General features: G+C 42.4%; 1 protein-coding gene across 2 annotated transcripts; it reads left to right on the plus strand.

Moving 5' to 3' along the window:
• Positions 1-15901: 15901 nt before the first annotated feature.
• Glra1 (glycine receptor alpha 1) lies at positions 15902-119588 on the plus strand. Of its 2 annotated transcripts, none has more exons than XM_074058542.1 (9): positions 15902-16904; positions 48721-48848; positions 54382-54449; positions 81187-81410; positions 84358-84440; positions 85577-85714; positions 90226-90440; positions 112018-112164; positions 119277-119588. In XM_074058542.1, the coding sequence occupies exons 1-9, from the start codon at positions 16849-16851 to the stop codon at positions 119586-119588; spliced, it is 1371 nt and encodes a 456-aa protein (XP_073914643.1). In that variant the 5' UTR covers positions 15902-16848. The 2 variants fall into 2 exon arrangements, with proteins under 2 accessions (XP_073914643.1, XP_073914642.1); XM_074058541.1 differs by having other exon boundaries at positions 119301-119588.
• The last annotated feature ends 17688 nt before the right edge of the window (positions 119589-137276 follow it).

Consider the following 137276-nt stretch of genomic DNA (forward strand, 5'->3'; position numbering starts at 1 on the left):
CCTTGGGGACCATTGGTAGATAAAATGACATAATATTTGTTAAGCTCTTAGCCTGTACCTGATATAGGAGAAGCACTTAATAGATGGTATCCAGGGCTGGCACAGTGGCTTAAGTGGTAGAGATCAGGAGGATTTCAGTTCAAGGCCAGCCCATGCAGAAAAAGTTGTGAGACTCCATCTCACTGAGTGTGGTGGCAGGTGCTTGGATCCCAGTTAGGTGTGAAGAGTAAATAGGATTTCTATTCAGGTGGCCTGGACATAAATGAGATATATTATTTGAAAGAAATTTAAAGCAAGAGGGCAGGGGGCATGGAAGTGACAAAGCTTCTGCCTAACAAGTGTGAGGCCCTGAGTTCAAGACCCAGTAACACACACCAAAAAAATGGTATCCATAGCTTCAGTTCCAGAGAGTCAACTGTGTGCCAGGCATTGAGGTTGACACTGGGAAACCTGCACTCATTAAAACATAGGGCCTGCTTTGTATTTTAATTATATGCTTATGTAAACCTTATCTTCCCAATTAATAGTAAAAGAGTACATGCATTTTGCTAAATAGTCAATATTAATTATCTCCTATAATCTTCACAACAAACTTGTAAATTAAGCTCATTTGACTGACTAGGAAACCAAGGCAAAAAAGAGTTAATTTGCTTGCCTAAAGTCACATGGCTAACAAGGGACTTAACACAAACACAATCTAACTCCAAAGACTTCCTAATCTCCATATCAAGCTCTCTGCATGTCTCTAAGAAGCTATCTTGACATTGTCCCAACAAGGGTAATACTATGTTACCGCTGATGATGACTATAAGACAAAATTGATTTATGAGCTATGAGGTAACTGAGGAGTAAGATGTGTATCTGTGGGGAGAGAGAGGACAACAGAAGTGATGGATACAATTGTGGTACCTGGTATACAGTGTTTGACAGGATGAATGACCCAGAAGGGGAGGCGCAGAAAAGCACTAAATTGGAGACCCTGAGTGGCCACAAGGTGAGGCCAAACAAACAAAAAAAAAGAAATGAAGGAGAATCAAAGCCAAGCTTCACCTAAGTGAGAAAAGCAACTTCTGCCTTGCTCACGTGTCTCACTTGACATTGGGCAAACCTCTCAGCCTGAGGTCCTCTCATTTCTAAACAGGGTGCCAACAGCCTATCCTTCTAAGTTTATTGGACTGCTGAGATACTCCATAAAGATCACTGAAAGTACTTTGTAAAAAGGTTAAAGCAGCTTTATTTTGAGGATGACTTTTTTTAACTGTATTTCTTAAAGAGCTAAACTTGCTATGGGGTGCAATGGTGTAAAAAAGCAGGGTTGTCATCCTGGCTTTGCTCCCTTGGGCTCTTCTTCACCTTCTGGCATCTGTCTCTCTATCTTAAAATCAGACACATGAACATCAACTTCTCACAGTTGACCAGAGTGCTAAAAATGAGATGGATACATTAGCTCATTAGAACTGAGTGGTCAGATCTGAGACAAATGTGTTTTGTTAATTTGTTAAATTTTATAGACATTAAACCCCCTTCTATAGCATAGCCTACCTAACAGAATACAATATAACTTATGACAAATTGTCCAAACTTTAGACAGATCTGCCCTAGAATCTCAATTCATCTCTTATGAGTGGGTGGAGCAAGTTTCTGCGACTCTGTTTATCTTTAAAGCAGAAATAACGCTACTTCATTTCTCTTCAAAATGGAGGTAATATTAAGAAGACAAATATACTTATTAAGCTTGTATTATATGTAATAATTTCTTACCAAAGAATTTATATAAAAGAATTTACATAAGAGAATTTTTGAGTAAAATTTGTTCCTCTCTCATTAAATCTTAAAACTTGTAGAACAAAATTGCTCTGGCAGCAACTTTGCTCTCAACCAAGGGATGGACTGGAGGCTCAAGATCTTTCCTAACTATTCTCCAAATGACCAAAGGGCTGGAATGGATTTTCTATCGCTGGGGCCCATGTTTTGTTGCTGCACTAATAACACAGCCACTGGAAATTCAGGTCAGGGATTTGGGAGGAAGCTAAAGAATCTGCTGTTGGCCCTTTGGGAACCCAATGTTAAACTCTAAGCTTTTTAAACAATCTCTGAAATCCAGGAGAAAACTGCCTTTAAAGAGTGCCAGCAGCCAGGATCCCAGAAGAGATTGGAGAAATGATACTATGTTTTTATCTCACACTGTAGGCTTTAGAAAGTGGCCGGAAGCCTCAAAGTCTCAGATCTCCAGTCTTACAGTCAGCTGTCAACTATCTACTTGGAAGCCCAAGCTCTGGGGTCTTTGGGGGACCTGCCCTGACCTCTCCTTCCTGAAGCTTAAGATACTCCCGGGAAGGACAGATAAAGGCAGCCCCAAGGAAATGCAAGTCACAAAGAACAGAGAGGGCTGCAATAATGACAATAATAATTGGGCACTCTCTCTGTGCCATGTGCTGTGCTAAGTGTTTTTGTTATTGTTGATACTGGGGTTTAAACTCAGAGCCTTGCACTTGTTAGGCAGGTGCTCTACCTTGAGCCATGCTCCCAGTCCTTTTTCTTTAAGTACCTTTCAAATATGGTATCTTGTTTATGCCCAGGCCAACTGGACCACAATCTTATTTACGCTTCCCACCTAACTGGGATGCCAAACACGTGCCACCAAACTCAGGGAGATAGTCTAGCAAACTTTTCTGCCTGGGCTGGCCTCAAACTGCAGCCCTCCTGATCTCCACCTCCCAAGTGGCTATAATTACAGGTGTGAGCTACTAAGCAGGGCATAAGTGTTCTTTGATATGACTTCATAGTCCAAAGAGGTGTTATTATCAGCACTATTTTATAGTCAAGGAAATGGAAGTACAGAAACGTACTTTTTTGCCAACATCTCCTATTAGTAAGTAGGGATGACAGAATTTGAACTGAAAAGTCCCCATTGTCAGTCACTATGCCCCACTGCCTATGTGCACATGAAATGAGTGAGGATTCACCTCTTGGGCATAAGCTTTGCTCCCAAGAGCACTCAAAGGCCCACCACACCAAGATCTCTTACATACTACCTATTAGTAAGAAGGGAGACTGAAAGTCCACTCCCTCCTAAGAAGCTTGAACTTCTCCCTGTCTCCTCTCCAACTGGTTACTCAGTACACTCACACTTCAGTGATACACACCTCAGCTATCTTAGAAAACACCCCCTTCACCTTCCAACAGCTTGACTGCAAGTAATCCCAAATTGAGCTGAAGTAAGACTCCCTGAAATGACACAGGACAACTCAATCCTTCTTCCACATAACAGCACTCTAGTACTTTGGAAATAGTAATTCTGGTCCCTTGAAATATACCACCCCACCTTCCCATGTCCTCCAAAAAGAAAAAGCATATGATTTATTTACTTGTCTATAGTCTCAATAAACGCTGCCAAGAAGACTGTGGAGCTTAAACCTTAGAAGATAAAAATACACACAAATGATTCTATTCCAAAGTAGAAAATTATGAAAGTGTAGGGGTAGCTGAAAGAATGCTGTGCAAGTTCAGAGGAGAGTCCTTCTGCAGCGGGTGATATGTGAAGATGACACAGAAAGTGGCCTAGAAGAATGAGACACACTACTGACCATCTGCCACTGCAGAAAGCTGCTGGTGAAGGGCTAGGAGGTGGGATAACAAGAGCACTGGCCTTGGTGATAACTCTCTGCTTGCCCTTTTCCTCTTAAATGGAGCACCTGCACTGGCTGACCCTGCGTTGCCTTAAGGGTCAGGGGTAATGGTTTTGCACTAGAACGGCAATGAGAGGGAATTGCCCCAGGTATGCATGGAACTGTGAAACCCTATTTTCCTAGATTTGAAGGTCACCTTGACATTTCTACAGTTTGCTGAGAGATGAGGAATCTCATTTTCTTTGGTGAGAGCCCCCTAAGAGTCTCCCATCAGCACAAGCAGAGGAAAGGGTAAATAAATGACAGGGCCAAGCAACATGGTCTGAGTTGAGCCTAGACAACCAAGCACAGCTCCATCTCCTCAGCACTATCCTGTTACAGGATAATCCTGAAGGTGTGAGCAAAGAAAAGATCAACAGCTCACATATTATCAGCCACTTAAGAATTTAGAGGAGAAGACCCAGAGATTAGGACCCTGAGGACAGTTCTGAGAGGTTTTCCTACAGGTACAGCTTTACTAATAGACATCCTGGCACCAGCAACTGCTGTAGCCATCATTATCACCTGAGAAACCAGAGGCCACATCACTCAATTCAGGACCCCAAGCAGAGAGCTGCAGAAGGTGCTGGGGAGATTTTCTTCAAGGTCAATAAAGATACCCTGCACTAATCAGGCTATGCTCTTGGGTTAGGCACAAGTTGTATATCCACATAGTCAATCAATCATCTAACGGCATTTGTGAAGTGTCATAAGAACCAGGCTCTTTTAGGTGTAAGGGAGAGAGAAATCCAACTAAAACAGGCTTAAGAACAAAATAAGTTATTTCTTCCATTTAACTACAAAGGCCAGAGAGATTGTGGTTTGAGGTTGGTTGGAAGTGGGTGCTCACACAATATCACCAGAAATCTGTCTCGCTCCAATTCTTAATTTTTGTCTCCTCAGTATTGGCTTCATTAAAGTTTGCTTTGGTTGTGGGGCAGAGGGTATTGGACTCTTCTACTTATATATTTAAAGAAATCAGAGTTGAGAAGTCAAGCATAGTGGTGCAAGCCTATAATCCCAGCACTTGGGAAGGCTGTAGAAGGAGGATCTTAATTCAAGGACATTGAGACCCTGTCTCAAAAATATAAAAAAAGAAAATAATAAAATGACTCACAATAAAACAAAAGACTCACAATTAACTATGATTGGGTCAACTTGGGTCATATGTTTATTTCTGAACAAGTACCTTCTAGGGACTAGAGTATATTGACTAGGCAGCCCTGCATAAGGTCCTCCCACCCCTGAATAATGGACTGGTCCCATACAAACCACCCAGGGTGACAGTGGGTAAGGGAGGGTTGTCCCTCAAGGAAAACCTGGGTACCATTACTAGAAGAATGGCATATGGATTTGGGGTGAGCAGAAGCAACAGATAACAATTCTCAAAGCTGTTCTGGTAAAAATTCACAGGTAAAATCACATTTTTGTTATCAAGAAAACTATCCTTTAATGGAGAGAAGTTGCTCCATGTAAATGTGAGGAAAAAAACCCTAATTGATTATAACAAATAACTTAACACATATAATATAGACCACAAGTCTTAAAAAATGACATTAAGAGTTAAATGTATAGGATTGGAGTTAAACCCTAGTTCCACCAGTTTCCTGCTATAACTGAACAAGACACTTGGTCTCTACTCCATATGATTATTGTGATAATTCAAGGAGTGACTGTGTCAGAAGCATGAAGCATAGTGCTTATCAGAGAGTAAATAAGTCTTGTAGGATTCTGTTCATTCATTTAATGCTTAGTGTGTGCAGAAACAACTACAGACACAGACAATACAATGAGTAAATAAAGTGCCCATTATTGTGCTGCTTCTATTCTAAAATACAAAGTAAATACAAAAATAAACAAAAAATTAATAAGGATAATTGCTCTCAAGAAAAATAAGAGTGTGTGATGGTGACAGGGGAGAGTTACTTCATGGAGGATGATCACAGAAGACATTATTAGGAACATTTTAACAGATCTGAATGATAAAAATTACTAATAATGCAAAACAAGAGTAAGCAAAAGTCTGTGCTTGGTGAGAGAAGGAGAGAATGGCAAAGGTGTGGTTAGGGAGGAAGGCCAAGGTGATCCAATAAGTTGGTGGAGAGAAGATGTATTTCATTCTAAGTGTAAAAGGAGTTCAGCACAAACATTAAAAATCAGTAAAGTGAGGATTACTCTGGCTGCTGTGGGTTTGGGTATAAAAGTAGCTGTGAGACGTAGAGAAGAAAAAATGCTGTGGAAGAAGTGTAGAAATGTAATAGCAGGTCCATGAGGAAAGCTTAAGATGAGATAGATGGGCAAAAAACAAGTCTGTTGAACAAAGCTGTCTATGTGGTGCAGAGCAGGGGTAGAAACCATGCAGGGCCCCACACCTTGCTTCCTACCTATGAAGGAGTCATTTGTGTTTGACAAATCCAAGCAGGGTTTAAGAACAATGATAAACACTGGATCAAAAATAAAATCAGATGTTTGAAGGCTTGTAAGCAATGAGGAGCATCCAAAACAGCCATGACTTAAAGGGCCAGAAAAAGGAAACTACACTGAGGTGGACCCTAAATGAATGCTCTTTCTACTCAGGTTACTTTCTGATTTCATTACAGAGCAAAAAGGTACACTAGAGAGCTCATAAGGTAAAACTTAGTGCTTATTGCAGTTTCATTGGACTAGCAAGACAAAAAACTTAAAGGGAGCCAAAAATTGAGGAGCAAGATCCCACAGAAAAAAGAACCACAGAGAAGTGAGCCTAACATTGTGAATGCAATCTTTACCAATGTGTATGCCAAATTCTAAACTATGCCTGTGTGTGACCAGAGTCTGAGAAGTCAAGCAAAGTTGCTGATAGCCTCCTTCTGGAGGTAGAGCCAAATTCCCTTCACTAGAACTGTGGCTGGACTTGACAACTCACTTCCGAAGAACAGAGTATGGCAATGAAAAAGTAATAGCTTTACAATGAAGAAACCTGTCAGATCCTACTTAAACTAAGTGACCTACGTGAGCATCAACAGTGGGAAGTTACATTGATATTACCTATTTCCTGACCTCATGTGACAAGGGCACCTCACCTCACCTTGGAAGAGTTGAATACTCTTCCAAAAATGTCCAGCTTCAGTCTAATCATAAGAAAACCATCAGCCTAACCCAAATTGAGTGACATTATACAAAATGCCTGACCAGCACTCTTTAAAACTGTGAAGGTCATGAAAAACAAGTAAAGACTGAGAATCTGTCACAGTTCATAGGAAACTGAAAAGACAGGATTACTAAAGTAATGAAACCTGGAGAAATTCCAGATTGGTCTATAGCTTAGTCAATAGTAATGTGCCAATTTTGATTTCATAGTTTTGACAAATGTACCAACTTATGCAATATGTTGATATTAAGAGAACTTGGGTGAAGAGTTGGTGGACACATTCTATAAACCTAAAAATAAAACTAAGTGGATGATGGTGAATAGTGGGGCTACTTCAGAGAGGATGGTCAGTGAAGGCTTCATTACAAAATAAAACAAAAATACTATTTTGAAAGGCTGCTGCAAAGATTTGAGAAGCTAAATGATGATTTTTGTCAGTCTCATAGGGTCTGGGAAACAAAAATTAGAGTTCATGAACCACCAAAGACTAGGTGATAGTGTTTAATAGATTCTGTAATGAATGAGTTATGTCTAAACAGTAAGGTAAACTGGAGGTGTGGCTCAAGCAGTAAAGCACCTGCTTAGAAAGTGTAAGGTCCAGAGTTCAAACCCCAGTGCTACTAAAGAGAACCCGAAGTCTACACTTAAGAAGCTAAAAGACAAAGAGCAGAAGGACTGAAATAATAAATATTGTGACACAAAAACAGTAGAGAAAAAAATGAAACCTCCAAACAGTATGGAAAGTTAGAAATTGCTACCCTTCACAAAGCCTGAAACATAGCTCCAAACCACCTCAGTCCAGGACTGGATCAAGGCAGCTGTCTATACTTTATCTGCCAACCAAAAGGAAAGTTAATTCCTTTCTAGAAAATAAAGTCACTATCACTTTTCATATGCAGTTTAATCCATTCACTCCAAAAATAAACAGATACAAAGGAGAAGAGAGAATCAAATAATACAAATATACCAACAAATTACCCAGACTCTAGAATTATTAGATAGGAACTGTAAAATAATCAGGATTAATATATTCCATAAAATAGATAAACTCACAAAGAATTTCACCATGGAACTGGAATGTATTTTTAAAAGAACAGAAAAAAGACGCAATTGGCAATGCCAGAACTAAAATATAATTTGACATTAATTAAATTAATAATTGCAAAACACAGCAGAAGAGGTTAATGAAAAGAGTTGAAATGATCAAGATTGGTGCTGAATAATGGAAAAGGGAGAAAAGAAAATGCAGAGACAGTTAGCAGCAGCATACAGAACATAGTGAAAAGGTCTAACATACATGTAAGTGGAGTTCTAGGTGAAAAGCACAAAGTGAGCAAAAAGCAGTGAAGAAATGCTGGTGATGAAAAACATTAAGACACAAATTCGAACAAAGCTCTTTGAATCCTGAGCAGAATATTTATAAAGGCAACCAAACCTCAGTATGGCATATGAAACATTAAAAACCAAAGACAAGAGAATCTTAAAACTACCATGGAAAAATTTTAAAGAACATTACTATTAAAGAATTAAAAATAAAACTTACTGCTGACTTTTCAAAGAGATGGTATAAACCAGAAAACAGTGGAACACCTTTAACCAGGCATGGTGGTACATACTGTAATCCCAGCACAACAAAGCCTGAAACAGGAGAACTGTGAGTTCATGGCCAGCCTGGGATATATAGCAAGTTCCAGGATAGTGTGGGCTGCATAGTAAGAAACTGCTAAAAAACAAAAATAAAAACCATACTTCTAAATACTGCTTAAGAATCAAAGAATAAAGCAGAATGGATACTAGAAAATATTTTGAACTAAATAATATTGAAATATAACTTAGCACAACTTTGAGATTCAGTTAAAGCAAAGCTCAGGAAAAATACAAAACCTTAAATATTTAACACTTAATTAGGAAACAAGAAAAGTTGAAAATCAATTATCTAAGTAAGTATCCATCTCAAGAAGCCAGAAGATCTGGGCACTGGTAGCTAACTCCTGTAATCCTGTACTCTAGAGTTGGAGATCAGGAGGATTGCAGTTGGAGGCCAACCCCAGGCAAAAAGTTCAAGAGACTTTATCTCAACCAATAGCTGCATGCAGTTTCAGTGTCTATCATCCCAGCTATGCAGGAGGTTGAGATCAGGAGGATCAGGGTTCCAGGCTAGCCCTGGCAAAAACTTCATAAGACTCCATCTCAACAGAAAAGGCAGGGCGGGGTGGTGCACTCTATCATCCCACCTACTATGGGAAGTATAAATAATAGGATCACAGTCCAAGCCCACCTGAGCAACAAACAAGACCCTATCTAAAAAAATAACCAGAGTAAAAAAGGTTTGGAGGCATGGCTCAAGAAGTAGAGCATCTGACTAGCAAGTGTGAGGCTCTGAGTTCAATCCCCATCCTGCAGAAGAATAGAAAAGAGAAAACATTCACAACTTAATCACATCACCACAATCATGTTATACCAAAACCTGAAAAAGACAATTTATAGAAGGAAAGTTATAGTCAATCCCTCGCACCAATGAAGATGTTTTCCTTTAGTCAAAAGCAAATGAAACAAAAGTAATAGAAGTCAGAATAGTGGTATCTTAGGTGGATAATGACAGGGAGGGGATTTTAGCAGGACTACTAGGGTCGGGGTAATGTTCTGTATAGTGATAGGGGTATCCATATCTATATGAGTATCTATTTTATAAATAAGTTATCAATATTTATGTACTGTATATGTGGTTTTTAAATACAGAGTACAAGAATTTCTTTTTGGCTAACTCCTCCCTTCAAGGGAATTGAACTCTTCTTCTGTTCCCTATAGATCCTAGTACATACAAAGTACTTAATAAATTTTTGTTCAAAACTGAATGAACAAGTCTTTTGTTAGACATGTAAAACCTCAATGCAGTGTATCACACAGCCAGTGTTCAATACATACTTCTTTTAATAAGTGAAAGACACACCAAGTAAATTAATAAACTCAGAAAAATTATCTCCTCTGTGAAGACATCTTAATACCATAAGTCTATATGGAGGCACTAAGAGATAAGAGACCCAATAAGAACAGTCTGAATAAACATGAAATATAAGAGTGAATGCTGAGCTGAGAAGGTAATACAAAAGACAAAAAGACAGTTGAAGGGAGAGATGGAAACAAATCTTAAGAAGGTGATGGAGTCCCGTGAGGGTGTCAAGCTGGTAGGGCCCCGCAAACAAACACAGGCTTGGCAAAAGGAAAACTGGGGAGTCTCTGGGCAGAAAGCCAGGGGCTGATTACCATTGACAGGAGGCATTTATGTCTTCCTTGAAGATCCTTTCTCCTCTTCTTTTGTGTTAGACCTTGGAGCGAAGAGGCTGGGAGCCATCACCTGAAAAACAGGAGTCTGAGATCTAGACGAACCAGTCATTCCACTCTGCTGGGCCCAGGGAAAGTAGAGGAAGGGTCTCCTAGGATTGCATGCATCTCCTGTTTAGAACTAGTCTTCTAGCCACTAAGATTTCCTGAGTTCTTCTAAGGTCTCTTCTTTAAAAACACAAAGAACACATTACTGCTTTGCAATTAAAAAGGTAACAATGCATTCTCTAGGATGAATTAGGAAGGACTGGCAGTAAGCCTGCAGCTCCTTGGAGGAAAGGCTTTTCCATGGTCCCATTTTGAGACTCAAATTCATCATAATACTTCAGCACAATTACCCAAGCTGCTCAGTCTCTCCAAACCTCTATCCCTCTTTATAAGGTATAGCTGAAGCCTGTCAAAGCAGTGTTAAGACATCCAGCGCTCCTCTGTGAATGATATTATGGACAGAGGTTTGCTTTGTGTTAGTTACGTCAGCAGGTTCAGGATAACAGAAACTCACCTGATTAACACTATTCTTACTGTTTCTTCTCTTCAGGCCCTCTACCTGAACCTTTTTGTTTTCCTTTCATTTATCCATTCATTCATCCCTGCTAGAAACATTTGCTGAGCACCTCCTATGTGCCAGGTACATTGTACACACACACACACACACACACACACGCACAGTCTGAATTACTCTCATTCAATGTACATTTTTTCTTACTTTATGATGGTGCTAAAGTGATACACATTCAGTAGAAGCTGTACTTTGAATTTTGGGTTTTGATCTTTCTTGGACTAGTGATATGGAATGCCATTTGTTTTTGTAACATTGGGTTATACAGCAGCTGCAACTCCCAGTCATCCTTGCAATCATGAGGGAAACAAAGGATACTATACAATGCACTACACTCAATAAATTGCATTATATAGTCAACACATCATCACAAAATAGGCATTCGGTGTTGGCGAGGATGTGGGGAAAAAGGAACTCTCTTACACTGCTGCTGGGAATGTAAACTAGTACAACTACTCTGGAAAAAAATTTGGAGGCTACTTAAAAATCTAAACATTGATCTATCATTTGATCCAGTAATACCACTCTTGCGGATATACCCAAAAGAATGTGACATGGGTTACTCCAGAGGCACCTGCACACCCATGTTTATTGCAGCACTATTCACAATAGCCAAGTTATGGAAACAGCCAAGATGCCCCACCACCGACGAATGGATTAAGAAAATGTGGTATCTATATACAATGGAATTTTATGCGGCCATGAAGAAGAACAAAATGTTATCATTCACAGGTAAATGGATGGAATTGGAGAACATCATTCTGAGTGAGGTTAGCCTGGCCCAAAAGACCAAAAATCATATGTTCTCCCTCATACGCAGACATTAGATCAAGGACAAACACAACAAGGGGATTAGACTTTGATCACATGATAAAGCAAGAACACACAAGGGAGGTATAAGGATAGGTGAGACACCTAAAAAACTAGATAGCATTTGTTGCCCTCAACGCAGAGAAACTAAAGCAGATACTTTAAAGCAACTGAGGCCAATAGGAGAGGGGGACCAGGAACTAGAGAAAAGGTTAGATCAAGAAGAATTAACTTAGAAGGTAACACACATGCACAGGAAATCAATGCAAGTCCCTGTATTTGTCCTTATCTCAACTAGCAAAAACCCTTGGTCCTTCCTATTATTGCTTATACTCGCTCTTCAACAAAATTAGAGATAAGGGCAAAATAGTTTCTGCCGGGTAGCGAGGGGTAAGTGAGGGTAAGGGAGGGAGCGGGGTAAAGGGGGGAGAAATGATCCAAACATTGTATGCACATATGAATAAAATAAAAAATAAATAAAAAAACAAAATAGGCATTCTGTTAGATGATTTTGTCCACCTGTAATGAAGTGTTCTGTTTAAGGTATAGTAGGCTAAGCTATGGTATTTGGTAGTATTACCAAACATGTATTAAAATATATTTTCTACAGATGTTTTATATGTGTGTGTGTGTGTATCAGTAATAAGTTATGTAAAATCCCTTTCCTAGTAGATTTCCTTAATCTCGTTTCTCCATGTCCTTCATCTTAGTTGGAGCAAATGCCAGCAGAAAGACCCTTTAACTATAATTAAGGTACCTGTGTGTTCCACCATGGTGTGTGACTAGTCTAAGGGTAATGTGACTAATCTCTCTGGATATAATATTTCCTTTCTATAAATAAAAGCATTGAAAAAAACCAGTATCTAAGAAGTTTTTTTCAGTAACTCTAAATAGTCTACCAACCCTTCATTTTCACACACACACACAATTTTATTCTAAACACAGTAGTTAGAAAAATCTTGATAAATGGTTAAATCAAATCTTGTTACTCCTCTGCTCAAAACCTTACAATGGCTTCCTGTCATTCTCAAAACAAAATTCAAGTCCTTGCTGTGTCTGGAAGGTAGTATTAGCTCCTAGTGACTAGAAGTGGTCCAGTTCCCAAGGCTTCTCTAACCTCTCCTCCTCCATGCTGAGCTCCACACTGTTCCTCATACCCAAGCATACACCTTTTCTAGGCTTTTTGCATTTGCTTTTCTTTTTGCCTGGAAAATTCCTCTCTCTGTCCAAGGTTCACATGGCTCAGTCCCTCACTTCCTTCAATTACTTGTTCAGATGTCTCCTTTCAGAGGCATTACCTGACCTGGCCACCCCACATAAAACAGCATCTCTGTGTCACTCTCTGCCTTTCACCCTGCATTTTTCTTTTTAATCCTCATGACTGCCTAACATGTCCTGTATTTCCTTGTTCATCTTCTGTCTTCCTCCTCTAGAAGACACACTCCATTAGAGTAGAGGGCTTTGCTTATTTTGTTCCCTGTTATCTTCCCAATGCCTGGAATAGTGCCTGGCATGTAATAAATGCTCAATAAATTATTGTTTTACGGATAAAACAATGACTTTTTCTAGTAATAAGATAAGTCTTGCTGTGTGTAAAAACTTATTCAGACTTAGTAAGGTTCAAATCTTCCCACTGGGATCTATAAAGGATAAGTATTGTAATTATGCTTGGTAGTTGGCTATGTAGTACACTTACCAACAGAAATGGACCATTAACTGAAGCTAATCCACTCCATTCCATGAAAACTTTTGTTTCATAGCATGGTGAGTTACAGTAAGATTAGATCTCAATGCTATTTTTTCTATTCAATTTCCTATGGTAAGAAAAGTTGACCTTACCATATTCCCTTAAGTTAAGCCTGGAGAAGTTTAGTCATTTCTCCAATACCTCCAGTCTTTTTGAGACAGAAATCAAATAAGGACATAAATCCCTGACCAAACCCATGGATGCTTATTTTCATGAGTGACCTACACAAGAGCAGGAAGAAATATATGAGGTGTGGAGTAAAAAGTATAGAGTAACAACTATGAGGTATATTTCCCACTGAGCCTCTGAAACAATTGCATGTTCCAGGGGTTCAAAGTACTGTTTATCTCATATATTTTTGTATCCCCAGTGCTTGGCATGTGCTCAATTAATGTGTGCTGATGTGATGAAAATGTCAATCTTGTAATAAATAGCCTATTAGAAAAGAGGCACCTCTTCCTCCAGGTCATCTTCTGCACAGGTCACAGCTTTGGAGCCATTCAAACAACAACAACAACAACACACACACACACACACACACACACGGGGCAGGGAGTAGAAAGAGCGAGAGAGAGGCAGAGAGAGAGAGAGAAAAAGAAAGAGAGATTCCCTTAAAAGAGAAGAAACCTCTACACACTGCATCCACATCTACATCTGATTGTGCAGGAGCTTCCTAGCCAGGTGAAAGGTGAGAACAAATTTGCTAGCTCACAGCTTGTTTCAATACCTCTGAGGCACCACAACGGCACACATAGATGTGGGGGGGGGGGCTGTAAATGACAGAAACATATATATGCCTATGTGAACACAAGTACAAATATATAAATACACATATTTCAAATTCACTTCAGAATTAGGTGGAACACAAGTCACAACTAAATCCATATACACAGAAATAAACATGCTGATTTTGTTCAAGTATACTTACAAATGTACATACATACAAGACATAAACACCTTGGGGTAATGATATTTACCCCAAAATATGTATGTGAAAAATAATGAGATTATGAGAGGGGAACAATAGTGACTGTCACATAAAGAGTGTACTAATATAACAACACAAAAAAGAAAAGATGTCCTCTCCATCATACTTTCCCAGGGCTCCTCTCTTCAGACGGGACCAATCCCTTTCCTCTGTCCTGCATCATTACACTGCAGACTGGGTCTGCACCATCTCAAGGACTACACCATGATCCTTCCACAGAAGTGGGACAGGACTCAGTTTGGATATATCTGTGTTAAGTAAGTGGGTGAGAGAATGCATACTTATATCTTGCAGGATGTTTTTATAAAGCAGATTTTTCATTCTTTTATGAATCACATTGCATTTATTTATTTTCTTAGTCCACTTTGGGATACTACACAAATATCTGAGACTCAGTAATTTAAAAAAAAAACTGTGCTAAAAACATTATCTTTTGATTACATATACATGTGATTATATATAGTCGATGTTGTATAGTATATATCTATAAATAAATCTATATTGGGCTCATGTGAGCACTCACTATCAATATACAGTTCCTTTTTGGTCATGACTCAGAGCATCATGGAAAGCCTGGCATGTAGGAGCCAATGAAAGAGTAGTATGGGATGAGCTTTTACCATGCAAAGGAGGGAGAGGGGAGATCCTGCTGGCAGGAAGTTGGTAAACAAAGCTTTCCAGATGTCTTTGCTGGGGAGAAGACCTGGATTTAGAGAGAGCTTAGCTGCTGAGAACTACTGTAGGAAGAACCAGCCTCCAAAGAAGTTCCTAAAGTTACTAAGTAAGGGGAGAACTCATCTTTTCTCAGTATCCTTGGAAGGAAGTGCCGCCAGAGACCCAGTGAGTTCAAATCAGTCATAAAATCCCACAGAGGCTGTTAATGCCCTAAAGACCCACAGCTTGGAGAAAATCTGATTAACTCTACCTCTCCAGATGTGCTCTAGAGTGAAATGTACATCTGGATTCTAAAACTCAAATAAGGTGGGAAAACAGAGGCAGAAGGATGAAGAAAAAACAGGGAGAGGGAGTAGAAAATACCAGGTACTTTGGTGTACTCCTTGTCTTTGCCATTAATTTGGAGCAAGCCACAATTTCTGTGAGGCTTTGGTTTCCCCAGCAAACAAACTGCAAATAAAACTGTCTCTGGTCCATTTGGAAGAGGATCTCTTCTCCTTATCTCTCAAAAGCATGCCAACCAGGGCAGCTCCCTCTTGATCCTGGAAACTATTTAAGAATGTTTCCTGCGTCCATGACCCTGGAATGGGACGCCTATCATCTACCAGACGTCTTTCCTTTCCTGACAGGGCCAAATATTACATCTTCACAGCTCTACAGAAATTCAGGGATCTGGTTCAACTCTTCCCTTTTTTAAATGATAAGCTAAGCCCAAAGCACATCTGGACTGGTGTTTTACTTATATACAACTATTTTCTTTAAAAATCATGGTAAAATTTTGAGAGCCCTGAAGAGATTAATTTCATAAGCACTCCCACCCCACCTAATGCAGGCAAAGAAGCCTGGCCTGGGAGGTGGAAGAGGCCAATCTCTCCACCACTCTCCCAGCACTCTAAGAGTTAAATTCAGCCTGAAGTCTCACACGTGATTGGCCGAATACCCGGAGAAGATCTGGTTTTTGCAGCCGCGGGCCAATGAACACCTCGAGTGGGAGGGTTTGAAGATACTAAGGAGTTTCCCCCCCTTTTTTCCCCTTCTCCACCTCCTACCATGCCCCCCCCCTCCATCCCTTACGCTGCCAGTTTGTTAAATTAATGCAGTAAGAAAGTCTGAAGATCTGAAGGAGTCCTGGCCAAAGGAAGATGGGAGAGCTCATAAAACCGAAATGCACCTGAAGCCTTGGGCTCCCAAGCCCGGAGGGGTAACCACGGATCCTGGCAGCCCCTGAAACTTGCCCTGGGCTCCCTCACGCCTGCAGTCTGAGCTATGGGACACCTTTCCTGCAGCGATCATAACTTATTCAGCGGAGACCAGAGGAACAGGGATTGCAAGACGACAGCAGACCGGAACGGAGACAGGGGAAGGAGATTCCGGGACTCGGTCACGATGCGCCAGCCTGGCACCTTCTCCGAGATCTAACTGACGGCGGCACCGACAACCACGTTCCACTCACCCCTAACCCCTCAGGCCAGCCCAAGCCATAAAGCCTGCTGTCTACCCGAGATGCTAGCCCAGTTCAGCGGTCCGAGCACAGCGCTCTGATCTCCAAGAACATTTTCCCTTACGTGGAGCTGGCCGTTTAAACAGAAAAACAGGGGTGAAAAACAAAACATACCCACCCCCAAACGTGCTTCCCGGCGCCGCAGGAGCCCATGGACACGCTGGAGTTTAAGGAACAGCAATACTCCCCGCGCTCCTGAAAAGCAGGCTGGACGCTCTCCGTGGTGCTGAAACGTCGCGGCCGCCGCTGTCCGTGGTACCCACAGCTTCCTCGCTCCAGTTTCCCCTGGGCTCTCCCTCTGCACCCTATTCCCCACCTCCCCTAACATCTGGATTATTTTTCCAATAGCGCTAGCTGGGTTTGTAAGTGCCAATTCGAAGCATTTTTGCCCCGTAACTCGTGGACTACAAAGCACAAGGACCTGAAAAATGTACAGCTTCAATACTCTTCGACTCTACCTTTGGGAGACCATTGTATTCTTCAGGTATGCAATTTTCTACTGAACACATCACTCTGGTGGAAACAGGGGGTCAGAGTACGGAGGCTGACTCTGTCCGTGGCCCCATCATTTGGGGGAGGGGGTGCTGTAAACCGCCGCAATCGGGTCCTTCCTTCCCCTGCCCCCTTCTCTCCCTTCCCACCCCCCGCCCGCAGGGTGTCTGGCTTGTGCGTGGAGGTCTGAGACAGTCGCTGCTCTAGCAGCTGTTTGCCTGTTTCTTGCGATTTGTTTGTCCTTCTGCATGAACACCCCCTCAATACTAGCCCTCGGACCCCCCGCATATTAGCTCTCACTTGGCTGAGGACTTTAAGGGGAAGCTTTAGGAGTTACTCAGTTTAATTAGGACTGCATTCTCTCTAACCGCAGTGCCGAAAACCTCAGCTCTCCCGTCTGGGAGCCAAGTGACAACTAGTGGTGACGGGGAGGGTTGCACTCACACTCGCTGGACACAGAACGTATCATTTTCTCTCCCTTTTTGTTTTTGTTTTCTTTTTCTGCAGGGGAGGGAGATGGGTTACCGAGGCTCAGTACTAGGAAACAATAGTGTTATCACCTCAGTTTGTAAAGCCTTGGATGCGGGTTGATGAGTGGATCTATTTCAGAACAAATACTGGGAAACATTCCCTTCTAAAACTTTGACTCCCTCCTTCCCCCCACCCCACACCTTTCCAAACTACTCTGTTAGCAGCAGACCCTGAGCTGAAGGACCAATTCTCGTTGGTTTTATTTCTTAATTTGTGCCTATCCCTGATTCAGTAGCTGAGTTCACCCATCCATTGTCTCCTAGGTTAAAATTCTCTGCCTACAGGCTTGACATTCTTGTGTTACTACAAGTAAAAAGTGAAAAATTATCTATTCAGGAAGCATTGAAATAGATGGGTCTTTTGTAAGTGGGAGAATCATACCATCTTGAGAGGTGGTTATGATAAATTCCATTTATATGAATTGAAAAAAATTATTCTTCTTCCATAAGCTGCAGGGATCATTAATCTTTCTCAGTTCAGATGTCTGCTTCTCATGTTTCACCATGGCATTGGATTAACAGATGTTTGGAAAGCCTACCTCAGTTATTTAAAAAACTAAGTGACCACCCAATATTATCCTCTCTGATCATAAAACAGCAAATAATTCTTGTTTTATTACACTGCAGATGAATTATTAGTTTACTGGTTGGTTTATTAAATGAATGACACTTCCTCTGAAATTGCAAATCTCTGTGTGTAAGCCTGTCTTCGTGACTTTCTCCTGAGATGAAGAAAAGAACCCCCCCAACTCCTTCTTAGAGATACCCAATGCTAAAGCTTCTAATCTCCAATTCAAATCTTTGAGAGGCCACTGTCCTGACTACAGCTCAGAATCTAAATAGTCAAGAAGTCAGAGTGAAAAAGTACAACAATCCAAAGCCTTATGAAATTTACCTACTTTATAGGGGGAAGACAGGAAGTGTCCTATTAACAATATCAGATCCTTTCTCCCCTTTATACCCAGTAGAACCTTAAAATGCTGTGGAGGTTGGGTATTTGGTAACATTTGCATGCAAATTGGTTCTCCGTTTGTCTTACCAGAGACAGAACTGAGCCAGAGAGATTAAAGAACAAATTAACAGGAGTAAGCATATCATTTACCCCTGCCACACTCCTTTCTTCTTGATGAACACCATGCAGTGCTTAGTTTTCCTTTCCCAGACATTGTGTTTGACAAAAGAGAGACTCAGAAAAAAGGGGTAGGGCTGGATACTCTGTATAAAAGGTCTGCATTGTAATCACTCTGTTAAGGTTATGAATCCACTATGTTAATTCTCCAAGTAAACTAGTGGTGGCCTATCAGGAATCACTGTACATTCCTTTCCCCTATGTGTGTGCAGGCGCATATGAGTGACAATGGCTGTGAGATATAATTCCATGTTTGTATAAGGAAAGAAGTGATCACTATAGAGAGCTAGAAAGGCGATGGTGCAATAGCACTTTCAAAATATGGGAATGTGTGCTTCACTTGAGGCATAAATGCTCATTCTGAGATATAAATAAGATGATGAATTGAACTAGGGAAATACCCCTAGCAGTTTTCCAGAGAAATGAAAAAACAAAAAAGGTTACGTTACAAGGAAATAAACTGAGCAGGTTATCTTCATTCAACTGGTATTTTTGTTTCTAACTCTTAAATTTTTAAAATTTTAGCTGAAAATATGGATACATTAAAATCTAGGGATTTAATAGAACATATGTGAGGGTAAATAGAAGCTGGTAGCATCCTAGCTGTTTCTATGAGAATAAGCCCTTTTCCCCTAAGGGACAGGCCCTGTATTGGGATGAACAAATGCAATCATCTAGGGCACCCAGGTGCCCCTTAGATTACTAGTGATGCCAGCTGTTCACCTTGCTGAGCAAATGTGAAGGCTAGGAAAGCTCCCAATAACCAATGCACTGCTGCATCAGCGCGTCATCAGTGGAATGGCAACAATGACAGCAAAACAAACAAAACAACAAGCCCAAGCCTCACATGACCAATGCAGAGAATGAATTGAGGCCTTAGAAAGGGAGACTAGGGTCCTGGGAGACCAACAGCACTGCAGTCTCCTCAGCTGTGTCCCCATAAATAAAAGGAGATGATTTGGCTGAAGTTCCTGCTCTGATAATTTTAAAGCCCAGGATTCTAAAATTCCATAAATGATATTCAATTCATATAACCTAAATTTGTCTCATTTGGAAATGGGGCCTTATATCCACATGGATCAAAAATAATAGACAAAGAGTTTTTTTGTTTTCTTTTTTTAAATATTCTTTCTGATCTTCCTTGTCAGTCAAAGGGGAACTTGGTTATGATCTCCAGAGTTCTGACAGGGGCTCATAGCTAGGACAGGCCAAGTCAGATCCCCAAATTCTCTTTCCTTCTCAAAAATCGAGCAGACTGACCTCTGTGCTATTGGCATTCTTTGTTATGAAGGCTGCCCTGTGCATCGCAGCAGCATCCTTCATGCTGCAGCACCCTTTCCCCCAGTCACGACAAAAAAAAAAAATGTGTTCAGACCTTGCTAAATAACCATGGTGACCAGGGAGAGGGGATAAAATGGCCCATGTTTTGAAACACCATATAAAATGACCAAATTTATACTGCTCTGATGCACTAATTAAAATAAGGAAGAAAATCTAGTTTCCTTTAGAAAATATCCCTTGTGAAATACATAGCTTGTGCTTCCAAAGGGGATAAAGACAGAAAGGTAAACCAAGTGTGTTCCATGGGTCATTCTCCCAAAAGATGGTCAGCTTTTCTTCATGTGCCTCGTCCATCTCTCATATGAGCAGATGTTGGCTTCCACCAGTCTTTGTGCTGAATATGGCACACTCTCACTAAAAAAGGTCATCAAAACCTTGAATGGAAGATGCTTTTATCCACACTATCATCGAAAGGAACACGGTACATACATTATTTTGCATTTCCATCCTAAAAAGATACCTGGCTGAAGGGTGAATGCTTTTTCCCTTGAGGAGGCTCCTTTGACTTCCCAGTACAAGCTTGCCAAGAAGGTGGATGACCACCTTGATCTTTTCTTCCTGATATATATTCCAGCTCAAATCTAACTGCTGCCTTTGGGGTACTGCAGAAAGTGTCTACCAGCTTCTGAAATGGCCTAAGGATTTTTTCCTAAGGAAAGAAGCCCATTGGGCAAGTTTGCATCGGAGCTAATCAAAATGTCAATCAGTACACTACTCTCTCGGGCTTAGGAACCTTAAGAGAGAAAAAAGAAAATGTCATGGTTTTGTTCCCCCAAAGAGCGGCTTGAACAGGGACCCAAGGCCAGTAAATGGGGTTATGAATCAGCACATAACATCTGCATATTTGCAAAACTGGTAATGACCTACCAGGGGACATTTGGGGAATTTATTTTTGAGACTGCCTTATTAAAAAGGTTGCAGCTATGTGGTGCAGTGGAAAGAACAATTTGGCTCTGATTTGTCAGGCCGGCTCCCATCCCACAGCATGGCCATACAGGTCTCTTCCATTTTGAGGACTGTTTTCAACTCCAATAACTGAACTTACAACACTTATAAATTCCCTTCAGTCTCTGATAAGCTCTTTATCAGAGACAGGGCCCACAAAAGCTCAAGTAGAATTTGCTTCCATGGTGACCCTGGAACCTCTTCACCAGGCACTTGAATATCATGTGCTTATGTGTCCAGTCCAAAACTAGTACTCTGCAGGGGCAGATGCCACAACCACTGTCCTTGCAGAAAGAGGAAACACCAGTCTCCTTGCAGGTACATTTAAAAGCTTTTTCTCTTCCTTGGAGGGCCTGCAGAGCTCCCCTTCAGGCAGCCCATGTGTGTCCTGCAACGGCATCACCTTGGTGCTGGCGTCATTAACTTTACTTCGTTGATCAGCTGGCAGAAGCCAGAATGATTTTTAAGATGGGTGGCATTGTCTCCCCAAGTGGCATCTTGATGCTGTTCTGAAGGTACACTTTAGACAAATGAGCCTTGGCCAAAGAACAACAGACCTAGGATCCAGAATTAGGCTAGTGGCATGACCTTGAGAGGGTTCCATGACCTTTCTGGCTGTCACTTTCCCTGCCTGTAAAATGAAAGTATTTGACCAATCATTCACTCTAAAGTTATTTTTAGCTGAGCCACTTCAGGATTATCTTTTCTCGATCTCTTCCATAATAATAGCACGGTTTGGGTTAGAACCATTGTAGCATATTTCAGTTATTACAAAAAATAGCCATACCCAGCAGGTATTCTCAGGTTCAAAGGTCTGAAAGAATTGAGGATCTCACTAAGCAACTTCGTCCTTAAAGAATTACCCTAACCTGGGCACAATTATTGCTAGGTTCTATAGAGATGTCAATTTCCCCTCAAGAAATGTTTACAATGTTGAGAAGACATGAGGACTGATCACTGTCCTCTTGGTCTGAAAATGATGTGGGAAAGACCATGGTTGCTATCCTTTCTATCCATGAGTCTGTTCATCATTTACTCCCCCATAAAGCCTATCTTTAAACATTGTTTACTAAACTCCACTCATTATTAACTTATTTCCCCATTGTTATTAATCAGAGGCATACACAACTTCCAGAACTGCTGAATATTATAGTGCAAGCAATGTTACCACACTGAGTTGACCTAAGACAAAACAAAACTAAAGACACGTAACACTTTTTAGTCCATAAAGCTTTGTCAGAAGTAAATACGCAATTTGTTAGAGTCTTTGAAATGTTTAAGATGGATTCCGAGTCCTCATTACCATTTCATGAACCTCCTAGGTACCCAGGGACCCCATATTGGGAAACATTAGATTTGATTTATTCTATATAGCCGCAAAAGAAGAAATGGAGGAAATTGGTAGATTGTTTAAATGCATACACAGAATTCCTGGCTTAATGTAATTCAGAACTTTCTGGCAGCTCTGTCAGATGGTGCAGTGGGCTGTCTCAGTGGTCAGTTGAGGGGTACAAGCATTGGCTGGAGAGCTACCTCCCAAAATGAACACAGAAGAAATTCAAACTTCTTTTATGGGTGGAGGTTATAATTTTCTGCAGAAAAATAAATGAAATGCAAGTCAGAGACAAATCTTTACCAGGTTTCTCTTCCCTCTTTTCCTGATTCCCAAATTACCATCTGATCTTTGTAAGCTCTCTGAAGCATGCAGTGAGCACAGACCCACTAGTGTTTTCTTCTTCTTTAAAATAGATTGGATAATGCATAAATTGGGCAGAGAACATACATGCACACTGTAACAGAGAATTATTAAAAGGAAATCACCTTTATTATATAAAAGCCTGGTTTAAAGAAATGAAAAGGACCCTGGAATGAGCCAGAAGGACCCACCAGGAAATGCACCAGTCCACATATAAGGCCACAGGCACAACCAGAATTCAGAGAATCGATGGCCCCTCTATCCTGAACTCTAGCTGTCTCCCCCGAACAATTCCCTGTTAAGCCTAACACACAACCTAAAACAGCACAGGCCTGCCAGCAAGTTCATTCAGAATGCACATTAGAAGGAAACAAAGCCTGGATGCTGGGGAGAGGGGCTTATCCACACAGCGCCTATTCTTTGTAACGAAGCCCTTTGGAGGGGTGCGGAGGCCCAAAGCTTTTGAAACTGTGAATAAAGGATCCCTTTGTGGTTTTCTGAAGTTGATATTGTCCAAGTCTCTGGAGGCTAATTCAGTGCAATTAGATTACCACTCTCTGCCTTTGAATTTGACTGTTTTGCAGTATCCACTGCTAAATGAGTTTACCATCCTAACAAAGAACTGCTGAAGGTCATTAATCCCAGCTGGGAAATGGGCAGCAGCTCCTGGCTAACCCTCTCTCTTGCCTCATGTACAGGACAGTACATGGGCACCAGAAAACAGGCCTCTGCCCACCCCAGAGTGCCAGAGTCTTGGGCAGCAAAAACTCTGAGCAGGTCTAGAATTCCACAGCATCATACCTAACTATGAGGGACTCGCCAGAAAGATTACAAAAATTGGCTAAAGGATTAATCTTATATTAAGTATTCTTATTACAAAATGATAGCAATAATAATAAATGAAAAAGCAGGAGCAAACTGTTGGAGGTAATGGATGGTTTATGCAATAGATTGTGGTAATAATTTCACAAATGTATACTTACCTCAAAACTTACCAAGTTGTATATATTAAATATATGCAACTTTTTGTATGTCATTTTATCTTAATAAAATGGTTTTAACAGATAAATAAAGTTGGGGCTGGGGGAATAACTTAGTGGCAGAGCACCTGCCTAGCATGGGCAACACTCTAAGTACAATCCCCAGCATCACAAAAATATTTCTTTAATTTTTTGATTAACTATAGTAAATACAGATTCCCAACAACATGTCAAACTACAGAAACAAAATCTCCCAGGATGGAGATCCAGAAACCTACAATGTTTGCAAGAGTCTCTGTCAGTGTTTTTCAAACTTCTGTGAGCCTAGGAAGCATGGAGGGGCCCACAGACAGACAGGGTCTGACTGCAAAGGCCTAGGGGGGCTGAGAGTCTGCATTTCTGACAGCCCCCCATCACCCTCTGACTCTGAGGCATCCATGGATAGAAGGCTGAGAAACAAGGCCCTAAATCATCCCAACTGAGGGCCCCTGAAATAGACCAACACTTTTATTTCACAGATGAAAAGAAGATAAAGAGTTCTGGAATATAAGAGCGGCAGGACTTCAAAGCCCCTAGAGGTCTTGAGACACAGCAATGCAAGTCTTAGGGGATGACGGAGGAGGTGGCTGATATGGTCCAAAGGAGAGAATCTCTGGTTTCTGTATCCAAAGACCTCATAACAGTCTTCCTGGGTACATTACACCACCAACCTTGCATAATGAGAGGCTTGCTCAGTACTACCACAGGTCCAGAGACCACTGGTGCATTCTACCATCATCTGACTTCAGGACCACATCCTCCTTTCTTCTCTACCCCTTCTGACCTGTCTCCCTTCCCAGAAAGCATGTTAGTATTTCATACACCAAATAGAAAGGCTACAACCTTCAGTCTACTGAGATCTGTGTGTTTATTGCTACGTGCTTCATTCTGCAACCCTTCCTAGCTCCAGAGGAATGCGGCAAGGCCACTGCAATCCTGGCTGCCAGGCAGATTTGCAGTGCTCTTATGAAAGCTCTTTACAGTTTAAAGAGTTGCGCATCCATAGTTCCATATGAGCCACCCAATCACCTTTAAAAAATGGATACGGAACCATGGTTACTATCCCCATTTCAGAGCTAAGACAGCTGAGTCTTGGAGAGGGAAAGTGACTGACCTGTGGTAATAGCCAATAGCCATGTTGTTAATCAGAAAGTAAAGCTAGGATTCCAAAACAGGTCTCCTTGCTCCTGGCTTATCACACTAATATAAACTCTGTGTGATGGGGGGACATGGAGGTTTTAATTACTCTTGAAGTTGTCTCTTTCCCCCTGCAGGGAGTCATAGGGGTGGAGAGATGCTTAGTAAAAGAGAGCTGGGAATTTCCCATCAGGCCTCTGGTTTGACAGAGCCACATTCAGGCATTTCTTCCTCTGTTCTTGATTATTTCTAATCGTACAGTATATGCATACATTCGCTTTTTAAGAAATTCTAATCCTAGAGTTAAGCCTGAAATCCCCTTTGATGGTGACCTCCAAATCTCTTTCAGATGTTACCCTTCTTGGTCATTTTTTATTTCTATATTGTATATTACATACATATACACACGTGGGTGTAGCTATTGCACTGTGCGTGTGTGTGTAAATACGTATACTGCCATTTTGTGGAAATATACTGTCCATGTAATTCTGCAGTTTTCTGTGTTCATGTGTCAGCAAGTCTTAGGAAGCCTCACCTGCTGAGACACACAGCTCTGCCACACTCTTCAGCCACTACAGAGCATTTGATGTTACACGTGTGCCTTTTCCTAACCATCTTCCTATTGATGAGCATTTACACATTTTTCTCATTTTTCACTAAAATTATTATGTGTGCATCTTGTGAAAACATGTGGCGTTTCTCCAGACAGATGAAAAAGACAAGAAATGGGGTTGCTCATGCACAGAGCATGTGCACCTTTCATGCTGATAAATGATGCGGCAGGCAGCTATTTCTTCCTTTCTGAACCTTCTCTTCTGCCCTACTTCATGTTGTCCCATCCTGGCCTGGACTGCAACAGCTCACTAATAATAATTGCTACTATTTATTGAGTGTTTATTGAAGCTGTGTTTACAGCTTCATGTGCCCCCTCTCATGAATTCTCACAAAAATCCTAAGATATAAGTTCTATTATATTCCCACTTTACAGAAGGTAAAACTGAGGCATAGTGGCTATATAACTTGCCCAAGCTAAGACAATAAGTAAGAGACAGAGCCAGGATTCAAAATGGGTTTGACTCTAGAAAGCACTTTTAGCCATTTCACTGCCATTGTTACTCTCTGAACTAACAAGGGTGGAGGTGGGAGGAGACTCAGGTGGATGGAGAAGATGGAAGGGGCAAGTTTGCCTTTGCAGATAATAATAGTCAAGAGCTAATCTGTTGCAGGTGGTTCTAGATAATGATAGCGTGAACATGCATCTGTAAGTAGACATGAGTTTCCTATCTCCATCCTGCACATGAGGGAAATTGCACCAATCTCCTCCCCTATCAAAAAGGTGCAGGCTTAGCTCTTTAAGGGTAGAGATTGTTTCCACAGGGCATCCTTTCTTCTTGGTCTCCAAAGATTTTGTGGCCAAAATCATTCAATTGAAAGAGCTATGGAGGATTATAGGATAGAAATCCTGATTTGAGTTGAGAGGTCAGGAAGAAAGGCAGTGAAATCTCTGGCCTGGGAACAGAATTTTTTTTTGGCGGCGGGGAGACTGGGGTTTGAACTCTGGTCTTCACACTTACAAAGCAGGCTCTCTCCCACTTGAGTCACACCTCCAATTGATTTTCCTCTGATTATTTTGGAGAAGGGGGTCTCATTGAACTGTTTGCCCTGGCAGACCTCAAACCACAATTCTCCCAACCTCAGCCTCCCCAGTAGCTAAGATTGTAGCCATGAGCTATAGTGCCCGGCTTGGGAACAGAATTTTTGAAACTATTGGTCCCTTGTACTCAGATCGAGTATCTCTTCAGCCTCCTAGTCCAACCCCCTAACGTGCATGACCAAGTATCCTAGTATCCCTTTTCCTTCTATAGCAAAGGCTGGAAAGGAAGTCCCACCTCCAGCACTGGTGACCTCAGCATCTGCCCCAGTCTGAACCTCTCTAGGTGAGAAGGCCATGCCCAGTCCAGATGCAGCAGGGATGGTACAAAGGGGAAGGCAGCATGGGTAAAGCCAGCCCTCTTCAGTAACCATGAATGTCACACCAGACATGACCCATGGGAAGCCCAAGACCTTGCTCAGATCCCTGTTTCCAACAGTTCTTGAGAGACACCAAAGATATCTCCCAATGTGTCCCTAGCAGGATTGTTGTTAATGAAAGAAAAAAAAGTACAATAGACATAAAGTCTCCTGCTACCAACTTTTGAAATTGACCTCTGGTTTGTTATTTTGTTTTCATTTGGCTTTTTGCATGATAAATACACTACTTATTTATGATAAATAACATAGGGAAATGTTTAAAACCAAAATGTACAGAAATCTTATTCCTTAGAATGAATCACTTAACAGTTTGATATTTCAATAACATAATAATAGCCAAATCATGAGTGCTGTGTGCCTGACTCCATCCTAAAAGCTGCATACATATTAACATATTTAATTCCGAACAATCCTGTAAAGCACGTTCTATTATGCATGTCATTGTATGTATGAGGCTCAAGAATTTTCCTAGGGTCCTCAGCCTAGACACAGCAATGTCAAGTTGGAATTCAGAGAGCCTTTTTCTTCTACAGTCATAAGCTATTTGTGCTGTGCAGAAATGGATTTATTCTAAACACTGTGTTGTACAACTTTCTTTTATCACCTAGCAATGCCTTATAGCAGTGTGAACAGACCCACTTTTTCTGGCCACTGGGCAGACTACCTCTTGAGAACACCAAGTTCTCAACCTGCCACAAACAGCCCCATCTCTATTCCTTCACTGCCCACAAGTCAAATCCAACCCAATATGGATTTCTTGTTGTCTACGGGCCACCTCTGTACTTGTAGTATTCCTGAAGCCACCACATAAATTTACAAAACCCACTTTCCTCATGTCTACTAAAAAAGGCACATGAACCAGCTCTGGATCCCAGCTAGTCTGATTTGATTGAACCCTACCTCTGTCACTTCCTTGCTATAGGCTTTTGGCAATTTGCTCCACCTGTCTGAGACTCTAGTTCCCTGTCTTAAAAATGGGGGATAAGCTACTCAGGTGGCAGAGGTCAGGAAGATCATGGTTGGAGACCAACCCAGGGGAGAAAGGTAGCAAGACCGAATTTCATCAATAAACTGGGGTGCAGTGGTACACACCTGTGAACCCAGCTACTTGGGAGGTGTAGGTCTGAGAATCAAGATCTGAGGCTGGCCCTGGGAAAAAACACAAGACTCTAAATAGGAAAAAAGGGCCAGAGGTGTGGGTTAAGTGGTAGAGCACCTGCCTAGCAAGCACAAGTCCCTCAGTTCAAACCCCCAGTAACACCACAAAAAACAGAAACAATAAAACAGAGATAATAACTTCACCAATAGGTAATGAAGTCCACTTTGAACACTTGTTCCTAGAAGAACACAAGTCCTTAGCAAATGGTATTTTCCTTTTCGTGTCCATGAGATCTTATCCACACCTCAGGACACATCTCTAGTCTCACTTCCTCCATGAGGCTTCCCTTGGATTGTCACTGTCCCTACCCCATCCAAGCATGGACTCTCCTTTCAAAAACACCTTGGAAACAGGCATTACCCTGCCGCTCAGTTTGCTCAAAGTGGCCCTACATACATTTGGGACGCGTCTAACTTTCCTGCTGCACTGTAAGCCCCTCAAAGACAAAGAACGTAATGTATTCTTGGTGCATGTGAAGCACAAAGACAGGGGACATATTCTCTGTGTGTCGTAGAACTTTCAACTCGCTTAACTTCCCCCTCATAAACAGTGTTATGTCAGTGGTTCATTCGTATTAGATAGATACAGAGTTTGTTGAGTCTGATCGCTTTGTCCCCATATACTTGCTTCCCTTATCCTCTTATTGGTTCTGAAGGATTACAACCGACTAACCCAAATCACTTCTGTGTTTCGCCATGACCCCTTTTGCTCCTAGAAACGAGTCACAGTAAGGCTGTGAGCTCAATATGGCAGCTCAGCCCTGGTCCCCCAGCATTGCACTGAATTCTTCAGCCTTATCCTTGCTGCCTGCCAGGGTGTGTCTGAGCTCTTGACCCAAAAGAGCTGACCCATTGCAGACAGGAGTGCCTCCCCCCATGCCCCAGGCCTGCGGGGCGGCCCCTTCCACAGGACAAGGCAAGCTTCCTAAAATGATTTTTCTGGGCAGAAAGCATGAATGTGGAGGTGGTTTTCTCAATGTTACCTAAAACATCTACTAGAAAAGAAAATTTCTCCACAGGAGCCAAGAAAAGGATTGTGTTATGCCCAGAGAGAAGGGAGAGGAAGGAATTCATTGAATAGAACTTAGATTGTAGAAAGCTATACTTCCTGAAAAGTAGGGTGACGAGGCTCAGTAAAAGATATAATGCTCCATGCTCCCTCAAAACTGGACAGCCTAGCAATGAGAACAAGGTTTCCTCTCGCTGCAAGATCTGCTTTGAATTCATAGCTGAGTCTTAGTTTTTCTGAGCCTAAAATGAGTTTGGGCTAAGTACAGACCTTGGTCCTTCCAGCTGTCATGGGGATAAGGCTTAAATTGAATTGGCTCATAGAAGACCCAGCAGCTGAACACTCTAGCTTAGAATCAAACAACCCAGAATCCCGTTTATACCACCTGCTAAGTGTATGCCTTGGAGCAAAATTGTTATTAAGGATTCAAAGCCACAGTTTTCCTGGTCTGTGAAATGGGAATGACAAATCACCATTAAGCATTCAATGAAAGGCATGTTGAGTGTTAGCCCTGCATCAGGCAAGTAGCAATTGTACAAAGCTGGAAAACCATAATTGATCATTGAAGTGGGCAAGGTGCAAAGTTGGAGGAGCCTTAATAAGGAGTCTGACTAACTCTGCCTGCAGGTAGGGAGACCATATAGAGTGGAAGACAATTTCACAGGACTCAGGACAATTAAACTGGGCCATAGAGAATGACTAATTCACCCAGGGCAAAGAGTGCCAAGACAGTGATGCAGGCAGAGGAAGAAGGCTTGCAGAACAGGCCAGCAGATGACTCTGAACTCAAGGACACCAGATGGGCAGCTCTCCATCCTGTCACCCAGGCTCAGCCCAGTCTTTTGTGCCCTATTCCCTCCCAAAGGGCCTTCTAAACATTGGAAGTCCAGGTGAGAGTGGATAATTTGTTCACCCTACAGAAAGTATTTACTAATTCCTACCATAAGCCAGCAATTGTTCTGAGGATAGAAACATAGAGGAACAAAGGAGTCATGGCCCCTGCCTCACATAGCTTTATTTATACAAGGAAGTTCAACTAAATAAACAAATTGGGAACTTGAATTTCAAGGCCAATTAAACAGGAGAATGGGACATAGAATGGTTCACTAATGTCTACTACCCTGTATGCCTATACATTCATAGGGAAATGGGCAGGTGGGAGAGGACTGCCCCTTTTTGCAGATGAGCAGGCTGAAACCCCAAAAGGAGCAGACACCCATCCAGTGTTCCAATGTCACATGGTCAGTCAGAAGCATGCCAAGTGACCTCATTCCATACAGAAAAGTAAAAAATATCCAGGAAGAATGATTAAATTGGATAGGTGGGGGGAGAGTCAAGTAGAAAAACATTATGTATGGTAGGATTCCATTTTTATTTTTTATGCAGATTAGTGTTCTCATATGGGAAATATTTCTAGAGAAATGAACCCAAAACTGTTTATAGTTGTTATTATCTCTTGAGAATGAGACTATGGGGGACTTTTATTTCCTGAATTAAATATTTCCATGATGCTTAAATCTTTTACAATATATATTACTTTTTTTTCTTTTTTTATTATATTCATATGTGCATACAATGTTTGGGTCATTTTTTATATATTACTTTTAATAGCTGAAAAAAAAATTTTTAAAAAGAGGATGTCAGAGAGTACAAACTTGGAGATATATGATCAAATTGGAGCCTACCTAATAAGAAACAATCTGTGCCAATAGGGGCAAAAAAGACAAACCCAAAAATGTAACAGCCAACTTGACAGCATTTTCTCTGTGCATAAATGAGCTTAGAGGCTGAAATCATTGGTGTGTTTGTTGGGATTTTCTGAGCAACTGGACTTTTCTCACTGAAGTCATTGTGCCGCTGGAAAATGGAAAGCCAGACTTATACTATAGATTTGAGTTTTTAGAAAAAAGTGATGGTGAGACATAGTCTCATCAGGGTGACAGAAGTCCTACTCAACATGGTGGGCAATTTCATAAAATCCACCTAGTTGGGGATAGAGAGAGAGAGAGAGAGAGGGAGAGAGAGAAAGATGGAAAGAATTAGCTGGCCCAATTCCTTCAGTTCCCAGGGAGATCCAAAGCCACAGGGAAAGGTACTTGTCCAAAGTCACAATTAACTAATGCCCATCCCAGATAAGAACTGAGGGCTCCAAGTCATTACCCCCACAAAAACTTCCCCTAAAATCTACTAAGTATTTTACTGCTAGTGGGAAGAATAAACAGCAAAAGTACAGGGATGGATTTATTTTAGGCATCATGAATTTTCTTTTACGAGTTACCAGATTTACCAATTTCATTGTAATATTAATAATGTTTAAGGTAAAATATCAAATTAAAAAATACATTAAATAACAATCCATCATGGCATGACTTGGACATGATATACAACTGTTTGGGTTTGGAGAATACTTTCTTAGACACCGTGGTTGGAGAAAATGGAAAATATCATCAGCATTTGTGAAACCCTGTCAGTTCTGAGCAAAACCTAACTTCACCTGTCAGTACCAAACAGCATCTCAGGGCAGGGCATGGACAGGGGGTAGAATTCAAACTCAAATTATTGGAGAAAAGATGGTACATCTGGGTAAAAGGCAGGCAAAGCACAAGTGTGATCAGGTCACCCTTTGTCTAATTTACCAAATGTCTATTTGATCTGTGTTCACAGTTGTCAATTCCCTCCTTATGTTAGAGTGACAAATGTAACTTCTAATTCCTTGCTTTATGGACAAGAATTCCTCTAAATAATAATATTTATAATTAGTAACATTAGCCAGGCATAGTGGTACAAACCCATAATCCCAGCTACTCAGGTGGTATAGGGATGAGGTTCACACCTGTGTCCAGTCCCAAGCAAAAAGTACAAGACTCCATCCAAAAAACAACTAAAGCAAAAAAGAGCTGGAGGTGTGGCTCAAGTGGTAGAGTGCTTGCCTAGCAAGCACAAGGCCCTGAGTTCAAAATCCCAGAACTGCACACACACAAAAAAAAGGTAATGTTAGCAAGTATCATGCATTTAGCCTACCATATGACAAGAGATTTTCTGAAATTTCCATGTATACTAGTTATTTAATCTTTGTAGCAACTCTGTGAAGTAAGTACTATTGTCATCCCCATTTTTGGATGAAGAGACTAAGACAGTGATCTTACCAATCTGGAGCCCCTTTAAGCCACCTTGCCAATCCAAGTTCAAAGTCTCCATATGGAGAAAGACATTCTGGATCTGAATGGAGAGTGTTTCTTATGATAAGGACATACAAACTCCTCCAGAGATGTGGTGGGAGTAGGATGAAGGGAGAGAAAGAGTCACTGAAGAAGAATATTGAGGAGTTCTCCCCAAATCACAGCTTTTCTCAATGGGAAAGGGAAATTGGGAGAACTTGACAACTTGCTTCCCCCTCAGTTCTGCTACCCAACACCCTGGTTTCCTTCCAATCTATCGCTAGGGGATTTGTTATGCACCCATTCTATCGCTTAGTCCCCACTAAGGGATTTGTGAAGAGACAAGCAGATTAAGAAAGAATATTGAACAAGAAATAAAATGGAGAATTTTTTTAAAGGATAGAGAAAGGAAGAGATAAACGGAGTGATGAAGAGGGAAGAGATGAGAAAGGAAGAGATATGCAGAGTAATAAAGAGGGGAGAGAGGGCTCTCAGTGTGGGGCAGGGCTGGGCTCATCTGGAACTCACTGTGGGGGTCTCCTTCCCACTCTGGACCACAGACTTCTCATCTGAAAAATGGATGAGTGGACCGAGTTCGTGACTCGTAAGATCTCTCTCAACTTCATCATTCTAGGATTTGGGAAAAATGAAGGCAGAGGAAGAAGGTAGAGGAAGGGAAGTAGCAAATGCTAAGAGGAGGGATGAAAGGGGAGGAAACAAGGAGAAAGAAGGCATTTTTCAAGCAGTTAGAATCCATTTGTTTTGTTGAAAGAGGAGAAGGGAGACTCCAAATGCCATCAGTTCTGACAATTACAGCTTTCCTCCTGGGCAGCCAGATCCATGTCTCCCTCTAGTGGGACCCAGGACTGTAGTCTGCAGAACAGGGGCCAGAGTGGAGCCTAACAGGAGGGCAGACCCTGCCTGGCTCTCTCCAGAAAGGGAGGGTGACCTGGAGGAATTTCTCCAGCCTCACAGAGGACACCAATGACTAGCATGTTCCTGGGCCCTGGGAGATATCCTGGGGAAATGACCAGAAGTGTACCCAAGGAAACTCTGTCTGCCACATGGCCATATGGTGCCTGCTAGGACAAATCCTGGTAACTACTGGAAGCAAAAGGACCAATGGCAGGAGGAAATCTAAGGTCATCTTTTCCAGCCCCTTCCTCTGAGCATCCCTCCTCTCACTACCAAGAATCTGTGATCCAGACCAAAAGATTTAGCCCAGGCTGACACTTAGTCCCATTAACTAATCTCACAGTTGTTTGAGCCATTGCAGGCCTTAAAACCCTTGAAAACAAAGCCAGTGCCTCCTATTGACTGAAACTTCATCCTCATGGCACACTGCTGGGCACACAACGCACTCTTCAAACCCGTCTGATGTTCAGTCAATAGGGCAAAGTGATTGTAATCTCGCTTCCAAAAATATCTCTTCTGTTGCTTAACATTTCAGTTTCACCTCCTATTTATTTCACTACCCCTGTCTTAAAGTCCAACCTGCCTTTTCCTGAGGGGACAGAAAATAGCAAGAAATGAGGTAGAACTCTCAGTCTGGAGATGAGCTCTCCAAATCTGGAACTGGGCCCAATGAAGAAGTGTGCAGATAGCATCATGCTGTACATGAAAGGCCCAGATGCAAACAGAAAGATCGGAGACAATTGTTCACTTAATAAGAAATGAGCAGCTTCTGTATACTAGGCTCCTTGCTAAGCAATTTATCTGTATTTTTAACTTCCTCCCAAATTGAATAGTATTCCCAGTTTTCAGATGAAGAAACTGAGGCTCAGAGAGGTAAGCACCATTCAAGAATACACAAGCAATTAGTAGAGGCCTGTGCCTGGACTACGGAAGTCAAAAGATCTGATTCCATTCCTACACTGCCACCTGATAGCTATGGAACTTTCAACCATGTCACCGACACTTTTTGTGCTTCAGTAGCTTCCTCTGTACAACAGGAATGCAAATACGTGCTTCACAGAGCATCTTGGAGAAGAAAAATATGACTAATATTTGCAAAAGGCTTAGCTCAGTGTCTGGAAAGTAGAAAAAGACTGAGGACCTCTATTTTATTAAGTTGGATCCCTCTTCCCCACCACAGCCCAGCAAACTGCTCTCTTCTGCCTAAGTGTCCTCTGAGCCAAACACCCAGAGTCCTTAATTATTCCTTATAGGTCAATTTCAAGTTTGTTTACCAGCCCAGTTGTGCCTTTGTGGACCTGTTCCAGCTGTTAATGTCCCTGTTAAAATGCAGAACCTACAACTGAATGCAATAAATTAGTCAAGATTTGAAGTATAGCCACATCCAGTATGTCCTGCCTTCCCTCCTTCTTTCAGGCTTTAGATTTTTCTGCGGTTCTTTCAGAACCATCAGATTTAATCTAGGCTGGAATAAAATTTTAGTGAAAAATATCTAAGCTTTGTAATAATGACTATCTTCCTGAGTGGTTTCTATGTGCCTGGCAATATAATTGGCACTTAAAATGTGTTTTCTCTTTTTGCCCCAACAATCCCGGGAAGTAGCTCTACTGGTGCCCTTATTTTACTGAGAAGGAAACAGACTTGTAAGAGTTTAGTGGCTTGCCCAAGGTCACATAGCTAATAAGCAGCAGAATCAATGCTGGGTTCATTGTGCTATTTTATCTCCTATTCCAAGCATTTAGGGCACATAAACATTTAGAAGATGTAAGAACTTTCAGGGGTGAAAATTGTGAATGACCAACCAGAAGACAAAAGGAAAGCAGTGCGCCATGCAATGTTGGACTTCTGAGCAATCTGTCACAAAGACCTCCCTTCTCCCCTCCAGCACGTGTCAATGTCCAGTGGAGAAAAGGTAGTCAGGGAAAAGGTAGAAGCCAAGATGGAAGCTGTCACCTCCCCTCTCATTAGCCCTCGCCCCTAGCAGACTCTGCATTATGAAAATTAATCTTCAATTTTTGATCAGGTTGCTGGTCCCGGACTGGGAGGGGCTCCTTTACACTGTAGCCTTTTTGCTTCAGACATAGTCCTACCTTTGACTCCGTGATTTTACTTCTAGGACTTGAACAGAAGTTCATCACCAAGGTTTTTCACAGCATAACTCATAATAGCTTAAAACTGAAAATAGTATCAGTCCCCACCAATAAGGGGGATAGCCAAATGAATACTGATACAACCACACACTAGCATATGTAGTTCTTTAAAACTGTGTTTCTAAAAGTTTAATAATGAGAGAAAATGTTCATTTACAGTCTGTAGTGGAAACAAAACAGGAAACAAAACTGTTGATAACCTATACAGGGAAAAAAAAAACTAGAAGGAATGTACCAATGTGTTAATAGTAGGTATATAAATGATGGGATTTCTAGGTGGGTCTTATTTTAATTTGAACTTTATTGTATTTTTCCAATGTGCATTTATTGCTTTGTCGGAGGAAAGTGTTATTTTTAAAGGATTGGAAGGCTCTGGTCTGAGGGTAACCAGCCAGGGCCAGTTTTGCCACTGGACAGTGTTCATCTGTGTGAGAAGAATGACTGCTCTGTCAAACATCAGGTCATTTTAATCTATTGATTGAAATGCCAAAGCAACGCTATTAATTTGCCACTTAGCAGATAAGTTACTAAGGCACAACAGGAGATTTACCTGAAAGCGCTGTGCTGCTCCTAGGTGGCAGAGTGAGTGGCCCTGGAGATTCCAGTGTAGGAGCCCAGAAAAGCCTCTAGAAGTTTATATATTCCTCTAGAAGTTTATATATTCCTCTAGAAGTTTATATATTCCTCTAGAAGAAGTTTATATATTCCTCTAGAAGTTTATATATTCCTCTAGAAGAAGTTTATATATTCCTCTAGAAGAAGTTTATATATTCCTCTAGAAGTTTATATATTCCTCTAGAAGTTTATATATTCCTCTAGAAGAAGTTTATATATTCCTCTAGAAGAAGTTTATATATTCCTCTAGAAGAAGTTTATATATTCCTCTAGAAGTTTATATATTCCTCTAGAAGTTTATATATTCCTCTAGAAGAAGTTTATATATTCCTCTAGAAGTTTATATATTCCTCTAGAAGTTTATATATTCCTCTAGAAGTTTATTTATAAACAGAGCTGAGAGCAGCCAACTCTCTTTGACTCAGTGAAAGTTGTATTGAGCATGTACAGCAGCACACCAGGCACCACTATAAAAGAATATTTCTCCTTTACAGCAACCCAGTAAGAAGCAACTACTGTCAACCCCCATTTTATAGGTGCAGAAGCAAAGACAGCCAGGATAACTGACTTGTCCAAGACCACACTGCTAGTCAATGGCAGAGCCTGGATTTGATGTCAAAGTCCAAGGGCTTAATCTTATTCAGTGAAAATATGAATCTTAATTTGTGTAGTATCTTATGTTTTCTTCAATATGATTTTTTTTAGTGGCAGATGGAACCTAGAGCTCACACATGCTTAGGCAAGTGCTGTACCACTGAGCTACAGCACTAGCTCTCAACATGATTTCGAATTAATTTAGAAGTTAAGACAGGAGGAAGTTGATAGTACATTTAGAAAAGGACTTGGCCAAGGTCATACTTTTAAAGAACCAAACAAGTAGAAGTGAAAGCCAGGATTTCTGGCCCCACAGCCACAGCTTGTCCCACTAACTAGGTTGCTTCTCTGCCTCTGAGACATACAAGACGCAGGAAGGCATGCAACCCCAACCTGGTCCCCTCATGAGCTACAAAATGTTGACCTTGCTAGAGGATCCAGAAGGTGGGAGGTAGAAAGGAAAGAAATCCCTGGAGGAAAAAACTGAAAAAAAAAAGCCTTTGATCTCTATCCTGAAACCAGGAAGGTGCCCTGGCCCCAGCAGTTAATCTTTCCCACATCATCCATCAATCTTCTTTCCATCTCATTAAGTCCCACAAACTCCCACTCATGCTTCTTCTAAATTCTCCTAAGTAAATATTCTTTATAGAAGTTTATACTGAACCACAGAGGAGCAGACCCTTAAAAATGCACATTTAAGTTGAGAGAGTTGTTTTAGCAGATGGGAACAGCTGCTCTAAAGCCTAGGCAAAATTCTACCTCAGTTACATTCATTCATCCTCTCTGTCACCCTTGTAAGTTAGTCAACTTCTCCAAGTCGAAGTTTCCTCATCTGAAAAATAGAGAAGAGAATGATTGGTGCTCTACAGGGCTGCTGGGAGCATTCAAAAGCTTATGTGCAAAAGTTCTTAGCTCTGTGCATGGCACCTAGCAATATTTGATCATTGCCAGCTGTTATTGTTCTTAGTTCCTCGCTTAGTCCATGTTCTTACTTATAACACAGAGAAAGTAATCCCTACTGGACTTGCAGGGTTGTAATATGCAGCCCTTAACTTTTGGCAAGTTGGTCAGCCAATAGATGTTTCTTAACATACAAGGGGACCAGGTCACACAAGTCTATGGTTCTTTTACCTACCTCTTCCCCAAGATTTTGGAGCCTGTTGAGTGAGACAAAGAAATCCCACTCCATTGAGCATAGCTACAGCTTTGATTCTGCCTTAGAGATTCAGGGGTATCCATGAGAGCTCTTTAGAGAACACGACTAGAACCCCTGGAGTCTCCCTACAACTCTTATTTACATACAAATACCCACTTAAGCTAAACCCTCCAACTGGACCCTCCAAATGGAAGCTGCATCTTAATGGCAGCTTCAGGTTTAAAGCCACATTGCTCTTTCTACAATCCAAGATCCTTTCTTCCTCAGTGCCTAGTAAGGGTTCTTTCCCAAATATCACCCCTCGAAATAGTCTTTTGAATGCTTGACGACCCATTTTGCTTCAATGAAAACCTCTGTTTTCTCTGGGAGAAATAGCACCCTTTTTTTTTTTTTTTTTTTTTTTTTGCTGATGCATTTCCTATGGGTTTATTCTAACTTGGCTTTTTTTCCACTACAGGTTTGAAATAGTCTAGACTTGGGAGGATCCGGTGATGTGCTCTGTTCTGATAGGCCCAGATGGTCAAGCCCATGTTTGTTTCACATAGATTTCCCATTACTAGCTTGAAAATCCCTAGGAATCAAAAGTTAGCACATGTTCAAGTAAAAGTTATAGGTGAGAGAGAGAGAGGGCTGTGAGACTAGGTGGACCTGAACGGACATGAATCTCTATGAACCTCAGTTTCCTCATCCATAAAATGGGGATAATGATACCCAACTCTGAGACATTTGGGAGATTAAATATTGCACATAAGGCTAACATAATATCTGCTATTGTATAACCACTGAATAAGGGTTAGCAGTTATTATTGCTATTTATATCCTGCTCTTAGTACTCACATAGGTATTCTACAGTCGTTTTTTAAAAGTAAGTAAATGAATGAACTTAATGCTATCTCAAATGAAATGATCATTCCCTCAAAGTGAAATGAAAAAAACTGACTAATCTGGGAAATAAAAAGTTCATTTCCATAGCAGTGGCAATAGCACTGTGACCTTGTACCATTCAAACAACACCTGCAGTTGGTAAAGGCAAGCAGTGTTTTAAAGAGTGAACTGGGGCAGAAAAGGGCAAGTTGACCTCAGAGGAATTTTGATAGAGGCAATTTAAGTCAAGAAGGTTTCATCTGCCCCCTTACCATCTTTTGAGAATGACTAAGTAGTCAAGCAGAAGATATCCAGGTGAGATCTGGAGACCCCCCAGTTCCATCACAGCTGTACCTCAGAAGGTCTCTCAGCCTTGCAGTTGAGCCTCTCTGTCCTCCCTGCCCCTGTCTGTACTGGGGGATGCTGTCCTCGGGATGGCAGGGGAACAAATGCAGTCATGGATTGGGAAGTGTTACACATGCGCAAATGATTGTTGCATTGTTCTGAACCCATACTTTCCAGTTCCCAGAGCTCCAAATTCTCACTTTTAATCCCTGAAAGTCATGAAAACATTTCCATCCTGAACTCAAAGGGACATTTCGAGTTACCATCACTGGGAGCACCAATAGAGCGCAGTGGTTAACGGTGTGGGCTTCAGCGACCATCTGAGTCTGGACTTGCTGCTTACCAACAGCCCGATCTTGGCTACATTTCTAAAAACAAATGTGTCAGCTTCCTTGTCTGTAAAATGGGGTGATGATGTCACCCTCGGGGAATTGTTAAGAAGATTAAATATGGTCATATGTGGAAAGCGCTCAGCCCATAGTAAATACTCGGTCAACGGTAGCTGTTACTATCATTGGCGAGCTTATTGCTTCGTCCTATTACTGTTTCTCCTCATTATTTATACTCCACACTTCTGCAACCTCAAATGACCAATCCCTGCTCCTCAATGCAGTCTTTCTTCCCCAAACTTCTTGTCCAGAAGCCCTGAGCTCCATTCTCTACAAAGATGCTTTTGTCCAGTGAGATTGATCTGATTAAAAAGAAAGCTGCAGCGAAGGTAATGAGAGCCATTTGCTCTCCTGTCCAGCTCATGAAGTGCACGCTGATGATGCAGGGCCTGCTAAGAGCTTTGACTCAGGCAGAGTGAGCCCCACAGGCGGTTCTCCCGTCCCCCCTCCCTCCGCTCTCCCCTCAGCCACCACTGAGGACCTCTGAAGAATGCCCTATTGCTTCACATTGTAGCATGTCAGAGTGGCACATCCAGGGCTACCAGACTGCAGAATGACACTGAGGTCAGAAGTCAGACACACAGGGACAGTCAGGGCTGAGTGAGATGGTTGTTGCAGAATTATAACTAGTGATATGTGGGTTTTATGCACAGATCTGGGTTTGACCATTCATTCTGTGGGAAGTTCATGAATGGACTAAATGGGATGGCTTCTTTTCCAACTTTCCTGCCCTGGATTTCCCAGAGTACATCAAGCCTTTTCCCCAGGGGCTGACTAAAGGTACCAGGGCCAGAATTTGGGAATTTTTTTTTAAAAACTGTAGCCACATCACATCCCTGACACCAAGTGGTATACATGTAAAGGAAGCTTCCTCTAGAATTACAGGTACATGTTATCCATTGAACAATATCTATAGCACTCTGGCCATGCACCAAGTTCTGTACTCCATGAAAACCATATTTACTAATAGCCTGAAAAAAAGCTTATGAAAATTACACTTTCAGAATCTTGTCTGCACAAGACCGTGAATTGCCCCAGGTTGCAGAGTTGAAAAGTCAGCCTTGAACCAGAAAAGACTGGAGGCTTCCATGATTCTAGTCTTCACATAAGCATGTGGAGTAGGAAAAAAAAAAAAAGATGAGGAAAAAGAAGACATTGACATAATTTAGCAAGTACACTGGGGAATACCGGAACGAGACAGATGAAGTCACATACTATGTAAGCCTCAATTTTCTTTGTGTAAAATGGAACAGACAGCCCTACCTCTCAGGCTGTTTGGAGGGTGAAATGAGGTAAAAAAATGTAATGTGCATTTCAGAGTTCATATTAGGGACAGTAAATGCTCAATTAATGTTGTTTCTTGTCACCAATGGAAAGGAAAAAAACAAAAGTTTTCAGGGAATAGGGATGTGTAAGAGGTAGAAGCTCCCTCTTCAGGTGCAAACACTTGACAATCTACGAGAAATCTGACCTGAATCCACTAGGCTTCAGGATCCAGGACACTGCTGCAGGACCAGGATTAGGTAAGCAAGACACAAAATTTAAGGAGGTGTTCATTCTCAGGTCCCTGACAACGGAAGTTTGGCACTTCCCCAATCCTAAACGTGAGCACCTCCTTAAATTTCCCTAGGCACCACATTCATCTGGTTCCATGGCTGGCCCTGTTTTATGAGGATACATTAACTAAAGCAGGAGAGTTAATGGATGGAAGGCTATCCAGAGGGACAGACTGGAATTCCCTAAAGAATTAGACTTTCTAGGGTCAGGAGCAGACCAGACAGAATCTCAAGGTTCCTTCCAGCTCTAAGGCTTTTGTCTTGCTAGCAGAAGAGAATCATCTCAAACACAAATGCTTCTTACCCAGATAAGAGCTTCTTCTAGGAGGCAGATGGAGCCTCCTAGAAAGGCATCGTGCTCCCTGACCGTGGGGAGAAGGGGGCTCAGGGGCTGCCAACTGTGACATTCTGCTCCCTGGGATGCTTAGCAGATCATGAAGTGAGAGTAATAAAATGTCAGGCACTCCCTCACCAGCCTAAGCCCCTTACCGCAATCAAATAAAATCAGAATTGCACATCTGCTCAGGAGGAAGCCAGATGCTAACCTGATGATGCAACTTGGGCAAAGATGAGGGTGGCCAGCAGGGCTGATGCTGTATGACAACCTCCAAGTCTCCTGGGTCGGAACCAGATAGGGGGAGACTGGCTTAGTCCCTAAAACTAAGAGCGCCAGCTTGATTCAGCCTTACTTCCTCCCAGAAGCCTAGAACACTGGGCTCTCCCCCACACCTCCACTGCTCTCCCGGAAGCCCAAAGTTCAGCGCACAATTGGACAATGGCAAATGTCTTCGAAACTAAAAGTGCACAGAGGCTAAAGTGAATGAAATTCGGAAAATTTCTCTGATCAGTCCCCATCTCGCCACCACCACTGCAACCCAATTACGCCGCCTTAGCTAATGGCTACTGTACCTAATTTATACTGCCCACTGAACGGACATATAGGGCAAAGGCCTCTCCATAAGCAGCTATGGATTCTGCCACATGCCAGGCACTGAACGAGGCAGACACAAGCCCTATCCACGAAAGCGCTTCTTCTGATAGGCAGTGAAGGATTTATCTGCACCCAACCCCACATGCCTTATGTATACACTAGGTGCCTAATAAACCATAAGGATGGTAGGTGTTTGGAGCAGGAGAGCTTGTGGAAATCAGGAAAGGCACTACATCATAGCATGTTACCTTGGCAGGACTGCTAATCCATCCTGCCACTCTCCCCCCGCGGCTCAGCCCTGACACCTCTGAGCAGCACCCAACAGCAGAATGGTACTGGCACCAAGGGAATAGTGCCTACTGTGCTTGATCTAATGCCAGCCTGCCACCACACACAGAGAAACTGAGGACTACCAGGGGAAAATGGTGTACCCACAGACCATGAAATGAGCTGGAAATTGAGTCAAAGCTGGAGCCTAGATTTCCCAGCTCCCACCTGACCTGTGGCCTCCATTCCACAGCCACCTTTATTTCTATGTATTAGGAAAATACTCCAGAGACTGCAGCAGCCCTTCCAACAGGCTCTGATTAGGTGACCAGGTGCTGCCCGCACAAAATAAATGGCAGCTCACTGGGTTCCCTTTCATTTAAGGCGAAGGGGATACTCCAGCCCACGTCAGGGGACAAGTTGCCTGGAAACCAAGGATACCCACCATTTGTAGGTGTCTTTGGAGGGCCCATTTCCCAACTTTGGCCAAGCTGCAGTTCAGCTTAACCTGAGAACAGCTGAGGGAGTGGATTGATTTTTTTTTTTTTTTGTAGTACTGGGGTTTGGCAGGTGCTCTAACCCTTGAACAACTCCACCAGTCCTTTTTTGTGTTGGGTATTTTCAACATAGAGTCTCAAGAACTATTTGCTCTGGCTGGTCTCAAACCTTTATTGTACTGAATTCTGCTTCCCAAGTAGCTGGGATTACAGGCATGGTCACTGGCACCTGGCAGTGGATTGATTATTGCAATGAGTGGAGAGAGATAATCTTCCCTAACTTTCAGACCCATCCACCATAAACCTGGAGTTCCTAACCTTGTGCAATTCCAACCCTGTGTGTTCTCTCTCTCTCTCTCTCTCTCTCTCTCTCTCTCTCTCTCTCTCTCCCCATACATACACTAAACTTTCAGTTTTCCAAGTTCTCTCTCACTCTAGACTTTACACACACTGTTCCTTCCTCTTCTTCCCCTATGTCTCGGAGTAAACTCCAAAGCAACCTTCAGGTTTTCCTACAAAGGTCATTCTACCCACAAACCCTCTGCCCCTTTCCTCACATTGGGTGCCCAACTTATGTGCTCACAGAGCTCCTCAGTTACAGTCCTGACCATGCCTCAAACAAACATGGCCACTGTCTTGGATTCCTATTCCTTCTCAAGCTCCACCTCCAGCCCAACAAGTCCCTCCCTCTACTCTCCTCAGCCTCTCAGTCCCTCTCCTGTCCTCCCCTGACCTCCAGACCTCTCTGACCATAGTGAGCTGTTGGGTGTGGGGACCCCCTCTGCTAATTGAGAGTGATATTGGAGGGGAGCAGTGCCATTGAAATTATTTCTCCCCCCTCTTTCTGCCAACCCTAGATCATTTGAAATTCAGACTGACAATTCCATATCAATTCCCCATTTCCAATTGATGTCTTAACTGGAGAACGGGAATCTGATCGTTAATCTGGCCTTTCTTCCAACAAAGCCTTGAGAAACAAGTTCATCTGAGAGAAATTGTGAAGCTGGATGGGGAAGAACCAAGACAAACATATTAACATTCCCTCCAAGGAGTCCAGACAAGTTCAGAATCCAAGACCAGAGGCATGAGAAAGGAGGGAATATCACAGACTCCCTAAAAGGATGGCTCAGGGCTAGAGGACTCTTAAGAGTCCTAATTCACTCATTTTATATGTTGGGAAACTGAAAGCCAAGAAGGGAGTGACTCCCTGAGGGTCACCAGGCCCCATTTCCTTACCTCACCCTGCCTTGAGCCCCTCTGTTGACCTCTAGCCCTAGACCCTTGCATGGGCTCTGTCACTGGGAGTCACCAGAAGGTGATGTCCAATGTTCTGTCCAGCCAATGCATCTATGGCTATAAACCTTCAATGTGGGACAGAAAACTTGGTCTCAGAAGACGTCACTGCCCTTCTGAAAATTACAATTCATCAAATCTGTCTAAATAGAGTCTGATCCACCCACTGCATTCAGTAATCTCTGAACCAATTTGCATCATTTCCAAATACCTTAATAAGGCCAGGAAATGCTAACCGCTGAGTGTTTCATTTCTCAGAATTGTTCCTCACTTCCCTGTCCAGTAGCCCATGGTCTGTAAGCAAGCTCGTAAGCCCCCAAGGTGATGGTCCCAAGCCTGCATGGAGAGCCTCCTGGTGCGTGTTTACCCTCCACAGATGCCCAGGGCATAGACTTACGATAGGTGGGGGGGAGGCTTAAAATAATCCTGTGCAAATTGCACTGTCTAAATATAGGTGGAAATGTACAAGGATTACCAGGCAGAGAGAAATGGCTATTTTGGCATTAAAGTAGAGCTTTTGTATTTGGGGAAAAAATTAGGGAAATTTTAGACTAGGCCTGTGAGGGATGGAGGGGGTGATTTGATGCTTCAATACACACAATAAGAACTGAGGTGTGGCTCAAGTGGCAGAGAGCCTGCCTAGCAAGCATGAGGTCCAGAGTTCAAACCTTAGTGCCACAAAAAGGAAACAAATACTCACAATAATATTGAATTATTATTGAACCAATATTCTTTTAATCCCTTTCATTATCTCAAAGAGCATCCGGGTTCAGTGTTTATGTCTCTTAGTGTCTTTCAACACTGCAGATCTTTAGTGGACACTGGGACACCACAGACACCCAGCATTGTAAACTCCTCTTCTTGTTTTATTCATTGCATTAGCTATTTTGATTATCTTCTCTTAGGGCAGGTAACACTAGAGTTCCATTTGTCAGTAGTGAAATACAGTTTCCTTTAAAAACAGTGGAAGTTTAGCTACAAGATGTAGGCACAGGCAATGACTTCCTGAATACAACTCCAATAGGCCAGGAAGCAAGAGCAAGAACTGACAAGTGGGGTTGCATCAAATTAAAAAGGCTTCTGGGGCTGAGTGTGTAGCTCAAGTGGTAGAGAGCCTGCCTAGCAAGCGTGAGTCCCTGGGTTCAAACCCCAGTACCACCAAAAAAAAAAAGTCATGATGAAACCCATTAAAAATGTACACCAAAATAGTGTAAGTTTAAAAAAAGTGAGACAATTTAACAAAAATAATTAAGTGAATAATTGGAGAGGTAACAAATTGACAGAGCAAAAGCTAAACTCCTGATAGATTATGCCAGGAGAAGCTGGACCAGAAAATCTCCAGGTTTCAAAGGATTCTTCTGTGAATCACCCAACAAAGCTGAGGACCAGGTGCTTATGCACAGCTGTTTCTTCTCCATTTTTAAGTATGGTGAATTCAAAGCTGTGCGTGTCAGGGTCACTGGAAGTTGGACACATGTTTTGATTTCCTTGGAAGCAACAGAATATAAAAAGCTTCAAAGACAAATTTTCATAATAGCAACTATCCTTATTGATACTCCTGCCATTTACAAACGTCTTTCCCATACCTTCTAGCATTTGTATGTGCCCTGAAATTTCCAGTTCTCTTCCCTTCTCTCGTTAAACGGCTGTGTGACCTGAGGCCAGTTACTTAACCTCTCAGGGCCTTGGTTCCTCCAGTTTGGCTCAGTACCAGGGTCTTAAGTGTGTCAGTGGCCAGGTGACCTGACTGCAAATACCTGGCTGCAGAGATGCAGGCTAGAATTGGTAGAGAACTTGTCCACTCTGCGTTGGATCCCAGGGTTAAATGTCACATAACACTAATGGCAAATGGTATGGGATAATTTGGGGTGAATTCATTCTCCCATTGTACCACCTTATAGAGTTCAGGCTTATGGAAGGGACTCTTTAGTCCCAAGAGCCAAGAGATTGCTTGGGCTTTAGGGACTCCGGGAAGAAGCACTGTGTCCCCAAATCTTATTACGGAAGGGCTAGGGCAGGGGTTGAGGGAACACTGGTTGGCAGGAGCATTGTGAGGCCCAGTCCTAGAAGGTCCTAGGAGGGCCTTCCAGCTGTATGGAAGTCATGCATCACTGGCTGGGGCCAGCAGCCCCCTTGCTCACCAGAGCAGAGGAGACATCAGCCTGGTGCTGAGTGGGACTGTGGTACTGGCTGTGGGTCTCAGAAGGTAGCTGGGAAAACTGGGGGTCCAGAGAGCAGGTGAAGGCAGTGTGGGACAGAAGGAATTCCCAGACTGGCTTTTAAGTGCTTCCTACACACACACACACACACACACACACAGAGTGTGTGGCACAAGGGGAGTCAATGTATCAAGTGCCTTCTGTGTCCCAAGAACTGTCTTAGGAATCTTTAACCTGTACTATTTCAGTTACTCCTTGTGTAAAGCTAATCTGATAGACGAGGAAATTAATGCTCAGAGTGGTTAAGTTACTTTCCCAAGGTGACTCAGCTAATAAATGACGGAGGTGGGACTGAGTCCAAATCATCTGTTCTTTTCCTCTTTTGCACTACTCTATATCATATTGCATAGTACATAGCAAAAAACAAACACGTGCAAAATGCATACGTCTACAAAGGCATTTTACACACTCACACCTCATTCCCGGTGTACATATACACACATATATATGCACTGAAATTCCTATACTAAGTGCCACATTCGTCATGAACACAAGTACTCATGTTTTGCACTCACAGATCTATGTGACACAAGCACTTCATATCCCATGTGCACTCTGCTCTCAGCACACACCCACTCCACACCCATCCATTGTAAACACAACACACATACGCATCATGCCTAGGAACCTGCACACATCACAGAAATTCACCTACACCCATAGCTGCACACGTAGAATCGGAAAATTCTTCTGTCTCTCATCCAGTCCATGGAAACTGGCTCCCTGGGGTATGAATAAAGCATCTTCAGGTTACTAAACACGTGCATCTAAGTAATCCTGGAGCACCTTCCAAATCTTCAAAGGAATACAGATGTATTTGTATTACTGTATATAATTGCCTAATTATTTTTAAATGATTAATCCATATATAAATATTTCTGAACACTTCCTACTAGTCAGGATATTTGACTAATTAAAGTAGCATATTATTCATTCATTCTTTCACTGTGCAATTACTGAGCACCAATTAAGTTTGAGACACCATGGTAGACACAGTGGGAGATTAAGAGAACAAACAAACAATAAATAAAACCACCATCATCCCTGCCCTTATATGCAAATAACAAATAACTGTATTACAAGGAGGCTCACAGCTTGACAAGACCTGGCAAGTGAAGGGTGAGAGGAGTGGTGGAACAGGGGACAAGTAGGGCCTGAAGCATTTAGCCCCAGGGAATGGAGATGTCCTGGTGTCCTCCCAGAGACTGATCTGGAGTGCACCTTTGTGGAGGAAGCTGAGCCTTCTGTCTGGGAGGTGAAATGGAGGTCCTCAGGACCCCAGAAGCTTGCAGATGAGTGGCAAGGGTGCAGGTGGAACCTCCACTGGAGCAGATCACTAAACAGTTACAACTAAGGTGATCAGAAAGGAGGCAGGCAAAGAACAAGGGAAGTTGAGTGCAAATCCTTAGAGAACACATGTCCTGTTTGACTGGGTGACATAGCTTTTGTCTCACACACACACATACACACACACAGCTCTCTCTACCTCTGCACTTCCTCCAACATATCGGCCCCCATGCACATGACAGTGGCACAAAGCTCTGGCCACCTCTCGGGTATAATTTCAGGATTAGGCTACAAAGCAGCCCCAATGATAGTTCTTCAGCCCTCCAGCCTCCGATACTGACTTCACACCTTTGAGAGTTTGGCATCAGGAGGCCACTGCTTTAGACATTACTGATTTATACTTTGCGCTGTGAAGGACCTGGACTGCTCTGAAGCAAGGTGAGGCATCTCCAGAGCTGATGTCTCATCACCCAACTCTTTATTTTTTATTTTATTCTTATGTGCATACAATGTTTGGGCCATTTCTCCCCCCTTCCCCTTACCCCCTCCCTTACTCCTCCTCTCCTCCCCACCCCCTCGCTACCAGGCAGAAACTATTTTGCCCTTATCTCTAATTTTGTGAAGAGAGAGTATAAGCAATAATAGGAAGGACCAAGGGTTTTTGCTAGTTGAGGTAAGGATAGCTATATAGGGGGTTGACTTGCATTGCTTTCTGTACATGTGTGTTACCTTCTAAATTAATTTTTCTTGAACTAACCTTTTGTCTAGTTCCTGGTCCCCTTCTCCTATTGGCCTCTGTCACTCTAAAGTATCTGCATTAGTTTCTCTGCGTTGAGGGCAACAAATGCTATCTAGTGTTTTAGGTGTCTTACCTATCCTCACCCCTCCCTGTGTGCTCTCACTTTATTATGTGATCAAAGTCCAATCCCCTTGTTGTCATCAGCAACTCTTGACACAAGGAGGTGGGGCCACTGATTCACTCTGAGACCTGTGCGGTCCCTTCCACTAGCTGGGCCTCAGTTGTGCATTTTCTAACGAGTTCATTTCATGAAACTGAGGTCCTGTAAGCTTAAACATACAAGCCTGATAGAGGTTCTCTGGAGCCCTGACGTTTTAGACACCTAATTTGCATCTCCAAGTGGATAAGACTTTGGCAACTTTTTTTTTTAAATCAGTAACTGATTCTAGAAAGAAATCATGAGGATTTTTGTGTCTCTAAGGTCCTTTCTGTTCCATGGACCTGTGAGAGGACAGGTATTCCGAGCAGTATCAGTCCTACCACCAGGTTCACCCTTCAATCTCCTTTCCTTGGAGACACAGAAGCTATGTGTGATGACTCAAAATCCAGGAGCTGAGGCAGTTTCTCAGCATCAGCCAGACCCTGGCCATCTGCCAGATCCCAGGCTGGCTTGTATTTGGGCTGGGGAAACAATTTAGCCCAGACTCACCTCCTTAGGAACCTATACGACCTGGTCCTCAGGCTAAGAACAGTTCCACAGGAGCTAGAGGAGGCTGGGGTCTGACCATAGCATGAAAAGGGACCTCTGTTAACTCTTTGCCTTCTTCTCTCTTCTTAGCCTTGCTGCTTCTAAGGAGGCTGACGCCGCCCGCTCCGCACCCAAACCCATGTCACCCTCAGATTTTCTGGATAAACTAATGGGGAGAACTTCTGGATATGATGCCAGGATCAGGCCCAACTTTAAAGGTAGGAAAACATTCCTTTCAAAGCCATAGGAAAATGTTTACCCAGATTACAGAAGCAAGCAGTACAGTATTGAATGCAGATGGTAAATTCATGGTATGAATCCCGTATCTCTTTTTCTACTAGACATTGAATAGTAGACATTGTTACTCAATTCAATCTTCGCTCCCACCAAGCCAGACAAAGTATCAGAGAAGGCCACCCAACAGTCAGTACCTCTACTTACTAGGAGTCAGTACCTGAACTCAGATCTAATTGCTACATATGGTATCATACAGAAAGGGTGAAACATGGAATATGAAAATTAGGTTCAAGTTTTATCTTAGACACAAGCTTACTCTCTGAATTGGAATAAGCCTCTGCCTCTCTCTGGGCCTCAGTTTCCTCAGATGGTGTTGGCTACATCTGCAGCTTTAAGCACATGCTTCCTGAAGCTTCTAGAGATTTTCCCAGGAGTCCTGAAAGGGAGAAGGAAGAGATATCAAGCAAATCCACTGTTTCTCACTAGCCAGCTCCACTTCTATTTGCTTTAGATAAGGGATGTCCAACTGAAACTCGCGTGCTTAAAGGTGATTAACAAATAATTTTGAAATTCTCTCATCTAAATCAGAATCACAATTTCAAATGCCTACTGGGATTAGGAAAGTAATTTAAATGAATGAGGTGAGCCAGAAATAAGACAATGGTGGGGAGAGGGGGGATTAAGAGACTGGATAAAAGGAGATGCTGGCTCCTTTTACCCTTCCAAATGCAGAGAACCCTCCTTGGCCCAGCCTGTAGGTTCCCTGTAGGAATGTAGACCCTGTGTTGCCAGACCATCTAGCATTCAAGGAACTTAAAATCAAGACCTATGTGAAACATTTTCATTCCTAAAGCATGTGAATTAAAACAAAATGTGTTTGTGGCCCATAATTTCCAAATTACAAACCCTACTTAGTCCAGACCCTCTGAGAAGTTTCTTTTAGCTCTCAGGCCTATGGGATCTGAATATGTAGCAAGAGGAAAGCAGTACTCTGTGCTCGTGATGCCTCAGAAGGCCATCAAAGTCTTAAACTGCTGAGCAGATGTCTACAGGTACCATCAAGTTCCTCCTGGGAACCCAGGCACTCTGACCTTCCACCCAAGACCCCTGAAAAAATTTTATTCAAAGGACCTGCAGCTTTGGAATCAGTTCCTGATTCTAGATGCCTTCCTCACTGCTCCTTTTGGCTCAAGTCCAAGAGCAAAAAAGAGCTGTGACAGCTGGTAACAGCTTCCTAATATTTGCTTACTTTGTCCCCTGTTCTTCAAGACCCCTTCTCAGAGTGTTGTCTCCACATGGTTCTGCAAATAGAAAGTGAACCAGGAGATGCCCTGAGGCTTGAGTTTGGGTCCACCTCCCACCCATTTACCCCCAGGCTCCCGCACCCCACCCCCTCCTTGCTGTGAGGCCAGATCTCCCATCATCATTAGCATAAACTTGGTTCCCCCAGGGACAACTAAGTCAGGACCAAGGCTGCTGTCACAGCACACACCCGGAGGGCCTGGCAGGTTCAGTGCATGAATGGAGCAGGATGAGGATAAGAAAAGAAATTCAGAAAACCCAGGGCTCCTCTAGGACAACCATTTCTCAGCTCCTGACAATGGCTGCCAAGAAGGATACAGGCCTTGGGTAGCCATGCGTTCCAAGATAAGACTTAAACCTGGGGTTCCATGTGATATCTTCCAAATTGGAACTAAAACACATCTTTAAGACTACCATCGGACAAACCAAACTCATTCAAGACTGGTTACCGCCGTCAGCCTCCAGGTTGCATCCCCTGCCTTTAGTGTTTTAGGAATTTGACTCTACTGCGCCCCTAGTGGACTGTCTCAGAAGTTCATCCGGAATAGAGGTGCCATGGCCTTGCTCTCCTGAGAAAAGACACATTCCTTTGTTGAATGTGGGTACCCCCAGTGTTTGTATGGTAGTTATCTTTTGTTGTGCCACCACACTTGGCACACGCAAAGCCCTCAATAAACCCTTAACAAGTGAATCAGCAAATATGCTAGAGCTAAGAGCAGTTAAACCACCTTCCCAAGTCAGCTGTGGAGACCAATGATTTTAACTAGAGGCGGTGAAGACACACACCTGTAATCCCAGCACTAGAGAGGCTGAGGTAAGTGCATCTTCAGTTTGAGGCAACCCTGGGCTACATATCACGACCCTGAGTCAGGGCTGGGGTCATGGTTCAAGTGGTAGAAGACCTGTCTAGCAATGTATGAGGCTATGAGTTCAAATCCCAGTACCACAAAAAAAAAAAAAGACCAGGAATTTTAGCCCAGCTACTCTGCCTCCATTCCTTGTCTAATGCTTGTTTGTTTGTTTATTTATTGACTTACTTATGAGTATACATATTTGTTTGAGAAGAGTCTCATTATGTAGCCCAGGCTGGCCTGGAACTCCTGATCCTTCTGCCTCTGCCTCCTGAGTGCTTTGATGACTGCACTGCCCATGATGAAGGCCTACCCAAAATGTCCTTCTGAGAATCTTACTCAGAGCACTTGGGCCCCAAATCTACAAAACTAGATAATCCCTTAGTCTCACCCAACCCTGCAGTGGCACTAATCCTCCAGTGCTCCCTGACTGGAAGTGAGAGCAGTTCCCTAAAACCCCACCCCAGGAGCTGGGAGGAAGGTTTCACCTCTCTTCCTCTCCCAAGAAGGGTTACCTGCCCCTGAGTCCCACAGTCTCTCTCGTGCTTCTTATTGGGCACAAATCAGATTCCCAAAAGACCCAGGTAAACCACAGGACCCCTTGAAAAGGCCATCCTGATCAGGCCCCCAGTGGCATGGCATTGTTTGAAAACCCCACAGAGTGACCAGCCACTCAGCAGCTTCCTTAAGCAGTGGAGATCTCCTGCTCCTGTCTCTTCTGAAATCAGGTGGCTGGGAACCACAGGGACAGTCTGCTGAGAATGAAGACAGTGCAAGTCATAACATGGCTGTAATCAGAGACCAAACCTCCCTCTGCTTACCTGATATGTGAGGCCCTAAATAGATCCCTTCCTGTATCTGAGCCTCTGCTTCAGCATCTGTAAAGTAACCCAGCAGAACCAAGCCCTTCCAGCTCTGCAGCTCTGTGTCTTTTCTGAGAATTTTTTTGTGTTATAATGGTTCCCAGGATCAGCGGCACAACCCAGTGCAAACACATACACAAAAACAAAATTAAACTTTAATATTTAATGAACTATATACATTATCCTGCTGCCCAAGGCGGCCAAATTGTAATTTTCTCAAGGTAATTTAATTTCAGATTTATATCAATGAACCGCACCTCCCCATGGGATCTTTTTGACTGGTACCCTCTCCTGCACATGAACCAGGCTCTAATTTACATGGGAGTCACAGTGTCAGATCCTTGCAGAACCTAGATGGGAACCATCATCACAAGGTTTGGGCAGTAACTCTTTGTGGCATCTTAACGGTATGAGGTTAAATGTTAAAAAAAAAAAAATGGAGTCTAAGGCTAAATGAGAGGGAAAAAAACAGGCTTTTGTTTAGATGGAAGTGAAAATGAAGCAGATTTCTGCTTGGCATAAGGGGAAGAAAACTAACACAAATTGCTAACCAGCCATGGGAAGAACTACTCAAGACAGAGTGAGCTCCCCACTGCTGGAGGTGCTCAGGTACCAGCCCTGAGTGGGGAGCTGGACTGTTGAGTGGTCTCCAAATCTGACTGTCATGAGAATCATCCAAGTAGTCCATTAAGTAAACTCTGGGCTAGTTCCAGAGATTTGGAGTCACCAAATGTGGTGCTGGGCCAAGAAATCTGTAATTAAACAAGTTTTTCAGGTGATTCCACTACAGATAGCTACAACTGCACATCAGTTTGGGAAGCAGTTGGTGAGGTGATCGATAAAAAAAAAAAAAAAACCTTCCAGCTCTGAAATCTTGCAACCTAGAAATTCAAATGGATTTGGAATGGTAACTTCCGTAAGAGAATTCCAAACCGCTGGAGCTAAGAACAACGCCTAGGTCAGGAGCTCCCCTCCTCCAGATGGATGGGAGAACGAAACCTAGAAAAATGGAAGAGGTCTGTGGGCTGGAGTCATGTCTAAATCCCACGGGTTCTCACACCCCCTTGAAGAAAGTTCTTACCCTAAGACTAAGCCCCTCCTTTCCACCAAGGAAATCTTGGCCAAGTTTAGGTGCAATGGTTGGGGTACCCTTTTAGGAGGGACAGAATGGAGAGGACTCAGAGGATATAAAGATATCTACTTCCTTTTTCCACAAGCAGAGAACTTTGGTTTAAGGCCTGGCCTTACCACTTGTTAGCTAAGTGAGTCTGAGTGAGTCACTAAAGCTTTCTGTGCTCATTTGTGAAGTAGGGACAGTCATTCTGCCCTGCTACCCTTGGTGCCTCATGGGGATCAACGAAAAATGCAAATATTCACAAATTGCAAATTGCATTTTTCATGTGAAGGATTATGACCTATTAGACAAGCAGTAACTCCCTTCAAGGTCAGTTTAAGGACAGCAACTTTCTGAAGTCTTTCCTCCTCGTTTTTTAATGCCTTTCTCACCTGGACTCTACTGCTTTCTCCCTCTTACCCATGGTTTTGTCTTCTCTTTAACTATTTTATGCTGGTCATCTTGTTGACCTGTGTGATCTTGATCATGCCTTTTCCTTCTTCTGAGCCTCTTTCCTTATAGCCACAAAGATGGCCACCTTGGGAGTTAACCAAATTAAACTCAAACCTTGGCTCCACCATTTACTAGCAAGGTGGCCATGGACAAACAATTTAGCCTCTCTGACCCTCTGTTTCCTCATCTGTACAATACAGGTATTAACCAAACTTCTCACGGAGCCTTTGAGAGGATGCAGTAAGATGTTAATAAAACTCAGCAGAGCAACAAATGCTTTAATGCTTGGAAATTGGTAACTGCTGTAATTAACAGCATGAAATGAAGAGACTGGGCTTCAATTAGGCAGAATTCCCTCCAGCAATGACATAGCAAAGCAGTGGACCTTCCTCCCCTCCTTTTCAAGCCTATACAGTAGGAGTGAGAAAATTGCCTGGACCATATTTACAAACCCTTGGTGGACTTCCCTTGAGGTTCCCTCTGGATTCCTCAGCTGGTAATTCCCATCATCACCCTTTCAGGCAATCATTCTTGGTTCACAAGTTCAAGGCAAAGAACTTGCTGTTCCTTGCAATTCCCAAGATGGTCTCCAAATGTTGTAGCCATAAATACATTTCAGACAAATTAGAAGGCAGCCGATGGGATTTCAACCATATGGCAGGATGATGAATCATCCTGTGTTAATGAAAGTACGTCTCTACTCAGCCTCTGGGGTTCTGTACCTGCTGCTCACCTGGGGACAAAGGAGTCTGGCAGAGAGACGTTCGATGCAGGCTACAAATACCAGGTGCTTGAGGATGGGGTGGAGGGCAAGTAAGGGGCTCCTCCACCAGGGGGATCTGTCTCCGACATCAGAATTCCAGGGATGGGTCCTATCTTGTGGGCTTCTTTATGGCTGTAAGACTAAGCAGGAATCTCTCTTGATTGGCAGGTCCCCCGGTGAACGTGAGCTGCAATATTTTCATCAACAGCTTTGGTTCCATTGCTGAGACAACCATGGTGAGTGAGTCAAAATACAAGCTGCTCTTTCCTGCTGGGGACATATCGCTCTTCCTGAAATATTTATCCTCTGCATCAGTCTTTCCCATGGAGGTGGAGAATCAGGTGTTTTTGTCAGGTCTCCAGTGTTTTTACTATCCTGTTGGATGCTTTGGGTAAAGATATAATATGTCAAAATGGTTAAAGCACTAACACCCAGGATTACAAAACAAAATTATAGAGGGTAATGGGGGATGGTGACTATGATCAAAGCATGCTATATGAATGTTTGAAAATGTCCCAATGAAGCCCATTATTTTGTACAATTAATAGATGCCAATAATTTAACGTTAAAAATTATTCAGAAGGCTAAAATTTTAGATTAAAAGAAACTGTGAAGACCTGGTTAGAAGGAAAATTCAACCGCAAAATGGCAGGTGAAGCTGGGCATGGTGGCTCAAGCCTATAATCCTAGCTATTTGGGAGGCTGATTTGGGAGGATCGAGGTTCAAGATCGGCCTAGGGCAAATAGTTCCTGAGACCACCATCTCCAAAATAACCAGAGCAAAATGGACTGGAGGTATAGTTCAAGAGGTAGAGTGCTTTATAAGGGCAAAGCCCTGAGTTCAAAATCTAGTCCTACCAAAAAAAAAAGACAGAAGACTACTGGTGGTAGAAGCTGAAATGATAGATTGGGTTATTGTGCTATTTGCCCTATTTGGGGATGTATTTAAATTTTTCTACAATAAAAAGTTTAAAATCAGTTATACTGGAAAAAAATAATAATAATAGAAACAATAGGTGTTAGTAGTAATTATCTCTGAATAATTACAGCTGATTTTTATTTTCTTCTTTCAGTATTGCTATGTTTTTCAAATTTCCAAAAGGTTGCATACCACATTACTAATTATAAGTATATGTAGTGACACTTTAAAAGTTTTCTCAGCCCTTGAAAACAAAAAAATCAATTGTACTCATGTGAGGAGACCATGTAGCTTGTGAAAAAATAAGTCAGGACAGCCTAAGGTCAGCCTGAGGAGCAGAGTGAGATGAAGCCAGCCTTGCAGCAAGTCCTACACATGCCACTGCCTTCCATGTCTCTTTGTTACCCACCTGCTGCTACTCTGGCCCAGGCTACCATCATGGCTTTCTCTTGTCACTGCAAAGGGTTCTTGCCAACTCCATCTTGCTCTCCATTCTTTCTCACACAGCAGTCTTTCTAAAGTGCAAATCTAACCACACCAGTCCCTTGCTCAAACACTCCCATGGCTTCCAGTCACCTTCCGCACTAAACCCAAATTCCTTTGCAAAGCTTAGAAGGCCCCTGGTGATCCTGCCTTTGTCACCTCTTCTCTCTCCTACTGCACTCTCTTGTCACACCCACTGCTCAGTGTCCTCTGCGCAAGTGGCCTCTCCCTCTCCCTCAGGCTTTACCCGGTTCCGGTGATAGAACTGAGCTTCTGCCCAGAATATCTGCTGCAGCCTCCCTTCTCTTACCAGCTCCTGTTCTCATTACTCCACATAGAATTGCCTCCATAGGCAGCTGTCACACTGACATGAGTGTACATGTGTGTGTTTGTGTGTGTGTGTGTGTGTGTGTTCTCATGTGTGCTTGACTCAAGGGCGGAATGGCTCCCTTCTGTCTATTCTCAAGACAAATTTTACAGCTCCCACAATGACACTTAGCAGTGCACCAGCCTGGCTGCTCATCCCTCCTGTGACTGTAATGTAGGTTTTTGGCAGGCTGGAGTCTTGTCTCATTTCCTGCAGTTCCCTCAGCAACTGGCACAGTGATTCGATAACAGGTATTCAATCATTTTGTGCAATAAATAGATCAAGCTGGATACATCGTTTGTCAATGCAAACCATCATTTTGTCCTAAACATTGATGAAGATTAGCGCCAACTTTTCAGTCCCATACTGGCAGATATTTCTGAGCTCTGTAGGTCATGGGGCAAACAGTCCAAAATCTGTTCTTTTGCAGAGACTTGTGTCAACAGAGTCAAGAAGATGCTGTGCACAGTTCAAGGTTAATTGATGAAATAAAGCTAACTGGCCTCTTCTCTCCAAATAGAGCTGATCCCACCTGTGAGCTAAGAACAAACATGGCTGCTCTTCACTGGGTATTGAGGTCAAACATCAAGCTTTTGTATACCTTGGATGAATGTCTTACCAGAACTCTTAAGGGCCCCTCTGCTTTCATCCTTTCTTCCCAAATGAGAAGCATGTTGACATTTGCATCATTCAGAATCTTTGTGCAGCAAGGGCTGGCACTTCCACTCTTCCTACACAGTACATGGTTATCAAACTAAGGCAGGGGCTGGACCACCTGGTTAGGAAAAGGACCTGGCTATTTGGGAATAGGTGCATGGATCTGCACTTCCCCTCACAGTGAGAAAACAGAACCAGGTGTCAGTGGCTCACACCTATATTCCTAGCTACTCAGGAGACAAAGAGCTGGAGGATCTTAGTTCCAAGCTAGCCCAGGCAAATAGTTCACGAGACCCTATCTTGAAAAAACTCATCACAAAAAAGGGCTGGTTGGTAGCTCAAGTGGTAGAGTGCCTGCCTAGCATGAGATCCTGAGTTCAAACCCCAATACTTCCAAAGAAAGAAAGAAAGAAAACAGATTCATCTCCTTACTATAGATTCCTAAAAGAATAAGAACACGTCTGTTCCATAGAGGTTAAAAGCCCAGCTCTGGAGTCATACAGACCTGAGCTTGCTCTCTATCTGTAAGGAGCTTATTTGCTTCCTGTCTTTTTTTCGGGGGGAGGGGGATACTGGAGTTTGAACTCAGGGCCTCAGGCTTGCTAGGCAGTGCTCTACCACTTGAGTCATTCCACCAGCCCTGTTATTTTTCAAGATAGGGTCTTGCGAACTATTTTCCTGGGCTGGCTTTGAACTGCAATCCTCCTGATCTCTACTTCCAGAGTAGCTAGGATTACAAGCATGAGCCACCAGCACCGGTTTGCTTCCTGTCTTTATGCCTCAGTTTCCTCATCTGTAAAACCCCAATGATGATTGACATGCTGGCCTCATCAGGTTAATCTGTATGGTATGTGAAGGAAAACACTTCTCACAGTAAATGCTTTGTACACGTTCACTAAATGTTTTGATGATGATGATGATGATGATGACAATGACAACAATGGGAACGTTGGATACTGAAGCCCAACGTGGTCACTGTGTAGGGTCAGTGTGTGGTCTTGAGCACTCCTTAGACTCAGTGTATCTTGATTTCTTCTCCTCCTTCTCTTCTTCTCACCCTGTGTCTTCTGTCTCCCTTACCACTTCACTCCTGCTACATATTAATTTCTAGAGACAGTGGAGTGAGAAGTTAGGGTACTGTCATCAATATCCAGACAAAATCTAAGGCTCAGCTCTGTGAGCATGGGCAAGGTCATCTTGGTCTGCTTTCTTGTCCGTGAGATGGAAATGCCACTAGCACCCACCTCATGGGCAGAGCAAGGCACACCACCAGGGAAGTCAGCCATAGTTACTAAGTGCCATGTGGCACTCTCCACTGTCTCCACATTGCTCATTTAGTTCCTTCACTGAACTCTGGGTCTTAACAACCACTCCACTCACACTGTGGTCCCCATTTTCCAGCTGAGGAAACTGAGACTTGGAGAGATCACATCACAGAGCCAGTCAGGGACAGCAGGAGGGCAAGACCCAATTCTTAGACCCTGTAGGTAAGTGCATGTTCTGTACCACACTGTCACAACAGTAAAGAGCACAGACTCAAGCCCACAGGAGCCTGGGACCTACAGAGCACTCTCAAGCAGCCACCTCAGTGTGATCCAAAGTGGGGTTCACCAGGCTCAGCCAGTGACTTCAGGGAAAACAGTTAACCCTGATGATGGCAAGAACCATTAAGAGAAGCTCAAAGAGATGCTCCCCTAAGATAAGTACAGTAATCTTTAGAGAGGAAGTGATGGGTAGGCCATAATGTACTTTCTCAGGAGTGGTTCAGAGGTGATGGGCTTTGCTCCCTGTTTATTAAGGGAGGCCAAGAGCAGGGCAAAGGTGGTTGCTTTATGGCTCACACACTCTACAGTACTGTGATTTTTTTTTCACCAGCTTCTTTGGTGATACTGGGGGCTTTGTTGTAGCTGTTGTTTGGCAGTACTAGGGTTTGAACTCAGAACTTTGTGCTTGCCAGGCAGATACACACTTGAGCCAGGCCCCCAGCCCATTTTGCTTTGATTATTTTTGAGATAGAGTCTCCCAATTTAGGCCCTGCTGGCCTGGGCTGTGATTCTCCTATCTACACTCCTGTGTAGCTAACACATCAGCCATGCCCCACCACACACAGATTTGGTTGAGATGGGGTCTCTTGAACCTTTTGCCCTAGCTGGCCTTGGACCTCGATCCTCTCAATCTCCACCTCCCTGTTTATTTGAAAAGTTTATTTTACTTTGCAAATACTTTAGGGAGAAAAAGAAAAACCCTGAAATCTCAGACCTAGAAGAAAAATCTGTAGAAATTGTCTAAGCCAGTCCTTTACAGAGAGGGGATCTGATGACTAGAGTGGTAGGGCCACTTGAGCAAGATCTCACAGCACCAAACAATGTGGCAGAAACCAGGCCACTGCTCTCTGCGGTAACCCAGGGTTCCCCTCCCTTTACCTTGTTTCTCCCTACATCTTACCAAACAGAGCCCTGGGACTCTTTCCCATTCACACCTCTTTCCTGGTCACTCAAAGTGTTCCTGGGGACCAAGACTGGACTCACATTAATATAGTAGAAAGAACAGCAGCTTGTTCATGAAGAATGATTTAGATACACAGAGTCTGTGCCAGCCTATGTGCAAAGCATTTGTACATTTATTATCATATTTAGGCCTCTCATAGCCCCCACAAGGGAAGAAATGTTGCCCCAGTTTGTAAGTGAGGAAACTGAGGATCAGAAACCTTATTTTTTTTAACCTAAAGATTCACAGCTAAGTGGCAGAGGTAGAATTTGAACTCGGCACTCTCTCACCCCAAAGCATATGGCCACAAATAAATAGTGAATTCCTGGATGCTTGGGACTTTACCCAGCTTTTGTTTGTCTCCTTTCTTTACAGGGGATTATGGCTGAAAGGACCTCATTAAACAGACATGGAAGTAGAAGGCCAGAGAGAGGGTTACTTTTGCCCTTGGATGTACAGCTAATTAGTGGCACAGTCAGCCCGGGTTCTGCCTCTCAAACCACACAACAAACTGTCTGTGCATGGTGGGTCCATGGTAGTGTGGATCCAGTGCCAGGGTCAGAAACTTTCCAAGGCTGTGTTTTGTCCCTAGGAGCAGCAGAAGTGCAACACAGCTCCACACAGCTGGAGTGCCAGGCCTAATGTCTGCTTCCCTGCCAGGCCTGGCTTTATGCACAACAGCTAATACACCTGAGAGCCGAGAGAAGGCCAGGGGGTCTCTATCCATTACTGTTACGTGGAGGGCTGAGGCTACCTGTCCTTCATCTGATCTTTCCAGGGACTCTGTTGGAATCTGTGCATTAAGAGGAAGCTAGAAATTGAAGCAGGAATAGACTAGGGAGAGAAGAAGGGGGTTCTGATCTACAGCAGCCTTCTCTGGCAGTCTATAAAAGAAAGATCTAGAGCCAGAACCCAGTGGAGCCAGTCAGCCCGTCAGGACATGTGCTTGTGAAGGTGCTATGTGTGCATGCGGCAGCTGTGTGTCTGCAGCACGCATGTGCACGTGTATAATGTGGGGAGCATAGACGTGTACATGTGTGCACTAGATTGAATGTATTTAGGCATGTAACCTCAAAGAGAAAGTGGATGACTATGTGGTTATAAGCACATGCATTTCTGTGTGTTTATGTCCATGTGGAAATGTGAAGTGTAGACGTGCACATACCTGTGAGTAGGTGTACGGGTAGGATATATGAAAGTACTTAAGAGAATGTAAATGAAACATTATTTTCACTTGTGTATCTATGGGTGGATACTTGTAAACACAGAAAGACATATCCGAGTGTGTATCAGTATTTAAGTCATCATACTTACGTGTACATGCATATACACGCAATTAGTGTACATTTGAAGAAGTGAAAAATACTTACCTATGTATCAGCATGTGAGTATGAGTAGCCTAGACATGTGCAGAGGCATGTATATAGCTGGAATTCATGAGGAACTATATGTAAACATATGTGAGAAAGACACACAGTGTGAGAGAGAGTGCGTGTGTGTGTCTTCGGGCTTGAATCTAAATATTTCCATTATTAGGATGTGAGCTCCAGCTTCTCTTGCAAGGGTCAGGTTATCCTGGGACAGAAACAGGCACACTGTCATCAATCACCAGGACCCCCGGTGATTGTTGACAGCCTATGCAACTGTTTGGCCTTATTTGTAGACATTAAGGTACAGAGGACAGAGTCCTGAACCAGGAGCCAAAAGACCAGGTCAGCTTTGCCTTACTGTAGTGAAATACTTGAGGCAACAAACTTATAAAGAGAAAAGGCGTGTTTAGCTCACAACTTTGAAGGTTCAAAGGTAGATAGAGGCCTATTTTGGTTCAGTCCTCGTGAGGGTGGCAGATGGTGGTGCATCATGGCAGAAATGTGTAGGAACCAAACAGGCACAACTTTAACTAGAGTAAGAGAAAAAAAAAAAAAGAGTTTGAGGTCCCATGCTCCCATTTGAGGGCACACAAACACTCTTGCTGTGTTTAGTTCCCTCTGTCCAAAAGGAGTTCACACCAATGACTCCTTCTTGTCCTTTTAGCTCTTAGCTCAGACAGCTCTTCAGAGGGCCCTTCCCCAGCCCCCTGTCTAAAAATGTCCAGTTCTAATTGTTCTCTCATGTCACCATATTCTGACATCCACAGAGCGATGTCTAAAATTTCAAAGTTCACTTGCTTGTTGCCTTTTGGGGAGGATTTTTTGGCAGTACTCAGGGCCTGTGCTTGCTAGACAAATGCTCTACCATTTGAGCACTCCCTCAGCCCTTTTTGCTTCACTTATTATTTAGATAGGGTCTCACATTTTTGCCCAGGGCAGTCCTCAGACTTTGATCCTCCTGCCTACACCTCCCTCAAAGCTGGGATCACAGGCATTAATAGGCCCAGTTTGTTGAGACGGGGTTTCACTAACTTTTTGCCCTGGCTGTACTTGAACCTCAGTCCTCCCAATTTCCACCTCTCAAGTAGCTCAGATAACAGGCATGTGCCTCCACACCGGGTCCACCATGTTTGCTTTTTATTGAGAGAGAAAAATTTATTTCTCAACTTAATATTTCTAATGCCCAATACATTACTTGAATTATAGGAGCCAATCAGTATTTGTAGAAAGAATTTACCTTGGAAGTTCTCTAACCAGTCTCACCTATGCATTCCCACCTAGCGCATTAAGGCTAAGTCGCCCCTGCTTGCACATCTCTAGTGACAGAGAGCCCACTTACCTCCTGAGGAAACCCGTTTCACCCGTGGACAGTCCTCACCCTCCCTTTATCCATGGCTTTTGTCCTGACTCTAGAGCCACACAGAACCAACCTACTTGTCTGACAGCCTTTCAAATAAATGAGGTTGGCTCTGTTGGCACCCACCCCGGCCTGGCTTCTTCAACCATTCTCTCTGGTCTTCAGCCCCTATACACCTGGGGTTCTCTCCTTAGTCTGAATCCAGTACACTCATTTCCATCTTGAGGTGAAAGGCCAAGAAGTGCACCCAGAAGTGTTCAGAGACCATCATCGGCCCTACTGTGTGTTATTGAACTTCCAAGCATCACCTTTAACATCACCTTTAACAGTTGCCCAACTTCTGTGATGCAAAGTCTTATGTAATACTTTAATAAATAGATTAAAATTGTCTGTCTGGGACTGAGGTGTGGCTCAAATGGTAGAGTACCTGCTTTGCAAGTGCAAAGTCCTGAGTTCAAACCCCAGTACTACCAAGAAAAGAGAGGGGCTGTTTGGGGGAAGTGAAGCAGGAGCCCGAAGTCTCACTCTCCTGGCCTCTCTCTCAACCTCTGCCTCTCCATTAAGCCTTGGGGAACCTCCACGGTACCCTCAAATCCATGTCTATGCACTCCACCACGAGTATCTTTCCATTTGGGTAGCTGTGTCATAATTGGCTCAGTGTGCTTATGGACAGCAACACTTTGGAATATTTTTAAGTACCTAAATAATACATGAAAATAAGCTTTTTATACTTAGTCCAAATGAAAAGAACAATAAAGAAGAAAGAATACTTCCCATTTGTTCCCCCCAATTCACTATCCTATCCTGAGTTAACTGCCACAAATAAAATTTAGTGTGCACCTACTAGTCTCTTTTCCTTGACTGCGCACACATTCAGGTACACATACATGGTGTTGTTTGAATAGGATCCAGGGCCATACCGCAGTTCCCTTATCCTTCTTCCACTGTGGCTTGAAGTCTCTCGCCACATCACTACATCTAAGACTGTCTCCTTCTATTTAACAGTACACATCAAAAAATTTGGAAATGTGGGAGAGGACATAATAAAGGTTTAATAATATTACATTGTGCCAGTGGCCTATGCCTGTAAGAAAGTAATCCTTGTTACTTGGGAGGCAGATATCAGGAGGATTGTGGTTCAATCAAGGCCAGCATGGGCAAAAGTGAGCCTCTATCTCAAAAATACCCAACACAAAAAAGGGCTGGTAGAGTGGCTTAAGTGATAGAGCATTGACCTAGCAAACATGAGGCTCTGCATTTCAAACCCCAGTACCACCAAAAAAATATAGATAGATAGATAGATAGTAGCCTCCCTGTAAAATTCCGTGACAGGGAGTCACCATAATTTCACCATATTTACTCAGTTCTCTCCTGATGTGCCTGCAGGTTTGTCCACTTTTTCGCTTTTGCAAACAACACCACAATGAACACTCTTGTGCCTAACTCTATATGCATTTCCTTAGAATGTAATCCAAAAGAGGAATTACTTCATCAAAGGATGTGCCTTTTTTTTATAAATATATTTTCAGCCAGGCACCAGAGGCTCATGCTTGTAATCCTAGCTACTTGGAAGGCTGAGATCTGAAGGATCACAGCTTGAGGTCAGCCATTTTCAAAATAACCAAAGCAAAATGAACTGGAGGTGTGACTTAAGCGATAGAGTGCCTGCTTTGCACTTGTGAAGCCCTGAGTTCAAATCCCAGTCCCTTCAAAAATATGTATATTTTTGACAGATATTATTTCCCAGCTCCCTTACAGAGCAGCTTCAGTCATTCACATTTCCTAATGCATTGTTCACTTCCCTCATACTTTGTCAATCCAAGATATTATCAAGTTTTTTATTTTTACCAAAAGTGACTTTCAAAATGGTACTTCTGTGTCATTTTTAATTTGCACTCCAAGTTTCTGGTAAATTTGAGCATCTTTGCATATGTTGATTGGCATTTTTTACATATACCTCTTATTCCATTTGGAGTCTATAGTTTCCTATTAAGTATTTGCTGGCCATTCAACTCTGTTTTTCTCTGATTAAGAAGCAAGGGTTCTAGTATCATTCTTCTTTTTTTTTTCTTTTTGGTGGTGGTACTGGGATTTGAACACAGAACCTCATGCTTGCTAAGCGGGTGTTGTACCACCTAAGCCACTATGCCAAACCCCAAAATCATTTTTAAAAGTTGTTATTTCCCCACCAATTTGACACACTACCTTTTTCATAGAGTGAATTCCTATCTATACATTTCTAGTTTTTAGTGCCTGTTGTTCCATTATTCTGTCCCCTGCACAAATACCACATTGCTTTAATTACTGTGACTTAAATTATATATCCATGTCTGGGAGAGAAAGCCCTCAGTTCTTATTTTACAGGGTTTTCTTCACCTTTCCAATCCTTTCACTCTTTCATATGAACTTTATTTTGTTTATTATAGTTATTAATTAGTTGTAAAAATTAATGGGTTTCACTGTGGCATTTCCATATATGGATATTTCATGTTTTGGTTGTATCCTACCACCCCTTCAAGAATGTTAGAATCAACTTTTGTGAGACCTATTGTTTAAAAAAAATTTCCTCCAAGCCAGGTGCTGGTGGCTCATGTCTGTAATCCAAGCTATTTGGGAGACTGAGATCAGGAGGATTGAAGTTGGAGGCCAGCCCAGGCAAACAGTTCACAAGACTCCATCTCCAAAATAACCACAGCAAAATGGGTGGAGGTATAGCTGAAGCAGTAGAGTGCCTGCTTTGCAAGTGTGAAGCCCTGAGTTCAAACTCTGGTCCCACCAAAAAAAAATTAAAAAGGCCTCATATCTTGATTGGGATTGCATTGGGTTTATGGGTTAACATAGAAAGCAACACCTTTACAACATTTTATAACCGTGATCCTGTCTTTCCATTTTCATATGTATTCTTTTATGCCTTTCAGGAGTATTTTAGAGTTTTGAGTTTTTTACTATATGCAACTCACACATTTCTTTTTAGTTGATTTCTGGATATTTTGTGGAGTTGGTTGCTTGTTGTTTGCAAGATCTTTTTTTAATTTAGTTTATTTATTTTATTTTATTATTCATATGTGCATACAAGGCTTGGGTCATTTCTCCCCCCTGCCCCCACCCCCTCCCTTACCACCCACTCCGCCCCCTCCCTCTCCCCCCTACCCTCTCAATACCCAGCAGAAACTATTTTGCCCTTATTTCTAATTTTGTTGTAGAGAGAGCATAAGCCATAATAGGAAGGAACAAGGGTTTTTGCTGGTTGAGATAAGGATAGCTATACAGGGAGTTGACTCACATTAATTTCCTGTGCGTGGGTGTTACCTTCTAGGTTAATTCTTTTTGATCTCACCTTTTCTCTAGTTCCTGGTCCCCTTTTCCTATTGGCCTCAGTTGCTTTTAAGGTATCTGCTTTAGTTTCTCTGCGTTAAGGGCAACAAATGCTAGCTAATTTTTTAGGTGTCATACCTATCCTCACCCCTTACTTGTGTGCTCTCGCTTTTATCATGTGCTCAAAGTCCAATCCCATTGTTGTGTTTGCCCTTGATCTAATGTCCACATATGAGGGAGAACATACGATTTTTGGTCTTTTGGGCCAGGCTAACCTCACTTAGAATGATGTTCTCCAATTTCATCCATTTACCAGCGAATGATAACATTTCGTTCTTCTTCATGGCTGCATAAAATTCCATTGTGTATAGATACCACATTTTCTTAATCCATTCGTCGGTGGTGGGCATCTTGGCTGTTTCCATAACTTGGCTATTGTGAATATTGCCGCAATAAACATGGGTGTGCAGGTGCCTCTGGAGTAACAGTCTTTTGGGTATATCCCCAAGAGTGGTATTGCTGGATCAAATGGTAGATCAATGTCTAGCTTTTTAAGTAGCCTCCAAATTTTTTTCCAGAGTGATTGTACTAGTTTACATTCCCACCAACAGTGTAAGAGGGTTCCTTTTTCCCCGCATCCTCGCCAACACCTGTTGGTGGTAGTGTTGCTGATGATGGCTATTCTAACAGGGGTGAGGTAGAATCTTAGTGTGGTTTTAATTTGCATTTCCTTTATTGCTAGAGATGGTGAGCATTTTTTCATGTGTTTTTTGGCCATTTGAATTTCTTCTTTTGAGAAAGTTCTGTTTAGTTCCCTTGCCCATTTCTTTATTGGTTCATTAGTTTTGGGAGAATTTAGTTTTTTAAGTTCCCTATATATTCTGGTTATCAATCCTTTGTCTGATGTATAGCTGGCAAAAATTTTCTCCCACTCTGTGGGTGTTCTCTTCAGTTTAGAGACCATTTCTTTTGATGAACAGAAGCTTTTTAGCTTTATGAGGTCCCATTTATCTATGCTATCTCTTAGTTGCTGTGCTGCTAGGGTTTCGTTGAGAAAGTTCTTACCTATACCTACTAACTCCAGAGTATTTCCTACTCTTGCAAGATCTTTTTTGTTGTTGCCTTTCCTGTTATACTTTCCATCTTTCTATCCAGCACATATTAGGTCATTTCTAAACTCTTGGGTTTGGGAGACCCAAGAGAAAGTCTGCGGCATGTCACTCAGTTAGATATTGTTCAACACTTCACAAGTCCTGGTAAATGGAAGACTAAGAGAAAGAAGAGGAAAGAGCCCTAAAAAATGCCAATACATTCTGCCACAGGTAGAAAATGGGGTTATGAACAGTCTTGGTATCATCTGCTGTGTGGCTTAGTCCCAATAAACTACCAAGGGAAGCATCACAGTCATGAGTTTATGACAGCCTAGAGTGTGACTTTCTATCAGATCAAATTCAGGAAAGCTGATGTTTGACAATTAAACCCACAAAAGACCGAAGTGGAGAAATCAGACTGCCAAGTTATTTCAATTTACAATGGGACTTTCCATTCTGGTGATAGTAATGCTCACATCCTCCGTGAATGTGCTCCCTTGCCACTACCCAAATACCAGGAAGCCTAAGCAAAAGTTGCTTTTGGCATACACAGAACTGGAGGAAAGGAGGGTAGACCATCTTGAGAGAAATTTTGTTCAGTCCAGAGAGAAATCTAAAAATACATCCTTGGGCTAGCAATGCAACTCAGTGGTAGAGTGCTTGCCTAGTATGCCAAGGCCCTGGGATCAATCCCAAGCACTGCAAAAAGTAAAAAAATAAATAAATAAAAATTTAAAAAATCATCCTTGCTTCACCACACAGAAATCCTTTTCCAGTAGTGAGAAAGTTGGTGTTCCTCCAGACATTGTATTGCTATCCCAGCTGATGTTACATTACCAACTACAAACTCCAGCTTCTTGCACGTCCCTTTCTTATATTACAGAATTTATTCCCACATATGTTTATAAAGTAGTTCTCTAAATGAGATATAATGCAACAAATTAGGGTTCTACTTGCTAAACTAAACACATGCCTGTACAAAATTATTGAGATTGTACATTTAGTTGTGACTGATGCTAGGCCTCACCAAATTTCTCTATTGCACAGTCATGTCTGTAATTAGTTTAACTCGCAGAGAGTGACCACATTTTTCCATATTTCCAAGATTGTTTTGGCACTCTGAATTCATCTCCCTTCCTCTCTGAGCATGCAAAGAAATCTACTTTTAGCCTAATGGAGATTCCCTTATATGTGACTTGATGCTTTTCTCATGCTGTTTATAGAATTCTCTCTTTGTCTTTGATTTTTGAAAGCTTTTCTCCATTGTGCCTCAGAAAGGACTTTTTTGGATCAGGTTTATTTGGAGACTTTTGAACTTCCTTGATCTAGATGTACAAATCTCTTCCAAGACTTGGGAAGTTTACAGCTATTATTTTATTAAATAGATTTTCTATGCCTTCCCATCTCTTCTTCCAGAACTCCCATAATAAAAATAGTTGTTCATTAATTTTGTCTCATAAATCATCTAGGTTTTTGTCATTCTTTTTTCTTTTCTAAGTTCAGAAAATCTTTCTTCTGCTTAATCTCAACTGTGTTTTTATTTCACTGTTGAATTTTTCAGCTTCAAGATTTCTATTTGGCTCTTTTTTGATGATGTCTATCTCTGTTGAATTTCTCATATCCTTTCTCAGATAATGAATTGTTTTCCTGGCCTTATTGAATTATTTATCTGCATTCTCTGGTACCTCACTGAGTTTCCTTAAGGTCAATATTTGAATCCCTTTTAAGCATTTTTATTGATTTTCTTTGGGCCTGTTACTAGAGACTGATTGGGTTTCTTTGAAAGTGTCATGTTTCCTTGCCTTTTCATATTTCTTGTGTCATCCCATGCTGTCTGAGCACCTGGTAGAACAGTCACCTCTTCCAGGTTTATGAGGTGACTTTTGTAGGGACTTTTTCCTGTAGATGGATGCTAAGGAGTCAGTTGGGTAGGGTGTTTAGACTTTGGTTTGGGGTGGTGCAAGTAGTGCAGTCTCCATGTGATTCCCTCAGCTGTAATCGATGTCAGCAGTATCTACCAGTGCCTCGGTGGCCCAGGCTGCAAGTGTTTTTGGAGATCTTAGTGCAGCTTTGCTGGGAGTGGAGGCTGCCAGGTGGTCTGGTCCTCTAGTCCTGTGCACATATGGTGATAGATCTCCTAGTCTTGGGAATGACCTTAGTACTGTACTGAGCCACCTATTCCTTAGGGACCACAGCACCATGTGTCCTCAGGTCCCTGGGTCACAATTAGACCATTGGGTCTGACTGGGGTCCAGGCACTGCAGTCACCTGTGTGAGTATTGTAGAATGATGGTGGGGCTCCAGGGATGGGGATATGCAGTAGCTATTGGCTCCTAGGGCAGGATGAACTCCAGCAGTGACTCCATTCTCAAGATGGTGTTGGTGTGGAAGCTAGACCTATAAGCTAAATGTATATATAAATGAATATATGATCATATATGTACATAAATATAGTGAGAGAGAAAACAAAACTGTATTAGTGAGTCCTTCTGAGGGGACTACAAGAGGTGAGAGAGAAAAAGAAAATGTTAGAGAATGAAAAATATTGAAACAACCCATCTATATCTGAATATATTATAGCATATTTTACTGTAAGCTGTTGAATATTAGGGGAGCATGGTGATGGAGAAAGAAATAACAGTAGGGTTAATTTGATTAAAGCATGATATATACAGGCCTAAAGTACCAAGGTGAAACCCCTTTGGACTATAAATGCATACTTTTTTAAAAAAATGAAAGGAAGGAGGGTAAAATAGGTTTTTATAAAGGTGGGTATCAGAGGGAGAGGAATGGACATAAAGGGGGAATGAGGGTGAATATGGTGGATATATTTTGTATCCATATATGAAAAGAGAAGAATGAAACCAGTAGGAATTGTTCTAAGGTGGGGGGTGAGGGAAAATGATGGAGGGGGTAAATCTAACTAAGATATATTATAAGCACATTTATAAACATCACAATGTATCACCCTGTACAACTATTACATGCTAATAAAATTTTTTTAAAGGTGGTGTTGGGCCATAGCAGGTCAAGTCCAGGGAGTGAGAAGGACACTATGTGAGTTTCTTCTTGGAGGCGTTGTAGCCACCCAGACTCTAACCCACTCCTACACTAGGCTCAGACCTGTGAGGGCTGTGGGGCTTCCGTATAGCTGGGACTACAGGTGTCTGCAGCAGCAGTGGGGACTCTGCAGATCAGCTGCTAACTCGTCCCTCAGTGGGGAGTCCCTCCTGGCTCCAAGCTGATTATGGCCAGAAGCCAGGGTCACAGAAGAAAGGTGCTTTGTGCCCCTCTCCATGCCACCATCCCAGGTTTCCATACCTTACAGGGCTCCTGTCTCTCCCTTGCTCAATTCCTCTGTGCCCTCTTAGATCCTCTCCTCACAGTACAGTTATTTATTTGTCTTTGGGTCCTTCTTGGTGGAAGAGATGAGTATTTGGAGCCTCTGTTCAGCCTTATTGACTTCAGGAGATTTGTTGGTGACACATCTCACCATCCTGGCCTGTACCGCTATGTTATCCTCTTTCCAAGTTATCATCCACCCTTCAATTTGCACCCTTTGGCAACTAGTTATCAACCCACATTACTACTCAATATCCCAATCCAAAGTTCTGCACCTGATAATGACTCTAAGGACATTCCTGAGCTAACCTCTCCCGTGGGCTAAGCAGGGCCCTGGTATACCAAGTCTGTTTCAGTTCCTTCCTTCATTCCCAACAAAAGGTTTAAAAAAAATTTTATATTTAATATTGAACACAATTTTTAAATATTTAATAGAATGTTTAATATTTAAGTAGTAAATATTTAATTTAAAATTATTTAATAAAACACATTTTAATATAATAATAAATATTTAAAATAGATGGTTTAAAACAAAGTAGTTAGAACTTGGCTTAAATTTCTTTTTACAAAACAGAAACAGAAAGACAGCATGCAATTATCAAAAGAAAATGAATCTGGAAATAAGAAGTCCTATACATGATCTAGTACCTACTGACCTTGTGGCCTCAGATAAGACACTTAACCTCTGCTTTAACCTTGCTGAATTTCAGTCTCCTCCCCTGTAAAATGAGAATCCTAACACCCACTTTCCTGGTGGAAAGAAAGTATCCTATCCAGGCACATGTGGCTCACGCCTGTAATCCAAGCTACTCAGGTGGCAGAGATCAGTAAGATCACAGTTTGAAGCCAGCCCCGGGCAAATAGTTCAGGAGACCCCATCTTCAAAATTCCCAACACAAAAAAGGGCTGGTAGAGTGGTTCAAGCAGTAGCGTGCCAGCCTAGCAAGCCTGAGGTCTGGAGTTCAAACCCTAGTACCACAAAAAAAAAGAAAGTATCCTAAAAGTATGCCAGGTTTAGAGGTACAACGTATATAAGGTTCTAGCAAATCTTAGCTGCTGTTAGCATTTCTATGTAATTATTAAACTCATGCTGGGCTTTAGTGATCCCCTAAAGACAAACAATGGTGCTCAGCTCCACTGGTCCCAACCACCCCCAGTTCTTTGCAAAAAGACTGACTGTGAGCTAGCCAAATGAAAAAGCAGCAGTTTTAAATAAGGCATCTAGACCCAGGGAGGTAATAATCAGGGATGGGGAAGTCCACCAGCCCTGGTTGTGAGTGTCAAATCCATGGGTCAACTCCAGAAAAAGACAGTGATAGACCAGGGGCAGAAGCTTGCTGTCCTTTGCCCTTTGAGGCCCTCCTGCTAATTGTGGGCATCTATAAACCCCACAGGTACATAACAGCAGCAGAGGCAATATCTCATGGCACCTGAGGTGTTACGAGCTGTCACTCAGTATAATCCTAGAGGATTCTGGGTGGTCTCCTGATTAAATGCTTGACATCCTGTGCCCAACTCCCAGCTTTGCCACTTACGAGTCATCTGATGGGAAGAATGGGATTTCCCTAACTGTGAAGTGGGAATGAAAACAGAACCTCCATGCCAGGATTACTATGAAGATAAAATAGCACAAGAAGGCCTTAACATAGTTTCTTGCATGTAATAAAGTCTCGATATATTAGTACTCTTTGCATGGTTCTTAGTAATTCTGAAACTGATGGTGGGAACTCAAGCTTTTAGGGATTTAGATTCTGCATCCATCCAGTGGGGGGAAGACTCTTCTCCCAAATCTAAGTCAAACAAAATTAGAGAGAGAAAGAGAGGAAAAACAAAACAAAACAAACTCTAATGTGAGGGTCCTTTGAAAGTAAAAAGCAACAAGTAAAACAAAACTTTATTCATAATGAGATCCAGTGCAATTGAGGACCTAGAAGTGTAGGACTAGCTGGGCTCTGGTGATTCACCCCTGCAATCCTAGCTACTCAGGAGGCAGAGATCTGAGGATCACAGTTCAAAGCCAGCCTGAGGCAAATAGTTCATAAAACCCTATCTAGGAAAAAAACCTAAAACAAAACAGGGCTGACAGAGTGACTCAAGTGGTAGAGCACCTGCCTAGCAAGCATGAGGCCCTGAGTCCAAACCACAGTACTGAAAAAAAAAAGTGTAGGACTTTGGAGTCAAACTGTCCTGGAGTAGAGTCTCAGCTTTGTCACTCGATTTAGACAAAGCACTTACTGTCCCCAAGCTTCAGTCTGCCCATGAAATAGTGACACCAAGAGAAGGTGGTGAGAAGCTTCCTGTAAAGCACTTAGCGTGGCACCTGCCATCAGCTGGAGTCCCATAAACACTGCCCATGCCAGCTGAGGTCGGTCTTCATGCTCAGGGATCATGAGGTTGATGAAGGAGCCTACCTCTTGTCAGACTGGCAGAAAACTTTTGTGACTCTTTCATTCTATGGTCTTTGCAGAGGGGAAGTGTGTGAGAAGGGCAGCAGGTGAGAAAAGAAGCAGCAACTCACAAACCACACCTAAGCATCACCTCTGAATGGGCCCCACCCCTGTCTGCCAGACTATTTGGGTTCTCTGGCATCTTAATCCAAAACCCTGTTGAGCCAAGCCCAGGCTAGAGCTTCTCCAGGGAAGCAAAGCCTGCCTTCTGGTAGATTCAACTGGGTTCTTCTCCTTCTGGCTTTGGGGCTAATGTCCAGGGCATACAACACAGATAGGAAAAGACGTGAGATAGGAGTCAAAATTACTGCATATAAGTCCTGCCTTAGTCATTGAATTGCTGTGGGGCCCTGGGAAAGTTGCATAGCTTCTCTGGGCCTTATGTAAAATGGAGTTGAGACAGAAGGCTCCAAGGTTCTTTCTAGCTGTAATAGTTAATGACACAAATGATGAAGGTGGTCTCTCCATCCCTGCCTTCTCGGTTCAGATCTTTCTTACCCCTCAAAGGGACTGTCAAAGAGCCTCAAACCAGCTCTGTTTTCTCTCACTTTCAACACCCTATGCTCGGGCCCATCATGGTGATCTCCAAGTCCAACTGTGACACAACTCCGCTGTTTAGCCTTCAGTGATGCCCACAGAGGACAAGCCAACCCCCACCCCGGCCCGCAGTTAAGAACATCCAAAGGCTCAAATGATTTGTTCTACAATTTTATCACCGCTTTGTGGCTGAGAGCGTGAAATTTCTTTTTATTATAATCAACACAGATTAATTTTACAAATGAATAGGATTTACTGTGATATTTCCATATGTGCATACATCATGTGTTGATCACAGCCGTCCACCTTCTATCTTCTTCTCCCCACCCCCATCCTCCCTACACCCTCCTCACTTGTAACCCTCTTCATCTTTGTTTTGTTTTTAGTTTCTGTGTATAAGAGAAAACATGCAATACTTGTCTTTCTGTGTCTCATTTACCTCACTTAACATAATATCCTCCAATTCCATTCATTTTGCTGGAAATGACAAAATTTCATTCTTCTTTATGGCTGAATAATACTCCATTGGGTATATATGCCATATTCTGTTTATCCTTTCATCTGTAAGTGGGCACCTAGGCTGACTCTATATCTTAGTTATTATTAACAGTGCCGTGATAAACATGGGTGTCCAGGGGTCTCTTTCGTACATTGACTTGGTTTCTCTTGGATGTATAATCAAGAGTGGGATAGTTGCATCATACAGTAATGTTCATTTTAGTTTTCTGAGGACCTTCCATACTGATTTCTATGGTGGCTGTACTAAGCTAAGTGTGGTGTTACACGCCTCTAATCCCAGCACTTGGGAGGCTGAGGCAAGAGGATCATGAGTTCAAGGCCAGCCTGGACTACATAGCGAGGCCCTGTCTCAAAACAGATCAAACAAAACCAAAGTGTCTGTACTGCTTTACATCCCCGCCTGCACTGTATAAGGGTTCCTTTCATCCTGCATCCTCACCACCGTTTGTGTTTTCTTTGGTGACAGCCATTCCATTTGGGGTGAGATAGACTCTCAATGTGCTTTCAATGTGTTTCCCTGATTGCCATTGATGTTAAGCAATTTTTCATACATTTACTGGACATTTGCATTTCTTCTTTTAAGAAGTGTCTATTCAAATCATTTGCCCATTTTTAATTGAATTACTTGTTTTTTATTAATTTTTTGGGTTCTTCATAGATCCTGGATATTAATCCTCTTTCATATGAGTGGCTGGCAAAGGTTTTCTTCCATTCTGTAGGCTGCCTCTCATTCTGACAAAGGTTTCCTTTGCTATGCAGGTTTTTTTTTTTATTTGATGCTATCCCATTTGTCAATTCTAGCTTTTGTTTCCCATGCTTTTAGAGTCCTATCAAGAAAATTATCACCTGTACCAACATCTTGAAGTGCTTCCTTTATGTTTTCCTCTAATAATTTCAGCTTCAGGTCTTGCATGAAGGTCCTTGATCTGTTTGAATTTACTTTTGTATAGTGTAAGAGATAGGGATCTAGTTTCAGTCTCCTACATGTGGATGGCCAGTTTTCCCAGCACCATTTGTTAAAGAGGCTGTTCTGCTGGGCATGGTGGCACATACCTGCAATACCAGCTACTCAGGAGGCAGAGGTCAGGAGGCTCACAGTTTGAGGCCAGCCAGGGCACAAAGTTAGGGAGACCTCCATCTCAATAAATAAGCCGGCATAGTGGCTCACAGCTGTAATGAGGGAGGCATTAAGTAGGAGAATCGCTATCTGATTCTCAGACCCTATCTGAAAAATAACTAAAGCAAAAAAAGACTGGAGGTGTGGCTCAAGCAATAGAGCACCTACCTAGGAAGCATGAGACCCTGAATTCAAACCCCAGTACTGCCAAAAAAAAACCCAAAAAAACAAACAAAAAAAAACCTTCATCCTCCTTCCCCCAAGAAATCAAGTCTTCTCTTTCTCTACGTTTTTGACAACTTTGTCAAGAATTAGCTAATGGAAAATGTGTGGATTTATTTTGGCATTCTCTATACTGCTCCCTTGTTCTTTGTGTCTGTTTTTATGCCAATCCCCTACTGTCTTTGTCACTATGGCTCTGCAGGGGTCTTCAAATCAGGTGTTGTGATGACTGACTCCAACTTTGCTCTTTCTACTCAAGATTGTTTTGGCTGTTCAGGGTCCTTTGTGTTTCCGTGTGAACTGTAGGATTGCTTTTTCTAGTTCTGTTAAGAATGCCATTGGCACTGATGGGGGTTGCTTTTTAAACCTATAGGTCACTTTGAGTAGCATGTACATTTTAACAATATTAATTCTTCCAATCTATGAACCTGGGAGCTCTTTCAGTTTTCATTACAATTTTCATTGTCAGGGTCTTTCACATCCTTATTTAGGTGTGTCTGTGTGTAGCTATTGTGAATGGGATTGTTTCCTTTTTTCTTTCTCTGCAAATTCATTATTGTTGTGTTGGAAAACTACTGCGTTTCGCATATTGATTTTGTATCCTGTTACTTTACCAAATTCATCGATCAGTTTTAACAGTCTTTTGGTGGAGTCTTCAGGTTTTTCTACGTATAGGATCCTACATGTGCAAACATGGAGCATTCGTCTTCTCATGTCCTATTTGCATGCCTTTAAAGTCTTTCTCTTACCTAATAAGAGCATGAATCTTATAAAATCAAATAAATAAAGTTTGAACTCCAGCCTCTCCACTCTGTTCACAAACTTTGTGATTTAGAAAAAGTACTTTTTCTTTCTTTATTCATTTATTCAAATGTGCATACATTGTTTGGGCCATTTCTCCCCGCTGCCTCCCCACCTCCTCCTTTTCCCCCCATCCTCCTCGCTTCCAGGCAGAATCTGTTCTGCCCTTTTCTCCAATTTTGTTGAAGAGTAGACATAAGCAATAATAAGAAAGACAGTGTTTTTGCTAGTTGAGATAAGGATAGCTATACAGAGAGATTCCTAGCATTGCTTCCTTGCACAAGTATATTATAACCTGAATTGATCCATCTCTCCCAGACCTCTTCAGTACTTTCCGGTCACCTTCCCATATTGACCTCTTGTCATTTTAAGGTTACTGTATTAGCTCCTCTGCAGTGGGGACATTAAACACTTTCAAATTTTGGGTTTCCTACCTTTCCCTATTACTCCTGTATGTGTTCTCCCCTTAGCGTGTGATCCATGTCCAATAATATTACTGCATTTGTTTTAGATCTAAAGTCCACATCTGAGGGAGAACATACGATTTTTGGTTTTCTGAGCCTGGCTAACTTCACTTAAGATGATGTTCTCTAGTTTCATCCATTTACCTGCAAATGACAAGATTTCATTCTTCTTCATGGCTGAGTAAAACTTCATTGTGTATAAATACCACATTTTCTTAATCCATTCATCAGTAGTGGGGCATCTTGGCTGTTTCCATAGCTTGGCTATTGTGAATAGTGTTGCAATAAACATGGGTGTGCAGGTGTGCATGGGTTACTCTGGAGTAACCTGAGACGCATTCCATTGGGTATATCCCTAGGAGTAGGATTGCTGGATCATATGGCAGATCTATTGTGAATAGTGCTGCAATAAACATGGGTGAAAGGTGCCTCTGGAGTAACCTGTGTCACATTCCTTTGGGTATATCCCTAGGAGTAGGATTGCTGGATCATATGGCAGATCTATGATTAGTTTTTTAAGAAGCCTCCATATAGTTTTCCAGAGTGGTTGCACTAGCTTACATTCCCACCAGCAGTATATGAGGGTTGCTTTTTCCCCACATCCTCACCAACATTTGTTGGTGGTGGTGTTTTAGAAAAAGTACTTATTTCCTCGAGCTTTCTTCATCTATAAAATTAGGTTAAGCAGGGCTCACACCTGAATCCTAGCTACTCATGAGGCAGAAATCAGGAGGATTGCAGTTCAAAGCCAGCCTAGGCAAATAGTTTGCAAGACCCTATTTCAAAAAAAATCCTTCACAACAAAAAAGGGCTAGACCCTGAGTTCAAACCCCAGTACCTCAAAAAAAAAGAAAGAAAGAAGTTAGGTTGAAAATAGCTATGCCATAGGATAATTTTAAGTATAAAAATAAGCTGGGATGTGTGGCATACTTAGACGCAATGCCTGGTACATTGTAACTTCTCAGTAAAAGGAACTGTAGGATGTATGCTGCTAGTGGTGGAGCTCACCTGAACCTCTCAGGAGCCTTGCTTATGTTAGTTTGTTCATATGAGATTCTCTCTCCACATCCTAGCCCTAAATACTCCAAGGCTGTGGCCCCAGTCTGTGAGTCCTGTCCTGCTCTAAGCCTTTACCCATCACCACTGTCCTCACATACCACTGGCGTCTATTCCAGCGAAACCAGACATGGTAACTTCACGAGGAGGAAACAAACTTAAAGGGACTGTCTCATACTCTGAAAGCATTCCAAGTCCACCCAGACCAGGTGGAAGTAATCTCTATGACTTGAGAGATATATGTGACCAAATTTAACCTTGCTTGCTAGAGTGTAAGAATCCAAGACTTTCTGCTACACCTCAATGCCCTCCAACTCAGCCTATGAATGTTAGATTGAGTTTAGAGAAGAGGCAACCCATTCAGAGCTGGAATATGAGAGTTTGAAAGGCCTCTGCCATGTTTGATGGCTCATGCCTGCAATCTCAGCACTTGGGAGGTCAAGGAAGGAGAATCATAACTTCGAATTCAGCATAGGCTACATAGCAAGACCCTATCTCAAAAAACAGACAAGGCATATGAAAACAAAAACAAAAACAAGGCATACGAACCTAGTCCTTTTGTCCACTGTTGATGCCATGTCTCCTGGCTCTGGGTGTGGAAGGCCCCTTGCCTTCTACTTCCCTTCCCCACCAACACTCTCACAGACTCTTTGCTCTTTCCTGTGAAGACATTTCATGCTCCTAATATTGAATTTAGAGGAGTTTTTTAGAAGTTAGAATCTGAAATTAGACACAGGAGGGGTGGGAATGGGGGGAACAGATCCAACTGCAGATGATACATAGACACCCCCCATTAACTGTCTGTGCAATGAAATGAATAATGAATGAATGAATGAATGAGTTAATGTTCTTCTTGGTCTTATGAGCCAGGAAGCCCAGTTACCAGAAACTAGGGAATCTCAGACATGAACTGGGTGAGTGGATGGTGAAGACCGTTGGACTAGAACTCCAGAAATCCCGTCTGCTAGTTTGACACCTAGAAACTTGAGGTTCTGGGATGGAGAATTTAAATGTTGCTCCTCTGGCCCCTGAACTTGAACATGGGACTCCCAGCATGTCGAACACCAGCCAACAGAAGTATGAGGCTAAGTAAGCAAAAGAGCATTTAGCTTTCAGCCTATTATAGCAATTACATTGATCTCTTCTGAGCTGCATTTTCAACTGCTGTTTACCAACTTGGGAGGAGGAAATCAATGGTGGTGGCTTGTTTGGGTGGTAGCTGCGGAGGGGAGGAGCTGTGGCTGCCCTGGAGCACAGCCACCTCAGAACACAGGAATCCCTTCTCTAGGTTTCTGGCTCTACCTTTCATTAGTCATTTTATAATGACACCTACAGGTTTTTTTTTTCTTCTTTTAAATGAGGTATATTTTTTACAGTTAATATGCATTACCTCACAATAAGAAAAAATAAAGCATTTTAAAATATCAACAATAAAATGCAAATGTCATAATGTCCATCCCTACTTAAAATTCTTCCAAGGCTTGGCGTACTGTCACAGTAAAGTCCAGGTTCTTCAAGATGGCTTATAAGACCCTACTTCTTCCCACTTCTCCTGTTTCATTTTCTTGCCCTTCTCCCCAGAGTACTATCCTCCTGCTTTGCATCTGGACCTTCACAAGGCACTTCCAACTGTCCAAATGCTTTTCCTTGTTGGCTCAATCATATTTGGTCTCAATTTAAATATCTCTTCTTCCCAGAGTCTTCTCTGATCTCCATTCCCAAGCCTAAGTGGAGAACACCTGCTGTCTGCATTCCCTACACCCTGGACATAGCCCCTGCCGGAGCCTGACCTCAGTGTGGTGCAAACATTACATAGTAGGCTCTGCAGCTCAGTAAACAAATGTACCTTTCTTGTTCTCTGCTGATTCCCTAGTACCTAGGACAATGCCTGTCACTTAATAGACACTCATTTAAATGTCACTGGAAAAAATAAAGCGAATTACACTCAGCTGTTAGAGTTGGAGGGGCTCTTAGAGATCATGTAGCCTCGTGTCCTCTGACAGTGAGACCCAGAAACACAGAGCCAGGTACTAATTCCAGGTACTCTACTGAATTGCTGTGTGACCTCAGAAAATGCCTTCATCCTCTGGATCTTAGTCTCTCCAGCTTTATCTGGCTTTGCCTACTCCTCTTTCTGTGCTGGGTCACTGGTAGGTGCACTGGCTAAGAGGACAGGTGGAACAGTGCAAGATAAACAGAAGATGGGCTTCATCCTTTCAAACTGTTGCCCATAGAGTTGAGGAGGTAAGATGCACACAGTGAGGAAGGGTCTGTTCAACGTTTCTGGTGACTCTGTCTTGCTGGGACATAAGAAAGCTCAGGGATAGCTGGGGACAGCAAGGCCCCTGCAGGAGATAAGGCTTAAGCTGAGGGGCAGACTGTGCCTAGGCAATAAGGACAGAGCACCCACAGCACAGGCCTGACCCCCTGCACCCATGGCAAAATGCTAAGTGCTCCCTAGAGGGTGAGCCCAGCAAATCCCCAGCCCAGGCCTGTGGGTGAACACGGTCCTCAGCCTTTGCATGCCTGTTCCCTTCCCCTCACTGTGGGAATCTGGATGTTTGCTTGCAGGGCTTTCGTGACAATTAAATATATGTGACAGTATCTAGACTGGTGCCTGGTGCCTACCAGACCATTTTAAGAAATGTCACTTTCTTTTCTTCCTTCCAGCTACATAAACAGTTTCAACGTGTCACTGGCAAGAACATCAAAAGTAGAGCTGGGGACTGGGGACTGAAGGGTATTTTAGCCCAACTATTCATAGTCTGTTCACTTTTATGTGACTTTCCCAGTGCCTCGTCATAGTAACTAACACACACACTCCACATAAGATCAGAAGGAGAAGAGGCCAGGTTTGGAACCATCCATTATCATCAGCAGATAAACAAAGAACCAACATCACAGGCCTGGCCTGAACTTCCTCCCCCTCCACCACGGGACTTACTAGATAGGAGATTGTGAGCTCAAATGCCACTTTCTACGGAGCTGGAGGGAGAGGCTTCAATTAAATTATAGAAAAATCCTATAAAATACCTTGGAATAGCTATTGGAGCTATTGATATTTCTACCACAGACAGAACAAGGCATGTGCCATGGGAGGAATCGGGTAGGGGGAGGGTGAGCATGGGAAGGTTGTTTTAGTTCACCCCTATTGATGACAGATCGGCTGACTAATGAAGGTTTAGAAAAAGCACCCCCAAAAAATGTTACATGGCATCATTTATACAGTACTTCAGGGAAGGAAAAATAGCTGGCCCTCAGGCGTGGACATTATTTCTTGAAGGAAAGCATGCAAAGTCAGGCTTGAATGAGGTCATTCATCTTTAGGGGAACAGGCTTTTTTTGGGACTCTGACACAGAAGCTATGCCCTTCTTCCTTTTGAAACACAAATATACCCAAATTCTACTTGAAGTGCTACAGTATCGCTGGACATCAGGTTCATAATTCCTCTGTAACAAAATAAAACCTTTCCTGATGAAATATTTCTGTTTTTATGGGCTATTTCTTTTTATGGTTTTTTTTTTGGGGGGGGGGGAGTTGAACTCTGGGCCTCACACTTGCTAGGCAAGTGCTCTACCACTTGAGCCAGTCTGCCAGTAGAATAAGTACACTGTAATTTCATCAGAGAAACACGAACTTATCACTGCCTTTAGAAGCCAGGAAGATGTGACCCCACAACATCTATTAAACCTTCCCAAGTCATTAACACCTGGCCCTAGAAGGTTATAGAAGGCTGGTATTAAAACAGAGTGGTATGAACTCTAAGGTCAGCAGAACACTCTAGAATTCTTACCCATCTTTCCTTCACTGCTTGGGAGTTGTTATCTTCAGGCAGACTACTCAGACATCAGCTTTTCCTTTTTCCTTTTATTCCTTTTGTCTATCTAGATCAGAAATTCTTACAGTTATAAGAATAGCTATATCATTGGCTTGATGATGAAAAAGATATTATTTCTCTTATCTAAAAAACACAAAGCTGTCTAGTGTAGTGACACATGCCTGTAATACCAGCACTTGGGAGACTGAGGCAGGAGGATCTCAAGTTCAAGGCTAGACAGTGAGAACCCATCTTTAAAAAAAAAAAAACTCATGGAACAAACAAGACAACTATTAATAGAATGATGAAAACATATATATTAAACTAGTCTTTAAACTTTATTTAAAATTTTCTTCAAAAAAAAAGAATAACATTTAAATAACCTAATCTTAGAGTAGTGTACTTAGCCAAGGCATTGAGAGGATCATCAGGGGTAATGTGGTGCCTGATGCAGACTCTACATCTCATCACCACATGAGGTACAACTACACTCAACCTCCTCCAGGAGGGGTTTTGGGGTGCACTGGCCAAAAGCACCTGGGCCCTCAGAGAGTTGGCATGTCAGAGCCTAACCCTGCCCCCGCCTCCTGTCTCTCTGCTGTAGGACTATAGGGTCAACATCTTTCTGCGGCAACAGTGGAATGACCCCCGTCTGGCCTACAATGAATACCCAGATGACTCTCTGGACCTGGACCCATCCATGTTGGATTCCATCTGGAAACCTGATCTGTTCTTTGCCAATGAGAAGGGGGCTCACTTTCATGAGATCACCACAGACAACAAACTGCTAAGAATCTCCCGGAATGGGAATGTCCTCTACAGCATCAGGTGAGTTCTAGACAGCTTCGCCCCTCCCTCCTCAGAAAGTGCCTTGCCCCACTGCCTTCTGGGAGCAGACACTAAGTGGGGGACCAAGCAGCCGGAACAGACCTTGCACCTGATACCTATGCAGTGTAGACCGACCCTGCTCTGTAACTCACACCCAGCAAGAAAGAATAAAACACCACGGGGAGTCCTGGGAGCAAGTGGTCATCTATAACCAAGGGGAGGCATCCTAGGGAAGGGGGAGTTTAAGCTACCCAGCATTTCACCACAATACAAGACAGAGTATTCAAACATGGTGACCAAGAGCCTGGAAAGTCAAAGCAAATTTAGGGTAATGGGACTGCCAGGGGCATGCCACTGCTCAGGAGGCTAAACCAGGCTTCCCCCCATAAACTCCTGGTACCCCACATGCCTTGCATTGAGTCTGGGAGATGGAACCCCTGCCCCAACTGTGGGGTATCCTACAGTGTTTAGGGGCAAAGCTTTCAGAATGTCCTGCCACTCTCCCCACTTACTCCCTAATCTCCTCCCCCAGGGCATGGGGACAATGGCCAATGTCTAAGAGGCAAAGAAATGGCCTTTCACATGCACTCACAACAGCCTCCATCCACTGAGGATTTACTCATCCTATATTATATCAGCCCTTTAGACAGCTCTGTAAAGTAGGCTTGCTTATGCCCACTTTGTACCTTAGACAAGAGGGAATCTGAACATGTAAGGAACTGGCCAAAGCCCCACAGTTAGTAAGCAGCAGAGCCTACATTCTCCTCAGTGTGGGCATGGATCTGACATCATCTCAAAACCCCCAGAACGGCCACAGCACTCAATAGCTACCCAAATACGTGATGAATGGATGAATGGTTTTTTTTGTTCGTTTAGTTGTCCTGGGATTTTGAACTCAGGGCCTTGCACTTGCTATGCAGGCACTCTACCACTTGACCCATGCCTCTAGTCTTTTTTTTGCTACAGTTGTTTTGGAGGTAGGGTCTTGCTTTTTGCCCACACTGACCTGGAATGGGAGTCATCCTCCTATTTTATGCTTTCTGCCATAGCTGGGATGGCAGGTGAGTGCCACTACTCCCAGTTCTTTTCCATTGACATGGGGTCTGAACTTTTCGTCTGGCATAGCCTCCAACCTTGATCCTTCCCAACTCAACCTCCTAAGAAACTAGGATTACAAGCCACCTGCTCCCTGATAGATGGATTTTTTTTTCTCTTTTGTATTTGGCAGCACTGGGGTTTGAACTCAGGCTTGCTAAACAGGCACTCTACCACTTGAGTCACCCACCCCCAGCAGCTGCTTTGTGTGTGTGTGTTGGAGTGGGGAGGCAGTACTGGGGTTTGGATTCAGGGCTTCATGTTTGTTAGGCAGGCAGGCACTCCACCACTTGAGCCACGCCTCCGGCTGGATGAATGTTTTTAAAGAGCTTAAAAAGACACTGGTGCTAAATGCCCATCTACCATTCAGTTCCTCAGGAGAGGAAATCTCACTCCCATTAGAAGATGAGTCCAGATCAGTGGAAGAGGCTTGCCTATCCTGACTCTCAGGTGTGGCTGGGCTCAGATTCCCACGAGTGCAGGCTGGGGAAGGGGCCTGGAACCTTCACCACTGATAGGTGGATTGAGGAACCAACCAGAAGTTCCTGCCCTACCAAAACACCTAGATGAGGAGACAATGGCAGAAAATGGCCACCAAGGTCTTGCTGGAGGCAGGGAGAGGCCACTCCGCTTGCTGCTGCCAGGCTAGTTTCACATGGCCAGGAAGCTAAGTCCCAGTGCAGTATGACAAGACAGAAAGTGATGTTCGCAAGGTCATTCAACTTCAGGAAATTAACCCAGTGTGACAGTTGCCCCACTTTGGAGCTTTTATCTTAAGAACCTCAGTGCCTTCACTTGTCCCCTTCTCAGAATCCCTTCTCCTTCCCCTGCTTTTTTTCCCCTCCCACTTCTGGTTTGCACTTAAAGGGGACACAGGAAGAGCTGTGGGTATGAGCTGGAGAGAAGTCCACAAAGGGCCGTGAGCCTTGTCATGTACAGCTGAAGGGTGGCCACTAGGTTCTACTAAGACCTCTCCAATTGGCTACCTCAGGTATGGGGCTGTCCCAGGACAAGCACAGGAGTCAACCCGTGTAGGACTCAGAATTCAAAGGCTAGGAGACATGGACTTGAATCCTGACTGGGCCATCTTCTTGCTGTGTGACCTTGGTTAGGTCCCAGCCTATCCCGCTTGGCATGTCTGTCCCACCTGTCAGATGAGGCCTGATGGTCTGACTGCCTTTCTTCTCCACTCCCTGCATTGTGCACTTTGATGTAGGCAAAGCCTTTCAAGCTGGAGCCTTGAATCCCAGGCTGAGCGTCAGGCCTCCAACATTGCTGAATGCACTCCCTCAGGCTCCTGTTACACAGGTTGAACAACCCAAAATAAATAGCTAGCCCAGAATTGTGGGGAACCCATCACTTTTTACCACCCCCAGCATGAGCCCACAGATGTGAGTCAGCTGCATGTGAACACCAGGCAGGCAGGGAGCCTCTCTGAACTCACTTCCAAGGGGTCCTAATTATGAAGGAAGTCAGCCACTAACCACATGCATGCTGCTGGGGCCAGGGCATGCCTCAGGCCTGGGCAGCTCGACAGGTCCACCTGAAGGATCTTCAGACAAACAGAGATAGGGCAGCCCCTGGCCTCCAGGCAACCTGCTAAAAACTGGTCTCTAGCAGCCAGACCCAGGAGTTGCTCTGACTCTGTGTGACTTTAGGAAGCCCTACCTCCCTCTCTGAGCCTCCATTTCCATATCAGGAACTTGGGAATGTACATGAACGTATTCAGTAAGCCCTAGCTCCCTGCCCCCTTCCCAATCCTGGACGACTGATTTTCTGCTGGTAACTAGAATGGAGGCCCAGCCTTCCCTCAGTGTGGACTCAGCATCATTCAACTCCCCTTTCTTCCCAGAATCACCCTGACACTGGCCTGCCCCATGGACTTGAAGAATTTCCCCATGGACGTCCAGACATGTATCATGCAACTGGAAAGCTGTGAGTCCCTTGCATGAATCCTCTTTAAAGAACTAGGCTCCTGTTTACTTGTGGGCCTGGCAGAAATTCCCTAATCGCTGGACCCCGGGAGATCACTGTGATAACTCAAAGTGCTAGATGAGGGTGTCGCTTTTAGAAAATATCTTAGAGCTATAACTCCCATTGCATTACTGAGGCCCAAGCGCTGATATCAGCAGCATCTCCACAGCGGTATTTTTCCATGTCCCTTGTGAATGTGCTCACAGGAATGGAGGGAAATGGCTGGAGTGAGTCATGGTCCTTGGACCCACGGGGGTGCTCACTTCAGCAGGGGAAGTAGGTGATCGAAGTGTGTTAGTATAGAACAGTTGTGCATGGTGTTGCATGCCTGTAATCCCAGCACTAAGGAGGCAGAGGCAAGAGGATTCTAAGTTCAAGGCCAGCCTGGACTACATAGCAAGACCCTGCCTCAAATAGGAAACACCATAGCCTCGTGGTAGAAGAAGTAATTTCTTAAGATGGGAGAGCGAGTACTGGAGAGAGCATTATGGAGGACTGGGATTCTGACAGATAGGGTAGCTGACTTCTTTCATGACAAACACAGAAACCAGTCTGAATAACTAAAAGTACAGTGACCCAGCAGGAGCACGAGGTGGCATGAACTAATGGGCCATCTCCTTGGAGCCCCACCTCTGTGGGGGGAAGCAGCACCAGCCAGTTCCAAATCTTCCTTACTTCTCTTAGGAGTCAAGGTCCTGGGGCAGAGAATCTGGTGGCCTGGCTTGGTCACCATTTCACCTCTAACCCCCGCTCAGCAGTTAGTCCCACCAAGAGAGCAGGTAATAGATACCTTCCCCAAGGGAAAATCTGCTGTGATCAAAAAAGGAGGCGGGAAAGGATGGTATAGAAAAACACTATGTCAACCACACTTCCCCACAGGGTGATGAGTCCCCCACCAGGACAAGCCAAGGAAGGGACAGAGGTGCAAGGGCTGTGGAGTGGATGGAAAACAGTTCAATCAGTTTGCCCGCCTTTCAGAGAGGAAGAAAAAAGCAACACAGTCTCAGTCTCCTGAATTCCAGGGAGGGTCTGTGTTTCTCTCTGCCTCTAACAAACGCTCCTAATGGTGACTGAGCTTTTTTCTGCCCCCACCCCAGTTGGCTACACCATGAATGACCTCATCTTTGAGTGGCAGGAGCAGGGAGCCGTGCAGGTGGCTGACGGACTGACCTTGCCTCAGTTTATCCTGAAGGAAGAGAAGGACTTGAGATACTGCACCAAGCACTACAACACAGGTGGGTGTAGTGGCCATTGTCCTTGAATCCCGCCCCCACCCAAGACTCCAGGTCTTTTCAAACAGCCATTCAGTCATTGATTCCACAGAGCTTACACAGTGCCCATCATGAGCACTGCTCTGCATTTATTACCTAGTGGTTAAGAGAACAGGTTTTGAAACCACAAAGTGCCTCTGAAATTTTCTTCCTGACTACTGGCGTGGTAACTTAAGCTTAGACCACATCTCATTACAAGGGAAGCTGGTAAATACAGTCTTTATTCTGGGTAGGAATCCTAGTCCTAAGGCAAGGTGAAGAATGGCTACTGGAGCCAGGCACTTGTGGGTCACGCCTATAATCTTAGTTATTCAGGAGCCAGAGGTTAGGAGGATCATGGTTCGAAGCCAGCCTGGGAAAACAGTTTAAGAGACTATCTCGAAAATAATCAGCACAAATCAGGGCTGGTGGAGTGGCTCAAGCAGGAGAGTGCCTGCCTAGCAAGCATGAGGCCCTGAGTTCAAACTCTAGTACCACCAAAGGGGAAAAAAAAGAATGACTATGGGGGAGAGTCTGACACAGGAACTCACACTTAGGGTGAGGCAAAAGTAGAGAGAACACTCACATTTGACCTCAGCAAGAGGGAACCCAGAGGCACTGTGGAAGCTTTGTAGCTAGTTGAAGAGGGTTCACTAGCCTGGGAGCCAGAGTGGAGCAGAAAACTGCAATTGCTTAGCTCAGCTCTCTACTACCCATGACCAACTCAGCCTTTGTTGGAAGCTGAATTTGCAAATGTTCAGGGGTTGATCAGCTTTGCACGCCCTGTCTCTGACTGGGAGTTCATTGAGTTGGCATGCCAGCTGGCAGGCTGCTAGGAAGCTGCTGTCTGAACCCACCTGAGTACAGGAGAGATGTAGAGTAGACTAATGACAGGCCATGGAAAGGAGGTGACAGAGAGGGACCAAGAGAAACCAATGCAGGCTCTGTTACAAATCAAAATCCCAGTAAGAGAGCAAGCAAGCTACCCTTGGGTCATATCAGAGAAGTTCCAGAATCTCCACAGATCCTCTTCATCCCTGGGAAAGCTGAGCCTCAGAAAGATGATGGGGCTCCAACTATCAGCCAATCACAACTGATCCTCACATGCCACAACCCTACCATCTGTACTGCCATTTTCTTTTGTAATTTGGCTTTCCTGAGGTATGACAAATAAAATATAAAGCTGTATATATTGAAGTTATACACCTTGATGTTTTAATATATGTAGACATTGTGAAATAATCACCACAATCAAGCTAATTTACATCAGTCCATTTACATATCTACCATGGGTGGGTGTGTGGGAAGGCAAGAACACTTAAGATCTACCCTCTAGGCAAATTTCAAGTACATGGTATAGAGTGGTTAACGCTAATCACACTGCTGTACATTCCATCTCCAGAACTTACTCATCTTGCATAACTGAATCACTGTACCCTTTAACCAACATCTCTCCATCCCCTCCACCTCCTCCCATCCTAGCCTCTGGCAACCACCACTCTACTTTCTACATCTATGAAGTTACTATTTTATATTCTACAGAGAAATGAGATCATGCTGTATTTCTGAGGCTGGCTCATTTCACTTAGCATGAAAATGTCCTCCAGGTCCATCCATGTTGTTCCAAATGGCAGCATTTCCTTCTTTTTTAAGCCTGATTAATACTCCATTTTTTTTTATCCATTCATCCATTGATCCAGCAATACCACTTCTGGATATCTATTTAAAGAAAATGAAATAAGTATTTCAAAGTGGTATCTGTGCTTGTACATTCTCTACAGACTTAGTCACAATAACCAAGATGCAGAAACAAATGCACTCTGAACTTTCTCCTTCATTTTCTCTTTGCTCTTTAACCTTTCACATTTAAGTGAGAGCTGAGCTCTATGCTAGGCCCTGTGGATACAAGGAGGAAGGACTGACAAGGTCCTGTCCACACAGGGTTGATAGTCCAGGTTGCTGCAAGAAGTCCCCTACTTAGTGGGCTTTGGTGGACAATAACCAAGACCTTGCCATGGGACTGGCCCCTGCTGGTTTTGTTATGGGAGATTTGGGTAGGACCTCCACTCAAGTTTGGTGGCTTAGGTGTTTAGCCAGAGGGGGGGATTGGCAGGTTCTTGTCTCACCAAGCCAAAGAATGAACTTCACAGACAAGGGTGAGCATAGAGATAGGAAAGTTTATTAAGGGAAAGAATGAAAGCTCCAGCCGGAGGGATCCTGAGTGGGTTGCCAGGGAAGTGACATGGTCTGAGGTTTTTATCTATTTTCTCAAGCTCTATGCTAATTAGGTGTGCAGAAAGCAGCATTGTGGTATGCTGTGCCTGCAGCGTTCTGATTGGTTGGTTCTGATCCTCACATTGTCCGTCCTGCCTTTCCTTTCCACACTTTAAGGTGACAGGGAGGTCATAATGGAGGTTTCCAGGGACCCTCTGTCTCATTCCCCGCCCCTCTGAAGAAGTAACCCTAACGGCTGTTAGGGAAAAGGGGCAATGACCACTCTTTGGCTGCTTTGAGCTAGAAAAGGGCGTCAGTAGGGGACAACAGTCAGGGCCTTCTCACAGAGGCCTATCTAAGGGTCCCTTGTAGATGGAGGCCATTATTTGAGCCTTCTGTTTTTAACTTAAACTTAAGAGGTGGCAAGGGAAGTTTAGTTGGTAGGAAATTTAGTTGATGGGTTGTCCAGACCAGGACCAGAAGACATCCAGTTATTTTTTACTAAAAGAGAAATTAGTGAGAACCATCCTTTAAAGTGAAAAAAAAGTTTTTATTTGTGGATAAAACCAATAGGATCAAGAAGAATCATAAAGAGGGGGCGGGGGGAGGGGGGGAGAAATGACCCAAACATTGTATGCATGTATGAATAAAAGAAATAAAATAAAAAAGAATCATAAAAGCATTAACGAAAATTAATGAAGACTGTAGATTGAACATTAAAACCATCTGCCATCCATAGAAACAGTGTAGCAGGATCAAGAAGAATCATAAAGAGGGGGCGGGGGGGGGAGAAATGACCCAAACATTGTATGCATGTATGAATAAAAGAAATAAAATAAAAAAGAAGAATCATAAAAGCATTAAAGAAAATTAATGAAGACTGTAGATTGAACATTAAAACCATCTGCCATCCATAGAAACAGTGTAGCAGGTACTCCCTTTGTTGTCTATTTTAGGTGGTAATAGTCAAGTTACGGTTACCTCTTTGGACAAACTTTTAATTGAGTAAATGTGAACCCATGAAGCATATAAAAATGAGCCATAGGCTGCAGAACTTTCTCCTCTTTGAATAAGAACTTTTATTAGTTCCATGGATGCACAGACAGAGAGGGGATAAACTTCCCACTCTATGCTGAAGACAGAGAAGAAGAAGAACAATTTGCCCACTCCCTTCTTGTACTTTGCCCTAAAGGATCTGACTTCATGTGAGCAGAGCTGAGGGAACATGGGGAAAGAGGCATTCTACCTGGGGGACTGCCCGCTGAACGCTGAAATGCCATGGAAGAGAAGGAGCATTTCCCTGGCTAGGTGTGGGAAGGATTTAGGGCATCCCAGCAGAGGGACTGGCAAGGTCAGAGGCTCAAAGTGTGATGGGGCAGGACATGCTGCAGGCAAGCAGTGGCTGTGGGGAGGGTACTAAGAAAATCGTGGAAAGACAGGTCAGAACTCAACTGTGACGGGCAGACTAAAGATCCTGAACTTTTTCCTGTACCCAATAAAAGGTCCTTCTACAAGAAGAGGAGGAAGACATGAAAAGTTCTTCAATATGTGACAGGACTCAGTCACGTATTGGGAAGACAGCTGGCAGAAGGATAGGGGAAGCTCCACTTAAGCCCACTCTTATCAGCAGAAACTGGTGATGTTGATGGTGATGATGGTGACAATGATGGCAAATAACAACCTGAGTACTTATGAAGTATAAGGACTGGGCTTAGATCTTCATAAATAGCATCTCATTTTATCTTCACAATAACAATAGGAGTAGCCAAATGAAGTAGGTATTATTTTTATTGCCATAATTCCTTGGTATCCACAGGGAATTGGTTCCAGAACCCACCTTGGATACCAAAATTCAAGCATGCTCAAGTCCCTTTATAAAAGGGTATAGTATTTACATATGGCTGATGCAAACCCTCCTGTACACTTTAAATTATCTCTGGATAACTTGCAATACCTAAGTCAATGTAAATATTATGAAATAGATATACTGTATTGCTTAGACAATGATAACAAGGGGAAAGTCCATGTATGTTCACTACAGACACATTGCTTTGAATACTTTCTACCATGGTTGGTTGAATCCATGATGGATACAAAGAGCTACCTACATTATCTCAAGTTTATCCCACATGAGGAAACTGAGGTCCGGAGTGATTCAAGCACTTGCCTAAGGACACAGCTAGTGTGAGGCTGAACCAGGACTCCAACTGAGGAGTTGCTCTCACCCTAAATCCTTTGTCCCTATCCACCAGGCTACATCACCTCACTATAATTTCTTGCAGGTAAATTCACCTGCATCGAGGCCCGGTTCCACCTGGAGCGGCAGATGGGCTACTATCTGATCCAGATGTACATTCCCAGCCTGCTCATCGTTATCCTCTCATGGATTTCCTTCTGGATCAACATGGATGCGGCACCAGCCCGTGTGGGCCTGGGCATCACCACTGTGCTCACCATGACCACCCAGAGCTCTGGCTCCCGAGCATCCCTGCCCAAGGTAAGTGCTACTGCCTGAGAGTTCAGAACACCTGGGCAGAACATTTCCCTACCCTGCCTGAGATGTGGGGAGCATAAGGGATTTATCACCATGCATTTGGCAACTGTACTTTGCAGGGGCCAGGATTCTGATCCATCGGTCCTTCCACCACACTCAACCACACATTCTGTACAGCTGCTGGACACCGCCTCTGCTCCTTTCCCCTCCAGCATCACACACACATTCTGCTTCATTAAAATTCAACTTTGGCCAGGCGCCAGTGGCTCATGCTCATAATCCTAGCTATTTGGAAGGCTGAGATTGCAGTTCAAGCCCAGCCCAGATAAATGGTTCCTGAGATCCCATCTCCAAAAAAACAACCAGAGCAAAAACGGACTGGAGGCATGGCTCAAGTGATAGAGCACCTATTTTACAAGCTCAAAGCCCTGAGTTCAAACCCCAGTCCCACCATAAAAGAAAAAGAAAAACAAAACTCAAGTTTGCAAAAACAAAATGAAACAACTGCAATGGTACATGTTTGTAGTCCCAGCTACTTCAGAGGTTAAGGTAGGAGAATTGCTTCAGCTCAGGAGTTCAAGGCCAGCCTGGAAACATAGCAAGACCCCCCCCACACACACACACACAAAAGAAAACCACTTTAACACTCAACTTCTCATCCTACTCTATTCATTTTTAGAGCTAAGTACCCCGGACTGCTCCTTTCACTATTGCTGGTGAATACTTAGCTCTAAGAACAATTCCATGTTTGGAGATTTGGTACAAGGAGTCAGAGGACTCCATGTACAGATGTACACATGCTAAGATTTACACAGCCCCAGGTTAAGGATACACAGACTGTAAGGGAGAAGAGCCTGGGCACAGGTTGTAGGAATGCATATGCACACTTCATTCCTCTCTCTCTCTCAGTGTAGAGTCTCACACAGTGCACTTATTCCAAAAACAAAAACACAGACTGGTGTGATGTTTCTGCCCTGAGCACAGAGACTGTGCTGAGGCTCACTAGACACTAAGCACCCCAAGTTTCAATTCGGGGCAGGCACCCCCTGCCTGTATCAAATTTCCAGGCTCCTGGTTGGAAAGCAGATGTTTAGGATTAAACGAGTTGTTTATACAAGCAGCCAAGGCCCATTGAGCACTTAGGGAAGATAGAAATATTCCCCAGATACCAGCCAACGGCCAACCTTGCAAGTCGGTGCTTTTTTTTTAAGAGACAGTGTCTCACTATGTATCCCAGACTGGCCTTGAATTCTCCATCTTCCTGACTGAGCCTCCTGAGCACTGGGAAAGCAGGTCCTTCGTAAGACATCAGCCTCATGCCTCGATGTTAACCTTTTTCTGGAAATACTTCAGTCTGTTTTTGCATTTCTAATGTTAGACTCCACATTCACTATTAACACTTAAATCATATCCCTCTTCATTCACTATTAACTCTGACAGCATCTTGTTCCATTGGCCTCATGCTAGACACAGCACTCTGTCCGGTTCTCTCTTAACCCAGACACAGCATCCCACTTGACTCATTAGGAGGCACTGTTGGTCCTCCAGTCACCCTGACAATGAGTGCCTTTCACTGCCAACACCCCGGCCCGTGTTTCACTTAAGCCACTTTTCACACGTGATGCCCAAGTGCCAGACGCCACCTACTGCTCCTCTCACTCCTAGTTGAAAGAGCAGACCCTGTTCCCTCAGTGTTAGTGTTGGAGGCTCCATCCTACTTGACTTGCTCTCAGTGCTAGGACTGCATTCTGTGACACTCACGATTAGTGCTGAGCCTCGTTCTGTCTGTTCCCTCAGCACTAGACACAACCTTCTGCCTGCTGTCATGCCGGTCCCACACTCTGCCTCCTCGGGCTGTGTGCTAAGCGATGTTCTCTGTGACTCCAGTTGGTGCTGCAGGAAGCACTCTGCTTCAGTACAGAAAAGTGGAAAGAAAGAGCAACATGCACTGAGACGCTTCACCTTAGAATTGCCAGTTATTATCGCTTTGCCCCATTCGTTTTCTCTGTCTAGATACAGAGCTAGATACGTAGCTAACAGGACAGGAAGACAGGCACCATTACTGATGATTCATTTGAAGATCAGAAGTGTTGATCTTCAAAGTTATGATCCAGCCATCATAACAATTCATTTCAATATAAGGAAAAATAACACTATCATATCTAAAATTAACAATAATTCAGTAATTACTATTGAGTTAGGAATTTGAATTAAAAAGATTCAGAAACATCATAAGATACAGAATCTTTATTCAAATTTTCCCAGTTGTCAAAAAATGTAAATACAATGTAGGATCCAATTAAGGATCCCGGGCACACTGCATATGATTGGTCTACTTCATCTCTTTCCATCTAGAATAATCTGTGCACTGTTTTTCAAGGCATTAACTTTTAAAGTGAAACCAACATTTGGTTTCATTTGCCGTCAACAGCAGTCGCCACACTCTCCTCTGTTCATGCTTACAACAAAACTAACAAGGAAAAAATAAACTCAATAAGAAGTTCCTTGCGTCACTAACACAAGGCCTCAAATTCTGCTACATCCACTACAGATGCATGAAACCAAACTCTGATCACTAAAGCACCCAACACTTCTGCTCTGTCCAGTTGTAACAGCAGCCATAACGCCCTGCTTTCCTCATTCGACGCTAGACTCAACACACTGTGCTCCTTGCAGTTAACACTGGACTCAGTACTCAGCACCATTTGTTATTAACACTCAACTCCAAATTCTCCTCCATTCACTTCTTTAAAGCATAAAATTCAGCAACTTTTAGATATTCGCAAAGTTGTACAACCCTATCCATGCAACTATCTACAGATATTGTCTAATTCCAGGACATTTTCGTCACCCCAAAAAGAAACCCCATATTTACTAATAGTCACTCCTCATTTCCTCCCTCCCACCCCCCAGCCAATGGCAAACATGAATAGATACTTCCTATTTCTATGGATTTGCCTTTTCTGACATATCTAATAACTGGCATCATACCATGGGTAGCCTTTCATAACTGGCTTCTTTTACTTACCACATGTTCTCAATGTTCATCCATGTTGTAGAATGTATTAGTACTTTTTTCCTTTTAATGGCTAAATAATATTCCACTGTAAGGATATATGACATTTTGCTTATCCAGTAGGAGTTGATAGACTTTTAGGTTTTTTCCACTTTTTTGGATATTGTAAATAATGCTGTCAGGCATGGTGGCACATATAGATAATCCCATCACTCAGGAGGCTAAGACAGGAGGAACACAAGTTGAGACCAGCCTGGGCTACATAGTAAGACCCTGTCTTTTTTGGTTTTTTTCGTTTTTCTTTTATTATTCATATGTGCATACAAGGCTTGGGTCATTTCTCCCCCCTGCCCCCACCCCCTCCCTTACCACCCACTCCGCCCCCTCCCTCTCCCCCCCCCTCAATACCCAGCAGAAACTATTTTGCCCTTATTTCTAATTTTGTTGTAGAGAGAGTATAAGCAATAATAGGAAGGAACAAGGGTTTTTGCTGGTTGAGATAAGGATAGCTATACAGGGCATTGACTCACATTGATTTCCTGTGCGTGTGTGTTACCTTCTAGGTTAATTCTTTTTGATCTCACCTTTTCTCTAGTACCTGTTCCCCTTTTCCTATTGGCCTCAGTTGCTTTAAGGTATCTGCTTTAGTTTCTCTGCGTTAAGGGCAACAAATGCTAGCTAGTTTTTTAGGTGTCTTACCTATCCTCACCCCTCCCTTGTGTGCTCTCGCTTTTATCATGTGCTCATAGTCCAATCCCATTGTTGTGTTTGCCCTTGATCTAATGTCCACATATGAGGGAGAACATACGATTTTTGGTCTTTTGGGCCAGGCTAACCTCACTCAGAATGATGTTCTCCAATTCCATCCATTTACCAGCGAATGATAACATTTCGTTCTTCTTCATGGCTGCATAGAATTCCATTGTGTATAGATACCACATTTTCTTAATCCATTCGTCAGTGCTGGGGCATCTTGGCTGTTTCCATAACTTGGCTATTGTGAATATTGCGGCAATAAACATGGGTGTGCAGGTGCCTCTGGAGTAACGTGTGTCACAGTCTTTTGGGTATATCCCCAAGAGTGGTATCACTGGATCAAATGGTAGATCCATGTCTAGCTTTTTAAGTAGCCTCCAAATTTTTTTCCAGAGTGGTTGTACTAGTCTACATTCCCACCAACAGTGTAAGAGGGTTCCTTTTTCCCCGCATCCTCGCCAACACCTGTTGGTGGTGTTGTTGCTGATTATGGCTATTCTAACAGGGGTGAGGTGGAATCTTAGCATGGTTTTAATTTGCATTTCTTTTGCATTTCCTTTATTGCTAGAGATGGTGAGCATTTTTTCATGTGTTTTCTGGCCATTTGAATTTCTTCTTTTGAGAAAGTTCTGTTTAGTTCACATGCCCATTTCTTTATTGGTTCATTAGTTTTGGGAGAATTTAGTTTTTTAAGGTCCCTATATATTCTGGTTATCAGTCCTTTGTCTGATGTATAGTTGGCAAATATTTTCTCCCACTCTGTGGGTGTTCTCTTCAGTTTAGAGACCATTTCTTTTGATGAACAGAAGCTTTTTAGTTTTATGAGGTCCCATTTATCTATGCTATCTCTTAGTTGCTGTGCTGCTGGGGTTTCATTGAGAAAGTTCTTACCTATACCTACTAACTCCAGAGTATTTCCTACTCTTTCCTGTATCAACTTAAGAGTTTGGGGTCTGATATTAAGATCCTTGATCCATTTTGAGTTAATCTTGGTATAGGGTGATATACATGGATCTAGTTTCAGTTTTTTGCAGACTGCTAACCAGTTTTCCCAACAGTTTTTGTTGAAGAGGCTGCTATTTCTCCATCATATATTTTAAGCTCCTTTGTCAAAGATAAGTTGGTTATAGTTGTGTGGCTTCATATGGATCCTCTATTCTGTTCCACTGGTCTTCATGTCTGTTTTTGTGCCAGTACCATGCTGTTTTTATTGTTATTGCTTTGTAATATAGTTTGAAGTCAGGTATTGTGATACCTCGTGCATTGTTCTTTTGATTGAGTATTGCCTTGGCTATTCGTGGCCTCTTGTGTTTCCATATAAATTTCACAGTAGATTTTTCAATCTCTTTAATGAATGTCATTGGAATTTTGATGGGAATTGCATTAAACATGTAGATTACTTTTGGGAGTATCGACATTTTTACTATGCTGATTCTACCAATCCATGAGCATGGGAGATCTCTCCACTTTCTATAGTCTTCCTCAGTCTCTTTCTTCAGAAGTGTATAGTTTTCCTTGTAGAGGTCTTTCACATCTTTTGTTAGGTTTACACCTAGGTATTTGATTTTGTTTGAGGCTATTGTAAATGGAATTGTTTTCATACATTCTTTTTCCGTTTGCTCATTGTTAGTGTATAGAAATGCTAATGATTTTTCTATATTGATTTTATATCCTGCTACCTTGCTATAGCTATTGATGATGTCTAGAAGCTTCTGAGTAGTTTTTTGGGTCTTTAAGGTATAGGATCATGTCGTCTGCAAATAGGGATATTTTGACAGTTTCTTTACCTATTTGTATTCCTTTTATTCCTTCTTCTTGCCTAATTGCTCTGGCTAGGAATTCCAGTACTATGTTGAATAGGAGTGGAGATAGTGGGCATCCTTGTCTGGTTCCTGATTTTAGAGGGAATGCTTTCAGTTTTTCTCCGTTAAGTATAATGCTGGCTGTAGGTTTGTCATATATAGCTTTTATAATGTTGAGGAACTTTCCTTCTATTCCTAGTTTTTTTAGAGCTTTTATGATGAAATGATGTTGGATCTTATCAAAGGCTTTTTCTGCATCTATTGAGATGATCAAGTGGTTTTTATCTTTGCTTCTGTTAATGTGGTTTATTACGTTTATTGATTTTCGTATGTTGAGCCACCCCTGCATCCCTGGGATGAAGCCTACCTGGTCGTGGTGAATAATCTTTTTGATGTGTTGCTGAATTCGGTTTGCCATTATTTTGTTGAGGATTTTTGCATCAATGTTCATTAAGGATATTGGCCTATAGTTCTCCTTTTTGGAGGTGTCTTTGCCTGGTTTTGGGATAAGTGTAATACTGGCTTCATAAAATGTGTTAGGCAGTTTTCCTTCCCTTTCTATTTTGTGGAACAGTTTAAGGAGGGTTGGTATCAGTTCTTCTTTAAAGGTCTGATAGAATTCAGCAGAGAATCCATCAGGTCCTGGACTTTTCTTTTTGGGGAGACTCTTGATTGCTGCTTCAATTTCATTTTGTGTTATAGGTCTATTTAGGTGATTAATTTCCTCTTGGTTCAGTTTTGGATGATCATATGTATCTAGAAATCTGTCCATTTCTTTAAGATTTTCAAATTTATTTGAATATAGGTTCTCAAAGTAGTCTCTGATGATTTCCTGGACTTCCATGGTGTTTGTTGTTATCTCCCCTTTTGCATTCCTGATTCTACCAATTTGGGTTTTTTCTCTCCTCATTTTAGTCAGGTTTGTCAGGGGTCTATCGATCTTGTTTATTTTTTCAAAGAACCAACTTTTTGTTTCATTAATTCTTTGTATGGTTTTTTTGGTTTCTATTTCGTTGATTTCAGCTCTTATTTTTATTATTTCTCCCTTCTATTTGTTTTGGGATTTGCTTGTTCTTGTTTTTCTAGGAGTTTGAGATGTATCATTAGGTCATTGATTTGGGATCTTTCAATCTTTTTAATATATGCACTCATGGCTATAAACTTTCCTCTCAAGACTGCCTTAGCTGTGTCCCATAGGTTCCGGTAGGTTGTGTTTTCATTTTCATTGACTTCCAGGAACTTTTTAATTTCCTCTTTTATTGCATCGATGATCCATTGTTCATTAAGTAATGAGTTATTTAGTTTCCAGCTGTTTGCATGTTTTTTGTCTTTACTTTTGTTGTTGAGTTCTACTTTTACTGCATTGTGGTCAGATAGTATGCACGGTATTATTTCTATTTTCTTATATTTGCTGAGGCTTGCTTTGTGCCCTAGGATATGATCGATTTTGGAGAAGGTTCCATGGGCTGCTGAGAAGAATGTATATTGTGTAGAGGTTGGATGAAATGTTCTGTAGACATCTACTAGGTCCATTTGATCTATTGCATATTTTAGATCTTGGATTTCTTTATTGATTTTTTGTTTGGATGACCTATCTATTGATGATAATGGGGTGTTAAAGTCTCCCACAACCACTGTGTTGGCGTTTATATATGCTTTTAGGTCTTTCAGGGTATGTTTGATGAAATTGGGTGCGTTGACATTGGGTGAGTACAGATTGATGATTATTATTTCCTTTTGGTCTATTTCCCCTTTTATTAGTATGGAATGTCCTTCTTTATCTCGTTTGATCAATGTAGGTTTGAAGTCTACTTTGTCAGAGATAAGTATTGCTACTCCTGCCTGTTTTCGGGGGCCATTGGCTTGGTAAATCTTCTTCCAGCCTTTCATCCTAAGCATAAGCTTATTTCTGTCGGTGAGATGAGTCTCCTGTAAGCAACAAATTGTTGGATCTTCTTTTTTAATCCATTTTGTCAAACGGTGTCTTTTGATGGGTGAATTAAGTCCATTAACATTAAGCGTTAGTACTGATAGGTATGTGGTGATTCCTGCCATTTAGTTGTCTTAGTTGTTTGAAGGTTTGATTGTGTGTACCTAACTTGATGTTACTCTCTACTGTCTTGCTTTTTCTTATCCTGTGGTTTGGTGCTGCCTGCCTTTTCATGGTTAAGTTGGGTGTCACTTTCTGTGTGCAGAATCCCTTGCAGAATCTTTTGTAATGGTGGCTTTGTGGTGACATATTGTTTTAGTTTCTGCTTATCATGGAAGACTTTTATTGCTCCATCTATTTTGAATGATAGTTTTGCTGGGTAGAGTATCCTGGGGTTGAAGTTATTTTCATTCAGTGCCTGGAAGATCTCACCCCACGCTCTTCTTGCTTTTAATGTTTCTGTTGAGAAGTCTGCTGTGATTTTGATGGGTTTACCTTTGTATGTTACTTGTTTTTTCTCTCTTACAGCCTTCAATATTCTTTCCCTAGTTTCTGAACTTGTTGTTTTAATGATGATATGTCATGGAGTAGTTCTATTTTGATCTGGTCTGTTTGGTGTCCTGGAGGCCTCTTGCATCTGTAAGGGAATATCTTTCTCTAGATTTGGGAAATTTTCCGTTATTATTTTGTTGAATATATTACGCATTCCCTTCGCTTGCACCTCTTCTCCTTCTTCAATGCCCATGATTCTCAAGTTTGGTCTTTTGATGGAGTCAGTGAGTTCTTGCATTTTCTTTTCACAGGTCTTGAGTTGTTTAATTAATAGTTCTTTGGTTTTTCCTTTAATTACCATTTCATCTTCAAGTTCTGAGATTCTGTCTTCTGTTTGTTCTATTCTGCTGGATTGGCCTTCTGTTTTGTTTTGCAGTTCTGTTTCGTTCTTTTTTCTGAGGTTTTCCATATCCTGGCAGTTTTCTTCTTTATTGTTGTCTATTTTTGTCCTGAGTTCATTTATCCATTTATTCATTGTGTTCTCTCTTTCACTTTGGTGTTTATACAGTGCTTCTATGGTTTCCTTTATTTCTTCTTTTGCTTTTTCAAATTCTCTATTTTTGTTGTCTTGGAATTTCTTGAGTGTCTCCTATACATTTTGGTTGACCCTATCCAGTATCATCTCTATAAAATTCTCATTGAGTACTTGTAGTATGTCTTCTTTCAAATTATTCTTGTGGGCTTCATTGGGTCCTTTGGCATAGTTTATCTTCATTTTGTTGGAGTCTGGATCTGAGTTTCTGTTCTCTTCATTCCCCTCTGGTTCCTGTACTAATTTTTTGCTGTGGGGAAACTGGTTTCCCTGTTTTTTCTGTCTTCCCGTCATTGTCTTTGGTGTTGTTACTGTCCCTGTACTGTGTGCAATTAAGTATTTTCTAGCTTGTAATAATAACAATGGTAATATTTAGAATGGAAGGGTGAGCTGAGATGGAAAACAAGAAGTTAAAGAAAAGGGGAAAACAAATATACAGACAAGAGGGAGAAAGCAGAACAAGGTATCAGACAAGAGAGTTTCAAAGGTATAAACAGGGAGTGTTAGTGTACTAATCGACAGTAAGCTGAACAGACATTAGAGAGACAGAGAGAGGATTGAAAATCAAAGATAAAAAAAATTAAAAATAAGTAAATGAAAGAAATATCTATATGTAAAAATGAATTAAAATAAAATGGAAAATATAAAATTAAAAAAAAAAAACTTCCAAGTTTATATGCAATGCAGTTTCAGTCTTAATAATTTGGGTGTCCGTCTCAATCTCCAGTCCTGGAGTTGGTGCCTCAGATGTTGTTCTGTAGTTGTCTCATCAAAGGGGATGCATAAAGTAGAACAAAACTACACACTCACACACACACACACACACACACACAAAAAAAAGCCCCACCAAGTGTCCCAAGTTCAAATGCAATACAGTTTCAGTAAGTTTTTCGGCTTGCAGGTGTAATTCAGTTGTTCTCTCATCAAAGGTAGGGAGAAAAAGAAAAAAAAAGAGTCTGGAGACAGTTCTGAGAGTGGTATCTGCAACTGTGGCCTGCCTGCCTGCTGCTCTCAGCCTGCTGTAGCTAGTGGCGTTATTTATGCAGATCTCTGGGGTGAACTTAGCACTCACCTGGTCCCACAGGCTTTGTTTGTTCAGAGTTCTCCTGTGTGGGAGCCTCTGCTACAGGCTTTCCCCTTTCCAAACACTGGGAAAGGTGACACTGCCCCCACGTTGTCAGGCCTGCTTGTTGTAAGACCCTGTCTTAACACCCACCCCCTCCACAAAATGCTGCTGACTTAGTTAGCTTTCTGTTGCTTTGACAAGGGCTGGTGGAGTAGCTCAAGCAGTAGAATGCTTGCTTAGCAAGTGTGAGGCCCTGAGTTCAAACCCCAGTACCACCAAAAAATAAATAAGTAAAATAACCTTCCTCTGTTGCTTTGACAAAATACCTGACATAAACAACTTAAAGTAAGAAAGATTTATTTAGGCTCACAGTTCCAGAGAGCTCAGTCCCTGGCCACTTGGCCCCAGGTACTTGGGCAGACAGTGGGAGCATGTGACAGGGGAATTTCATCTCATGGCTGACAAGAGGCAGAAAAGGAAAGAAAGAGGGGCCCAGGACAAGATACAGCCCCCAAGGACATGCTGAAGTGACCCACTTTCTCCACCTCCCAAAGTTTTCTCCACCTCCCAAAGTTTCCACCACCTCCCAAAATTAGTGCTACCAGCCGGGGACCAAGTCTCCAACGCATGAGCCTGGGGGAGCATTTCCTACTCAAACCATAACAGCTGCTATGATGAATGCCTATGAATACATTTGTGTGGATACATATGCAATTCCCATAGTCTACACTGAGGAGTAAAGTTGTTGGGTCATAGTTAACTACATGTTTAACTTTCTAAGGAAACTGTGAGGCTGTTTTCCAAACTAGCTGCTCCGTCTTATAACCCCAGCTGGGGTAGACATCCTTACAAACACTTACTATCTTTTTGTCATAGCATCTTTGTGCGTGTTAAGTAGTATCACATAGCATTGATTTGCATTTTCCTAATGAATAATAATGCTGAATCACTTTTCGTGTGTTTATGGCAATTTCCATGACTTCTTAGAGAAATATCTATTTGAATCTTTTGCCCATTCTTAAATCATTTCTCTTATTATTATTGAGTTGTAATGGTTATTTATGCATTTGGAATTTTAAACCTTTATCAGATACATGATTTGCAAATATTTTCTCCCATTCTATGGGTGGTCTCTGCATTTGATTGATTGCTTCCTTTGATTTGATAAAGTCTAATTTATTTATTGTTTCTTTCATTGCTTGTGTTTTGCATTTTTTAGTCATGAAGATTTACACTGATGCTTTCTTCTAAGAGTTTTATAGTTTAGCTCTTACATTTAGATCTTTGATACAATTTGACTTATTTTCATGTATGGTGTGAGGGAGGGATCCAACTTCATTTTTTCCTATGTGATATCCAGTTGACTCACACTGTTTGTTGAGGTGAGTATTCTTTCCCCACAGAATTCACACCTTTGTCAAAAAATAAATAAATTAACCATAGATGTATGAATTTATATCCATACTCTCAATTCTGTCCCATTCATTTGCATGTCTATCCTTACACCAGTACCACAGCATATTGGTTACTGTAGATTTGTAGTAAGTTTTGGAATTGGGAAGTGAAAGTGCTCCAACTTTGTTCTTCAAGATTGTGTTAGCTGTTATAGGTCCCTTGTATTTGCATGTGGACATGAATGGGAATTTTAGGATCAGCATGTCATTTTCTACAACAACAAGGCCAGCTGGAATTTTGATAAAGAACACATTGAATCTACAAATAAATTTGGGGAGCATTGCCATTTTTATAGTATTGCACCTTCTAATCCAAGAACTCAGGATTTCCTCCATTTATTTAGTCATCTTTAATTTCTTTCAACAATGTTTTCAATTTACAACTCTTACTTTGTTTCATTTATTTCCAGGTATTTTATTAGTGCTGATGCTATTAGAAGTAGAATTGGTTTTAAGTTTCATTTTTGGATTATTCCTTGTAGGGTATAGAGACACAATCGACTTAGTGTATTGATCTTATATCTTCTAACTTTGCTGAACTCATTTACAAACTCTAATAGTTTTTGTGGATTCCTTAAGATTTTCTTTATATGACATGATGAGATCTACAGATAGAGATAGTTTTGCTTCTTCCTTTTTTCTTGCCTAATTTCCCTGGATAGATCTTCCAGTACAATGAGAATAGAAGTGGTGAGGACAGACATTATTGTCTTTTCCAGATCTTGAGAGGAAAACTTCTGGTTCCTCACTATTAAGTATGATGTTACATCTGGGTTTTTCGTAGATACCCTTTATCTGGATGAAGAGGTTCTCTTCTATCCCTAGTTTGTTCCATGTTTTTATCATAAAAAGTGTTAAATTTTTTTCAAATGTTGTTTCCAGATGTATGTAGATCATGTGATATTTGTTCTTTAGTTAATTCTTATGGTGATTGATTTTTGTATGATCGAGTAAAATTGCATCCCTGGGAAAAATTCTATGTTACCATGCTGTGTAGCCTTTTTGATACACTGCTGGGGCTGGTTTGCTAGCATTTTGTGGAGGCCTTTTTTGTCTCTATTTAAAAGACATTTTCATATGTAAGTTGCTCATTGTGACTCCTTTGGTTTTGATACTAGTGTGACACTGGCACCTCAGGACGACAGGAAATGTTCTCTCCACTTTGCTTTCCAAGGAAGCATGAGAAGGATTGGTGCCGACTCTTCCTCAAACATTTGCAAGACCATATATAGGAGAGAGCATGTTTATAATAGGGGGACTGTTTGAGAAAAATAGGGGTCATGAGAGGAGAAGAGACATTACAGAGTGAATAATATGAAAGTACATTGCATCTATGCATGAAGAAGGTATAATGAAAAACACTGAAACTGCTGAAAAACGGGGTGGGAGGGAAAGGAAAGAGAGAAATAGGGGGTTAATTTAATTAAAGTAAAATACATTCATGGGTGAAATACCATGGTGAAAACCCTCTGAACAGTGAATACACACTAAAAAAATGAAGGACAGGAATATAAAACAGGTCCTTTTCAGGGGTGGCTGCTGAGGGGACGGGGAGGGGGAGTGGAGAGTGCGAGGGAGGGCCAATATGCTCTATGTACTTAATATATTTGCATGAAAATAGAAAAAAAATTGGTTCTGGGCATTTCTTTGTTTCAAAGGGGTTTATTATACTATGAATTCAGTCTCCTTACATATTATAGGCTTACTCAACTTCTTTTGGAGTCAGTGCCTCACTGTAGTCTAGACTGGCCTTGAATTCGAAATAATCCAGCCTCTAGAGTGCTGTCTCACTGATTTTTCTCTACTGTGTTTCTACTCTCTATTTCATTTGTTTCCATTCTAATCTTTATTATTCTTCCTTCTGTTTTCTTTGGTTTTACTTTGTTCTTGTTCTAGTTTCTTAAGGTAGAAAATCAGGTCACTCTTGGGTTTTTTGTTTTTGTTTTTTTGGCAGCACTGGGGTTTGAACTCAGGCCTTCATGCTTGCTAGGCAGGCGCTCTACCACTTGAGCCACTCTGTCAGCCCTGTTTTATGTTGGGTATTTTCAAGATAGGGTCTCGAGAACTGTTTGCCAGAGCTGTCCTCAAACCATGGTCCTCCTGATCTCTGTCTCCTGAGTAGCTAGAATTATAGGTGTGATTACCAGCACTTGGCTATATATATATTTTATAATATGGCATCTTATGCCCACTATCTCCACTCCTATTCAACATAGTACTGGAATTCCTAGCCAGAGCAATTAGGCAAGAAGAAGGAATAAAAGGAATACAAATAGGTAAAGAAACTGTCAAAATATCCCTATTTGCAGACGACATGATCCTATACCTTAAAGACCCAAAAAACTCTACTCAGAAGCTTCTAGACATCATCAATAGCTATAGCAAAGTAGCAGGATATAAAATCAACATAGAAAAATCATTAGCATTTCTATACACTAACAATGAGCAAACTGAAAAAGAATGTATGAAAACAATTCCATTTACAATAGCCTCAAACAAAATCAAATACCTAGGTGTAAACCTAACAAAAGATGTGAAAGACCTCTACAAGGAAAACTATACACTTCTGAAGAAAGAGATTGAGGAAGACTATAGAAAGTGGAGAGATCTCCCATGCTCATGGATTGGTAGAATCAACATAGTAAAAATGTCGATACTCCCAAAAGTAATCTACATGTTTAATGCAATTCCCATCAAAATTCCAATGACATTCATTAAAGAGATTGAAAAATCTACTGTGAAATTTATATGGAAACACAAGAGGCCACGAATAGCCAAGGCAATACTCAATCAAAAGAACAATGCACGAGGTATCACAATACCTGACTTCAAACTATATTACAAAGCAATAACAATAAAAACAGCATGGTACTGGCACAAAAACAGACATGAAGACCAGTGGAACAGAATAGAGGATCCAGATATGAAGCCACACAACTATGAGCAACTTATCTTTGACAAAGGAGCTAAAAATATACGATGGAGAAATAGCAGCCTCTTCAACAAAAACTGCTGGGAAAACTGGTTAGCAGTCTGCAAAAAACTGAAACTAGATCCATGTATATCACCCTATACCAAGATTAACTCAAAATGGATCAAGGATCTTAATATCAGACCCCAAACTCTTAAGTTGATACAAGAAAGAGTAGGAAATACTCTGGAGTTAGTAGGTATAGGTAAGAACTTTCTCAATGAAACCCCAGCAGCACAGCAACTAAGAGATAGCATAGATAAATGGGACCTCATAAAGCTAAAAAGCTTCTGTTCATCAAAAGAAATGGTCTCTAAACTGAAGAGAACACCCACAGAGTGGGAGAAAATATTTGCCAATTATACATCAGACAAAGGACTGATAACCAGAATATACAGGGAACTTAAAAAACTAAATTCTCCCAAAACTAATGAACCAATAAAGAAATGGGCACGTGAACTAAACAGAACTTTCTCAAAAGAAGAAATTCAAATGGCCAGAAAACACATGAAAAAATGCTCACCATTTCTAGCAATAAAGGAAATGCAAATTAAAACCACACTAAGATTCCACCTCACCCCTGTTAGAATAGCCATCATCAGCAACACCACCAACAACAGGTGTTGGTGAGGATGCAGGGAAAAAGGAACCCTCTTACACTGTTGGTGGGAATGTAAGCTAGTACAACCACTCTGGAAAAAAATTTGGAGGCTACTTAAAAAGCTGGACATTGATCTACCATTTGATCCAGCAATACCACTCTTGGGGATATACCCAAAAGACTGTTACTCCAGAGGCACCTGCACATCCATGTTTATTGCGGCACTATTCACAATAGCCAAGTTATGGAAACAGCCAAGATGCCCCAGCACTGACGAATGGATTAAGAAAATGTGGTATCTATACACAATGGAATTTTATGCAGCCATGAAGAAGAACGAAATGTTATCATTCGCTGGTAAATGGATGGAATTGGAGAACATCATTCTGAGTGAGGTTAGCCTGGCTCAAAAGACCAAAAATCGTATGTTCTCCCTCATATGCGGACATTAGATCAAGAGCAAACACAACAAGGGGATTGGACTATGAGCACATGATAAAAGCGAGAGCACACAAGGGAGGGGTGAGGATAGGTAAGACACCTAAAAAACTAGCTAGCATTTGTTGCCCTTAACGCAGAGAAACTAAAGCAGATACCTTAAAGCAACTGAGGCCAATAGGAAAAGGGGAACAGGTACTAGAGAAAAGCTTAGATCAAGAAGAATTAACCTAGAAGGTAACACCCACACACAGGAAATCAATGTGAGTCAATGCCCTGTATACCTATCCTTATCTCAACCAGCAAAAACCCTTGTTCCTTCCTATTATTGCTTATACTCTCTCTACAACAAAATTAGAAATAAGGGCAAAATAGTTTCTGCTGGGTATTGAGGGGGGGAGAGGGAGGGGGTGGAGTGGGTGGTAAGGGAGGGGGTGGGGGCAGGGGGGAGAAATGAACCAAGCCTTGTATGCACATATGAATAATAAAAGAAAAATGGAAAAAGAAAAAAAAAAAAACTTAAAAAAAAAAAATAATAATAATAATATGGCATCTTACTCCATTGTCACTCTTATCATATATATGTATGTACATTTTTATGTACATAGACATATATGTATGTTATTTTCTTAATGATTTGCCCTGGAGATTACAATTCACATCTTACTTTAGAACAATCTAGTTCAGATTAATACTAACTTAATTATAATAATTTAGACTGCTATAACAAAATACCAGACTTGTGGTTTACAACAGAAATTTCTTTCTTGTAGTTCTAGAGACTGGAAGTGCCAACTGTTCATTTGCTGGTGAGGGCTGTCTTCCTGGTTTGCAATGACTGCCTTGTTGCTGTGTCCCCACATGGCGGAGAAAGAGCTCTGGTGGCTACTCTTTCCTAATCCCTGTTGACCGAGGGCCCCATCCATGCTTTCTTTAACTTTTATCATATCCCACAGGTCCTCCCTCCAAACGGTCACGTTGAGGATGAGGGCTTCAGCTCAGGAATGTGGGAGTGTGTAGGATTTTCATTGCTGTGACAAAATACCTGAGAAGGAAAGGTTAATTTTACTCAAGGTTTCAGAGGTTTCTGTCTGTGGTCACATGGCTCCATGGTTTCGGGGCCAGAAATGAAGCAGAGCATCATGGTGAGGACACATGGAGGAGCAAAGCTGCTCACCTCACATGGTCAGGAAGCAAAGAGAGAAACAGAGAAAGGGGTTGGGGTCCCAAAATCTCCTTCAAGAGCATGTCCTAAATGGCCTAACGTCCTCCCATTAGGCACCACCTCCTAAAGTTTCCACCACTCCCTATAGTGCCACAGGGGCAACCAAGCCTTTAGCACATGGGCTTCTGGGAGCAGTTAAGAGCCAAATCTTAGCTGGGCCTGGTGGCTCACGCCTATAATCCTAGCTTCTCAGGAGGCAGCGATCAGGAGGATCACGGTTCAAAGCCAGCCCTGGCAAATAGTTTGTGAGACCCTATCTTGAAAAAACCCATCACAAAAAGGGTGCATGAAGTTGCTCAAGGAGTAGGCCCTGAGTTCAAATCCCAGAACTGCAAAAAAAATTACAATTTTATTCATTTTACCCCCACCACATAGATTTATAATTGTTGCTTTGTGTAGCTAGCTTTTAAATCAAATAAAAGAAAAATAGTTACAAAAATTGTATTTGTATCATCTTGTTTATATACCTGTGCAGACACCTTTATTCCTAGTCTACTTCTTTTTATAGTTAGAGTTACCATCTAGCATCTCTTCACTTTAGTTTGAAGGACTGCTTCCCTTTTAGTATCTCTTTCAAGCCAGGTCTGCTATTAGAACTTCTGCTTATCTGGGAATGTCATCTTCTTTTTCATTCTTAAAGAATTGTTTTATTGGATATAGATTTTTAAAATTTTTGTTAGCATACAATAGTTGTACAGGGGAATACATTGTGATATTTACATATATGCTTACAGTATATCTTAGTTAGATTTACCCCCTCCATTGTTTGCCCTATTTCCCCCTTCTTAGAATAATTTCAACAGGTTTTATTCTTTTATTTGCATATATGGGTATAAAATATACCCACCATATTCACCCTCATTCCTCCTTTCCTTGTGTCCCCATGCCTCCCATTGTGCCCACCCCCAGAAAAGACCTATTTTTCCCTCCTGCCCTTCATTTTTTAAAGTGTATATTGATAGTCCAAGGGAGTACTTGGTACTTAGTGCTTCAGGCCTGTATATGTCATGCCTTCATCAAATTAACCCCCTGCAACCCACTCCACCACCCGTTACTTACTCATTCTGGATATAGATGTGGGGTGGGGGGCGGGGGTGTGGTGCTGGGGATGGAACCCAGGGACTCAAACATGCTAGGGAAATCCTCTACTACTGAGCTACATCCCAGCCCTAGAATTCTTTTCTTTTTTTTTTTTTTTAATTGTTGTGCTGGGGGACCAGCCCTAGAATTCATGACAAAACTTGACAATTCTTTCTTTCAATATTTTGAAAATGCTGTCCTATTATTGCCTTCTATACCCCATGGTTTCTAACACGAACACAGCTGTTATTCTTATCAAGGGATCTTTGTATGGGATGGGTCACGTCTCTCGTGCTTTTTAAAATTTTTTTGCCAGTACTAGCATATGAACTCAGAGCCTTGCACTTGCAAGGCAGGCTGCTACCATCTGAGGCACATCCTCTACCCTTTTTGTTTTCATTTTCAGGTAGGGTCTTGTGTTTTTGCTTAGGGCCAGTCTCAAACCATGATCGGATATCTATGGCCTCCCATGTAGGCAGGCTCTCAGGTGTGTGCCACCACACCTGACTTGTTGTTAAGATGGGATCTCACTAATTTTTTGTCAGGGCTAGACTTGAACCACAATCTTCCTGATCTCCACCTCCCACGTACCTGGGACCACAGGTACAAACCACCATGTCTGGCCTCTTTGCCGTTTCAGGGTCTGACTTTGTCTTCCACCAGTTTGATTATAATGTGTCTAGGTGTGGATCCCTTTGAGATTATTTTTTCTAGAGTTCATAGAACTTCTTGGATATATAGATTTGTATTTTTCATCAAATTTTGCAAGTTTTCAGCCATTATTTCTTCAAATATTCTTTCTGTCTCTTTTGAGGATTCCTATTAAATGTACATTGGTGCATGTTACAGTTTCCCGTGAGCCTGTTCCTTTCTCTTCACTCTGTTCCTCGGACCATATCATTTCAAACCTGCTCATTCTTCAAATTCCCTAATTCTTTCTTTTGCCTGCTCAAATCTACTATTGATCTCCTCTAGTAAAATTTCACTTAGTTATTTTACTTTTCAACTTCAGCATTTCTTTGGGCTCTCTTTTATCATTTCTATCTCTATTAATATGCTCCATTAGTGAGAATTTTTCTTAGATTTTCCTTTAGTTATTTAGAGACAATTTCCTTTAGTTGCTTGAATATCTTTAAAATAATTAATTCAAAGAAAATATCTTAGACAGCTTCTTTTGACTACATTTTTCCTGTGTATGGGTCATATTTTTCTGTATTTCTTTGCATTTCTTATAATTTTTCTTGAAAATTGGACATTTTGCATAATACAAGGTGGCAATTCTGTAAATCAGATTCTACCCCCTCTGTAGTAGTTATTCTTTGCTCTGTAACTTTTCTGAACTAGTTCTGTAAAGTCCATATATTCTCTAGTGGGTAGGATAACTGAAGTCTGTGCAGTTAGCTTCCTGGTCAGCTAAAAGCTAGACAGAGATTTCCTTAAATGCCTGCAACCCCTAAGTCTCCCAGCCTTTGCTGAGGGGCATCTGTGGGGGCACAGAAGGGGGAACATATCTTCATCACTCAGCCTTAGCCCTCTCTTCCTGCTTGCTCTGAGTGTTAAGGTTAGCCAGAGGTGAGAACTTGAGGCCTTCTCAAGACTTCAGAGCATGCTCACAGATTACCAGGAAAGTGTCAGTGCTTTTCCAAGCCCCTCTGAGTATCTTGTACCCCAGCTTTCCTTTAAGCTTTTTCGCTAGCCTGTTGTGTTTACCCCAACTGTCTCAGGCAGCAATTGCCACTGATGGTTTTCAACAAATGCCCCCCAGATAAAAGACTGCTGTGCTGGGCCTGTAACTCCAGGACTTGGGAGGCTGAGGCAGAAGGATTGTGAGTTCCATGCCAGCTGGTCCACATAGCAGGACCCTGTCTCTAAATAAATAAATAAATCCTGCAGATTAATGTCAGGCATGGGGCACATGGAGTCGTGATGTGAGCTCCAGCAGACTTGGGCAGCCCTATCACTATGACCTTGCTGTTCGCTCTCCACATGTCCTCTCTCTTGGGCAGGCTCTGCTCACCCCTGTAGCTTTCCTGAGCAATGAGTGGGATCTTTAAGTGCATGACAAAATAGGTCATAACCTAGGATGTTACCCATGGGTGGGCTCAGAAGATCTCAGTTTCACTTGTCTTTAGAACAAAGAATTGGCTGGGCGCCAGTGGCTCACGCATGTAATCCTAACTCAGGAGGCAGAGATCGGAAGGATCAAGGTTTGAAGCCAGCCCAGGCAAATACTTCAAGAGACCCTATCTCAAAAACCCTTCACCAAAAAAAGGGCTAGTGGAGTGGCTCAAGTTGTAGGCCCTGAGTTCAAGCCCCAGTACCGCAAAAAAGAAAAAAAAAAAAAAAGAATTGGACAGAGATGCAGATTGCAAAGTAGTAGTAAAGTTTTGTTGAAAGGAAAAGGAAAATATAGACAGAAGAAAATAGCACAAGAGAGAGTGGGGGTCTCTGGCCAGATGGCACAGAAGCCCAGATCTTTGTTCAAAGGGCAATTTAAAGGTTGTAAGGGCAAAGGGTGGGAGAAATCTGGACATCTTTGCAGAAGAGGATAAGGGTGATTGACAGGTCTGATTGACAAGGTCTTGTTATCTAACATGGAGCTTCTGTACATGTGCTTATGCTGATTCCTAAATCTGTAATTGTTTGTATGAAATGCAACCTATATTCATAAGGTCTCAAGTAGAGGGCTTTATCTAAGAGGTCACATTGAGGACAGATTTCCCTTTACTAGGCAGGCACCATTTTCCAGTCTGAACTGTCTAAGAGACTCCCTTGTCTTTTGGAGAACTTACATCTGCAAAGGAATTTACAACTTCAATTACTTGGGATGTCCGCGGATGGCACTGGGCATGGACAAGGAGGAGTTTAACATGGAGTGAGCTTTTGCTCAGGAGGGTGGAGTTCCATGGCTGCTTTCTTCTTACGGTTACTAGCCTGTCCTAGGATAGAGATTCCCTGGGAATGAAACTTGGAAGAAGTTGAAGCTCTGACCTGTTCCATCCTTTGCCTGCCTGGTAGTTGATTTTCTCTGTGCTTCCAGGCTGCTGATTTTCAAGGCCACCAAGCTGGAAAGGTTAGGATGGGAACAGGGCAAATTAAAATACCATAAAACCCCAAAGGAAATTAAAAACTATGTCCATCAGAAACCTGTACACAGATATTCATAGCAGCATTATTCATTCAGCCAAAAGGTAGACATAACTTAAATATCCATCACCCCATAAATGCATAAACAAAATGTTATATGTCCAGACAATGGAATATTTATTATTCAGTCACAAAAAATTGTGAGATATTGATACATGCTACGATATGCATAAACCTCAAAAACATTCTGCTAAGTGAAAGAAGTCAATCATGAAAGGCCACAAGGCCAGGTGCTGGTGGCTCACTCCTGCAATCCTAGCTACTCAGGAGGCAGAGATCAGGAGGTTTGTGGTTCAAATACAGCCTGGGCAAATAGTTCTCCAGACCCTATCTCAAATAAACCCATCATGAAAAAGGGCTGGCAGAGTAGGTCAAGGTGTAGGCCCTGAGTTCAAACTCCAGTACCACAAAAATAAATAAATGGCCACATATTATATTATTGCATTTATATGAAATGAATCTATAGAATGTAAAGAATCTATAGAAACATGAAGAAGATTAGTAGTTGCTCAGGGCTTGGGAAAAGGGAAGTAATAAGTGAAGGCACCAGGTTTCTTTTTGAGATAATAAAAATGTTCTAAATTTGACTGAATATTATTAAAGCCATTAAATTGTACCCCTTAAATGTGCAACTGGTATGCTATGAGATCATATCCTGAAAAAACTGTTTTAAACAATGCTACAAAGCTTTCTGAGATATTCAGCTGTTTTCTTGAGTAAATGCACACAAAATTGCTGCAAGACCCTGTATGTAGGTGGGTAGTGTATGCAGTATAAATAGCCAGGCAAAGGGATGACTCACATTCTGGCCAGGACAGAGCAAGATGGTGCAAGATTTCATCACATGATTCAGAACAGAGCACAAGTCATTTAACTTATCAACTGTTTGTTTCTGGAATTTCCCATTCGATATTTTAGGAATGGAACCACGGAGAGTGGACGTTCAGGTAGGGGAAGCGTGGTGTCTGGTTGTCCTCCACTCTCACCTCCCTGTTCCCTTCCCCACTCAGGTGTCCTATGTGAAAGCCATTGATATTTGGATGGCTGTTTGCCTACTTTTTGTGTTCTCGGCCCTGCTGGAATATGCTGCTGTCAACTTTGTGTCTCGGCAACACAAGGAGCTGCTCCGATTCAGGAGGAAGAGAAGACATCACAAGGTAGGCCTTTGTGTCCCTGCATAAGTAGGGACAGCAGGTGGCAAGTGCAAGAGTTCTAAGCAGCCCTGTGGTACTCGCTTCACTGCACCATCTGTATGGGGTAAGGCAGGCAAGAAATAGGGACGAAAGCCCTAGAAATCTTAGAGTCCCCTCCCATAAACAATGACCTAGCTGGGTCATAGGCTGTCACTCTTAGAGCCACAGCAGCCTTGCAGAAACAATTGGGGTGCACTTAACACAGAAGGAACAGAGAAACGCTGCTGAGTCGGGGTGATAACCAGCTATACGCCCAGAGTGTGGGAAGCTGGGAAATGGTTAATGGTTTTCTTTCTGCAAGGTTACATTATTTCAATGAGCTTGGTTCCAGAAGAAAATCAGAATCTTAAAATCAAATGTCTGGGGCTGGGGATATGGCTAGAGTAGAGCACTTGCCTCACAAGCTTGAGACCCTGGGTTCCAACGCCAACCCTGAAAATCAGTACAAAGAAATACAGGAAAACTGAATGTCCAGGCTCTGGACCTTTGTTTCCTGCCTTCAGAAAAGGGACACCAAGCAAGATATCCCCCAGAGTAGTTCCCTCACGTCTGACAGACTGAATACAGAAACACTTGGCATAAGTCACCATCTATTAACCAACAAGTGCCAGTGGGGAGTGTACAGCCTGCTGGAGAAACTCCCGTGACCCTATCCATACCTACATTGTTCTGGGGATCAGGGAACCTACATTCCCATCCAGCCTCGTCCTCGCCTCTCACCCTCTTTCCCCTCTGCTCTTTTCTCAGTTCCTCACACAAGGGACTTTAGACACCTGATTCTTCTTCGATTCCTCAAGCACACTTTGCTCTGCAATAATCCACTCACTTTCCAGTTCTCAGCAGCAGCATCTTCTCCTGATACCCCAGTGACAGTGCAGGTCCTTTATTAAGGTTTTCATACGAGACTATTAGAGGTTGACTGTGCAGGTTGTATCGTTTAGTCCCTAGCCAAGAAGGTACTCTTTCCTAAGTCATGTCCTAGCTCAGAGGAGGAATTACAATTCTTACCCTGGAGAAGGGAATTCCTTTCTTCTAATGTGACAAAGCCACTGTATACTAACAACGGCCATGTCCTTTTTTTTTTTGGTGGTACTGGGGATTGAACTCAGGGCCTAGTGTATCCTAGACAGGTGCTTTACCACTTGAGCCATGCCCCCAGCCCCTTTTTGCTTTAGTTATTTTTGCAATGGGGTCTTGCCTTTATGCCCAGGCTGGCCTGAGCCACAATCCATCTATTTATAATTCCCACATAGCTGGGATGACAGACGCGCACCTCCACACCCAGCTGTTGGTCAAGATGGGGTCTCATGAACTTTGTCCCCATGCTGGCCTCAAAACAGCAATCCTCCCAATCTCCAGTGTAGCCAGGTTAACAGACACGAGCCACAGCACTGGACTTAAAGTCGATCTTTTTAAACATTTACCTTGATTTATAGTTATCTGTTTAGTAATGTGATTGTTTAATACCCTTCACTTCCACTGACTCATGAGCTCCTTAGGTGGAAGCCATGTCTGTGTTTGCTCTGGTACCTGACAAAATGCCTGGCATGTAGTGAACAGGCAGTAAGCGTTTGTTAACCATGTGAACAGAGGGCTGAACAAACCAATGAGTGAAGAGGAAGCCTTCAGTCAGAGCAGTTCTCTGAAATCTTTCAAGTGACAAATGAGGACAGGCAAAGATCCACACACTATGATCTGCCAGGTCATACCACACACCTGTGATATATCAAAGTCCTAGCTTCAGATTTCCTGTTTTAATTGCTGTCTCCCCACTACACATTGAGCTGTGATGAAGGACTTTGTCTCCTTAGCTTTCTCTGAATGTGGCTTCAAGCCAGCCTTTTTCTGGGCTCAGCTTCTCCATCTGTAAAAAGGGCTCTATGGGCCTAACAAGGAGGCTGTGGTGAGGACTGTCAGAGGCAGCCAAAGTAGCTATAAATTTTGTTCCTGACACACAAGTGCCAAGGACTAAAATGATTACATTCACAGATTTCCTTTGGTATGTTTCTTAAACATCAGTGACTTGATTCAATTAACTTTTGGCAGTTTACCATAGGGAGGAAGCAGACATTCCAAGACTGAAGATGCCCCTGGGAGTTGAGGTATCACCATCCTTCTAAGCCTGTGTTGGAAAGGAACCTGTGGGGGTGTAGTAAGATAGACAGAACTTCCTAAGATATCCTGAATTTGGGTTCTTCCTTACTGGCCCCCTGGATACCTCAGCCCTCCATGACACTTAAGAAAAAAAAAAATAATCTAAGCAAGAAACTAACCAAACACAACTATCCCTGAATTTATTTTTATTCTCACCCCCCATAGACTAGCTGCATTTTGCCTTTCTCTCTGCTAGGTGTTTGTTGGAAATAGTTTTGGGGGGAAGACTATGTCTGAAATATGTGACTAGTCCCAGGCCTTTGTGCCCCACCACTGCACGGTCCAGAAGCTGCTATTTGTATGGACAAGTGTTGAACACAGCCCGTGCAGTGGGGACTGTGGAGAGCTGTAATACTTCCAAATCCTGCCTCTACCCTCCTGCTCCCAAATACCTGCCAGTTTCACACAGTACAGGAAAACACAAAGCCTCTTCATCCACATGGAGTACGAATAAGACCACTCTCCAGATTTGATCCGATTTTCCTGCTCATTTCCCTCTGGAAGAGATCTAGAGATACTCTCACTCATTCCTCCACGTAGCTGAGCCGTCTAAGTCACCAGGACCCCCAGTGGCTGATGGCAAACAGGGGAGGTGCTCAAGAGTCCAATATTCTTTTAGAAATCTTAAATATACACCATAAGTGCTTATCTGTTAATCAGTGTTGCTAGCCTGAGGCAGATAAAAACGGTCCTATATTTATAAACTCTCAAACAAGAACTAAGGCTTATCCCAGGGCAGAAGTCAAAAACTAGTAGCCAGCAGGCCAAATTTGGCATCCAAACATCTTTAATATGACCAGCAGAGTTTTTATAATCTGGAATAAAGTTGGGCATGATGGTGCATGCCTGTACTTCCAGCACTGAGGAGGTTGAGGTAGGAGGATCATGAGTTCAAAGCCAGCCTCCACTACATAGTAGGCCCGAGGTCAGTCTGAACTACATAGCAAGACCCTGTCTCAATAAATAAATAAATAAATAAAATCTGGAATAAGGTGCCTGGACTTAAGAACCACACTTCTGATTTCACTTGAAAACTCTCAACAGCTGTTCACACTGCCAGGCATTCCCGCCTGTGCTGGTATCTTTAGACAAAAAATGCATTCTCCAGGTAGGTCATCAACATCCCCTCACAGGGACACTTCTCGGCCCCAGCGCACCTCATCACTCACACAGTGCCTATTAATGTGACCTCATTCATAAAGGCTCTGAATTTGGCCCAACTGTCAGAAGCAACAAGGATATAGGACTGGACTCACCATTCAGAAGAGCTTCAGTTGGAGTAAGTCAGTCTGGATGTGGCTTGTACACCGAGGTGTGGCAGCTCAGGCTGCAGCAACCTTCCTATGGCAGGAAGTTTGCAGAGGAGATCTGGAGCCCAGATGGCAAGCAGAGAGGAACTAGATGCATGCCTAAATTTCTCAGAGCCTGTGATGTTGGCCAAGCTCCCCAACTCTCACCATTTTCCCATGTTATCTCATTTTTTGGGAAGAAAGCATTCGGTATGCCAAGTCCCCGGCTGGTCTCATTATCAGGAAACCTCCATGAACCCCGGACTCAGCAGGTGCACTAGCAACTGGAGTGCACGACTAGGTTCCTCTCTCCATCCCCCAAGCCGCTCCAGATGCTGACGGGCATGTGTGCCCTGCCACCTGCCGGTTGTGATAGGAATAGTAAGCCTTTTTCCAGAGCTTCCTGGGAAAGTTTTCCTTCTCAGAGATACAAGGAGAAATCCATCTTCTTCTAGCTAGATGGGACCTTCAGTCCAAATCACCGCTCATCCCACTCCAGTATTTAACAGATGAGAGAGGCAGAGCATAATTCACCCAAAACTGCACAGAAAGTTATTGTCCTGAATAAATGGAGCACAGAAAGAAACACCTGTAACTATCTCAGCACTCAGTAAAGGCAAATTTATGTTTAAATGTCAGAGTCAGATCTAAACCCCCTGCAGGTACTGGGTCCAGTCATTTGGCTGGCTTCTGCCCACTTCTCTCCTTGGCCCTGGCATTGAGCTCTCTAGTGTTGTCTCGCTCACAAACAAATATTTGTTGGGAACCTATTTGCCAGGTACTGTGTGTAGCCCACCCTCTTTCCTCCACTTCCTCAATGAAGGTACTGAGCCAAACCCATTCATTTGCCAGTTATCTCCTGAGCATTTATCACAGGTCTCAAATGCTCCTGGCATTACAAATACAACCCCATTTAAACAAAACAAAACAAAAGTTTTTTTTAAAAAGGACTGGTGGGCATAGCTCAAGTGATAGAGTGACTGCCTAGTAAGTGCAAGGCTCTGAGTTCAAACCCCAGAATCACACGCACACACACACTAAAGGAGCCACGTGCTAGTGGTTCACACCTGTAATCGTAACTACTTGGTAGGCTGATATCAGGAGAATCACAGTTCAAGGCCAGCCCAGACAAATAGTTCACAAGACTCCTATCTCTAAGATAACCAGAGCAATATGGACTAGAGGTACAGCTCAAGCAGTAGAGTGCCTGAGTTCAAACTCCAGTCCCACCAAAACAAGCAAGCAAACAAACAAAAGTGCACACATAAAGGAGGCTGGGATTGGTAAATATAAATGTTTACTGAGTTTTGAGCTATGTGCCAGAAACTATGTTCATACCTTTGGTTTTGAAGTGCAGAGAACATGACAGGCTTTGCCTCTGTTTTCATGGAGCTGAGTCTAATGGGAGAAATGGAATTAATCACAATACAATGGGATAAGAGGTTTTATTTATTTATTTATTTATTTTGTCTTTTCTTTTTTGGTGCTGGGATGGAACTCAGGGCCTCGCACAAGCTAGGCGAGCACTCTACCACTGAGCTACGTTCCAGCCTGGATCAGAGCTTTTAGAAAAGAGGGAATTTATAGAGCACATAGCAAAGGCAGCTTGCCTCTCCTTGGGAGCTCAGGAAGGAGTTTTGAGGAAGAAATAGGTAAGAGAAAGTGGAGTCGAGGCTGGGAGTATACTTCAGGCAGAGAGGATACTTGAACAGCAGCCCTATGAGGAAAGGCATCACAATTTCAAACATATGGAACTACTTCAGCGAACTGGAACACAGAATGCTGTGTAGAAAAATGGCATAAAATGAGGCAAGCAAGTTAGATTCCAGGAACCTGAGACCTTGTTTACGATGTTAAGGATTTTAATCTTCCTGAAGTCAATGGTGGCCTTTAAAAAGTTCCAAGCAAGCCAGGTGCTGGTGGCTTATGCCTGTAATCCTAGCTACTCAGGAGGCAGAGATCAGGAGGATGGTGGTTCAAAGCCAGACCAGGTAAAAAGTTCATGAGACTCTATCTCAAAAAAAACCATCACAAAAAAAGGGTAGATTGGCTCAAGTGGTAGAGTGCCTACCTAGCAAGCATGGGGCCCTGAGTTCAAAACTTCAGTACTGCAAAAATAAAAAAAAAAAAGTTGTAAGTAGGCCTGGAGGTAAGGCTCATGTGCTTGAGTGTCTGCCTAGCAAGCTTGAAGCCAAGTTCAAACCCCAGTTCAAATCATCAAAAAATAAAAAAGACAGAAAGAATTTTTTTTCCTTAATTCCAAGCAAAAGATAACAAGTAAGATCTGTTTTCTAACCACCTTCTGGGGGACAGGCAGGTTGGAGGCAGTAGAGAGACTAGAGTAGAGGTTGTCACATATCCAGATGGTAGCCCGTCTTAGGGTGACATCAGCAGAGAAGAGAGATACTGGCAGATCAGATTCTGTACTGAATTTCTTTTGTTTTGGTTTGGTTTTTTGGTGGGACTGGGATTTGAACTCAGGGCTTCGAGCCACATCACTAGTACATTTTGCTCTGGTTATTTTAGAGATGGGGTCTCTCGAGCTGTTCACCTGGGCTGGCCTCAAACCACAATCCTCCTGATTTCAGTCTCCCAAATAGTTAGGATTACAAGCATGAGCCACCAGCACCTAGCTTTTACTGAATTTCTTATTCTCCACTGGCACTGTCTTGGGCAGAAACAAGCAAAAGCCAGGATTCCCACCTAAAAACTCTCAATATCTAGGAGGGCAATCCGAGCTGATAAAACTCCCCAGAGTCACACAATGAATCAATAAAACTCCTGGACTTCCAGTGCCACCATGGCGCACACAGGGAATGATGACAAAGCAGGACATAAAGGGAGCAGGCAGCAGTGCATGGTTCCCATCACATTGACCTGAGGGGATTGACCAGAAGGACAAGGGCAGCAGGCATTTTGCACAGGAGGAAAAGTCCAACAAAGCTGGCCGGGGTGCAAAGCACATGTGGGGGGTGGGGGGGCTCCAAAAAGGTAAGTTGGAGTCAGATGATGAAGGGTCTTGAATGAGAACATCATGAGAATCCAAAGGTCTATCTGAGGTGACAGTTTCCGGGGCTGTGGGAACACAAGGCAGAAAGAAGCAGTAGCATCCCTGGCTTGTGAAAGAGATGGAGACCAGAGTTCTTGCTCCCTCCTGGGCCATAAAGGGGTGGAGAAAGAGGGCAAGGAGGCAACAGAGGCAAAGCAGGGGATCTCAACAAACTATCCTCTGATTGTCTAACCCAAATCCAGGACAACCCTGAGTAGTGACTCAATGAGAACCTCTGGTGGCCAAACAGCCTTGAGGGTAGTGGGTTCTCCACATGCAGGAAGAAATGAAATGAAAAAAAAAGAAGCCCTTGGAGACTAACAGAAGAAACTGATTTGCCTGTGGTCACATTGCCAGCAAAGTGACAGGGCAGATCTGTGGAATCTAAACCACATTCCTATCCCCTGGTTTGCTTCTGTTTCAGCAAGAGGCGCCCCTCTCTATAAGGCACATCTCCCCAGCCAGCCAGCCAGAAAGCCTTGAGCAACCAATGACAGTGCAGCCTGGAAAGCATGGGCGTGGCCTGGCCCCCCTGGGGAGTGCCTTGCAGGGAGGGTGCCCAGCTCCTGTCTTATTTTAAGTAGAGCCCCATGTTGAATCTGTTCCAGGAGGATGAGGCTGGAGATGGCCGCTTCAACTTCTCCGCCTATGGGATGGGCCCAGCATGTCTGCAGGCGAAGGATGGCATCTCAGTCAAGGGCGCCAATAACACCACCACCAACCCTCCTCCTGCACCGTCTAAGTCCCCGGAGGAGATGCGAAAACTCTTCATCCAAAGAGCCAAGAAGATCGACAAAATATCTCGAATTGGCTTCCCCATGGCCTTCCTCATCTTCAACATGTTCTACTGGATCATCTACAAGATTGTCCGCAGAGAGGATGTCCACAACCAGTGAAGCCTCTGGGGAGTGGGGGAGGCTGGGAGAGGGCGGAGTGGGAAGAGCACAGGGGTCAGGGAGCCTGAGGAGGAGCAGGGGAAGAGAGGGAGGGGCGCGCACACCAGTCTCCTTCTCTGCAGTATGTGCAATAGCAAAATGCAGCAGTGCATGGGTTTCCAATGTGGCGCTATCTATTTAACCTCGGGTGGGCGGGGAGGGGTGGGGGGACTTTTCTACCATAGGAACCGAGGGCCACTTGGAAGGGGTAGGGTGAGGGCGGGGGGGTGGGGAGTTGGGGAATCACAACTTTCAAAATTGGAGTCTACAGGCTGTGTAATTTTCCCATTTGGAGGAGAATGCTGCCTGCCCCGGAGCAAAAGGAAAGCAATGTAATATATGATATATATTCATGCTTAACATTAATGCAAAACCCCCCAAGAACAAAAGATGTGTTTCTTAATCTATCAGCCTAGTAACTGCTTAAATTTTTAGAGTCACAGAAGTGATGAACAATTTTTCCCAGAGTGGAAACAGTCACAAATAAGCTTGCTCTGGTGAGTCCTACATTACATCCTCCAAATGCCATACCTAGCTTCAAACTGGTCCAAGTGCACACATGCCAAAAAGCCATTGGGCCTCTGCTTCAAGAGGGTAATGCAGCCTGGGCCTGGGTGGTGGAGCTGGGGTAAGGTGGAGAGCAGAGAAGGCATTGGCTAAAGAGATGGGACATTGCAGAGGCCAGGGACTGAGAATCCAGTCCCAGTGTCTCAAGGCTGGCTGGCACCATGCTGTTCCCCTGTAAGCCCTCTCACTTCTGTGCTCCACCACTCCCCAGAAATGGCTGCCATGGTTTCCTCATTATCTTGCCAATATGCAATCTTTTTATGGTTAAAAAGTAATAATCTCCAGAAATAATATGCAGATAGATTGAGTGTAAACAGATGTACTTTTTTCAAATGTATATTTTTTTGGAGAGTCTCTTTGGAATTGCAAGTGAGTGTGTGTTGGGGAAGGTGGGGCCAGTCGGATGAAACAGATTATCCAGGATTCCACAGGGTGAAGTTGTAAGATTCATAGGGAAGTACTGAGATTGCTGCAGATGTAAGGGTGGGAAATGGTAAAGTTAAGAAAGTCTGTTCATCATATTTTGACATTTCATTGTCATAGAGAATGTGGGAAGTTTGGGAGTGACCCCATGATATTTTTATAAATCTTTTTTTAGGTGCTTTGTTTAGCTTTAATATTTGGCAAAATTAGACAACTTCTAACTGTGAAGTGCCAGAATTGTCCCAAGATAGCTAGGGTACTCTGGAGAAACAGGACAGGAGTCCTTTAGGAGATGAACTGAGTTGGGGGAGGGAGTCCTGCTGAAGGACATGGATGGCAGTCTGCAGGTAGAGACTCGGGCCTCTGCCCATGTTGTCTGATATGATGGCACCAATGTCTGCTTCACTGCCCTGCTTTGGGCCATGGCCAGAAAGCTGGGGTTGCATTCCTTTCTTTGCACTTTACTGTCTTGGCTTTGAAGCAAAGTTGTAGGTAGAATGGTGAGAGAGAGCTGACAGTCAATTTGTACTGAGGTTAGAGGTTTTGTTTGTGTCCTTAGAGCACACCCAACTTGGGGCAGGATGAAGGAGGAGTGGTATGAAGAGGTGAAACCCTGAGAGCCTAAGTGTCCCTAAAGCACCTTCCCTAGGGAATTCTCTCCCATTCCTATGGCACAGTAGCTAATGCCTATAAGGCACGAAAAGGCAGGCCAAGACAAAGATCTCCAGGGATTCGGGTAAAGAAAATGCACTATGCAGGCAAAAAAAGGATTGGGCTCTGAGGTTTGAATGGCAGAGATGTTAACACCCAGTCCAAGGTCAATCAGTGGTTGCCTTCCCCTCTTTTGGCCTGTGTAGACCAAAAAATGCAAATTATATTCCAGCTTTGGATGATGCGGGATAGAGCCTGGGATCCTTTCTTTTTATGAAATCTAAACAATGGAGCCCAATGGGCATGAGACACTCATTTAAGAGCATCCTTTCCCTTCCACAAATGCATCCAAGTCAGGAAAAGTTAAAAAGAAGGACTTGAACAGCCACCAGCTCAGGACCACAGCACCAGTCTGACTGCTATGAGCACTACACTCACTTTATTTAAGAGAGGAAAGAACCTCGACTGGCGTGTGATGTGTGAATCATCGGAGAGAACATTGTCCCTTTCACTAGCACTTTATTCTCTTCATTTAGGTAAGAATTATTCTTCACAATAGAGCATTAATGAAGCCCTTCTCTCTACTTTGCTCATTACAGGACTAAACTCAGAACATCTGAAGTCTAGGTGAATATGGTTACAAAGACATGAGGCCTCAACACTGACTGTGTTTAGACATTCCACCTCCACTAAAATCAAAACGCCTGCAGATTCCAAACTGGCTTTCTGATAGGGTGCATCTGGAATCCCACAAACACCAAGAAATCACTAGACTATTTGTCCGGTGCCCCAGGCTTCTGCCACCATGCCACCATACTGGATATATGGGTCCATGACAGCTGCCAGTATCCAGTGAGCAAAGGGCTCATCTCTTTGAATCCCGGGGGAATGTCACTGACATCCTCTCTCAGACTAGTTCAAACTTAGTATCATTGTGGAAAATCAATGAGAGTAGAGGCAGGGTAAGCAGGGAGAAGAGCCTGAAATTTGTGCTGCCATTAATAAGCCAACAGCATTGGGCAAATGACTAAGCTTTAGTTTCTCTGAATACATAACAAGAAGAGAGGTACAGCATCTAAATCCCCTCCTAGCTCTATCTGCATCTGTGCTTAAACTAGTCTATAGGAAGTCCACACAACTAACAATTTAATTAAATCAAACAATTTGATTTCACATGTGGATTTAGAAGTACATGAATCCACACAATTCTTGTTGCTTTTCTTCTTTGGAAAATTTGCAAATTCATTTTTCCTTTTGTGCCACTTTATCAAAGGTAAACAGTGGTGTAAAAGGATAGCAATCATTATAAGGTCAAAAATACCATCATGAATTAGGAACCCAAGCAGGCTCAAAGGGAAGACACCCTCTTTAGTGTAGAATATAGAAAGGATTTTGCAATAAATTACATGAGTTTCCTTGTTATGAAAAAAAATAAAACCAGATAATTTAGACCAAAAAAAAAATTTAGGTGACCCAAATGAACGGAACAATACTTTCTTTCTCTTTCAGTTTGAGCTGAGAGGATACCATGCCTTGAGATCATAAATGTGCAGTGGTATGTTGAGTGAAAAACTAACTTAGGTGCATGAATTGTTTACTGGTTTCAAATCCTTTACAGGTATAGACTGGTATTTATGTAATGTGGAAAAGTCAGATAATGGGATGGAGGAGCTGGTGACTTCATCCATCTCCCAAACCCAGCCAATCCCGGCAGCTACATAGCATCCAGGAAACTTCTCACATATTAGTTTACAATGTAGCTCACTTATTTCAACAGTAGCCAAAATAAATGACTCTCTTTTCCACCTGCTGGTCCTTTCAAATATTCAAGAGTCTATTCTTGGCTAAGACCATAGGGAATAATCCAGGTCAGGTGAACAAAAGAAAAAAATGGTATCTGTGTGTATGTGTAACATATCTTGTGTTTAATTCTATTGTTTGTTTGACTCTAGAAAGACAAAGCAAGGCCAGTCCTTTCACCCAAATTCTTCTTCTAAGCTGTCAATATATAGGAATGAATCCCTCTCAGAAATCCACCAATGTTTTTCATCGGCTATTTTTTCATGTTTGGGAGAAAAATAAATATGATGAGATATAGTTGCTTCCTTCAACATATGCACATATGAGTATCATAAAAAAGAGCTGGTGTTTTGTGAGGGTCCATGATATTAGATTACAGAGTAGGTTGGTGCTTCAGCCAAGCTGGTACCACACTAATAATCATCTTTTGTGAAAATTGGATTCCTTACTTAATTGCAATGTGACTACCAAAGGGTGTTATCATTATGCCTGAAGCGATTCATATTTGCAGCTGTTTTCCAATACAACTGGATGCCCAGGCCAAGAACAATAGACACCATGCTGGAAGCTCTCACATCTATTCAATGAGCATCTTCACTCTGTACCCACCCCCACCCCAACTCTGAAGAGGCAAGACTAGGTTTTCTCTGTGGGCTGCTTCTAGGATGGCTAGGTGGCTTGCACTCTGAGGAGATGGCAAGGTCTGTTGAGAAAGGTTGAATGACCCTCCATTCCCTGAATCAGCCAGACCAAAATCTCCTGAACAAGGGCACATATTCTTAAAATGTAATTTGGCTTCTTTTCCTCCACTGGGCCTTTCCCTTTAGAAACCAATGCCAGAGATTTGAATCAAGAACCTTTCTATTTTTCAAGAGTTCCTGTTCAAAGGAAGGAGAAAAGAAATATAACTTGTTTTAATGGCGCAGAATTGCCCTTGAGAACTACTTGTAAGGAAAATCGTATGTGTTTGCAACCATATGTCTCTTAGTAACCTGAAATCCCCATGGAGACAGAAAACATTCTAGGATAGGCTGAAATCCAAAATCTTTTTGAAAAGCCTGAAATCACACTCCACATCAGCCCAATGAAAGAGATGACTTTGGTCTGACCGTCTCATCTGAGGATCCCGTAATGACAAGATGGACATGCACCCCTGCCAACATCTGCACGGCCAGAATCTCGAGGGTCTACCCTGGATGATGCCTCTATCAAATTTTTATTCTGCTGCTTCCTAAGGATTTCTACAATAGTTAGAGATAGCAACAGCAGGAGATGTTTGCTCACGTGTGGGTGCTAGACTGTGCTGTTTTGATGGAACTGTGTAGTTATTTAAAGCAATAATTAAGGTGCTTTATCATGTTTGGAACAGTAAAATGAGTTCCAAAGTAGAAATTATTGCCCAATAATTTTTAGAATCATCAAGCCTTCTCCAGCTACCATCCCAACCATTACATCTCCCTGCTTCTCTCTGCCCCTGCTCCCCACTGCCTCTATTTCCCTCAGCATTTGCTGTCTCATTGGGTTGAGTATCTTATTTTGTGAAACCAGGCTCTGCCACAGATGCTGATTTATTTTGGAGAGAGGCAATGGGGAGACTAGAATGCATATAGTAGCTCCTGTCTCCTTTGTTTTAAGGCAGCGATTTTAGTTCTCTTGTCTATGCATGTTGAAATTTCATTGCCTGAAAAATTTTCATTGCCACATTGGGTCGAGAAGTCAGACCATAGAGAATGGCAAGCCAAAAATATATCCTTCAGAGAGCCTGGTGATAAAAAGTTATATTCCACCTAAGGCCATTAACAAATTACAGAGCAGTACCAGTTAACTAACCTGGGGATGAAAGATATCTTCTGGCTGCATATAGATTCCAAACACAGTGGGTCTCCCATTCCACTTCCGGCTGCTCTACAATTTCCTGTATTGCCTTGTTTTTGCCCTGCAGTTCTGCAGGTTCCACTGTTTTCTTATGCAACTACAGAAACCCAATATCCTATCTAAATATACCTGCCTGTGACATAGAAGAGGTCTAGTAAACAGAGGTTAATGAGAGATGGGACCTTGTTCAGGGACTGCCTTATGTTCACCATGGAAATACCAGGAGTTTCTTTATTAGCCTGCTCGTTGTCCTGTAAAGAGGGAACTGAAAGAGACTTTCCAAAGCCAAACTTTGGACATTTTGATGTGTTAAAGAAAAGAAAAAAGGGTACATATACACTGTGTCGTAAAAGTTCTCATCATTTTTCTATTTTAGTGCTCAGCCTGGAACTCCATCTCAGACCTACTGGTAGACAGGTAGGGAGAGATTTCAAAAAGAAGAGAGAGAGACCCCAGTCTTAATACTTTTCCTTGAAAGTCAAGGTTTTTCCCAGTACGGTGGACTTGCCTCTCAGATTAGCCTCTCACCTGAGAATCCCTTCACATATCAGAAGTGTTCATTCTGGAATCTTGACATGTATTTCCTGTTCAGGCTGTAACCCATTTCCCAGGGTAGCTGTTTTACTCTTTTTTGCCAAGGCCTCTGGAAGAATCAAAGAGAAATGCATCAGAGCAGAGCTTGTGAAATGTCCTTAGGGAAATAACTGTAGTGACTCCAAGTCCTCTCTCTGCCTTTTTTCCCCTCCACAATTTAATCTTAACAAGAAACTTCCATAACAACAACAACAACAACAAAACCTATCCTGTTACTTTCATTGCATAAAAAGTGGGCCCACTCTAGATCACTGGTGGTTTGTATAAATCATACATTAGCTAGGCTGCACTAACACAAAGAAGAAATATTAGGGCCAGCAGTGCTGGAATTGGGCCAGCTCTCTCCACCAACAATTCCCTCAACAAAAACCTCCCCCTGGGAATAATGTTTCTGAAATTGCTTTTGCAGTCCTGTAGCTCCAACAAACACTACTCATAATGAGAAAACACTGTGTCCTTCCTACAGGGACACGTGTGCTTTTACCTCAGTGGACCTCTTCAGATGTTTATATGGCAACATATGACAAACTGTCTTCATCTGACCCTGGAATTAATGAAAATATTGCAGACTGAAACTTTTTCTCAGTCCCATGTTTTTAAATGAATTAAAATAAACTTAAAAAAAAAATGAGGCCTGGGGCATGGCTCAAGTGGTAGAGCACCTACCACTTGAGCAAGTGTGAGACCCTGAGTTCAAACCCAGCACCATCAAAAAGAAAAAACAAAACTAGATTTCTCATAAGCTAATAAAATAAAAATTGTATTTGAAATCAGCTGTTTCACATCCCTGTCCCCTACCCCATATAGCTACTTCTTTCTTTGACCCTGAAAGATTCAAATAACTGATAAAGACCTCTAGGATGGAGGGGTGTGGGATATAACAGAGAAATGGTAACTATATGATCTAGGTAGTAGATAAGAGGCAGTCATAGCAAAATGCTCTCATATTTTTCAGAGTCTAGTTTTCCCATCTTATAAACAGTAATGTTTAATTAGTTGCTTTTGAAAGCTTTTCCAATCCACTTCTCCGATTGTCTTTTAGTTGCAAGAACAAAAAACAAAACAAAACCAGGATTCCTCAAAGACTCCAAGGAATCCATCTTAAGCTCTTAGCTTTCCCTCTCTAAACCCACTCATGACTTTCCTAACAGTAGAAAGAGCACCAGCTTTCACTTGAAGGCTGAGGTGCAACTAGGTATGTGACCTTAAGCAGGACTTACCACCTCTCTGACCTGTGGTTTCTTTGGGGATAATAGCCATGTCACAGGTTTGTTATCTAGATGAATGTTGACCCCAAACCCTCAGTAAGTATTCTCGTCACTATGGCAATCTCTCTCTGGAATGGTCACCTCTTCCTGTCAGAAGAGCTCATCAAAGAACTCTCTTTCAGAAGGGAGGCCTCCTCCCAAATCCACCTGCCCTACAGAGCAGCTGGTTCATGAAATTTTATGACTTGCCCCAAATATTTCCTCACTAGCAGATTAATCCAGGCTTATCTCAGAACTTGCACACATACCAAGACCTAAATTCCAGTCCTGATTCTTTTTATCAAGCACCTTCAGATAGGCGCTTGATATTATTTCCCCACGATGTCATGTGAGTATCAGTGAAGTAGAAAGTACCATAATAAGCTCTGCAATAGATGGTGTTGTCACATGCAGGGTAGTAACAGACTGCATAAACCTTGAATGTCACGATAGTGTTATTGAGTAACTGTTGTATGTTGGTCTCTTTATATCACTTAATTCCCACAATGGTCCAGATCTTCCTTCCCAGGAAGGAAAAAACTTAGGCTCAGAAAGCTTATGGTAATTAGCCCAAGTCAAAGCCTTGCCAAAAAAGTTTGGGCATGATTCTGTTGACATATTTTGAAACTCGGTGGTGGTATCAATTTACCTCTCCCATATATCTGTTTTTAGCTTTCAACAAGTTATTTCATTCTCTCTGATCTTAGTCAAAAAAACCAAAACAAAACAACCTTGTCTGTCCTAATTGTTGAGTGCAAAATCAAGGAAATGAAGGTTATAGATGATTTTGTCTCTAAGCAATATATAGATGAACCATTTAACAAAATGAGTCATAAACTGCTGATGTAGTGTGGATCCTTTTGCCTAAATTCATTCCAACATGCAAAAGTTTAATCTCCTAGCAGTATCTCAAGTGCCAATGACAAAATCAAACATCTTGATCAAGAACCAAACAAGACAATGTTTGGTCTTCCCCTTCTCAAAATGTGATATCAATATAAACCCACTGGCCCACTTCAAAAGGTTAAGAATCAACAAATCCAGTCCTGGAGTTGATATGGGGCCATTTTCTGGCTAACGAATTGTGGAACAGAAGAATAAAAGAAGCAACAGTGGCAGGTGGGAACAGGTGGCATTTGGAGGATAGCAAGAACATTCCTTACATGTAGTCATGCATGAGAGAGCCATGTGCCTGAATGGCTTACATTTGGCTTGAGTGAAGGGTGAGGACTAGACTTTTGTGAGTATTTCCCAAACCTAGAATCCCTTTAAATGTCACTCAAGATAAGTGCACAGGAACCAAGGATGAGCACTATCCGTAACTACAGAACTTAAAATCGAGAAAAGTGAGATGAGATATGTGTATGAATGAATAATTCAGGGGGAGATGTGGTAAAAGGAGGAAGGCAGGGATGGAGTTCAGAGGAAAGAAGTCTCACGTGGACAAGCCAAGATTTCTTGGAGGATGGGACATTTGAGTTTCGGTTCTAAACAAGATTATTTTCCTTAGCAGCAGTTTGCTACTTGGACTTAATTGTAGTCTCACTCACCTTGTAAAGAGTTATTTTAACTCATTGTGGACAGTTACCCAGCCACTTCCCCCAAGCAGGTGTTCATGTAAAAAGGGACCTTCTCTTCAGATGAGACACCATGGAAACAGAAGTATGAAAAGTAGATGCCGCTGTTGTCTTTGAGCTCTTCTGTTCCTGACTTAACTATCCCCTGCTTAACTTGAGGGGTACAAACTAGCCAGTCCAGTTTACAGGACAAGGCCTCTGCTACTGTTTCCTAGGACTCACCTGACCTCACCTATGTCTCTTCAGCTGCATCCAGAAATTTGATTTTGGTAAGACAGGACCATGAGCTACAGCAGGAGTGTCAGGAATATCTTAGCTCCTGTTCCGAAAGCCAGCAGAGCACCCCTTCTGTGCAGCCCTGGGTGTCGGGCAAAATGGACTCTATTTAGTGGCCCCAAGTCTTCCGCAGTGGGTCTCCAGGCAAATGACATGCATTTGCCTTTCAATGATTTTTCAAAATATTTCAGTCTGGAGAAAGTAACTTAGCCTTTCAAGGTATGAGTTAAAATGGGCACAGGAGTAGAACATAGATAAATATTATAAACATGAATTTTCCACTTTTTTCTATCAACTTTTAACCTCCCTACCACCAGCTTGTCTTCCTTTTACCTGCTATTTATTAAACCTATGTTGTTGTACCATGACAGCAGGGCATCGGAGTAATATATAGCCCCTTTTCCTCCATATATGAGAGGATAATGCAAGCACCAAAATAATTACTAACATGGAAAGCAGGAAGCATGTAACAGGAGAGAGGGTGCCATGGAGAAGGCAGAAAATAAATCAAGACATGTTGCAAAACCAGCTGAGCAACTTTTAAAGAATGAGTGATTCTGACAGTTGGGGACCAGACATTCCAGGCAGAAAACAGCAGGAGACAAATGTGGAGGTAAAAGGGCGGAGTAATGGCCATTTGGTAAAGTGTACTGAATGGGAGACAAGTTTGAAAAGGTGGATTTGGAGTACATCACAACACACTCAAATGAAGTACTACTAACAGGATTCATTGCGGCAGATCTCAAAGGCAAACCAAGAGTTCTCCTGCATGAGCAGAGTAGCTCATTCTACCTCCTGCCCCTTAGCTGACATTTCCAGCCTGAACTTACCTTTCTTTTATCTCAAGTATATGTGGTGTGTCTTAAGAGGACATCAATTAAACCCAGCAATTACTAAGATTTAGTTTGTGCTAGGTAGGCTAGGTAGGATGGACAGGTACAGGAGCTGTGGTTCTACACTGAGCTCATTATCTACATTGGTTATCAAAGTTGGTTCCTAGAGTTGTGACTCCTTAGCAAGCCCATACTTAGGACAATGAAGGTACTTCCAGAGAGAAGCCTGTGGTCCAAATACTACCTTTTGCTAATCTAACTGAAATAAATAACAGCACAGACATATGGGAAAAGTATAGTCTAGCATATCCTTTACCCTTACTTGCATCTGAAGTTACTTCTCCCAATCTAGAGAACACCTCTATTCAAAGCACCAAATTAGTCCAAAAAGAGTATGGAGGAGGGGAAAAAGAAAAAGCCAAATGTGAACACAAAGAAAGAAAGAAATGTACTTGATTTTTATCGAGTTGTTTTAAAAGGAATCATTTCTTTCCCAGTAAGCTGCTTTCCTTAGGCGAATTTGCAAAGAATATTTTGGGTGAAAGGTTAGTCTTACTTGCCCTAGTAAATAAAAGATTGTCCCCAAGTCTTTTTTTAAAGTGGTGCTTACATAGCAAATAAGCAGTTTTTCCACATTAATATATTTCTACCTCATTAAAAAATGTACCATGCTTAACATACCAATTTAGCCTGAATGGTATCAAAGAAGCAAAAAAAAAAAAAAAAAAAAAAATGTTCCCACAAGGCATTTCAAAGCACTTTAAATTCATACTATCTCCTATCTTGATGGTTCCATCTCCCAATACGTAAGCCATTATATTTTCAGCACTAACAAGTTAAAGTGTATTAAATTCCAAAGGGGCCCCTCTTGCTACTTCATATATTGGACATAGATAAAATGACTACGCCACATGATTCTAGTGTATATTAGGCAACCAAAAGGATAATGTGATGTTCTTGATTTTTTTTTCTTTAAAGTATGACTGCCCAGCTTCCATCTTCAAGAAAACAAACATTGCAGGGACCTTAGTGGCCTCCAGTTTTGTCCAGTTGTCAAGTTTGAAAACTGGACAAAAATGCATGTCTTTGCTGCTAGACTTGAAATGCACAAAGAACCACAAGGCAAACAAGATTAAAAAAACCCTTCAGACTTTCGTATCTGGGCATCATGATAGACCTTGTTGGCAAAAACCACCACATTCAGAATTGACCCAAGTTACCACATTGTCCAGACTGGTCACTTGCAGAATGGTGCCTGACCAGGATGCAGTGACCGCTCAAGGAAACTACAGTGCTTCCAAATATTGTAGTGATTTTATAAAAGAAATGCTTCAAGTCACTGGAGAAAGGGTTATTTAATTTGCATCATTTATCTTAGACTGGGTAACTTTTCAGTTCTCATTCTGACTCAGGATGCACTCAGTAATTTAGGATGGACTAGTTTCTGCCAACAGAACCTGTGTGCCATCTCAGTCCCACTCAAGCTTTGCCAAAGCAAATGACTTTCATGTAATTGGAAGTCATCTCCAAAGGACTTACCTTCATGTTTTCCCCATTTCATCCATGTAGGTATTTGCACAAAACTACCCTTTGTCTTAAAAGTTCCCTGGTTTGATATTTAGGCACAAGAGCAAAACCCTGGTGATTTTTCTCCAAGCAATTTTACATGTCTTTTCCCCCAGAAAGTTAGCTGTCAACTTCAATGTGTCACATGGCAAGGGGAGATGGAAGGGGAGGTGGGGGTGGTCAGATGTTTAACTCAACAGCTACATGCTTCCTGAAAGCTAACACTTTCGTTAGTACAGTATTCATCTGAAGTGATTTGAACCCCGAACAGAGGAGTATCGTGTAACTCTACGTCCCAATGCTACAGACATGTCGTTATGAGTGAGACTGGGAGATGTGAGAATCATGCTTGGCTGGCCACTGTGAATTCAGCTGTAAGTGCTTGACCATCCACAATGGGAGAGAACAGAAAACCTACTAGTCCACAGAGCAACAGACAGCTAGCCGAAGTGGTCTCTAAGTAGTAGCCTGGGGGCATCTTAATTAATGGCCTGGAATATTAGGTCAGATTTATTCACAAAAGTTCCTCATCCTTTCCCAGAAGAAAATGTGATAGTCTTTTATATGGAAACTTCTTTGTACATATGTATAAACTTGGTATGGCCTTAATGCTGCAATTAAGGATTTGTTTGGCTACCACCTTAAGCAGCCTGTTAAGCAATCGCTTCCTTAATGTAACATTTTTACTTCTTACTGGACACTCGACCTTGAAAAAGAAATCCCCTTTGGCCCTGTACTCCTCCCTTTTGTGCATGAAATCATAAAGTTACGGCAATTATTTTTCAGCTTGTAAAAAATCTATTTCTGCAGTGTGAAGACGGAATGTAAAATTTCTGTGATACATGTATATAAAAGTATATTTATTGAACCATCCATACACACATACCCATGCTGGTTCCAATGGAAAAAAATTAAAGTTTTCTGAAATTTTCTGTGGTTAACTCATAATTATTAACCAACTTTGTAGGTGAGAGAACTTTTGAAATCTTGTGATTACCCCAGAGAGAAACCTATGTATAACCTGGAAAAATATTTCACTTCAGACGAGGCGCTTGTATGCTGAGAAATGAGGATTCATTTGTTCATTCAAGAAATATTTATTGGTAGATGCTATGGAGATAACAAAGATGACTCAGACACAGATCCTGCCCCTAAAGAGCTTACAGTCTAGTAGGAGAAACAGAACACATACATGGGCTACATGGTCAGAGCTCAGTGTAAGATGAATCTGCTATTCTGTTAAAAAAAAAAAAAAAAAGCCGGAGCAAGAAGAGATAATGTGAGGCTGAGAGGGCACTGATCTAGGGGAAGAGGCAAGAGACGTGGAAAAGGATGAGGTAGAACGACAGGACTGAGCTGGAGATTGTTATGTGCAGAGTGACAAGATGAGAAGCAGGTGACTTCCTTCTAGGTATAGCACAGCTGATGTTATCAAGACCAGTGAAGCAAAGAAAATTGTTTTGCATAGAAACAAAATGCCTGGGGTATACTTGGTACAATCAAAGAGAAAAGGCTATTTACTCAGACCAGGGATGAAAGAACCTTAAAAAACCCAGTGACTTCTTCCCCATTTACTGCCCATCCCCAAAAAACTTTCTGAAAAAAATTAAAACCCCCAACTTTCCATTTCCTCCACTGAAATGTCACAGTATCTAAAACCTACTGAATTCCAGACTATTTCCAGCATGCTTACCTTGAGAATGAAAATGGAAAGCTACATTAAGTTATTCAACTCAACTATCATCTAGGGACTCTAATATAAAGTCACCCTACCTTCTGGTGGAATACAGGGATTAATCCCCCAGGCCTGCCCTCTAGGTGCTTAGTCTAACAAGGTAATTAAACAGTTCTAATTCTAGGCTGAAGGGTAAGTTACAACCATAAGGAAGGTATAGAATGCTCTAGCTTAAAAAAATGAAGGTAGGGACAGAACTTTAAATAGGAGGGACAAAATGGAGGGAGAGGGGATGATAATGTTCCCCACTTCAAATTCTAGACCCATCAGTTCCCAAAAGGAACTCCCCATTCCAGTTTCTTTCCTGGGTGTGTGTGTGTGCTGGGAGCGGGGGGAGGACCAGCTTTTGAACTGGACTGTGTGTGTGTGTGTGTGTGTGTGTGTGTGTGTGGTGGGAGACCAGCTTTTGAACTGGACCTTGAAGAAGAGACAGAGCAGGGTGCAGGTGTGTCTTCAGGGAGAAGGCACTTGAAGCAGTGGAACTGGCAATGCCAGGCTCATTAGGGGGGCCACATATAGCTGGAGCATCATTTCCAAGAAGAATGGAGAGTGACTGATCTGATACACACATGGTGCTACCAGACATGAGGTGCCGAAGACAAATCACTGGCCCTCTGTCACAATACCAAGTGGGGAAAGCACAACAATGCACAAAATGCGATAGGGTGTAGGAGAGTTTCAGCTATTTAAACATTAGGATACCCAATAGCTTTCTTAGAGCTAGTAGTAAAACCCATCCCTGAGGGGAGCACAGGGATGACAGGCCCTGGTACGGCTGGGAATTAAGACAGTTGTGAGAAAACAGAGAAAATCTGGACATGAAGACCAAACTCCATTAGGGACTACTAAACATAGAAAATATGGTGTGCCCTCTTCTTCCTCATCCTGACCTACAGCAGCTCGTCATCCCACAGGTACCGCAGGCTGGTGCTCTAAGGGCCTCCAGTTCCTCTACAAGCAGATTTGAGACTCTGTACTAACCAACTCTGCACTTTCTATATTTTTGTAAAATGAAGGGATATAAAGATCAACTTAGTCCTTTCCAGTACTAAAACAATCTATGAGTGACAAACTCTAGGCATCTTAACAATCAGAATGGGAAGAAAAACCTTAATACTGATTTTTTTCTCACTTAATTCTTCCATATAAATCACAAACAATTCCTATTCTAACCTCTAATATACATGGGGTTTTTTTGTTGTTTTTTTTTTGTGGTACTAGAGCTTGAACTCAGGGCCTCATGCTTGCTAAACAGGCGCTCTACCACTTGAGCCCATCTGCCCTTATCCATGAAATTTTAAAATGTGTTCTGCTACAAGTTCAATGTGCACCACCAAATGTTTAAAAAGGTAAGAAAAAAAGCAAATACTCCTATCCTACTTCCACATACCAGCTTCTTGGTATAATGTCTTCATTTTAAAGGACCAAATCAATATATAGACAATCTTCAAAACAGAAATTTTAAAATGTAAACAAATCCAAAGTCAAACAGGCAACATCAAAGCTTGGGGAAAAATCAATAGCAGAGACTAGTTACACAATAGTTAAAATGCCTCTATCCAGCTTAATCAGCATGTAATCTCGCCTCCAACTACTACTAAAAATATAGGCTAAGGTCCTGCAAGTGGACCCCTAAAAAATAAATACTTGTTAAAGTATTTCAATAGTGAGTTTTTGGTTAAATACTCTTAATTTACATTGTTAAGAAGACAAAACTCCACACACACTGTGTGCACACCCCTTGCAGATCTGGGACACTGTCCGTTCTTTCACAGTACTATACACATTATGAGTTTATGTAATCGGCCAGGTCACATGGTTTATGGAAGTTAACCATGGAACTGTTTCCCAGTACTATTTTCTTATTTGTAGGGACCTTTAAAAAAGAAAAAAGCTACTAAGTTCAAGTCAGAAACTGGGGAGAAAGAAGACAGTGCAGTTTCCAATACAAGCCGCATAAACACAACCTGAACCACCTTGATTCTAAGCATAATCAAAATCAAAACTGGTTAAGGGTTTTTAGTGACTTTCAACTTTTACTCATTCAGACTATGCTTACATGAACTCATGAGAGAGGCTCATTTCAGTACTCCCCTGCCTAAACACATATCCACTAAGAAGAATGTAAATACAAGTCTCCTCTCACATGTGCCCTTTCTCCTCAGTCTAGTTAAGCGTTCCCAAGTCTACTCATGGATCCCAGAACCTTAGCATCACTGTGAACAAATGTAAACCCTGAAAGGCACTAGACTTTCTTAAAACCGTAACTGACTTAATTTAGGTATCATTTAGTGCCACATGGCCACTCCTGTACCAGTCCTGTACCACGTCTTTAACCCACCCTCATTTCAACTGCTTACTTTTGGTATATTAGGCAGTTAGCTAAAACCCCATATTCAAATAAGTGTTGATTCTTCTTTTGCAAGGTCAAAAATTCTTAAAAGCCAGCAATTATCTCACCTGTATGTAGTCCTACAGAGATCCTTTTAAATAGCACAAAAATATAAGACATCTTTAGATCAGTAGATGTGACAAATACACCCATTTACTTAAAATAAGCCACTCAACATAAATCATGATCTACGAATCTAAGCTTCCTACAAAGTTTCCCATATAGATTCTAACTGCGTTCTATAAAGTGCAATATTCTGTACTAAACCACTAAATCCTACAAGGGATGAAGGGATCAGAAAAGGAAGTTTTAAGTATAAACACAACTATAAACTCACCTGAATCATGCAAAAATCTGTTATCATCCACATCCAGGCTTCAAGTTTGTACTGAGTGTATTACCAAACCAGATGAGAAAGCAATTTCAGAACCAATCACTACTACTGCATTATCATGTAGAATCTGCAAATATTCAAAGGAGCTCTACAAAATTCACCAATTTTATTTGCTCTAAAGAAAATGAAAATCAGTAATACCAAACTCGTTCTGAATGTGTCTTCCAGACTCAGGTCTCTACACAGTAGTAATTTCATTATAGGAATATCCTACTCAGTATGTCATTCAAATGGAACCAGGCAACACGGCACTACAGAAAAAGCACCCGTTTTGAAGGTCAAGCTGCTCCTTGCTGCATGAATTATTTGAAGGTCTACTCATTTACTGCTCTGATTCCATTTCTTCATGTTATTTTGGGGATAACATCACATTATCTATAGGGTAGATGTGAGAATTAGTTTTCTTTTTTTTTTCTGAGACAGGGTCTTGCTATGTAGCCCAGGCTGACCTCAAAACCATGACACTCCTGCCTTAGCCCTGAGTGTTGGGGTTATAGGTGTGCACAACACCTGGTTGAGAGGTGTGTTTTCTAAACTAAAACTAAAGTGCAGTAGAGCAAATGCTGTGGTAGTAACTTACCCCATTCAAAGTCAAATGACTTTTTTGTGGGACTGGGTTTTGAACTCAGGGCTTCACACTTGCAAAGCAGGTGCTCTACCACTTCAGCCACACTTTCAGTCCATTTTACTCTGGTTAGTTTTGGAGCTGGGGATCTCACAAAATATTTGCCAGGTCTGGCCTTGAATTGAGTCTCTATGCTCCCTCTCAGCCTCCCAAGTAGCTAGGATTACAAAAGGCATAAGCTACCAGCACCTACACTTATTTTTTGGTTATCCTTTTCACTGCTCTCTAGCAACAGCTCAGAGTTGGGAACACAGAAGTACAAGATCACAATGAAAGCAAGACAGATTTACTTATTTCCAACAGGTCTTTGAACAGTCCGAGACCCACTGAATCAAACCAGTCTCAGTTAAAATATTCCATTATGGGTCAAGGAACTTAAGTTCAATATCAAAGAACTGCCTTGGGCCATTCTTACACATGAGAATTTGTACTTTTCAGCCATAGAAAATTGTGCCCTAACTTACTTTACCTTTTCACTTTCTAGCTGTGCTGACCCATGATTCTGAATCTTATTTTTCAGGTCCAAAGCTATTCAAAGCCCAACACCCCAATTCTGATGGCTTGAAGGCGCTGAGGAAATCTTGTTTTCTGAGATAAGTTACAAGCAGCATCTGGAATATACTGCAACCCCTTTCCACATTTTAAGCATGCGCACGCATACACACACACACACACACACACACCACCCCCCCCCCCCGCCCCCGGCACAAATAATGGGAAGAGATTACTGACTCTGAGGAAAGATTTCCATTTGCGAATTATGTTTCTGAAGCAGAATTTCAAAATAAGGCGCCACTTCCCAATCCCACCACTTCACTCACCATCAGGAGAAGCCATCAGTGTTCCCAATGATGCTGTTTCACTTTAGAAACATTGTGTGTCCTTGGTGTCCTTTAAAGGTGAGGTAGTGTCACCCCCCATAATGCCTCCAAGTCTCACACTGCAAAATGACCTCCAGGATGTGGTAACACCAATTCAAGACTCTCTATATCCAGTTAGTACCCTTAAACTTCTGATTTAAGAACTTGGTTTTATTTGTACAGCTAAGTATTATATTTAGTTGTGAAAAATTAATTTCTAGGTTATTTTTTTGA

The sequence above is a fragment of the Castor canadensis genome, chromosome 16 (genome assembly GCF_047511655.1).
Source record: "Castor canadensis chromosome 16, mCasCan1.hap1v2, whole genome shotgun sequence".
NCBI lineage: Eukaryota > Metazoa > Chordata > Mammalia > Rodentia > Castoridae > Castor > Castor canadensis.

Coding starts and splice junctions, on each gene's coding strand:
- Glra1 (XM_074058542.1), top strand. CDS start 16,849: ATGTACAGCTTCAATACTCTTCGACTCTACCTTTGGGAGACCATTGTA. Junction 48,849..54,381: donor GATCAGGCCCAACTTTAAAG/GTAGGAAAACAT, acceptor CTTGATTGGCAG/GTCCCCCGGTGAACGTGAGC. Junction 90,441..112,017: donor CCCGAGCATCCCTGCCCAAG/GTAAGTGCTACT, acceptor TTCCCCACTCAG/GTGTCCTATGTGAAAGCCAT.